Below are 110,306 nucleotides of genomic sequence, written 5' to 3'. Positions count from 1 at the left end.
ACCGTGAACTTACAAGTAACGGCTTCTTTGTGGCGGCGTACCAAATATCGCCCCTTTGCCATGAAATTACATTCTTCCTTTTGACGGCTTTAATTTTGTCACATCATCATGAAAATTGATACACAGGTCAAGCACGACAACCTCTTACAATTCATAGGGGCCTCGCCCATGGGTTGGGCAAAGTGCCTCAATAGCGCCCCCTTGAATATTTCAAAAACCCCTCCCTATAGGGGTTTTTTTTGGAGTAGGGACATGAAAATTGGTACACATGTGTGACTTGCATAGTCGTACAAAAAAGTCTCTTGCACCATCAGTCTACTCCAAACAGGAAGTCGGCCATTTTGAATTTTCTTCTCATTTTGCAATGATTTCCACATGTTGTATTTGAATGAACTCCTCCTAGGGATTTTGTCCAATGCACTTCAAATTTCTTTGACAGCATCCAGAGATGACACTGACCAAAAGTTATCAAAAGCTTTTCTCTATGTTGAAGGGTGTGGCCGCTAAGGTGCCGCCATTTTGACCCTTTGCCATTGAACATCAATTCATGATAACTCCTTCATGCTTTGCCTTATTGACTTGAAACTTCACATGTATGATGACGGTTGGCCCCTGAACACACCCAGACCCTCTGTTTGTACACTGAGCGCCCCCTAGTGGATGAACAATCAACATGTCATAACTCCTTGATGCATTGTGTGATTTGTTTAAAATTTTAACTGTGTGATGAGTGGTTGCCCCTGCATGCACATGCCCACATGTGCTCACAAGGGCACCCACTGGCCTGGGTAGGCGGTTGCGCGGAACGAGGGCCCGTATATGACTGCTTGCAGTCCTAGTTATTATTATTAGGGCCCGAGTAGGCAACGTCCTACGAGGACCCTATTGTAATTGCGCTGTTTATTATTATTATTATTATTATTTATTATTATTATTATTCTCACTTTTGAAATCGAAATTTCGGCCTCTTCACATGCTCAAAAACTCACCAAACTTTCCAAAGTTGTCTGGCCAGATCCAAAATTTGATATTTTAGGTGCGTCGCACATGGCCGCAGCGAAATTGCGAAATAGCGCCCCCTAGAAATTATCAAAAACCCCTCCGCATTGGGCTTTTTTTCGTCGTAGCATCACGAAATTCGGTACACATATTTACCATGCCAGGACGCACAAAAAAGTCTCTTATGGTCATGGTGAAATATCGACAGGAAGTCGGCCATTTTGATTTAAAGTTTCGATTTTGAGCAAATTTTTGCCATTTTTGGCCATTTCCACTACTTACATTTGAACGAACTCGTCCTAGGGATTTCATCTGATCGTCTTCAAATTTGGTCAACATCATTACAACACAATGGTGATCAAAAGTTATCAAAAGATTCTAATTAAGTCAAAAGGCGTGGCTGCTAGGGGTTGTCAAACTTTGGTGAGCTTTTGGGAGCACGCCATTTCACTTCAAACGGCTGTCACGCCCACATACTTCATCGTAGATCCTTCAAACTTGCTGGACATAATGAGGGCTCCGCCCTGAACGTCTACATATCTTACGTTCCCACCTCCGCCATAGCGTCCCCCGGTGGTGGCGGGAAATGTCCTATTTTTACTTTAAGAGGTCCTGATGTCACATACTTAACCCAATCAACTTCATTCCACTTCTAAAACATGCAGAACAAATTGGTGAACGTAGGCGATGAACGCCGTGAAGTTACGAGTAATGGTGTCCGTGTGGCGGCGTGCCGAATATTGACCATTCGCCATGAAATTACGTTCTTCCTTTTGACGGCTTTAATTTTGTCACATCATCATGAAAATTGATACACAGGTTGAGCACGACAACCTCTTACAATTCATAGGGGTGTCGCCCATGGGCGGGGCAAAATGCCTCAATAGCACCCCCTTGAAACTTTCAAAAACCTCTCCCCATAGGGGGTTTTTTGGAGTAGGGAGATGAAAATTGGTACACATGTGTGACTTGCATAGACGTACAAAAAAGTCTCTTGCACCATGGGTCTACTCCAAACAGGAAGTCAGCCATTTTGAATGTTCTTGTAATTTTGCAATGATTTCCACATGTTGTATTTGAACGAACTCCTCCTAGGGATTTTGTCCAATGCACTTCAAATTTCTTCAAGATCACCCAGAGACGATACTGACCAAAAGTTATCGAACGCTTTTCTTTATGCCGAAAGGTGTGGCCGCTATGGCGCCGCCATTTTGACCCTTCGCCATGGAACATTATACTTAAAAGGGTACTGAAGTCACATAGTTAACCCCATGAACTTCCTGCCACTTCTAAACCATGAACAACAAGTTGTTGAACGTAGGCGATGATCGCCGTGAACTTACAAGTAACGGCTTCTGTGTGGTGGTGTACTGAATATCGCCACTTCGCCATGAAATTACGTTCTTCCTTTTGACGGCTTTAATTTTGTCATATCATCATGAAAATTGATACACAGGTCAAGCATGACAACCTCTTACAATTCATAGGGGCCTCGCCCATGGGCAGGACAAAGTGCCTCAATAGCGCCCCCTTGAAAATTTCAAAAACCCCTCCCCATAGGTGTTTTTTTGGAGTAGGGAGATGAAAATTGGTACACATGTGTGACTTGCATAGACGTACAAAAAACTCTCCTGCACCATGGGTCTACTCCAAACAGGAAGTCGGCCATTTTGAATTTTCTTGTCATTTTGGCGTGATTTCCACGTTGTATTTGAACGAACTCCTCCTAGGGATTTTGTCCAATGTACTTCAAATTTCTTCCAGATCATCCAGAGACGATACTGACCAAAAGTTATCGAAATCTTTTCACTATGTTGAAGGGTGTGGCCTCTATGGCGCCGCCATTTTGACCCTTCGCTATGGAACAAGAAGTCATGATTACTCTTTCATGCTTTGCCTGATTGACTTGAAACTTCACGTGTGATCACGGTTGGCCCCTCTTTTTGTACACTGAGCGCCCCCGAGTGGATGAACCTTCAACATGTTATAACTCCTTGATTTGTGTGATTTAAAATTTTAACTGTGTGATAAGTAGTTGCACTTGAATGCACATGCCCACATGTGGCCAAAAGGGCACCCACTGGCCTGGGTAGGCAGTCGCGCGTAACGAGGGCCCGTATATGACTGCTTGCAGTCCTAGTTCTTTATATTTTTTGTAATTCTTGTATTTGAAATGATATAAACAAATTAAAATGTGTGAAATTCCAAGTGTTCCAATACTTTTGTAGGGCACTGTATCCTAACCTTATGAGTGCAAAATGAGTGTGGTATTATTACTGTTTTGTTTGAGAATGTTTAATTTTCTCTGTTGCTGCACTTTGTGTGAAATCATAGTCATATCATATATCATATTGAAATATGGTAATTTGGCCATACTGCACAGCTCTACTGTCTATCTGAAAACTTTGAATATTAATTTACATCTACATTAAAAAGAATGCTTAAAGTGGCAGGGGGTTCAGATGGCTGTAATTAGGGGTGTCGGGGGGGCTCCCCCGAGGCTTAAAGGTTTTAGTCATGCTAATACAGTATTCATTTTAAATTCAAGTCAGGATTCATTCTTGCATGCCCTGTTAACACCTTTCTGCTGTAAAATCCTCCAGTATTTTGAACATACACTCAACAAAAATATAAACGCAACACTTTTGGTTTTGCTCCTCCCATTTTGTATGAGATGAACTCAAAGATCTAAAACTTTTGCCACATACACAATATCACCATTTCCCTCAAATATTGTTCACAAACCAGTCTAAATCTGTGATAGTGAGCACTTCTCCTTTGCTGAGATAATCCATCCCACCTCACAGGTGTGCCATATCAAGATGCTGATTAGACACCATGATTAGTGCACAGGTGTGCCTTAGACTGCCCACAATAAAAGGCCACTCTGAAAGTTGCAGTTTTGTTTTATTGGGGGGGGGGATTACCAGTCAGTATCTGGTGTGACCACCATTTGCCTCATGCAGTGCAACACATCTCCTTCGCATAGAGTTGATCAGGTTGTCAGTTATGGCCTGTGGAATGTTGGTCCACTCCTTTTCAATGGCTGTGCGAAGTTGCTGGATATTGGCAGGAACTGGTACACGCTGTTGTATACGCCGGTCCAGAGCATCCCAAACATGCTCAATGGGTGACATGTCCGGTGAGTATGCCGGCCATGCAAGAACTGGGACATTTTCAGCTTCCAAGAATTGTGTACAGATCCTTGCAACATGGGGCCGTGCATTATCCTGCTGCAACATGAGGTGATGTTCTTGGATGTATGGCACAACAATGGGCCTCAGGATCTCGTCACGGTATCTCTATGCATTCAAATGCCATCAATAAAATGCACCTGTGTTCTTCGTCCATAACAGACGCCTGCCCATACCATAACCCCACCGCCACCATGGGCCACTCGATCCACAACACTGACATCAGAAAACCGCTCACCCACACGACGCCACACACGCTGCCATCTGCCCTGAACAGTGTGAACCGGGATTCATCCGTGAAGAGAACACCTCTCCAACGTGCCAAACACCAGCGAATGTGAGCATTTGTCCACTCAAGTCGGTCACAACGACGAACTGGAGTCAGGTCGAGACCCCGATGAGGACGACGAGCATGCAGATGAGCTTCCCTGAGACGGTTTCTGACAGTTTGTGCAGAAATTCTTTGGTTATGGAAACCGATTGTTTCGGCAGCTGTCCGAGTGGCTGGTCTCAGACGATCTTGGAGGTGTACATGCTGGATGTGGAGGTCCTGGGCTGGTGTGGTTACACGTGGTCTGCGGTTGTGAGGCTGGTTGGATGTACTGCCAACTTCTCTGAAACGCCTTTGGAGACGGCTTATGGTAGAGAAATGAACATTCAATACACGAGCAACAGCTCTGGTTGACATTCCTACTGTCAGCATGCCAATTGCACGCTCCCTCAAATCTTGCGACATCTGTGGCATTGTGCTGTGTGATAAAACTGCACCTTTCAGAGTGGCCTTTTATTGTGGGCAGTCTAAGGCACACCTGTGCACTAATCATGGTGTCTAATCAGCATCTTGATATGGCACACCTGTGAGGTGGGATGGATTATCTCAGCAAAGGAGAAGTGCTCACTATCACAGATTTAGACTGGTTTGTGAACAATATTTGAGGGAAACGGTGATATTGTGTATGTGGAAAAAATTTTAGATCTGAGTTCATCTCATACAAAATGGGAGCAAAACCAAAAGTGTTGCATTTATATTTTTGAGTGTACATGCACAATGCAAAAAAATAAATAAATAAAATCACTGTACCATCCCCTTGAAGTTAGAACTCTGAAGCCTCCACCTTCACATTCATCCAGAACAAAACAAGACATGCCTAAATTATGTAACAAAGTTTATTACATATGTATAACACATTTCCCATGAAGAGTGGTTCTGTCACAAATATAAATTAGATTTTCTTAATGAACAAGATAGAGGAACTGTAACTTTTTTCTTTTTTAAAGAACATGGAAGAAACATGCTGGCTGTTCACGGTAACAGGTGGCTAAGTGCCTTAGATGAACATGGCCTCACAATTCCTCTCAAATTACAATCATCAGTAAGTGGTCCCAACAATTTTCACTAAATCATTTCCTTAAAATGTAGCCGTTCGATACGTCATCCTGCTTATTTTAGACTGCCTACGAATGTATACGCTGTATGATAACACCTATGAAAATAAGGCACAAATGAAGAACCTTTACACAATAACTGAAGGTTGGTGCAGGATCAGATTTGGCACAGAGGGACAAAAAGATACCAAACTAATTCAAATCCAAGACTCTGAGGTGGCCTTTTTATTCACCGGTCAGAGAGCTTACAAACATTTCAAGTCAAAAATCATAGGCAACCTTAAAGTTAGCAAAGGATGCTTTTCTCCCACATCACCGAGTGCTCACACAGTGAAAAATGATCTAAATACTCAACACTGCAGTACCATTTCTGAATCACGTAATACTGAAGGATAAACTCTAATTACAGTAGTGTTCTAAAGCTCTGTGCAGTAAATACTGCGACATTTCCATCTCATTGAGGCCTATGAGCAGGAAAAAGTGGTTGCAGTGGACCAAAAGACAACTGTACAATTACAGAAATGATGATTATATGTACACAGGAAAAATGTGCTAAAACGTCTTCAAAATGTCACTTACAGAGGAAAGTTACTGGCTTGACTGACACCCTGATCCAAATTTCTGAAGCATTACAACATCCGCACCAAGTGATGAGACTACCGAGTCAGGTTGAGCTACACGGTGAAAACATGACATGTTCTGTTACACCAGATTTTTCTCATGACATCATATGCAAGACGTAATGTCAAACAAAGATAATGTCCCAGTCCCGGTTGCTGTGGGAATAATTCCGTAAGTTTATCGTTCAAAAAAGGCCAAACACCTTCAGGCACTTTTAGGATTCAGATCAGCCATCAGTTCTTGCATCCTAAATTCACTGTTTATAATAGTCCATGGGACTAAATATCTGTAAGTGTTCCACATAGTTTCAATATGACTGACTCATCAGTCAAATCTTTAAATAAACAGGCTAGTATTTTTTTTATTTTTTATTTTTTGGTCCTATTATAGAGTCAGTAGGGGGAGCCCTCCTTCTTCCTTCAGGGCACCAATTCAGTCACAGTTTGGTTTTGCTGGTAAACACTGCACATGTTGATTCCCTTTCCAAAAGCATGAATGGCGACAACACAAATGTTCATCAGCAGCGAGCGGCTTTGACCGCGACTACGTTTTCCTGTTGATCCAGTTGGGGTCAGTGCCAATGTTCTGCTCAACAGGTCGCTCGAGCGGCGAGCGGGAGTCCTGAGGAGACTTTTGAGCCTGCGGTGAGCGAGGGTCCATCAAAGGAGGAGGTTTGTCCATAGGAAAGGGCCTGTAGTGGTCCGGTCCAGGTGGCCCCATTAGCCTGTGCTCCGGCATCCTCCTAAAGTCCTGGAGGGGGCCGTCTCTGCCCTGGTGGTAATTTGGACGGAATTCATCCATACGTCTTCTTTTGGGGTCTGGGTGCCTGAAACAAAATCAGTCTTTTTTGTTTTAGTTTACATCACCTCACACAAGTAAAAACAAGTACCATATATTGGCCTAAATGTCACATGAGGTCTCCCAGTACCTCTATGTACTTTTATTGGGACATTTATAAACACAAAAGGGCCAACCTTCTGTGATGTCATAGCCTCATAATGGAATGTAGCTAGATGCATGCTATATTCAAGTGTAAACTGTGATCATATATTCTTGAATAACAAGTTTTAACTTTTAAAAATATTTCTGACATTCTTTAACAGTAATTATTTAAATATCATGACCATACCAAGAAATAAAAATAGTTTACTGGCACAAAAGGTTATACACAATCTATCAAGATACTGCCCAAATAATATTAATAATAAATGTATGTAGCACCTTTCAAGATAAAATCACATGGTGCTTCAATCAATCAATCAATCAATCAATTTTATTTATATAGCGCCAAATCACAACAAACAGTTGCCCCAAGGCGCTTTATATTGTAAGGCAAGGCCATACAATAATTATGTAAAACCCCAACGGTCAAAACGACCCCCTGTGAGCAAGCACTTGGCGACAGTGGGAAGGAAAAACTCCCTTTTAACAGGAAGAAACCTCCAGCAGAACCAGGCTCAGGGAGGGGCAGTCTTCTGCTGGGACTGGTTGGGGCTGAGGGAGAGAACCAGGAAAAAGACATGCTGTGGAGGGGAGCAGAGATCAATCACTAATGATTAAATGCAGTGGTGCATACAGAGCAAAAAGAGAAACACTCAGTGCATCATGGGAACCCCCCAGCAGTCTAAGTCTATAGCAGCATAACTAAGGGATGGTTCAGGGTCACCTGATCCAGCCCTAACTATAAGCTTTAGCAAAAAGGAAAGTTTTAAGCCTAATCTTAAAAGTAGAGAGGGTGTCTGTCTCCCTGATCTGAATTGTGAGCTGGTTCCACAGGAGAGGAGCCTGAAAGCTGAAGGCTCTGCCTCCCATTCTACTCTTACAAACCCTAGGAACTACAAGTAAGCCTGCAGTCTGAGAGCGAAGCGCTCTATTGGGGTGATATGGTACTATGAGGTCCCTAAGATAAGATGGGACCTGATTATTCAAAACCTTATAAGTAAGAAGAAGAATTTTAAATTCTATTCTAGAATTAACAGGAAGCCAATGAAGAGAGGCCAATATGGGTGAGATATGCTCTCTCCTTCTAGTCCCCGTTAGTACTCTAGCTGCAGCATTTTGAATTAACTGAAGGCTTTTCAGGGAACTTTTAGGACAACCTGATAATAATGAATTACAATAGTCCAGCCTAGAGGAAATAAATGCATGAATTAGTTTTTCAGCATCACTCTGAGACAAGACCTTTCTAATTTTAGAGATATTGCGTAAATGCAAAAAAGCAGTCCTACGTATTTGTTTAATATGCGCATTGAATGACATATCCTGATCAAAAATGACTCCAAGATTTCTCACAGTATTACTAGAGGTCAGGGTAATGCCATCCAGAGTAAGGATCTGGTTAGACACCATGTTTCTAAGATTTGTGGGGCCAAGTACAATAACTTCAGTTTTATCTGAGTTTAAAAGCAGGAAATTAGAGGTCATCCATGTCTTTATGTCTGTAAGACAATTCTGCAGTTTAGCTAATTGGTGTGTGTCCTCTGGCTTCATGGATAGATAAAGCTGGGTATCATCTGCGTAACAATGAAAATTTAAGCAATGCCGTCTAATAATACTGCCTAAGGGAAGGAAGCATGTATAAAGTGAATAAAATTGGTCCTAGCACAGAACCTTGTGGAACTCCATACTTAACCTTAGTCTGTGAAGAAGATTCCCCATTTACATGAACAAATTGTAATCTATTAGATAAATATGATTCAAACCAATGCAGCGCAGTGCCTTTAATACCTATGGCATGCTCTAATCTCTGTAATAAAATTTTATGGTCAACAGTATCAAAAGCAGCACTGAGGTCTAACAGAACAAGCACAGAGATGAGTCCACTGTCTGAGGCCATAAGAAGATCATTTGTAACCTTCACTAATGCTGTTTCTGTACTATGATGAATTCTAAAACCTGACTGAAACTCTTCAAATAGACCATTCCTCTGCAGATGATCAGTTAGCTGTTTTACAACTACCCTTTCAAGAATTTTTGAGAGAAAAGGAAGGTTGGAGATTGGCCTATAATTAGCTAAGATAGCTGGGTCAAGTGATGGCTTTTTAAGTAATGGTTTAATTACTGCCACCTTAAAAGCCTGTGGTACATAGCCAACTAATAAAGATAGATTGATCATATTTAAGATCGAAGCATTAAATAATGGTAGGGCTTCCTTGAGCAGCCTGGTAGGAATGGGGTCTAATAGACATGTTGATGGTTTGGAGGAAGTAACTAATGAAAATAACTCAGACAGAACAATCGGAGAGAAAGAGTCTAACCAAATACCGGCATCACTGAAAGCAGCCAAAGATAACGATACGTCTTTGGGATGGTTATGAGTAATTTTTTCTCTAATAGTTAAAATTTTATTAGCAAAGAAAGTCATGAAGTCATTACTAGTTAAAGTTAAAGGAATACTCGGCTCAATAGAGCTCTGACTCTTTGTCAGCCTGGCTACAGTGCTGAAAAGAAACCTGGGGTTGTTCTTATTTTCTTCAATTAGTGATGAGTAGTAAGATGTCCTAGCTTTACGGAGGGCTTTTTTATAGAGCAACAGACTCTTTTTCCAGGCTAAGTGAAGATCTTCTAAATTAGTGAGACGCCATTTCTGCACTGTGTTGGTATATGGCATTAGAGAACATAAAGAAGGAATCATATCCTTAAACCTAGTTCAGCGCTTTCTGAAAGACTTCTAGTGTAATCAAACTTATTCCCCACTGCTGGGTAGTCCATCAGAGTAAATGTAAATGTTATTAAGAAATGATCAGACAGAAGGGAGTTTTCAGGGAATACTGTTAAGTCTTCAATTTCCATACCATAAGTCAGAACAAGATCTAAGATATGATTAAAGTGATGGGTGGACTCATTTACATTTTGAGCAAAGCCAATTGAGTCTAATAATAGATTAAATGCAGTGTTGAGGCTGTCATTCTCAGCATCTGTGTGGATGTTAAAATCGCCCACTATAATTATCTTATCTGAGCTAAGCACTAAGTCAGACAAAAGGTCTGAAAATTCACAGAGAAACTCACAGTAACGACCAGGTGGACGATAGATAATAACAAATAAATCTGTTTTTTGGGACTTCCAATTTGGATGGACAAGACTAAGAGTCAAGCTTTCAAATGAATTAAAGCTCTGTCTGGGTTTTTGATTAATTAATAAGCTGGAATGGAAGATTGCTGCTAATCCTCCGCCTCGGCCCGTGCTACGAGCATTCTGGCAGTTAGTGTGACTCGGGGGTGTTGACTCATTTAAACTAACATATTCATCCTGCTGTAACCAGGTTTCTGTAAGGCAGAATAAATCAATATGTTGATCAATTATTATATCATTTACTAACAGGGACTTAGAAGAGAGAGACCTAATGTTTAATAGACCACATTTAACTGTTTTAGTCTGTGGTGCAGTTGAAGGTGCTATATTATTTTTTCTTTTTGAATTTTTATGCTTAAATAGATTATTGCTGGTTATTGGTGGTCTGGGAGCAGGCACCGTCTCTACGGGGATGGGGTAATGAGGGGATGGCAGGGGGAGAGAAGCTGCAGAGAGGTGTGTAAGACTACAACTCTGCTTCCTGGTCCCAACCCTGGATAGTCACGGTTTGGAGGATTTAAGAAAATTGGCCAGATTTCTAGAAATGAGAGCTGCTCCATCCAAAGTGGGATGGATGCCGTCTCTCCTAACAAGACCAGGTTTTCCCCAGAAGCTTTGCCAATTATCTATGAAGCCCACCTCACAACAAAACAATCTAGAGTGCCAAGGGCCCTGTGGGTTACTGGCTCAATTAAATCCCAAGGCAAAATTGGCCAGTTTTGGCATAAAAATGGCCACCATTTCCAAAGGAATGAGTCTACACAAATTATTTTGGGATGGGAATAACACCAATGACCAATACTGCGCCCTTATTAAATGACAAGAAACATTATCAGAAAGTTTTAAAGAAATGTGGGTCCAAATACCCAAATTGGCTGTTTTCAGCATAAAAATGGCCACCATTTCCAAACGAACTAATCTATGACTATAACGTTTTGACATGAAATATGTCAACGACCCCCTTGAGAAATTAGGAAAAATGTTATATAACAGTTTTTGAGAAAATTGCCTTTAAGTGCTCAAAATAGCTATTTTTGGCATACGAATTGCTGCCATTTCCAAACGAACGAATCTACCGTCGAACCCGAGTTAAAATAAGACATCAACCACTGTGTCACACATATGAAGTCAAGCAGTTCATCATCACATTCTGCCTTCAGCAATGCAGGTAAACACACAGATTAAGAATAAAATTTATCTTCGGTTGTAGCTCTGATCTTTGTGTTGGATCAGCTCTCACCTGTCATAATACGGTCGATGGCCTCTGTGGTCCCGGTCGTTGCTGTACTGGTCATATGGCCTCTTTCGTGGGGCATTATTGTTGCGGTAACCGCCTGAGCTGCGATACGAATCTCCGTGAGGCCTTCGATCACCATAATGATCCTTAAAGCGATGCGGGTCGTATGGATGATGTCGGTCTCCCTGCCATGGCTGGTTGCTGTTACCTGGATAATTGTATTTACGGTTCCTTTGCCAGTCTCCTCGATCTGTAAGGAAATCATCCAAGGTGATTTTAAACACATTTCATCATGAAAAAAATCCATCTCATCACAGCCTTGCCTCATCTGAGGACAAATTTACATGAAGTTTAAATTCATATTTATTCATTTTGTAGGAAAGTTTGCCTTTTTCTGGTTGAATGTTTTCAGGATAATCGCAATACACTCGCAAATGATCCATCAGCTTTAATGCTAACTCAATGTACCGTCATTGCCAAAGTGTCGCTTGTTAGCCATGTTGTATGGTTCTCTGTGGTGTCCGTGGGAACCAGGCGGCGCAAGGTGAGGCATGGGTTTGGCAGACGGATGTGTACTCAAGGAGTCTCGACTGGAACCAGAAGGCTCTGGTTTGAAAGACTTTGCCCTCCCAGCAGAGTCCTCCTTCTTCTTCTGCTCCTTCTGAAAGTGTCGCATCATAATTATAGTTGGTGAATGACAATAGGTCACTTTCGCAGTGTCACTATTTGAAATGGCACCAACTCACCTCCTCCTCATGAGAGCGCTTTTTCTGTGCCATCTTGTAAAGTTTGTGAAGCTTTCTTGCACCAAACTCAGTGAATTTGGACACAAAAATCCAGAGGTTTCTGCCAGTGAATAAAATGAATGAACATTAGCCCAACTGTAGTCAAACAGACCAGGGTTTTTCCTGCACAGGGAAATGTGAGGCGACCGCCTCATTAAAATTTCATCCCGCCTCACTTGCCTGCCATCAAAACTGGGCTTTGCCCAAAGTAAAAGTTGAGGCAAATATTTTGATGACGTTCGCACACTGTCTGGCATAAATAATTCATAGTTTCCCTTGTTGTTCAGAGAAATTTTTACTGTTTCCCAACTTTAAAAATCCTTGCAGCTGTTGCCACCACATATGCTGAGCATATAAATTATGGTCAGCATATGTGGTGTCAGAACAGTGCTGCATAAAAAATGTCATAACAAAAGGAACAAAATTTTAGTCAGTTCACCCGCTGAGCTTTTCTCAATGAAACAGTATATGTTCTTGTCTATCTAACAGTGCATCACTGTTCCTCTATTTAAAAAAACAAAACAAAAACAAATCACAGATAACATAAAAAGGGCATAGAGTTTACATACGTGTAGCGTGCTGGGACGTGGAATCTCTTCATACATACAGTTGTGTTCAAAATAATGCCAGTGTGTTAAAAAATGAGTAAAACTCAAAATCTTTCTATTCTAAATCAAAACATGAAGAAAAGCTGTATAACTGGGGGATACAAAATGCAAAACATGCACTATGCACAATTTCTCCAATCACAGCCACAGAAGCCATTATAATGTCTTCTGGGTATCTTCATATCTTCATCTCTTCATAACTGATGTAAATAAAGTGCAAGACATATTCAGTGACTTGGAACTGTTCATGTATCCATCTCATGACTTGTCTGAAGAAAACTGGCAATAAAACTGATTCTTTACAGTTATTATACCAAAGCATTCCATTACTTATGCAACTCCAAGTCAACGAGCACATACAGTGAGACAAATAAGTATTTGACCCGCTGTTGATTTTGCAAGTTTTCCCACCTACAAAGAATGGAAAGGTCTGTAATTTATATTGTAGGTACACTGCAACTGTGAGAGACAGAATCTAAAAAAAAACAAATCCAGAAAATCACATTGCATGATTTTTAAATAATTAATTTGCATTTTATTGCATGAAAAAAGTATTAGTTACAATAGAAAAACAGACCTTAATATTTGGTACAGAAACCTTTGTTTGCAATGACATAAGACAGACGTTTCCTGTAGTTCTGCAGCAGGGATTTTGGTCCACTCCTCCATAGAGATCTTTTCCAGATCTTTCATGTTTCGAGTTTCAGCTCCCTCCAAAGATTTTCTATTGAGTCCAGGTCTGCAGACGGGTTAGGCCACTCCAGGACCTTGAAATGCTTCTTATGTGTGTGTTCTTATATGTGTTTCAGGTCATTGTCATGCTGGAAGACCCAGCTACGACCCATTAACGTCACCTCTGACGATTTTCAAAGTGAAAATATCAGCTGTATGTTTTAGTTTTAAAGTAATGTACTAATTTTGAAGGTTTTAGCATTTTCCAGACACACATGCCAAAAAGCATTATGGGAAAATTAGTTTCCTGTCATCAGTGGTTGGTCGGTATATGTAAAAAGAAAAAAAAAAAAAATCAGCACACAAGTTACTGGACCGTGTGTGTTGGCTTTTACAAATAAATTTGTATTTGTCTTTTTTTTTCATGTGTAAAAAAAGGCAATTTGAAGACTGAAAATTCTGTTAAGTGATTCAGCACTTTTAGCAAATGTGTGGCAATTGGCCACGAACACTGCCATCTACTGGATGGCAGTAATTTCAAAAACTTGTATGGAATTAGTTCGTTTAACATTTTTAACCATAAGTCAAAACTGTCTTGCTGTGCGTGACTCCTGTGATACATCTGCAAGTCTGTATGGCTGTGAAAATAAATTATCTTTATTTCTTCCTTTCTCTCTTGTAGCCAGCTCTCTTCTGCTGTCAGAGGACTGAGCTCTACTTCTCATAGCTGTCTGTCTGCTACAAAACATGTAACAGGCAGGCCCTAAAATGTATGATTTCAGGCTTTACAAATGTGTTTAACTGTTAAGCTTTGTTCAGTATGCCCACAAAAATGTTAGTGGTCTAAAAGTTATCGGAACTAAATTTAGTGAAAGTTAATTGGTCCGCTGATAAGATAAAACTTTATTGTCCGTAAAACAAAAAATCAACTTCCATAAACTGCCGAAGCCCCAAGACGTGAAAAACACATCGAACATTCATCATAAAACACTCAGCATAAAATAAAACTAAAAAATATAAAACTAGTGTGTGGTCTGCAACAACGATGGTTTTCAAAGTTAGCTGAAAAGCTAATCAGCTAACAAAAAGGTTAGCTTCACTAATTAGCAGAACTGTGCCCACCACTGCATACACAAGACCCCGGTGGTGAGCTACCACCTCAGCCTCATTTTGAGCCAGGAAAAACCTGTAGACCATGTCAAACTAACAAAATCTGGGAAATTCTGGGAAATCTTTAGTATTTGCAGCAAAGACCATATCCAACCGTCCTCTTACCGTCGCCATGACTTGACATGTTCGGGGTCACTGTAAGATTTAAGGCACTCTGTGATCCGGTCCCCGATCTTCAATAAGCATGTGCGTGTGTGCTGGAGCTGTTCCTGGTCAGACAGACCTTCATCAGGTTTGTCAAGCTGCTTCAGGGCTTTTTTCACTGGCCTCATGCGCTCCTTACACTACACACACACACACACACACACACACACACACACACAGTTCAGTAAGCTCATTTTATGAATTCACATCACTGATTACCCCATCCCGTAGAGACGGTGCCTGTTCCCAGACCACCAATAACCAGCAAAAATCTATTTAAGCATAAAAATTCAAAAAGAAAAAATAATATAGCACCTTCAACTGCACCACAGACTAAAACAGTTAAATGTGGTCTATTAAACATTAGGTCTCTCTCTTCTAAGTCCCTGTTGGTAAATGATATAATAATTGATCAACATATTGATTTATTCTGCCTTACAGAAACCTGGTTACAGCAGGATGAATATGTTAGTTTAAATGAGTCAACACCCCCGAGTCACACTAACTGTCAGAATGCTCGTAGCACAGGCCGAGGCGGAGGATTAGCAGCAATCTTCCATTCCAGCTTATTAATTAATCAAAAACCCAGACAGAGCTTTAATTCATTTGAAAGCTTGACTCTTAGTCTTGTCCATCCAAATTGGAAGTCCAAAAAACCAGTTTTATTTGGTATTATCTATCGTCCACCTGGTCGTTACTGTGAGTTTCTCTGTGAATTTTCAGACCTTTTGTCTGACTTAGTGCTTAGCTCAGATAAGATAATTATAGTGGGCGATTTTAACATCCACACAGATGCTGAGAATGACAGCCTCAACACTGCATTTAATCTATTATTAGACTCTATTGGCTTTGCTCAAAAAGTAAATGAGTCCACCCAGCACTTTAATCATATCTTAGATCTTGTTCTGACTTATGGTATGGAAATAGAAGACTTAACAGTATTCCCTGAAAACTCCCTTCTGTCTGATCATTTCTTAATAACATTTACATTTACTCTGATGGACTACCCAGCAGTGGGGAATAAGTTCATTACACTAGAAGTCTTTCAGAAAGCGCTGTAACTAGGTTTAAGGATATGATTCCTTCTTTATGTTCTCTAATGCCATATACCAACACAGTGCAGAGTAGCTACCTAAACTCTGTAAGTGAGATAGAGTATCTCGTCAATAGTTTTACATCCTCATTGAAGACAACTTTGGATGCTGTAGCTCCTCTGAAAAAGAGAGCTTTAAATCAGAAGTGCCTGACTCCGTGGTATAACTCACAAACTCGTAGCTTAAAGCAGATAACCCGTAAGATGGAGAGGAAATGGCGTCTCACTAATTTAGAAGATCTTCACTTAGCCTAGAAAAAGAGTCTGTTGCTCTATAAAAAAGCCCTCCGTAAAGCTAGGACATCTTACTACTCATCACTAATTGAAGAACATAAGAACAACCCCAGGTTTCTTTTCAGCACTGTAGCCAGGCTGACAAAGAGTCAGAGCTCTATTGAGCTGAGTATTCCATTAACTTTAACTAGTAATGACTTCATGACTTTCTTTGCTAACAAAATTTTAACTATTAGAGAAAAAATTACTCATAACCATCCCAAAGACGTATCGTTATCTTTGGCTGCTTTCAGTGATGCCGGTATTTGGTTAGACTCTTTCTCTCCGATTGTTCTGTCTGAGTTATTTTCATTAGTTACTTCATCCAAACCATCAACATGTTTATTAGACCCCATTCCTACCAGGCTGCTCAAGGAAGCCCTACCATTATTTAATGCTTCGATCTTAAATATGATCAATCTATCTTTGTTAGTTGGCTATGTACCACAGGCTTTTAAGGTGGCAGTAATTAAACCATTACTTAAAAAGCCATCACTTGACCCAGCTATCTTAGCTAATTATAGGCCAATCTCCAACCTTCCTTTTCTCTCAAAAATTCTTGAAAGGGTAGTTGTAAAACAGCTAACTGATCATCTGCAGAGGAATGGTCTATTTGAAGAGTTTCAGTCAGGTTTTAGAATTCATCATAGTACAGAAACAGCATTAGTGAAGGTTACAAATGATCTTCTTATGGCCTCGGACAGTGGACTCATCTCTGTGCTTGTTCTGTTAGACCTCAGTGCTGTTTTTGATACTGTTGACCATAAAATTTTATTACAGAGATTAGAGCATGCCATAGGTATTAAAGGCACTGCGCTGCGGTGGTTTGAATCATATTTGTCTAATAGATTACAATTTGTTCATGTAAATGGGGAATCTTCTTCACAGACTAAAGTTAATTATGGAGTTCCACAAGGTTCTGTGCTAGGACCAATTTTATTCACTTTATACATGCTTCCCTTAGGTAGTATTATTAGACGGTATTGCTTAAATTTTCATTGTTATGCAGATGATACCCAGCTTTATCTATCCATGAAGCCAGAGGACACACACCAATTAGCTAAACTGCAGGATTGTCTTACAGACATAAAGACATGGATGACCTCTAATTTCCTGCTTTTAAACTCAGATAAAACTGAAGTTATTGTACTTGGCCCCACAAATCTTAGAAACATGGTGTCTAACCAGATCCTTACTCTGGATGGCATTACCCTGACCTCTAGTAATACTGTGAGAAATCTTGGAGTCATTTTTGATCAGGATATGTCATTCAATGCGCATATTAAACAAATATGTAGGACTGCTTTTTTGCATTTACGCAATATCTCTAAAATTAGAAAGGTCTTGTCTCAGAGTGATGCTGAAAAACTAATTCATGGATTTATTTCCTCTAGGCTGGACTATTGTAATTCATTATTATCAGGTTGTCCTAAAAGTTCCCTGAAAAGCCTTCAGTTAATTCAAAATGCTGCAGCTAGAGTACTAACGGGGACTAGAAGGAGAGAGCATATCTCACCCATATTGGCCTCTCTTCATTGGCTTCCTGTTAATTCTAGAATAGAATTTAAAATTCTTCTTCTTACTTATAAGGTTTTGAATAATCAGGTCCCATCTTATCTTAGGGACCTCATAGTACCATATCACCCCAATAGAGCGCTTCGCTCTCAGACTGCAGGCTTACTTGTAGTTCCTAGGGTTTGTAAGAGTAGAATGGGAGGCAGAGCCTTCAGCTTTCAGGCTCCTCTCCTGTGGAACCAGCTCCCAATTCAGATCAGGGAGACAGACACCCTCTCTACTTTTAAGATTAGGCTTAAAACTTTCCTTTTTGCTAAAGCTTATAGTTAGGGCTGGATCAGGTGACCCTGAACCATCCCTTAGTTATGCTGCTATAGACTTAGACTGCTGGGGGGTTCCCATGATGCACTGAGTGTTTCTCTTTTTGCTCTGTATGCACCACTCTGCATTTAATCATTAGTGATTGATCTCTGCTCCCCTCCACAGCATGTCTTTTTCCTGGTTCTCTCCCTCAGCCCCAACCAGTCCCAGCAGAAGACTGCCCCTCCCTGAGCCTGGTTCTGCTGAAGGTTTCTTCCTGTTAAAGGGGAGTTTTTCCTTCCCACTGTCGCCAAGTGCTTGCTCACAGGGGGTCGTTTTGACCGTTGGGGTTTTACATAATTATTGTATGGCCTTGCCTTACAATATAAAGCGCCTTGGGGCAACTGTTTGTTGTGATTTGGCGCTATATAAAAAAAAATTGATTGATTGATTGACTGATGTTATACACTAAACTGCTTGTTTTGACTGATGCACCATGTTCTGCTTTGATAAGAATAAATACAAAGACACTTCAAGTGTGCATGTACTGCTTTAAGAATTAAATAATGCATGTGGTTTTAGTAAAACACATTTGACTTTGTCACTTATACTAAGTTTACTAATGAGCTTGTGAACACTAGCTTTGATGCACCAGTTCCTTTCTTTTTAGGCCTAGAGGCTAGAAAAGCAAACTTGTAACCAGGAGCCCATAGGTTCACTTCCCCAGTTAGACAGAAAAAAATGAACAATAAAATAAAAAACAAATATCACATTTCATTAAACATGATCTTTAATCCCCAAGTTATTGCCAGTGTGCAACTGAGCATCTCCTATTTTGGAAGATGAACACCGGTGTGAATGTGACATCAGTATAAAGAACTAAGTGTCTGTATCATATGGAAAAGCACACTAAATATACAGTCCATTTACCATTTATTGGTATTTATTTTTCATCAGAGCTACATGGGAAACTCACAATACTGAAGGTCTCCTGGTCGAGTTCATCATCATCCTTGCCTTCGATGGGAACAGGATCAGATCCAGCAGTGATGTGAACTGGACCCTGAGTTTTCTTCCCTTTACCTCCTTTAGCCTGAGCGGCAGAGGAAAAAAATAATTCTCACACATTCTTTAGTCACACTTTTATGGCCCTGTCACACCTTGATGATTTAGCTAGCGTATACCAATCGTATTAAAAACGCTGGCATAAGTCCAATAAGTTAAGAGTAAGTGTTTTATAAGCTAAGAGCACATTAAAACACGCTGAAGCTCACTGATGTACATCCTAATAAACTGAGCTCCTCAAAAAATTCTGGGCATGCTGAAAATTTTCAAGGAGTGCCAGCGTGTGACTTATACGTCCCACACATGCTGGAGATAAGTTGCTGGTAAGTTATGTGATTATTGGCAGACGTTTCTTGTAATTTACTCATAAGTCTAAATACATCCATTAATGCTGGCCACTGATTGGCTGAAACCTGCAGTCCTCATGCAGATCAACTAATCTGCAGATTCACATGGAGTATCTGAACTGTTCAATTCAGTCCAATTCACCATCACAGACGGACACGAATCCACATAAAGCTCTTGATTTTTGAAAATGACATCTGAAAATATTTTAATTTGTGGCTGGAAACGTAGCGTTTTAAAGCAAGTCCCTCTGTGGTTTTTCTGTCTAGGCGCATTTCTCATGCCGGTGTCGCGCTCTGAACACACAGAAGCGCTGTGATGATTTAAACTTTTAAAGCGCAATTGCTGTGGTGTGATAATCAGACTACCTGATCAGTCGATTAGGGTGATCACACCCAATTAATGCTCTGTAACTGTTTAAAGCGTCATTACTGTTGGTGTGATCATCAGACGACCTGATCGATCAGCTGTGGTCATGCCTGATTAATGCACTGTTAAAACATTTAAAGCGCCATCACTGTCGGTGATCACCACACCGACAGATCACACAGCACGTCATTCAAGTCTGATCACACCTGATCGCAGTCGACTGGCACCTTAAAAGTGTAAATCATCACAGCGTTTCATTATTCAGGTCTGTGATGACCTGATCAGGTCTGATCAGATGAGAGCAACAGCGCTTTAAAGGTTTAAAGAGTCTCAGCACATCATTCATTCACAGCAGCGTTTACCACAGCCAGTCTACTCATCAGCATTCTGTACACAATGAAAACAGTCCACCAAGGTAAGAAATTAAAATAAAAAATAAAATAATGCTAAATTACTGGGTGGAAACGGGGCTCTCAGGATACGCTGGTTAATCGTCTAGGTGTGACAGCTGCATTAATTTATTGGATGTACACCAGCGTTTTTAATACGGTAGGCATACATAGGCTAAATCGTCAAGGTGTGACAGGGCCTTTACTCATAAAATGGGATTATGCATAAAATAGGTTAATGGTTGAAGCACAGATACCTTTTCTTTTCTGGGCTTGCTACTCTTTTTTTCTTTGTTGCCTTCCTTCTTTTTTGGAGTTCCTTGTTTTTCTTTGTTCTCTTTGTTATCCTTCTTCTTTTGTTTCTTCTTGCTGGGAGACGTCTCTGTTCCTTCGTCCTGCTCAATCAACAGACGTTGAGTCAATACAGTCCCTTCCCAACACACACAATACTGTACAAATATTTTAGGTCTGTTTAATTTGTGCATAAAAATAAAGCTCTAATCTGAATGTACAGTCAAAGTATTCTGGCATCTCCTTACAAAAACAAATATGTTCATCACTGTGACCTTTTCAGGTTGAAATTTTACTATTAGAAACATGAAGCAGAAGACAAAAGTGGTACTAATGTAGTAGAGCCCAACTGATACAGCATTTTTAAGACTGATACAGATTTTGATATTTGGCAATTCTAAAATACCAATCTACTGATTTGTCAACCAATATGTCCATAGCAAAACAAAGATTTTCCCTAAAATTTGTTTTGTGTAGTTTTTATGAGTCCTCACTGAGATACCATGACATAATGCAGTTTGAAATTATACATGTTTTACTGGCACGAACAGAATTAGAAACAATGCTTAAAAATTAGTGCAGTCAAACTCCAACAACTGCACCAAACGGAATCCAAACTGGTAGACTTTACAGGCCGTTCATCCCATACGCCTCTTTTTACGAGTACTTTGTTAATTCACACATACGAAGGGAGAGATTTTGAGTTAGCAGGATGCTATGTGAATGTAAGCCTCATTGTTTTTATGTTCATTGTGTTTTTTTTTTTTTCTTCTGGAGTAACAACATTAAATCAAACTCGTATATTTCACATAACGACCAGCAGCTTTCCATGAATACGGATCATTTCTATGCTGCTCAGTCATTTTCTGTCAGCTGATTGTTGTTCTACAGAGGTGTTGATGGCTGCAGACCACCCTCTGGTGGAAAAACTGTGAAACAACACATGCCATAGTTTCATCGTCCTTCTCTCCATTTCATTTTAACTGTAATTTACCTGCTATTACACACTGGTTTATCTTCAATTAGCTCAACTCGGCCCATTGTATTGGTATGCTGATTTATCGGTGGGGGCTATGAAATGCAGTAGTAGGGTAGTTATATCTTTAAGTAAGTGCACGTGGGCTAAGACAGGATTTTAGAATGGGAACTTGTCGACAACCAAAACGATCATCTCAGCGCTTGATTTCAATAATTAACACCTCCCCTCTGCGTGGAGGAGTGTAAAGCAGTGAAATCAGACTGTGACAGCGCAGCGACATTTTAGTAACTGACCTTGACTTCGCCTTCCTCTGATGGGTTTTCCGAGAGACGAGGTGAGGAGATTTCATTGCCTTGCTCATCTTTGATAGTCTTGTTCTCCTTTTTCACTCGAGGCTTTCTCTTCTTCACTTTGACCTGAGGAACAAAGCAGTTGCCGAGCTTTGTAGTTGGCTCCTCGATCTGCAGGAATCATTCTCGCGATCAAAACTTTGTGTAGGAGTTACTGAGTCATAAAAGTCAGCTCACCTCCTCTCCTGTCTTTGGCACTTCTGAACTGTCTTGTTCTTTTTTCAGCAGCTTCAGAAGATACTCGGCTCTCGCCTGCAGCTGTTTGGCCTGAGGCTTCTTGCTTGGGTCATCTGGGAGGATCTGTGGGTGAATAAGTCAATGTTAGACTGCTCTGTTCATCTTATGTTGACACACCAAATTACAGAAAGCACAGGACAAACCTAATCACCGGTTAAAGAAAACAATATGCAAATATGCATATTTTATCACTAAACTGATGCATTTGCTTTGAGGTTATTTAGTGGCACATAAAATATTTCAGGGTAATTGTTCAAATAGTGGTACAAGCACCAAATTTAGCAGTACTCCTCAGACACAACTAGGGATGGATGGGTATTATAAGATTTTATCGATATCGATGCCATTATCGATTCTGCTTATCGATCCGATTTCTTATCGATTCCCTTATCGATACCTCTTGTGAATTTTGTACTAAAAGTAGGCTTTACAGGTTTCCTATGTATTTCATTGAGTCTTAAAGTAAATAAATATGAAATTGGTCACTGTATCCTTGATCTCTGCACATAAATAAAAATAAAACGGTGTTTTGCTTTTAAGTTATTAATTCCGACTGGATTCTATCGTTCTAACTTGACTCGGCAGAGAGCCGCACAGCGTTTGGAGCTGTGTGAACAGAACGGAGGATGACTCGTTTCTTTCTCGCAACAAGACAGGAGTCCCAGTTACTAACTTTAATCCGCACAAAAGTGACTCATGATTTCACATATTCAGGGATGAAAGTGGTGAAAAACATAAAGAGCTGAAACCCAAAATTACCCCCCAACATCACCTGCACGAAAATGTCTGAATTCTAGAATTCAGACTTTAGTGAGGAAAAAAAAAAATTTAGTGAGGAAAAAAAAAACAACTTTCCTTATTCAAATTCATTCCAGTAGTATTCTGCTCTTACTAGGATGCAGCAGTTTTCTAGCTTGGCAGATAGGTCTGGAAGAAATCACTGAAGAAATTAACACATTGAAAATATGGTTTGACCGAAACAAACTGTCATTAAACTTAAATAAGGCATGGATGAAATGGAGGTGTAAGAGTCACTAGGTGTTCACAGGAAACATTTATTTATTTCTGTATGTATGTATGTATTTATTTATGTATGTATGTTCATTGTTAGTTGGTTTTATATTTTTCTGTTGTGTTTTTATTCAGGTTCTTTTTGTCTCTTTCTCTAAAAATGTATATAATCATTAGATTAGTTATTATTACTATTATTGTTGTGCTTGCTATTATTAATATCTAAAAAATAAATTAAAAAATATTACAATTTGTAATACATTTGACTTTTACAACAACAAACGCTTGACAGCTGCAACAGCTTAATGCTAATCTGTCTGCATGTAAATCCATCTATTTTATGTATTTATTCACTGAAAATGCCGGGTTGCTGTGCATTTGGAGGCACAAATAGACACAACAAGGGCTCCAAGATGTACAGATTCCCTTCAGATCTGAACAGAAGAACAATCTGCGAAAATAAAGTCAGCCGTGTGGGATGGAAGCCGATCCATGGTTGTGCAATGGGGTCCCCGGTATCCCCCATTGTGGCCAATCTGTACATGGAGCGCGTGGAGAAGACAGCCTTGACATCGTTCACGGGCATCTCTCCCAGTCACTGGTTCAGATATGTCGATGACACATGGGTTAAAAGCAAGCAACAGGAGGTCGAGGACTTTACAGAACACATCAATTCGGTGGATTCCAATATCAAGTTCACATGTGAGGATGCCAGAAACAACCATTTAGCCTTCTTGGACTGTGATGTTACGATTGGAGAGAACAGGCAGCTCCAGACAGAGGTTTACAGAAAACCCACTCACACTGACCAATATCTGCTCTTTGGCTCAAACCACCCCCTTGAACACAAGCTCGGGCTGATCAGGACTCTTAAACATAGAGCCCTACAGGTGCCCACAACTGCAGAGGGAAGGGCTAAAGAACAACAACTTGTACGGAAAGCCCAAATAGTATGTGGGTACCCACGATGGTCCCTGGACAAAGTGCAGAAGTCCCAGAAAACAAAGAGACCAGATAGACAGGAGACGGAGACAAGAAGAAGAGGAGTGTCTCTCCCTTATTTAGCAGGAGTAGGGGAAAAACTACAGAGGATCTTCAGACAGCACAAAATCCCAGTTTACTTTAAACCGGTTAACACCTTGAGACAGAAATTAGTTCACCCTAAGGACAGGATCCCTAGTTACAAACAGAGCAATGTAGTGTATTATATCAGATGTCAGGAAAACTGTAATGAACACTACATAGGTGAGACTAAGCAACCTATAAACAAGAGGCTATACCAGCACCGCAGAGGTTGCCAGTGGACCTCAGTCTGCAGTTCATCTCCACCTGAAAGACACTAACCACACGTTTGAGGACAAGGAAGTTAAAATCTTAGCCAGAGAGAAGAAATGGTTTGAGAGAGGTGTCAAGGAAGCATTCTTTGTAAAACAGTTGAAACCCAGCCTTAACCGGGGGGCGGGTCTCAGACACGCTTTGTCCCGTTTACAATGGGGTACTCAGGTCTAAGCAGTTTCAGTCTTTTGTTCATGGTAATGAGTCATTCACGTCATCAGGAGAGTCGTCAAGGGAGGCTTCCATCCCGTCATTAGGAGAGTGCACAATAGGTGCTAATGAGAGCTATTGTTTAGTCACTAGCCTATAGCAGTCGGCCTCTCGGTAGGAGGGGTCTGGTTAGGTTAAAAACTCCAGCTTTCGTTGGCTTCTGGTTTATTCTTCTCTACAAGAGTCAAGACAGAAGTCAGACTACCAGAGCAAGAATTTTAGCTGAGGAAGCTTCTGTGATTTGAAGCGAAACGTCCTCACGTCAAGCAACCCAGTCCAGTCGAAGATTCAAGCTTCTCTACTATGGAAACCACCTGGACAACTGAGAGCCTACACAGAAACATGGGACTGAACACTAAAATTACCTCTCAAAACTTTGACAATGATGTCGGCTTCCATCCCACACGGCTGACTTTATTTTCCCAGATTGTTCTTCTGTTCAGATCTGAAGGGAATCTGTACATCTTGGAGCCCTTGTTGTGTCTATTTGTGCCTCCAAATGCACAGCAACCCGGCATTTTCAGTGAATAAATACATAAAATAGCTGGATTTACATGCAGACAGATTAGCCCATTTTGCCCCACTGGTAACAATTGTTGCCAAAGTGTATCACTGTCATTTTCTACTTATAATAAAAAATCTCAAAGGTACTAATGCAACCTTTTCCACTTATAAAAAAAAAAAAAATCTGGGCATAAATGAGTTAACGGCGAACACTATTTTGGAACCAAGATGGCACCACGAGTTACGTGACCGGTTTTATTGTTGCTCTCTGAATAAATTATTATTTAATTACCAAAAATGATTTCCATTCCATTTTTATGTTAAATTGTCAAATGTATTACAAATTGTAATTTTTTTTTTTTTTTTTAGATATTAATAATAGCAAGCACAACAATAATAGTAATAATAACTAATCTAATGATTATATACATTTTTAGAGAAAGAGACAAAAATAACCTGAATAAAAACACAACAGAAAAAATATAAAACCAACTAACAATGAACACATACATACATACATACAGAAATAAATGCTTCCTGTGAACACCTAGTGACTCTTACACCTCCATTTCATCCCTGCCTTATTTAAGTTTAATGACAGTTTGTTTCGGTCAAACCATATTTTCAATGTGTTAATTTCTTCAGTGATTTCTTCCAGAACTATCTGCCAAGCTAGAAAACTGCTGCATCCTAGTAAGAGCAGAATACTACTGGTATGAATTTGAATAAGGAAAGTTGTTTTTTTTTTTCTCACTAAATTGTTTTTTTTTTTTTTTCCTCACTAAAGTCTGAATTCTAGAATTTAGACATTTTCGTGCAGGTGGTGTTGGGGGGTAATTTTGGGTTTCAGCTCTTTTTGTTTTTCACCACTTTCATCCCTGAATATGTGAAATCATGAGTCACTTTTGTGCGGATTAAAGTTAGTAACTGGGACTCCTGTCTTGTTGCGAGAAAGAAACGAGAGTCATCCTCCGTTCTGTTCACACAGCTCCGTGCGGCTCTCTGCCGAGTCAAGTTAGAACGATAGAATCCAGTCGGAATTAATAACTTAAAAGCAAAACACCGTTTTATTTTTATTTATGTCCAGAGATCAATGATACAGTGACCAATTTCATATTTATTTACTTTAAGACTCAATGAAATACATAGAAAACCTGTAAAGCCTACTTTTAGTACAAAATTCACAAGAGGTATCGATAAGGGAATCGATAAGGAATCGGATCGATAAGCAGAATCGATAATGGCATCGATAGATAAAATCTTATAATACCCATCCCTAGTTGTGTCTGAGGAGTATTGCTAAATTTGGTGCTTGTACCACTATTTGAACAATTACCCTGAAATATTTTTTATTTTATTTATTTTTATATAACGGATTCAGTTTAACGGATTTTTGCTTACATCAGATAAAATGTCCTGTCCGATCACAATGTATTTCCATTAAAAACCCCTCGCATGTAACCGGACAGATCAGTGTGGATGTGCACAAAATTAAAGTTCAGCTCTGACACTCACTGATTTGAGTAAAGTGGCACCAGAGTTATTTCAGTGATTAAAAGCCCGGCCGTTTATTTTTTCATACTGCTCAGACCCGCAGCCTGATGTGCAACTGTTAAATCAGACACAATAAAAGGCTGTGATTTGTCATGTTTCTGCTTTCACTCCATCTACCATCACATTTTAATAGTTTTTGCAGTGCACACGCTGATTACATGTCAGGATCACATACATTTGGCAGAAAAGTCCGCACATGTACAGAAAATGCACAGTTTACCTTTGATTTGGAGGTGATGATTGTAGAAGAAAAAGCTTGTTGAGGGTCAAATTAATCCATAATAAAGTCTAATCCAGCGACGGAGAACTTTAAAACTGCCACGCACGTCATTACATGACGTTTGATTCCCAGTCATGCTACCTGTGTCCTTGGACATGATACTTCATTTCCATCATCACAGACTGACTAAATAAATAGGTATGAGCCTTGGTTGAGTAAGTAACCTATGATGGACTGGCATCCCATTCATGGGGAGTTGTAGAATCATCTGCTTCATCCCATGATATACAGGGATAAGCACTGGCCACGATGGTATAGGGCTTACTTTTACATAGTCAAGAACTGACACCAAGACTGTCCAAATTTGTCTAGGGCATTCTGTGAAATTCAAGATGCCATAATGGTGGCCACTGTTGAGGTGCTTTTTCACAAGAGCAATTGAAAAGGACAGCTTTTAACCAAATTTGGTGCTTGTACGGCCATTTGAAAGATTATTTCAGTTACAAGCCCCACAAATTTTGAAACGGTTTTAAATACAATGCAAGATGAGCCAGTTTTGGTATAAATACAAGCATGTAATGCAAGTCTGTGACTGCGTTAACTACTTCAATTTTTAGTTATACAGAATCAATTTGAGTGAACCCTAAATTATATATCATTAGACTTGCCTTATCAGCCATCTTCAAGTCAGGGTCCGTCTTGATCAAATCCCAGTTGCTGAAGCCATGTTCATAAATGCCCAGCAGAAGCTGAGTGTCGTCCTGCAGATCCCAGTCTACATCAAAGTGGGCTACCTTGACCCTGCATGTCAGCTTGAACCTGTGGACAATAGTGTTTGGGTTTTAACCATTTACGATCTTTTTGCCTAAATGACATTCAAAAACCAAAGCCTTGAAATAGTTGGACATATAAACAAACGTGAATACAGAAACTGATTCATCAATAAAATCCTCTGATGTCCAGCTGTTGATTTACAAAGGACGGTAAAATCTAAAATGGCAGCTGAACAACAACACTGCCTCGCCAACTGTCCCCCACCACCCCTTTTTATTTCTTTCAGGTCTTGGTGAGATAATGGGGATAGTTTGGTCTTTTTCAGCAACAATCCTGTGCCTCATTCTTATTATTGTCGAGCGTTATTCCTTGTTTTACTGCGTCCCACGCTCGAAGGGATTTCACCCGCAATTCTTTAGTCATGCAACAGATGTTTTACTCAGATGACACTGTAACATTTCCCACTTCTTGTTTATTGAGTTTTGTTTTGATGCCACCAGGTAAAACACCTTAAAACACACATACATACATAACTGTAAATATGATATACCATAAACCATTACCAAAATAACTAGCTTAAATTAATTTAACGGTACATACCTTATGAATCAATTAATCAATTTCATTTAATTAAATCATTTCCTAAAATACATATGAAAACAACCAACACCAAATTATTGTCCTGATTATCATGCCTTTCGCAGATTGTTTGCGGGTACACGCGCAGTTGTTTGAAGTCAATCGGAACGAGCATAGCCTAAGACTCGCCCCGCAACCACTACTTGTCGCTATAGTAACATCCGGTATGAATGAAGTCCGCCACTATAAAGGGCCCGGGTGCACGCGCTAACCGGCCGACAGTTCCGCCCTGATCAGCGCAAATGACAAACAGCTGATCAGCGCGACACCTCCCACTCGAGCTTCATGCGCACACGCACCCAAGTTGCATTGTCCGCATTGAAGGTCGCCCATATCAGAATTACAGTCCTTGTTCCTCAATAGGCAGCAGAACAACTAGCCGCCTCACATCCCTGTGAAGCACGGCCCCACTGCACCTCGCCCTCAGATCTTCCCCTGGTTGTCCGGGCTGTGAGGCGGGAGGACACTGGCCAGAAGCGACGAGCACATCCACATCTCTCACGACACCTCTGCAATCCGGGTTGACAGCAACGATCCTTCCCAGACGAAACTGACCACGCAGAGCATTCTGGTCGCAAAGCCAGACAACATCCCCGACAGCAACATTCCTCTTGAGTGTGTGCCACTTGCTTCTGATAAAGAGATTTGGACCAGGACCTCCAGAAGCTTTTGACTTGGGTTTGGATCTCTTGAAGGCGTTTGAACGGATAACCTTCAAAATCAAGGTCTTGAAGTCTCCGTCCTGAGACGCCCGACCCAGCAGGAGGTGGTTCGGTGTCACGTACTGGATCCGATCTTCTTGACTCTGGACTTGGACGCTCATTCGCCAGGTTAGCCGCCATGTGAAGTGCTGTGAGGAATTCGTTGAAAGTGAGATTGACTGTTTTATTGAGATTTTGAAGAGCCTGCTTCACAATCCGCACTGCAGCTTCCGCAGCTCCATTTCGATGGGGAGAATCAGCGGGTAGTACTTTCCAGGCCCAGCTTGTGCCATTTCTCGCAGCATACTCCTCCAAGCCAGCAGTGTCTTGAGCCTGAAGGAATGCATAGAGATCGTCTAGGACTGATTTAGCCCCAATGAAGTTGGTCCCAGGGTCTGACCAAACCTTCTGGGGATGACCTCTCAAGGCAGCAAACTTTTGGTAGGCCATAAGAAAGCTTTCTGTTGACATGCTGCTGACAAGTTCAACATGAAGTGCTCTACTTGCAAGGCAGCTAAAGACGACTCCCCAGACTTTAGTAATCACCCTTTTTTTTGACATCGTCCTTCACCAGATACGGTCCAAACATATCCACTGCAATGAACTGAAAGGGGGCAGCAGGCCTTGTCCGTTCAAAAGGTAGGTCACCCATCACTTGCTTACATACTTTTGCTCTTGCCTTTCAACAGACAATGCATTGGTTGATGACTTTTTGGGCAACTCTTCTACCGTGAACAAGCCTTGCTCCTCATCCTTAGCAGCGTTCCAGCAGCTCCTTCATGCCCTTCTTGATGACTTTGTTGGGCCAAGAGAACACCAAGCCAAGACTCAGCCGGTAATAATGGGACACTGATTTTGTCTTCCTTGAAGTGTTGAATTCTGCCACCACAAATCAATAGCCCACTTGCTTCATCCTTGCACACAACAAGTCTGTCCATGGTGGTATTGGAGAAGTTCTTGCCTTCCTGGGCTGCCAGACATAGATCTCGGAAAGCATCGCCACACTCCTGGGGTGTACAAACTCCAGCCAGCTGGACTGCCTCCCATTTTAATCCTCTGGCCCTTCCTTGAAGGAAGATTTTTGCTGCCCTCCATACTAAAGCAACAGTTTTCAGCAGCTTCCTCAGATTGCTGAACCTTTTAACATCCAGCAGTTCTTTTAACATTGTTCCTGCTGCAGGCCTGTGTAGATCTAATTCAGGCTTGTTTGAGATCCTGTCAAACTTTTTGGCTCGAGCCCGGGTCAGTGAACCACCAAAAGTCTTCTTTTGGAGTTTAATAACATTATCTCTTGCAGCTGCAGCAATATCCTTTGCAGACTACAGGGGCCACTCCCATTCTGGAAGACGGAGAAATCCCGGCCCAGCCTGCCCACTGGGACCCTTAGTCCAGATCTTTGGGTCCAGCTCCTCTAGTGATGATATCAGCAATGTTCAAAGGCCCCGGGACCCACCACCAGTCTTGGATATTGGTGTTGCTTTGAATTTCTCCAATTCGGTTGGCAAAAAAGGTTTGATAGCCATAGCTCTCTCGCTGGATTGCCCCAAGGACCGTCTGGCTGTCCACCAGATGGTACCACTTCCCCACATTAATCTTACAGCTCTTTTATTATTATTAATAATAATATTTTATTATTAATAATAATTATTGTCCTGATTATCATTACTGATTGATACAGCCACATGACTGGACAAATTACCCATTGCACATTACCCAATAAATAATCAGCAGCTTATATTATCAAACTGTAAAGTAACAATCAAGAATCATAATTTAAAATCATAAGCCCACAGCCAACCAGCTTACAGCTTCAATGCACGTGAATTTAAGTGGATATTCACACCCACACCATATACACAAAGAGACCCCTTTTTCCTGCAAAGTATCTACAAATCATCCCATCCAAACTACACACAAACAATGCCCCATGGTGCCCACAGTGCCTTCACAAGCGCGAGTAGTGACATGAGGCAGAGGTAAAGACGCCCAACAGTGTGATCGTATTAATACACAAAAGTCTTACCGGCTGCCTTTCGCAGATTGTTTGCGGGTACACGCGCAGTTGTTTGAAGTCAATCGGAACGAGCGCAGCCTAAGACTCGCCCCGCAACCACTACTTGTCGCTATAGTAACATCCGGTATGAATGAAGTCCGCCACTATAAAGGGCCCGGGTGCACGCGCTAACCGGCCGACAGTTCCGCCCTGATCAGCGCAAATGACAAACAGCTGATCAGCGCGACAATTATTGTGGTTTAACCATAGACTGTATATACACTGGTAAAAGCCTGCGTGACACCACCCATAGGTAATCTATACAGACACAGAACAGTCAATATAAAGCCCATATCTGGGTGTCACCTTGATGACATTAGTGGCACAACAAACTCAACTGCACAGCAGTTATCCTAATGATTTACTTTGGTCTGGACATTAAAGGTTATAAGCCACTGATTTTCTCAGTAACCATGTATCAACGGGGCTTAACAGATCAGGCTATGGACAACTACTAAAAATATAGTGCAATGCTAAAATATCCTAGGCTATATGAGCATAAAAATAGGAAACAGAATGTGACGGACGCAAACTCTTCGCAATACCCGATGGCCATATTTTGGCAGTCGGGTAATAAGTCGAGAGTTTCATTCAGCATGAATATTGCAGCAGAGATGTCTTAGGAGATCTATCAGGAATTTCAACACATAACAAACCATAATATTCCAGTTGTTTCTAACAAAATACTCCAACTGATAGACACAGTCTCCACAACAGCTAGCAGTCACATTGAGCGGCCTCTGAGCTAAAGATGCTACGAGAGGCAGACACTCGGCTGAGCCGCCGTCACTCACAGTGACCACACGCCTAATATTACAAAACTTTATGGTTTAAAACATCTTTAGCTAAGAAGAGAGATGAAAATGTTTTTTTTTTTAACCAGGCTGTAAACATGCATATTTCTGCTCTAAAGTTAGACATTTTAACATGGTCTCTTATAAGAATGTGCTCTATTTGGAGCAAGCTTGAAGCGGCCAGTCAAGCAACTGCAACTTTTCCTTCATCTGGGAGGGCTTCATCTGAGGCCATCGAAGTTTGTCACTTGGGTTGACCACATAATGGTGAAAATATTGCAAAGAGCAGTAAAACAGTTTGAGCTGTTAAGTGCCTCCAGAAGCGAGGTCATCTGGAAATGATGAAGCCATGTTTAGCCTTTTTTTGTGCGTTTGTTGGATTTATCTTGGCTCACGTGTGCATAAATTATGTCTGAGCTCATTATGTTCCTGAGAAGGTACAGTATCTGTAGACATTCATATGATGACAATTTGTTGAGCAACAGTAATTGTGTAAAACTGTAAACATTACTTCTGGGAGTTGAGTCCATCCCTGGACCATTCCAGCATTAAATGGTTATACAGTGTGAGGAAAGTGGCCCGGGGGGGGGGGGGGGTTTGTTCATGACGTTGGGGTTGCTGCAGCTAGTGGGGGGTCTTGGGGAAATACTATATGCAATTTTGAGCAAGCTGGTGCAATTAATAAGCTAAATGAGAGCTATTTCTCAATCCCATTTTCTTGTTCACTGTAGTCATAAAAACCATATTTTCTCATATTGTCAAGATGGCAGGACTATAATCCACAGTCTGTCATATGGATTAGAATACAGTGTTATTACTATTACATTTGCATTTGACCGTTACTGTTCTCTCTCTACATCTATCTAAACATTTGTCTTCAGCAATTTTTGCCTTTATAACAACTGATAGTGTCTTAACACAAGTAAAGACACAAGTAAAGCTGCGTGGGACTTCATTAAATTAACTATCACTTTTAGTTCTCAGGAACACTGATTTGGGTTTAAATTTTATTCTTATTCACTTATATAAAGGGAAACGCAACAAACACAGATTTTTCCTGTCCGCTGATGAGGTATTTCTAGAATACTGACAATTCACTGACACATCAATATTTGACTTTTAGAGCATGTTAAATGTTTATCATATTTTCCTCCAGTTGGATATTTCACACCAATGTAACAGAAGAACCATAAAATGCAGATTTGGCAGGCTAGAGTTTGCATGGAGACAATTTGAAGCAAATTCATCCTAAAGACAAATTCTGGAACATGATATAAAAATCAAAGGCTTGTGGGGAGTGTTAGCCTTTCTGTATAAATGATTATTTTAAAAAGTCGGGTAACCGTTTTGGTCCTTTTTGCTCAAACCAGCCCCATTTGAATTTATTCCTGAAATCATCTCCCTGTAGCAGAACAATGTTTCATCCATTTGTTTTATAGTTTCAGCACAGCACGGAGTTCACAATAAAATCTGTAATGACACGTCTTGTTTGCTGCTGTGTGGATGAGCGGCGCCATGTTACATTCATCCTTCAGTCTTTGATCAGGACATGAAAATGTCAGACTTAATATCCACTATGGCGTCTGATCAGAGATGTTTCCAAATGATTTTACAGATATGAACATCATGACATCAGCCCACAGACTAAATTCGACGAGTGCCAAGAAAACAAAAATAACCCAGAAACGTTCACCACGGACTTAAATACCCGGATTTCTGGGAATTCCCAGAAAACTTTCATCATGATTATATAACACTGATCTCTCACTAACTTACTTATTTCTCTCAGCAGGATTGGAAGGCACCACTTTGTGCAGAGGCTCAAACTCTTCCTCGTGCTGGATAATGGATTTGGCGTTGACCTGTACACCTGAGATCTTGATATTAACTCCTCTGCGTTTCCCAGGACCTTTGGCTGCAATAATAATGACTAACATTATTTGCCCGAGCAAAAACTGTTATTTTCAAATACCTGGAACAAGTAAAACCTACTCACCTTCAGCAGGATTCTCTTTAAGTTGTTCTTCATGCTCCTGCACTGCAGCCACACAGCTACTGTGAAGCAGTTCACCAAGTCTCTTCAGGTCAGCTATCGACTTGTCCACTAACTCTGAGTCACGGGCGATGGCCTCTAACCTGGTACAACAGCACAGTATTTTGATCTTTATAGTTTCTCAAAAGTACAAGATCAGGAGTGGGAAAAAAACCCTTAACGTGCTCTTTGCTTAATTTCATATGCCAACTATGTTGACCAGGTGCCGTCGGGCAGTCCTAAATTTTAGGTCATGTTTTTGCTTAGGCCCATTAAAGAAGTAGAAAATGTCAAATGCTTCTCCAAGTAGCCACATGCCACATCTCCCTCACTGCATGGGAAAGGAATGAAAAGGGTATTTTCAAGGGACATTTATTTTTCCTTATAAAATTATACAATGCGTATTGAGATACATGGACTACGAAACAATTCAGGAATAGTATTTATTATGGAACGATTCCATTCAGTCAGACAATTCTTTCTTTAACCAAGACATTAATTTAAGATAGTCAATTAGAAAAAGCCCAGAGTGGCATTGCTTACCTTCAAATCCATTATTTCATGAAAACGAGGTATCTTTTTCATGGTTTTACTACTGTGCTGCAGCACACTGCCTCTGCTCACATTTTTGTTTGCCACTGGGGGCAACACTACATACAGTAGCAGATAGCGCAGCATCAAAGAAGCCAGATGTTGTTAGCACAGCATAATTTTCCCATTCTGAACAGGTGTGACAGCATTGACAAACTGTAAACCAGGCACTCTCAGGCTCAGGGCTAACTCTACCCCTATCCCAACCCTAACCAAGGCAGACTTCTCCCAGGGGCTGAGTTCTCTTCAACTTTCTTACCACTGCAGTGTGCAGAGGCATGTGTAGCCGCTGCTCTCACGGTCAGTGGCAGTGGACTCAGTTTAATTTTCGATAAATCTGCCAACATGAGAATGCAGTAAGTACTTTTTGGGATCATCTACGTCACATTCACAGAGAAACAGAGGCCTTAAATCAGCCATGGAGCCACACAGCAATAATGTTGAGCAAAAGCGAGGGTGGACAAAGTACGATAAATAGCATTAGCTATATATATGCTTACCTTTCAAGGGGAGCTCCAAATTTCTTGTATGCTTTTATAAACCTGTTAAAAACACAATTATGAACAGATGTATAAATTTAACAAATAGATCTATATGCTATGACAGCAAATACAGGAAAAACTCAAACAAAACAGAAGCTAACCATGAAATAATACTTCACCTTCTAATCTCTGCATCAGTGAAGCCCTCCACGGTATTCTTGCGTGCACGAGGTCGGCCCCTCTTCTTCGGCTTTTTGTCATCATCACTATCGTCTGTCTCACTCTCGGAGCCTGATGAGCGGTGCTTCAGCTTGGAGCCAACGTCACTGTCACTATCATTGGCCAGAGCCTGAAAATCATAGTGTCCAGAGCAGCACTTTATATATCACAGCAACCTGATTCTGAAACCAAGCTGTTTACAAAACCTCTGAAATTTTTCTGCCATGGCTAAAACTAACAAGTATGCAAATTATTATTTTACTGGCTTGTTTGAGCTCCTGTGCCTGGGCAGCATAAAGATGTCCTCCATCTCCCGTTGTTTCTCCTCCTCCTCAATTTTGCGCCGTTGATCTTCAGGGATTATATCATCCCATTCTCGTGCTGGCTTCTCTTCAAACTCTGGAGTGCTCTCCTCCATGCTGGAGAAATTGGCCACCTGAAACAATATGCACACATCAGAGAAAAACTAAGTTCCTTCGGCTGCTCCCGTGTTTGCGCTCGGGGTCACCACAGCAAATCCGAGGTGGATCTGCATGTTGAATTGGCACAAGTTTTACGCCGGATGCCCTTCCTGACGCAACTACACATTACATGGAGAAAGATGGGAGGAGTGGGATTTGAACCGGGAACCTTCCACACCGAAACAAAGCGCACTAACCACTTGGCCAGAGAACAAGGAGCAAACACAGAGATGAAAAGGGGGATACAACAGTAGATGTGTGATCAGGGTTGGAAAAGTAACCATTTAAATCATTACTTAATTATAATGAAAAAGAATAATGTCTTATATTTACCTTAAACTGAGATAGAAGCTCATCTGTAGCACTTGAGCCCTGGTCACTTTCTCTTGTTTCAGCCAACCTCAGGATCTCATCAATATCCATCTCCTACAAAAAACAAATAAATTAAAAATTACAATACATCCACTCAACAACTGTAAAGACACCAACATGATTCAAGTCCACCAGCTGTACGAAAACAGTGGTCACAATGTGGAAACATTAACACAGGTTTACAGTAAACACCAAATTATTGCTTTGTCAAAAATTGGACAGTCTGGATTCAGCCAGCATGTGATCTATCCTGCTCTAAAGTACAGCTCTCGATCACACTTTTATACGTAACCACAGACCAGCTGGTGTCTGTGTGCATGTGTAAATGGAGATCATGCCTCACAATTATCATATAAACTGGAGCTTTCAAGAAAGAAATAAAAAAAAGTAAAACCTCTCGAAATGTTAAGATAGAAATGAAAAATTCTGAGGCAGATCTAAATCATCAAAAAAATGTAATCAAATCATCCCTGAATGTCGTACCAACTGTGGATAAACAACAACAAAATCTGTCCAGTAATTTGTGGGATACTTTGTGCACAGAGGTGTCCATATTATCTCCATCCTTCAGTACTAGGACTCTTTGGGGGATTCTTGGGTATGACTAGAATAACTGTGTCAAGCAGTTACTTGTCAAGACACAGTTTTGTGAGGAACCATCCTCCACAATGATTTGGCCATGTGGTGCGCCTCTGTAGGTATGATCCAGTACACAGGTACCCTAGTGTTCAGGACACCAGGAACTGTAAAAAGACCAAAAGCATGCTGACACATCACTTGACTATGGCAGATAGATGGCCACTTTCAGGAGGTGGGGATGGACCGGTCATCTGCCTGGGTGGTTGTCATGTAGTGCGCATCAGCATTCTGCAATATGCATTCTGAATTAAACTTCTGTGATACCTGTGGTTCAGATTCCTCTCCTTCTGTCTCTTTAAAAAGCTCTTCTGCTCCAAACTTGAGGATGGCAGTCAGCTCTTCTTTATTGAATGGATTTGAACTGCAGAAGAAACCAGTTAAACATATGGTGGGAAAGCCTTTGGGACATCTTCATATAAACCAACAGAAGTGGGAGGGATGAGGCAGCAATTTAGCAAACAAGTCTTACTTTGTGTTTCCTGAGTTGCTGTCTAGTACTGTCCGGCCTGTAGTGTCCATTCTCTGAATGACAAGATGGTCCAACACCATCTTCTTCTTTGCCCTCTCAATGATGTCTTCCTCCACAGTTCCTTTGGTAACCAGTCGATAAATATTCACCTATGCAGGGACAGCATACAGATCCACTTCTCTTGTATAATGTATAATGCCACCAGTACTTATCAGCTGTGGAGTCCATCTACAAAGCTGTCAGACTGAACTCCAAAATGTACCTGCTTCTTCTGGCCAATCCTATGAGCCCTGGCTTGTGCCTGCAGGTCGTTTTGAGGATTCCAGTCAGAGTCAAAGATAACTACAGTGTCTGCTGAAGCCAAGTTTATTCCTAAACCTCCAGCTCTAGTGGACAACAGGAAGCAGAAGTCCTACAGAATAGATGACAGAGGTCATGCAGATTTCATTATGAAAGTAAGAGAAAATGCTGTGTTTTCAAAAAATATAACATAATGCTAAAATATCCTCGGCAGTCTGAGCATAAGATTAGGAAACAGAATGTGACCTTTTCACCTTTTTAAATAGGTCAAGGTTAGCCATAAGCAACAATGCAAGTTTTAGAATACAGTTAAAGTCATTTTTATTCAGTCAGTTAAGGTAAGAGGAACTCAACCCTTTTGTCATTAATGTGAATTTTAGTTCAAATGTTGAGTCTTCTTGAATTTTCTAGTCCACTGTTTTTCTCTAGTCCTAATTTCGGTGCTACATTTGTTGTTGTGTGTACATATCTATAGGTATACAGTTGGTATTTACAGTAATTATTAAGATGTTATTATCTTCTTTGGCCTTCGCACTTGTTTAACTGGTATCCCAGTGCACACTAATTATTTATACATACATATATATTATTAAGATCCTATGAATGCAACCTTTTGACCTCTTAAAATAGGTCAAGGTTAGCCATCTTTGAACTTGTCCAAGGTCTGTGTCCCAAGAATGTTCTCTGTGAATTTGAAGACCTTGGCAGTAATAGGACTGGACCTATGCTGTGCAGAGACAGATGAACAGACAGACGGGTGGATGGACGCAAGGCCTTCGTAGTACCCGATGGCCATATTTTCCCCTTGGGCAATAACAAAAAGAAGCCACAGTAATGATAAAACATTTCAGACAGAAGCTACAAACGTAGATCCTTATAATCACATATTTTGCTATTTTACATCAGCTACTGCTTTAAAACAAACAAAATCTATTTATAAAAATCAACTGGCACAGTTGATTAAAAACCTTTATTATATGGCTGCGATGCTAAGCGCCCTCTGATTGGCTGATTACCAGTCAGATATTTTCCCATATCCGGACCGGTTACCATGACAATCGGTCTGCAATGTGTCCTTTCATTACAAACCAGGAAGCTATAAACACAATTAAAAAAATGAAGTTTGACATGAACATACTCCATAAATATCTAAACAGCATCTGAAAAAAAAAAAAAAAAAAAACGCAGCTTGAAAGCTTACCAGCTAATGACTGGACCATCTGTTAGCAAGTTCTTCATGGAGGTGAAGCGAACAGGTCTGACTACGAGCAGTCAGCAGCTTTCATATTTGGGTGACACTATAAGTTTGCATATATATATATATATATATATATATATATATATAAAAATAGCCATATCATAAATGAATTATTAACCTCGCTTGCTCAGTCTGTACGGGGATATCAGACCTCTGTTTTTCACAACAACACGTCAGTCTGATATTTCCCTGTACAGACCTTGAGGTCGGTTAATAACCCTTTAATATCACACTGGACTGTAAACATTTCATAATTATTACACTCAATCTATATTATAATAGCCAAGTGGCCTCTGTGTGTGTGCATGCATGCGGCTTTGATCACGCAGAAACCGGGCAGAGCTGGCATTCGCCGCTTGGTATGCTTATGTATTTTGGGACAAGGATAAATGCTGTGAAAACAGAATGTTGATAGGACAAATATTTTGAGAAAATAGCAATTTTATCTAACCAGTAAACAATGGACATTGTACTGCAATGCACCATGGGAGTTCAGGGTTTTGGGGTTTAAAATTGTTATTGTGGTTCATGTTACTTTTAACAGTGTTGTTAGTGTTATTGATTTATTGTGTTTTGTAGTTCAATTGGTTTAGTCAGTTTAGTTAAGTGTTATGCTGCCGTTACCAGAACACTGATAGGACAAATATTTTTGGAGAAGCTACGGACATTAGCTAACATTAATAATTACATTCTGGACTAACACACCATTTCAGCAGGGGGTGGTATATCATCTTTATATTAAAAGTGTGAGTGCGTGATTTTATTTAGTAAGTTCGATGTACATAATATAACTGTAAATACATTAAAAATACATGGATAACACAAGATTTATTACCACCCTTGAAAAATGTCAGCTGCCTATTTTATAAACACTACCCAATCTCAAACCTGTGGATCCCCACAAACAACAGGCCAGTTTGAGTTTATTTCACAATAAACTTTACAACCACAATAAAAATATATGTTTATTTATTGCAATCTAAAAACCAAAAAAATATTTAGAATCACTTACCTCTGAGCCTTCTGCATTAAAGTGATCAAGTGCCTGCTTTCGAATTTCTCCCTTAATAGAACCGTCCAACCGCTGAAAAGGAGAGAATACAAATTTGATACTTTACCTTTGAATAATTTCTTCAACCTCTAACATTTGCATCACTTTGTGATCTAGTGTTTCCCTTCTTAATGGTTACACAAGTCGTCTGATCACATTAGCAAGTGACCCCTGCAAAGACTAAGTCAGCAAACAACCTGAATGTCTCAATGTCCTGCTGGTCTTCAGCAGAAAATAACTTGCCGTTATAAATAAACCCCCTGAACACCCAACCTAGCGGAGTATGTGTTCAACAACACTGACATCCGATATCTGTCCGAGTTAAATCCACAGCCCTTCAGTCACAAACTGTTTGCCTCCATAAATTGTCTAAATTTACATGCAGTCTGGAGAAAATGGTGATGCAACAGGCAGCACCCCTCAGAAAACACTTTTTGAACCTCGTTAAAAACAAAAACTGCCTGAACAGCAAGGTGACCCTGCTGCATATAAGCAATTTTACAGTTTTGTCATGTTTTGATTGGGATTTTCATGGACAGAATTGGAACATGAGTGAGGGCTGGAGAGACTCAACATTAAACCTGTTCAAAATGTCGAATGTTACAAAATCTTTTGGGCCACATGTTGTTCTTGTTCCACTAATAAAATAAGATCTGTGCCCAATTTTGTTGTCATCGGACACTGTTAAGGGGTCCCCGACAAAGCAACAATTTTCCCCAAACAAGCAATATAGTAATCCAGTAATTCCAGTAATGTTCTCCTCTGGGTGAGCAATCAACCACCCAGGGACAGAAAAATGTGTCACTCTGGGTGACCTCTAAATCTTATCTGATTGAGTTCAAATTTATTCTGCACCTATAAAACCCAAATGGAAGAAAAACATGTGGCCCAAAGTCTCTCACAACTGTTATTTTTTCACTATATAACATGAACAGCCCTACTCAACATGGACTGGATCTCATTGCAAAGAATATACAGTGGTTCTGATGATGTAGGCCAGCTTCTTCAGAACATGACTTCTGCTCACTGGGTCTGTTTGCAGCTTAGAGATGAGCCACCTATAGGTAAAGAGTCAGCACTTAGAAAATTAGAAGAACTAGGTTGCTCCCTCAGGTTTGATAATGAAACGCAAGTAGCTCAAGTATTTTGGCCGACTGACAAGCGAATTTGGACAACATGATTCAGCAAGTTTTCATCCACACTTTTATCCTTTTTATCCTTAATGGAAGGAAAGGAAAAAAAGCTGTCAAGATGACAGAGAAACTATCACAACTCTGCCTCACTGGATTAAAGATACTATGTGTAAATTTACATTTACACTCTGACACCGTAGCTTTTATCCAGTGAAGCAGAGAGCTCCATCAGACAATTTAACACAGTGAGACAATTTTGAAGAAGGGAGCAAATGCAATGTCCATCAAATATTCATGTGTTTTTAACCTTTTAATTATTATTTATAACCTACGTGAAACATAAAATGACATGAAATAACAGAAATATGAAATTTGCATCATTTAAGTTAAACTGCCTCAAGTTGTGGCTCTTACAGTATATTACAAGTCTTACTTTAATTTATTTTACTTCACATATACCAACTGATGTCTGAGACGTACCCATCATTTGGAGCGAACGGCTGCATATGATGGGTACCATACCATTCTTTTAAAATAAAAATCACTGCTTTCTGGTGTGTAGCAAAGTCCCACCCACAACACTACTTGATTTGTTAGAGAAGTTCAGCCTGTCATTGCTGAAGACTGCTCTCCCACAGACAAGTATAGAAGAAGATAGCAGTGTGCAAACTGGAACTACGTTGGCTGTGATTTAGCTATTTGTTCAACTTCATAACAATGATATTTACAGCTCCTTGCACTTTTTGTGTGAAGGTCACATTGAAAGGTTCTGTCAATTAAACATATGCTGCAAAACATAAAAAAAAAGTTTTGTGTTAAGAGTGTTATATAACATTTTGAAACCTTTTTGACACTTTTTTACTGCACGCAAATATCAGCCTTAAAGGAGACCTGCATTGAAAAAAGTGCAGTCAGATTTTTTGAACAAAAATGACTTACATTTACACATGAGATCCTTCTGAATGTAGTAATGTAAATCTGCAAGCCCAGATCTGTCATTCAACTGAGAAATCTTAATTTGAAAATGACAAATTTACAGCTAACATTTAGCCCTCCACAAATTGTCCCTCTCATCATGGACGCTGCCGAGACGTCACAGACAAGACCCTCTCCCATGCATTGCGCCAATTGTAATTTGTGGATTTACGGCAGTTTGCATCTAGACCTTTTTCTTGTCTTATACGGAAGGATCTACTTTTTTTAAAACTTCATATTGTCTTGCGGCACGTTTGGTGAGTACACATTTCTTTTATTTGTGCTTGAAAATTATTTTGGGGGACTTTTTCATACGCCTGTTTGATTGAGTGGTGTCGCAATGAAAATCTACTCTCTTTCGCCTCCGGTACCATCACGGGATATGGAGGCAAGACCCGCAAAGAATCCCAGTCATTAAAAATATATAAACCTCTCTCAGCGTCCATGGAGCTCTGGGCCTCCGACTGCCGAGACGTGCGGTGCTGTGGATTTTGCCGCAAGAAGTCTGTCCTTGCAGCAACAGGTGTACCGGCCGCTTCGCATTAAAACAGTGAGCGTAATCTCAGGACTTGTGCCTAGTGTGCTGCAGCTCCATTCAGTAGACAGAGAGGTGATGCCAGTGTTGTGTGCTGAATCTGGCACAAGCTGCAAAGCAGACACGGGCAGTGTGAGTGGCCCGCGTCGGCGGTTAACGAGCTCGTTAACGTGCCCGCAGACTTAATAAGCGCAGCGGAGGCAGAGAGCGGGAGAGGAAGAACGGCACCCGCTGTCGATGTCGTTGCTGATCTGAGCACACAGATCTGTATCTCACATTCATTGCAGCTTACTTTTGGATGTTGAAACCAGGACGTGTATAAGTAACATTACTAATAGATAAAATCAATTTCAATGCGGGATCGGACTGAAGGCGGGAGCGCGCTGTCTTGTCCCTGACGTCATGGAAATGATACGGCTGTACAAACTGTTTTCACAGACGGCTAAATTTTAGCTGCAAATTTGTAATTTTTAAACGAAGATTTCTCCGCTGAATTACAAATTTGGGCTTACAGATTTACTTTACTGCATTCACAAGGGTCTTATAAATACATATCAGCTACTTCTTTCTGAAATCTGACCACATTTATTTCAATGCAGGTCTACTTTAAATATCAGTATCTGCCTCCAAACCTTGCTGATAATCAGTATCGGCCCTTAAAAATCCATATCGGTCAACCCGTAGTGTGTGTATATATAAAATGTATTAATTTTTTAAGCGAACAACTTACCTGGAAAGGGTAGCGTTTCATGGCCAAATATTCGGCTAGAATGTCCAACATCCTGACCATCTGGGAGAAGATCAAGACTCTGTTTCCCCGCTCTCTGAGTCTGGTCAGCAGCTTATCCAACAAGACCAACTTCCCACTGCCCCTTACCACACCCTATGAGATTCAGAATTATGGCATAAATACTGGAATAAGTGAAAAACAAATAGGCTCTCTGTTGTGACCATCATGTTTAGTTCTGTGTTATGCCGTTATACGTGCGCCTGTTGCAGATTTATTCCAAGGTGATCTTAGGAGCTACAAAAAGTTCAGCATACCTGCAGGTGTTCTTGCTGTGTCTCAGCATCTCCCTCCTCTGGATGCTTGATGAGAAAACTATGGTTGCAGCACTTTTTTAGCTCCATAACAATGTTCAAGAAGCCGGTGGAACTGCCTCGAGTGCCTTTGGCAAGAGCCTTGTAATTTCTAGTTAAAATCCACCTGGCAAAGTTTTGAAACAAATTAATGGAGACGAGAAAGGCAGCTATTCTGTATTTGACCATTATAATGTCAACATCTGTTCATAAAACAGATGTTATAAAGAATAGCACTTTTTTTAAAAATGGGGGGGGGGGGGGGGGTACTTACTTGTAAAATTGTTTCTGCTGTGCGGACATATCTACACGCAGAATCTGCTCCACTTTGGCAGGCAGAGATTTTTCCACATCTTTCTTGACTCGTCGCAGAAGGAAGGGCTCAAGGACTTTGTGAAGACTCTGATAACCATTTTCACGACCTTTACCGTGGTCATCCTCAAAATCCTCCCAGGAATCAAACCTGCAGTGCACAACACAGGTCACTCATTCCTCACTGAAATTCAAACAATCTTAATTCACTGATACATGTCATTATAAATCAACAGTGGGACATACTTGTCAGGCATGAGGAAGTGTAACAGTGACCAAAGCTCTTTGAGGGAGTTCTGCAGCGGGGTGCCAGTAATAAGCAGCCTGTGGTTTGACCTGAACTCCATTAATGTTTTATAAAGCAGGGAGTCATCATTCTTCAGTCTGTGAGCCTCATCCACACCCAAAAATGCCCAGTTAATGTTCCCGAGCACCCCCTGGAGTCAGGTTGCAATTGTTAAATACTATTTTGCTTTATTTAAAACAACAGATGGGAAAAAAAATCTCTGAATGCAAATACCATAAAAAGTGACCAATTATGGTACATACCTTATCTTTAAGCACAATTTCATAAGTAGTTAAAAGTGCATTGAAACGGATTCTTTTTGTTTGATGGTTCACCCATTCATAGTCACGAATCTAAAAAGAAAAAAGAAATAAATAATATTACTATATCTGATCGACCAAGAGAGGACTCTACAAATACCAGCCAGAGTTCAAACCTTCATACCGTTTTCCGGCTCATGACGTCACCTAGATAAACCACCACATTCATGTCGGGGGCCCACGTGTCAAACTCGCGCTGCCAGGAGGTTAGTGTTGACAAGGGCACCACCAGTAAGAAAGGCCCATAAAGTTGATGCTGGTGGAAAAGATAGGAAAGGAACGAGATGGTCTGGATGGTCTTTCCCAGTCCCATCTCATCAGCTAAAATGACACTATTACACCTGAGGGTGAAGAACAAGGCAAAAAGCATGTTTTCACTTTTATTAAACTCTTTTGTACACCAATTTATTATTTAAATGGAGTCTTCAAATTCAATCAGGGATACCATTCATCTCTACAGTACCTGCACCAGGAGTGAGCTAACCAGTTCAGTCCATCCAGCTGATAATCTCTCAATTCTAAATTCTCATCTCCAATATATGTCGGCTGCTTCTTGAGTGCAACAAATCTTGGTCGCTGCTTCAACACCTAAAATCACAGTTACAAGTCAATGTTGCTAGCCTTGGACAGGAAAATATAACCACTCCAGTTTTAACTTTAGTGTTTAGACTTACTTTGCAGTCTTTGGAGGGGACAGTCTTGCTGGAGTTTCGGTTGATGAAGCTATCTATGCAGTGCTGAAACTTCTTTCCAACCAAGGCTCCATCCTCCCAGCTGCACTCGCTGTATGGTAAACCCATCCACTTGCATAGATACTCTGGCTCGTTAGATGATGGAGTCTTGTGACTATGAGCTGTTAATTGTTTGAAAAGCAACCAAAATAATAAGCGGTGACAACAACGCCGAAGCAATTAATACCAACACAAGAAGTATAAGAACAAACCCCTCAGAGATAAACTCAATAAAAGGTAAAAATTTAGAATGTTGACTTACATGGGAAGTCAGAAGACCCTTGGGTTTTTCCTGTTTTTGTTGCTGTTAACAATAAAGGTATAGAAAACACAATAAGCAACACATCAAAGTGGCTGCAGGTTTTTAATCCATTCAAACAAAATAAATGTGAAGTCAGGTTCTTACAGATTATACGCTCCACAATTTGGAACTGCTTGTTCAAGTCAGCAGTGAGCTCCTGCTGGCAGTTATGAAATTCAACATCCTCGGGAGACGCCTTTCGCAACCTTTAAACAAAGAAAGCTTGAACATTAATCACTTGGATAAGATGTACATATGTAGCTAATCTAGAAAGTGGATCTTCACCATGCGTTGAGCTCCTCATTCTTCTTTTTGTAATTGTCAAGTTTCTTTAGTCCTTTGACCTTTTGTTGTGTCAGAGTGTCCATGCTCTCCCATGTGTTGTGGATGTAGGACCAGCCCTTCCACTTGATCAGATACTGAGTCTCTCCCTCATCCTTGTCTGGGTCGAAGCCTTCGCATGGATCCCCATTTTCCTCCACAGCATACACAGTCGTGGAGGCACCAACAGCTGGAAGAGAAAATTAAACCTTTCAGAGCGTTTAAATGTCAGCCTACGTTGGAGGGAAAATTGTGCCTTTGATGACTGAGAAGATCAGGACAGCAGCAAGAGCAGTGAAAATGCATCACCTCCTTTTTTGCCGACCCTTGTATCCATAACTTTCTCTATAGTTTCACTGTTGTCGTCCTGCTGCTCCTCGCATGCATCGCCCGTCATTTCAATTAAATCGTCAGAATCTGTTTCAAAGTCATGTTGGTCCTCTTTATAACTGTAATCAAAAAAAAAAAAGACAGGAAAAATGTCCAAATGAATATGACAGCCAGGGCAATTTCAGCATCAGTAAGAAACATTTTACCGGTTGCCAAAGCAGCCAATGCATCTGAGTGTAAAAAACAATAAATGACAAATAAAATAAATATCACTGAAAGTAGAAACTTGGATCAAAGTCACTATAGCTCCTTGCACGCTCATCCTCAAAGTCAAGTTTCATCTTGCAATTCCCTATTCGGGCATTACATGGGAACAAAAGATTTTAAAAAAATAATAATTTCTGATCCATTACCATACATGGAAATCTTCTTCCAATGTAAGTTTGGATTTTAAAAAAAATGGTTTGGCATGGCTACGCAGAGTAATAACTAGCCATTCTCACCAGAATAAGTCATTTGGAAATTACTCCAAAACTGTAAATTATGGTACATTATGTTGCATAGTTCCCCTTTAAACTCCTTACCCACCTCCTGAGTGAATTGGCATCCACACAAGGAACCAGCATCAACAACACTGATTCATCGATGAATATTAACGTGCATAACCCTCCACCATGAAGTATTCAATAGCAACATGTTTCAAACGCATATGTTCCCATTTTTTACCGACTACTGCGCATGCATGAGTTACAGTAGTGTTCAGAATAATAGTAGTGCTATGTGACTTAAAAGATTAATCCAGGTTTTGAGTATATTTCTTATTGTTACATGGGAAACAAGGTACCAGTAGATTCAGTAGATTCTCACAAATCCAACAAGACCAGGCATTCATGATATGCACACTCTTAAGGCTATGAAATTGGGCTATTAGTAAAAAAAAAAAAAGTAGAAAAGGGGGTGTTCACAATAATAGTAGCATCTACTATTGACGTTACAAACTCAAAACTATTATGTTCAAACTGCTTTTTTAGCAATCCTGTGAATCACTAAACTAGTATTTAGTTGTATAATGACAGTTTTTCATGATTTCTTCACATCTGCGAGGCATTAATTTTGTTGGTTTGGAACCAATATTTTGCCTGTTTACTAGTGTGCTTGGGGTCATTGTCTTGTTGAAACACCCATTTCAAGGGCATGTCCTCTTCAGCATAAGGCAACATGACCTCTTCAAGTATTTTGACATATCCAAACTGATCCATGATACCTGGTATGTGATATATAGGCCCAACACCATAGTAGGAGAAACATGCCCATATCATGATGCTTGCACCACCATGCTTCACTGTCTTCACTGTGAACTGTGGCTTGAATTCAGAGTTTGGGGTCGTCTCACAAATTGTCTGGGGTCCTTGGACCCAAAAAGAACAATTTTACTCTCATCAGTCCACAAAATATTCCTCCATTTCTTTTTAGGCCAGTTGATGTGTTCTTTAGCAAATTGTAACCTCTTCTGCACGTCTTTTATTTAACAGAGGGACTTTACGGGGTATTCTTGCAAATAAATTAGCTTCACACAGGTGTCTTCTAACTGTCACAGCACTTACAGGTAACTCCAGACTGTCTTTGATCATCCTGGAACTGATCAATGGGTGAGCCTTTGCCATTCTGGTTATTCTTCTATCCATTTTGATGGTTGTTTTCTATTTTCTTCCACGTCTGTTTTTTTTTTTTTTTTTTGTCCATTTTAAAGCATTGGAGATCATTGTAGATGAACAGCCTATAATTTTTTGCACCTGCGTATAAGGTTTCCCCTCTCCAATCAACTTTTTAATCAAACTACGCTGCTGTTCTGAACAATGTCTTGAACGTCCCATTTTCCTCAGGCTTTCAAAGAGAAAAGCATGTTCAACAGGTGCTGGCTTCATCTTTAAATAGGGGACACCTGATTCACACCTCTTTGTTCCACAAAACTGACGAACTCACTAACTGAATGCCACACTACTATTATTGTGAACACCCCCTTTTCTACTTTTTTTTTACTAATAGCCCAATTTCATAGCCTTAAGAGTGTGCATATCATGAATGCTTGGTCTTGTTGGATTTGTGAGAATCTACTGAATCTACTGGTACCTTGTTTCCCATGTAACAATAAGAAATATACTCAAAACCTGGATTGATCTTTTTAGTCACATAGCACTACTATTATTCTGACCACTACTGTACACCAAAGGCGATTCTGCACGTCTGAAACTGCAAAAGCATTTGATGGAGGGATAGTCAATAAGTACAGGATTATTCTTGTACCAGTTTCACTTCGGTATCTTTGCTGTTATTGAAACAGCTGCACTGGAGCCGAACCTTGTAGTTCTTGTAGTTCCTTGAAGTTAACTTCTTTGTGAATGTTTAGTGTCCTGAAAGTTTGTCTCTTTGACACAAAGTCAGGGTTACAGTACAGATGAAAGAAGAGGTGCCAAAATGACATGAAAATCAGGTAAGAGGACTAAACCATTTCGGTGTGTCCTATTCCATTCTGTCCCAGTCTACCACTAAATAAATAAATCTCTCTTTCAGATGTTCCCATTCAAGAATACTGAATCAAGTTACTGGGTTTGTTTCAGCTTTCTGTACCCTGAGTTGGAATATGATTAGTACTTCTCCAAAAATCTCTCATTCTAACTCGCGTGTATTTTCACCGATTGTGTCCAAGGGTACAACAGACTAATATATATGTTTAGTAAAGAAAATTCATAAATATAACCTCTCTGCCACTCAACAATAGACTACTTTCTGCAATAACGGTGATTCAGTACACAAATATACCTTTTGACTTTTGTTGCACCCCTTCTTCGAGTCTGTCTCTTTGGAGTGTCTTCATCATCGTCATCGTCGTCGTCATCATCGTCGTCGTCATCCTCAGCAGATGACTCTTGTTTCCTCGTTTTCCTTACTTTTTGAGAAAGCTGCTTTTTGGTCATCGATTTGGTCTGAGGTCTGAAAAACATTGCAGTCAAGCACACAAACATGCAGCAGACTTAGAAATACAGTGCATCCAGAAAGTATTTACAGCACTTCACTTTTTCCACATTTTGTTATGTGATACAGCCCTGTTCCAAAATGGATGAAATTCATTTTTTTTTTTCTCCACAAACTTCTACACATAATATCTCGTACTGACAATGTGAAAAGGGTTTTTCTTAGATTTTTGACATTAAAAAAAAAAGCAAAGAAATCACGTGTACATAAGTATTCACAGCCACCTCAGGTGCATCCTGTTTCCACTGATCATCCTTGAGATGTTTCTACAGCTTAATTGGAGTCCACCTGGGGTAAATTCAGTTGACTGGACATGATTTGGAAAGGAACACTCCTGTCTACATACTACATATAAGGTCCCACAGTTGACAGTGCATGTCAGAGGACAAACCAAGCATGAAGTCAAAGGAATTGCCTGTAGACCTCAGACAGGACTGTGTCGAGGCACAAATCTGAGATAGGGTACAGTGTAGAGGTCATGGTTCACTGATGCAGAGATTCAGATTTTGTGTCGTGGTGCACCGATTTTAAGGCAGTTTGGCTGCAGACAGACTGTGCATTCTGACTTCTCCTCGAGTTTACATTTGTTCTTATACAGAGCTGCTGGGCTGCGCTCTATTTTCTGCTATAGTTTATCTTTCTTCCTTTAACCATGAACTGTCCATGAGTAAATGTGGCGATGTCTGGCGTTATACTTGATGTGGACATGTCCTGTCTCTGGCAATCAGTCTGTGAGCAGGACTTATGTCCTTTATTTAACACACTGATGAGAGAGTTTGAGGGGAGAGCAAGGAACTGCCTGCAGCCAGCCAGTTTTTTTTTTTTTTTTTTTAACTGTTCACATTTGCTCGCACAAACAAATCATCCGTGAGTGGACTGGAGATGTCCGGACTTTTTACTGGATGTGGACATGTCCTGTCTCTGGCAATCAGTCTGTGAGCAGGACTTTTATGGACTTTATTTAAACACAGCTTTATTTAAACACAGCTGTGAGAGAATTTAAGAGTGGGCAGCTGCAGCAGCAGCAAGGATGAGCATTTTGTTTCTGTGCTCTTTGAGCGTGTAGTTTTACTGCATTGTGTACACGGTATAAAAATAATCCTTATACTTTGTGAACAATGGAACACAGTAGGAATCATAAATTGGTGTCGGGTAACGTGGTATTGTGAGGGTGTGGCTTCCAGTCATGTTTAATACTGTCGCTTTACCCTGAGTTGCGTTGAAACCACTTGTTTTCTGCATCCTGTGCTCGACGCAGAAACAATTAAACATGTTTAATTTTTGGCGTCTGAATGGCTTTGTCCTTTGCGTCCCTCGCGGTGTTGTGGCGTTGAGCTACATCGTCTCGGCACCAGGTTGCATCCATGTGGCATCGTCATGACGGTGCATGACGCAACTTGAAGTGGGCCCAGCGTGAAAGGGGCTTTAACACCCGGTCGGACATGAAAATGCATTAGCACAGGGGTGCCCAAATGAAAGGCTCATTAAAAGCCTGCTAACGAGTCTTTCACTGGATTCAGGTGTGTTGGAACAGGGAGACAACTAAGAGTGTCAGGAAGGTAGATCGAGGACCAAGCTTGGGCACCCCTGTATTAGCATATATAAAGCGCAAGTTCGGTCGACAGACATTAATTTGCATATGAGATTGCTACAGGCAGAAACAGCACAGTGAAATCACATTTGACTTTGTGAGAGGTTTTTATGGTGAATTTGTGTCTCAAAGATGTAGCCTGGTCACTCCAACAGAAGCATTTCTGCTGCTATGAAGGTCCCAATAAGCACAGTGGCCTCCATCATCAATAAATGGACAACGTTCAGATCCACCAGGAGTCTCCCTAGAGCTGCCCACCTGTCTAAACTGAGCAATCAGGGGAGAAGGACCTTAGTCAGGGAGGTGACCAACAACCCAATGGTCACTCTGTCAGAGTTCCAGCATTCCTCTGTGGAGAGAGGAGAACCTTCCAGAAGGACAACCATCTCTGTAGCAATCCACCAATCAGGCCTGTATGGTAGAATGGCCAGACGGAAGCCACTCCCTTACCAAAAAATAGTACTGATAAGTATATAAAAAGGAAACTAGAAGTATACTTGAAACATACTTGCATATACTACTTTTTGGTAAGGGCTCCTTAGCAAAAGGCACATGGCAGCCTACCTGGAGTTTGCCAAAAGGCAGCTTAAGGACTCTCAGACCATGAGAAACAAAATTCTCTGGTATGATGAGACAAAGACTAAATTCTTTGGTGTGAATGCCAGGCGTCATGTTTGGAGGAAACCAGGCACCATCCCTACAGTGAAGCATGGTGGTGGCAGCATCATGCTGTGGGGATGTTTTTCAGCCGCGGAAACTGGGAGACTAATCAGAATTCAGGGAAAGATGAATGCAGCAATGTACAGAGACATCCTGGATGAAAACCTGCTCCAAAGCGCTCTTGACCTTAGACTGGGGAATGGTTCATCTTTCAGCAGGACAATAATTCTAAGCACACAGCCAAGATATCAAAGGAGTGGCTTCAGGACAACTCTGTGAATGTCCTTGAGTCACTTGAACATCTCTGGAGAGATCTGAAAATTGAAAATGTCTGTGCACCGACGCTCCCCATCCAATCTGATGGAGCTTGAGAAGTGCTGCAAAGAGGAATGGGCAACTGCCCAAAGATAGGTGCACCAAGCTTGTGGCATCATATTCAAGAAGACTTGAGGCTGTAATTGCTGCCAAAGTTTCATCAACAAAGTATTGAGCAAAGAGTTTGTATACTTATGTACATGTGATTTCTTTCTCTTTTTTTTTTAGTAAGTTTGCAAAAAAAAAAAAAAAAAAAAAAAAAAATCATCTTATCATTATGGGGTGTTGCGAGTAGAATTTTGAGGGAAAAATGAATTTCATTCATTTTAAAATAAGGCTGTAACACAAAAAAAAAAAGTGGAAAAAGTGAAGCACTGCGAATACTTTCCAGATACACTGTAAGACAGCAAACTGGCTCATTGTGACATTTTTTGTTTAAACACAACGGACCAATGGAAACAGCTGTGGAGGTGCAGATTAGCTACAGAGGCTCATGACAAGGGATGGGTATTGATAAGATTTTATCGATATCATTACCATTATCGATTCCACTTATCAATCTGATTCCTTATCGATACCTCTTGTGAATTTTATGTGTACTAAAGTTGGCTTTACAGGTTTTCTATGTCAACAACATTTTACTGAGTCTTAAAGTAAATAAATATGAAACTCGTCACTGGATTCTTAATCTCTGGACATAAATAAACTCTACATGGTGGATCCTTGATCTCTGGACATAAATAGAAATAAACAAAATCTGTAGTTTGTCAAAAGCATTTCCTTTCAGACATTAATGGCATGAAAGTCTCTCCATACATCTGAGCTGAACTCAGACGGCTGCTGGAGTCTGCAGGTCTGCAGCCATACAGTCTTGGGCTGCTGTAGTGCAGGGCATCTGATTTTGGGAGGAAAAAAACTTTTCGATCGATTGTAGTTTATTGTCTGTATTACAACGTTTGGAAAGAGGTGTCATTTGCTTTGAAGTTATTAATTCCGTGTGGACTCGAGACTCAGTAGAGAGCGGCACAGAGTTTGGAGCAACGGAATGGAGGATGATTCTCATTTCTTTCTCGCAACAAGACAGGAGTCCCAGTTAGTCACTTTAATCTGTACAAAAGTGACTCACAATTGCCACATTTTAATGGCTTTGAGAGGAGGAGTTGCCGCTTCTGAAGAAGAGCGAAGTAAAGATCCAACGAAGCAGTCGATCGGAGCACTGCTTCATTGGTTCAAAGTTCAAAACAGAGCCGCGCTGCAGAAACGGTTGATTACAGAGCCGCTGCAGGGTCTGTAATCAACGTAGACAATATATCACTTTCCCGACAAACACCCTCAAAAACATCGGCCGCTCTGAAGGACCGATAAGGGAATCATTAAGCAAAAAGGCTATTGATGTCGGTGGATCGAATCATTTCTTAACGATACCAGAGAACCGGTTCTTGATACCCAAGCCTACTCATGACATGAATTATATGACGTGAGCAGTCAAGGTTCAAGGTTACTTTATTTGTACCAAAAGGTAAATCTGGTTTGGCAGTGAGTCACTACATTCATAACAATCACATAAACACCGATAAAAAATACAATAAACATAATAAAAATAATAAAATACAATGAGCAGTGCAAGTACAGGCCAATAGCATGGCACCCAGAAGAAAGTAACAATGTTCCTGCCATCTCTATGCAAAGTGGCAAATAAGTTAATTAAATATACATTCAAAGTCATCTGTTAAAGAGCACTGATAGCAGCAGGAATACAACCCCTGGCAATAATTATGGAATCACCGGCCTCGGAGGATGTTCATTCAGTTGTTTAATTTTGTAGAAAAAAAGCAGATCACAGACATGACACAAAACTAAAGTCATTTCAAATGGCAACTTTCTGGCTTTAAGAAACACTATAAGAAATCAAGAAAAAAATTGTGGCAGTCAGTAACGGTTACTTTTTTAGACCAAGCAGAGGGAAAAAAATATGGACTCACTCAATTCTGAGGAATAAATTATGGAATCACCCTATAAATTTTCATCCCCAAAACTAACACCTGCATCAAATCAGATCTGCTCGTTAGTCTGCATCTAAAAAGGAGTGAACACACCTTGGAGAGCTGTTGCACCAAGTGGACTGACATGAACCATGGCACCAACACGAGAGATGTCAATTGAAACAAAGGAGAGGATTATCAAATTCTTAAAAGAGGGTAAATCATCACGCAATGTTGCAAAAGATATTGGTTGTTCACAGTCAGCTGTGTCTAAACTCTGGACCAAATACAAACAACATGGGAAGGTTGTTAAAGGCAAACATACTGGTAGACCAAGGAAGACATCAAAGCGTCAAGACAGAAAACTTAAAGCAATATGTCTCAAAAATCGAAAATGCACAACAAAACAAATGAGGAACGAATGGGAGGAAACTGGAGTCAACGTCTGTGACCGAACTGTAAGAAACCGCCTAAAGGAAATGGGATTTACATACAGAAAAGCTAAACAAAAGCCATCATTAACAGCTAAACAGAAAAAAACAAGGTTACAATGGGCTAAGGAAAAGCAATCGTGGATGACTGGATGAAAGTCATATTCAGTGATGAATCTCAAATCTGCATTGGGCGTGATGATGCTGGAACTTTTGTTTGGTGCCGTTCCAATGAGATTTATAAAGATGACTGCCTGAAGAGAACATGTAAATTTCCACAGTCACTGATGATATGGGGCTGCATGTCAGGTAAAGGCACTGGGGAGATGGCTGTCATTACATCATCAATAAATGCACAAGTTTACGTTGATATTTTGGACACTTTTCTTATGAAATCATTTTTCAAGATGATAATGCATCTTGCCATAGAGCAAAAACTGTGAAAACATTCCTTGCAAAAAGACACATAGGGTCAATGTCATGCCCTGCAAATAGTCCGGATCTTAATCCAATTGAAAATCTTTGGTGGAAGTTGAAGAAAATGGTCCATGACAAGGCTCCAACCTGCAAAGCTGATCTGGCAACAGCAATCAGAGAAAGTTGGAGCCAGACTGATGAAGAGTACTGTTTGTCACTCATTAAGTCTATGCCTCAGAGACTGCAAGCTGTTATAAAAGTCAGAAGTGGTGCAACAAAATAATAGTGATGTGTTGGAGCGTTCTTTTGTTTTTCATAATTCCATAATTTTTTCATCAGAATTGAGTGATTCCATATTTTTTTCCTCTGCTTGGTCTAAAAAAGTAACCGTTGCTGACTGCCACAATTTTTTTTCCTGATTTCTTATAGTGTTTCTTAAAGCCAGAAAGTTGCCATTTGAAATGACTTTAGTTTTGTGTCATGTCTGTGATCTGCTTTTTTTCTACAAAATTAAACAACTGAATGAACATCCTCCGAGGCCGGTGATTACATAATTTTTGTCAGGGGTTGTATAAGTGCTCTTGTAGCGCTTAGTTCTGCTGAAAGGAGCTTTATACCTCCGTCCTGAAGGGAGCAGTTCAAACTGATCAAAAAGAGGATGTGAGGCGTCCTTTAGAACTGCCTCAGCCAATCTCTGGACCTGCCTCATGTACAGAGAGGCTGGATACAGCTGAGACTCTCCTCCAATGATTTTGCTCGCCTATCTTACAATCTGATTCAGACTGTTTTTGTTTTTAACTGACAAATTTCCAAACCATGACACCAGACAGAAAGATAAAACAGATTCAATATAACAACAATAAAACATAGTTAACAATGATTTGTCAATGTGAAAGGATGCCAGTTTTCTAAGACAGAACAAGCGCTGGTATCCTCTTTTACACACCACTTCACAATTAGACTCAAAGGTGAATTTGTCATCAATGACAGTACCCAGATATTTATAGGTGCTCACAGTTTCTACAGCCTGACCTTTTAGGAGAGTTGCTCCATGTTTGTGGGCACCCTTCCTAAAGTCAATGACCATATCTTTAGTCTTCAATACATTCATCTGTAGGAAAGACTTCTCACACCAGTCCAAGAAATCATCTACAACAGGACTGTGGCCAGCCTTATTGTCCTGTAGCAGGCTGACAATAACAGTGTCATCTGCATACTTAAGAATAGTTCTCCCATCCCTCCAACTTCTGCAGAGATCAGTGTATAAAATGTACAAAAGTGGAGAGATAGCACTGCCTTGTGGTGACCCAGTGGAGGACTGCGTCTGATCAGACAAGACCCCATTTACTCTCACTTTTTGTGTCCTGTTAGTAAGGAAGCTCAGAATCCAGCCCAGAAGATTGCAACTTAGATTAAAATGTTTTAAAAGTCTTGAGGCTAAAATGTGGGGCTGAATTGTGTTAAAAGCAGAAGAAAAGTCAATGAATAAAAGTCTGGCATGTGCACCTTTCCCTTCAAGGTGTCTGAAAAGTAAGCTCATTAAAGTGACTGTGGCATCCTCGACCCCTCTATTTGGCCTATAGGCAAATTGCATAGGGTCCAAGTTGGCACCTACTTTATTAATAATTTCAGTTCTCACCAATTTCTCAAAGGTTTTCATGACAATCGACGTCCAAGCTATAGGCCTAAAGTCATTTAGAACTTTTGGAGTACAATTTTTGGTGGCAGGGACAACAACAGCGTCTTTCCACCCTTTTGGCACAGTTTGCATTTCCAGAGACGTATTAAAGATAAATTGGAAAATAGGACTCAGCTCTTTAGCACAATTTTTTAAGAGGTGACTGCAAACATTATCAGGGCCCTGACTTTTTGGTTTGAGGGCACAAAAGGATTTTTCTACCTGTTTTTGGGAAATAAAAAAGTGCTGTCTGTCTTTCACTTTATGCTTTATTTCCTCAATCTCTGAACTGTGATCAAAGATATCAAACCTAGTGTAAAAACTATTCAGAGCATTTGCAAATTCAACATCTGTCTGAAAGTCCTTCAACAAGGTGATGGATCTGGACTTGGGCTCCTGAAGCCCAGCTATCGTTTTCATACACGACCAAGCAGATCCAAGATTTTTATTTGCCATCTTTTCCTCTATTTTCCCTGCATAATTTCTCTTGGCCTTTTCCAGCACAATTTTCACTTCTTTAGTAGCGTTGTATAGTTCCATGACTGACCCAGATCTATGAGCCTCTCTCTTAGATTGTAAACTGGTTCTTACAGACTTTGTGACCCAGGGTTTGTTGTTAGGATATATTTTTACTTTTTTGGAAGGAATCAACATATACCTACAATACACCACATAAGAACAGATCACATCCGCCGGTTCATCCAGGTTATCACCACATGCTTCTTTAAATATGTCCCAATCAGTACATTCATAGCACTCCTGAAGGCAAAGCACTGCATCACTGTTCCAGTCCTTAATTTCTCTAGTGGAGACCTTCTCCCTCTTAAGCAGAGACTTATAGTAAGGCAGCAGGTGCACAAAATAGTGATCCCCAGATCCAAGAGGAGGCAGGGATACAGACTTATAGGCATCCTTAACCGACCCGTAACAAAGATCAATAGTTTTATCCCGCCTGGTAGGGCAGGTAACGTACTGATACATATTGGGGAGTCTTATCCAAGGACACATGACTGAAGTCACCAAGTAAGAGGACTGGAGCGTCAGGTGAGTGAGACATTAGTTTCTGCACCACATCAAAGATGACAGAACAGGCAGAGTTGGCATTAGCTCTCAGATGTATGTAAACCACAGTAATGAAGAGCTGTGGAAATTCACGGGGCAGATAAAAGGGGCGAAGTGACACCGAAAGAAGTTCTATGTCTAGCGTGCAGGCGCGCTCTCTAACAGTTACAGACTATCGCTCATTGACGTACACACACACACACACACACCCCTGGGATTTCCCCGTCACCTCTGCATCTCAGTCCAGCCGGAGAGGAGCTCCAAAGCCGTCAATCCTCAGGTCAGCATTCCTGTCCCGATCCGTAAGCCACGTCTCAGTTAGCGCGATGATGCCACAGTTGCTGTAATCCTTTATATAGCGAGCATTGCTCTGTAATTCGTTCACTTTGTTGCGTATAGACTGCGAATTACCCAAAATAATAGGAGGCAGCGGAACTCAGCCAAGCCCCCGTTTCTTCAGACGCACGCCTCCTCTTTTTCCTCGCTTTCGTTTCCCCCCTTTGCTTCCCACCGCACCGGGTTTTACAGAGCCAGGTCGTAGTACCATCCTGGGAGTGAGCTCCGCAACCTCAGGTACTCCAAAGCGAACTCCAAAGTCAAGCTGGAGCAATTCATTTCTGCTGTACTGCAGTCGGTAGCAACCGACTTTTCCTTGCAGTACAGCGAGAGCCAGACAAAACAAAAGAGTCCAAATACTTAATCGTATAGGGTCCATTTTAGCTGCACTTTGCACTGCGCACTGTATAAGCACTTAAGCAATAAAATAAGACTTTGAAAACGCTAGACTTTAAAAACGCTGCAAACTTTTCACTCACTGCCGAGTCGCACCGTACGCGTGCGCCACCGGACGTTAGTCACACTCTCGAGGACATTTTGAGGTATTTCACAGATAACATTGCAATGCGAAGTTCTAAAATTAATAACCAGTCAAACAAGTACTAAATACAAAACATTAGTCCACATGCGAACAACGAGTTATTGAAAACAGTACAGAAAGACACAGACAGCACTCTTTCACATGCCACCTCTCTACCCATGTTGACATAAAGCACCCACTCTTCATTGCACCAAATATGTTTTGCACCCTGAACTGTCACATTTATTGGCCACGTTGTACGGTGCATCCGGAAAGTATTCACAGCTTCACTTTTTCCACATAATGTTATGTTACTGCCTTACTGACTAAGACCCTTCTCTCCGATCACTCAGTTTAGACGGGCGGCCAGCTCTAGGAAGAGTCCTGGTGGATTCAAACTTCTTCCATTTATGAATGAGGAAGCCACTGTGCTCACTGGGACCTTTAAAGCAGCAGAAATGTTTCTCTACCCTTCCCAGATTTGTGCCTCGAGACAATCTTGTCTCAGAGGTCTACAAACAATTCCTTTGATTTCATGCTTGGTTTGTGTTCTGAAATGCACTGACAACTGTGGGACCTTATATGTAGACAGGTGCGTTCCTTTCCAAATCATGTCCAATCAAGTGAATTTACCCCAGGTGGACTCCAATTAAGCTGTAGAAACATCTCAAGGATGATCAGTGGAAACAGGATGCACCTGACCTCAATTATGAGCTTCATGGCAAAGGGTGTGAATACTTACCTGGGCTCGACAATAGCACTGGTCCGATGGCCCGGCGGCCTTTTTTACATGTTCCGGGCCACCACGGGCCAGTGAAGTTCATATTTCACTGGTCCGTATGGGCCAGTAAGAATTAAAATCGCTTTGGGCAGATTTATTAGTCTAATGCCGCGTTCACACCGGGCACGATCAGATGCTACAAATTCGCGGGGGTCGCGTGGCAACGGACGCGCCTCCTTCACCCGGTGTGTCGCTCTGCTTTTGCTGCGAAAATTCGCCCCGGTGCGTCATCAAATAGGAGGAGCTTCCATTCAGCTCGCCGGCTCCGGTTGTCAGTCAAGTTAACATGACGGACCTTGATCACACGGAGCGAGTTGTTGCGGAAAGCTGACAAACGTCATGAGACGTTCCCAATTCAGGCAGTATCATTATTTGCTGCAGGAGCTGCGTCTGGATGATGGCTTCTTTCAGCGGTCCTTCTGCCTCTGCAGGACCCAACTTGAGGACCAACTGTCCCGTTCACGCGCGCACATGTAAACAATTTAAAAAAAAAAGAAAAAAAAAAGAAAAAGAAACTCCGCTCCCGCTGCTGTGGGGCTGCTGCTCCTCCAAAAACTCTTGTCATAGTTGTGAAATAAAGGACAAAAGAGACATACGTCCTGCTCACAGGCTGCTACCAGAGACAGGACATGTTGCACCACTTCGCAATGTTGGGAACATTGCAGAAGTGCAGACAAACTTCGTCTGCAGGCGCATCTTCTGATGTGGCGCAAATTTCGCTTCAACATCGACGCGTCATTTTCGCTTAAGCAAGATCGAGCGCAGTGAATATTATGAATTTCTTGAAACCTCCTGCCCCTGGGCAGAAACCAGGAAAGCAAAGGAAAGAACAGCTATCACCCTCAAAACAAGCACAGAAGAGGAAGGCTGCTGATGCTGAATATGAGAAGGGTGAGGAAAACTTGGCAAACTTCCTGGAAGAAAAGACGGCCATAGCTGGAGCGTGATGAGGAGAGTGAGGTTGTCTTCTGTGGAACTTGTAGGGCCATGCCAGAATATGCTAACAAGTAAGTATAAATATACCATGTCCTGGTAGACAATGTGGTATGATTTCATACGCCAGTTTAAAAGTCTAATCAGTATGCCCTTGTGGAAACCCCACGGTGACAACATTAGCAAGGGAATTTGGTTTATGAAATATAACATATTAATTTTGTAAATGATCAAGAAATAAATGTATTTTTGTATTAATGTCTGAGTGTTGAAAAAATTCCTATCAGTTACCTACCGACATTTTTTTCAAAGTTTACTCACTTTAAGGTTTTTATCATGTAGTATAAGAATTTTGTGTTTGTTTTCAAGTGTTTTTACATTAAGGAAACCCAATTCTAATGTCTGAGTGTTGATTTAAAAAATTCTTATCAGTTACCCCCCGGTTCGGCACAGGCGTGAAAGTATGGGCAGTGATATTTTCATCTGGGCCAGTAACTTTCAGATTCTACTGGCCCTGTGGGCCAGTGCATAAATTGCCTTATTGTCAAGCCCTGCTTAGGTACATGTGATTTATTTTTTTAATACATTTGCAAAAAAAAACTAAATTCATATCATTATTATGGGGTACTGTGTGTTGAATTTTGAGAAACAAATGAATTTCATCCATTGGGAATAAGGCTGTAACATAACAAAATGTAGAAAAGTGAAGTGCTGTGGATACTTTCTACGTGCACTGTAAATCCTAGGTTTGGATGTCAAAGGTAATTGCAGCCATGAGAAGGCAAGTGAAAAGCCATCACAATAACTGATATGTTTCACTCAAAACTGTTGATACCCATGTGTTTAAAAGTAATGTAATTTAATTAAATGAATAAATAAACTAACAAAGATCGACTGCCACAGAGAAACTTGACTAGACGAGATTGTGACCAGTGATTGAGCTTCTAAGAACTGAGTTGCTTGCATATATATAAGTAGCATTTATTGATATTCTGTGACACGCATCTCTGACTGGCACTTTTTGCAATTTGCATGCACAAAATTCTCGTGATCAGCTTTCATGAAACAAGCCTCTGCACTGCACCTACGATAGTCCATACAGCAGACACATTATGGAGTGCTGAAATAGTCCTGAGAGGACCTGGAACCAATTTTACATTTTCAGTGTCTCAAGATCAAACACTCTAAATTTCAGATACCAAATTTTTAAGGAAACATACACATTACAACAAGAGTACTCAAGTATGCACACAGAGCAAAAGAAAAGGAAAAACTGAACAGCTGGTCACACAATATGAAATGAACCTGAGATGCCTCGTGGGTAGCTGTCTGAGGGCCAGGCTTTGCTACTCCCTTACCTTCTAGCAGGAAGACGTCTGGATCTAACTTTTCTCTCTTCCTGCTCACTGTCTGTACTGTTGGATTCTTCCTCATCCTCCTCGTCTTCATCATCATTTGAGTCATCATCTTTCCAGATTTTTCTTACAACACAGAGATACCACAAGTTCACCCTTCAGGCCCACCACTGCTATAGCCAATTGAAACACTGGCCATAGGGTATTCAACACAGACCAGTTTATTCAGGGATAGGCCAGTGAGCTGACCAATCAGATTTGATGTGGCCGTAGAACGTCACCTGGCTGACTAAACCTACATATGCCTATTTATAGCCCATGTGGAGCAAACAGATACCCATTAAAAAAACAACAAACAAACACAAACAAATAAACCAACACTAAATTATAAGTACCACAATATGAATACATGCTGACAATGAAATGACAGACAGACAAGAATTGTGCAAAACTGTCAACATGACATAATTCAAAATAATAATCAGGATAATAAAAAGTTCAATAGTCCTCACAACTGCAGTACTTACTCTTTCTTTTTAGACCTCACAGCTTTTCTCTTTGGACTTTCACTCTCAGAATCACTACTACCCTGTGAACACACGTTGCAGAAAACGATTATTTACCAATCAAAACTCTGGGATGCACCATTGCAGTTACTAGTATTGGGGATGTGTTCAGACACGGCCTAGGACAAATATATTTGAGCATAAAATTTCTTTGTTACAAGACACCAACACAACTTTATAGTCTGGAAAGTGGAAGAAGACATGTCAGTGATTTAGGAATATTTTAAAACTAGAAGGGCACTTGAAAAGCATATGCATACCTCTGTTAAGTCAGTATAGTACCCAAAGTCCAAAACCCCTTTCCAATCCTTAGTCCACTCTTGTAGACCACCCCTGTAGGAAAATACATTTTTGTCCACCAGCTCAAGATCAGCACCTGATATGGACCAAAGTACAGCTAACGTGAGCTCTCACCTTCCTTAAAATAATAACAAAATTATTCAAAGCTCAAAGGTAGGAACCACCCGCTTCATCAGAATCCACACTAAAATATAATGAACTCTTCCTTCACCCAGGTCTTACCTCGAAACCTATTTCATTGAAATACATCTTAAGAGATCCCTCTGACAAGAAAACAAACATTACCACAAAACTATTACCTCCTTAAAAAGCTAATGAAGAAAGAAAACTCAAACATGGATAACAAGCTCTGTTTTGCAAAATAGGCAAGAACAGTGAAATGTTGCTCTTTTAACACCAGCGCTTCGGAAGACATTTAAAAACTCTACATAACAGATAGTTTAACAAGTGTACCAACACTAGCAGCAGGAGACGACCAATTTTCCAATAAAGACTGGAAAAGCAAAAGAAAATATCCAGGGGCAAACTAAAGCCCCTTTCACACCAGGCCTGCTTTGAATTGCTTCATGTGCCGTCATGACAGCGTAGGAATGTCTGCGTCAGGTGCGCGCAGCAGGGGGGGCAGAGAGGTGGTGAGAATGCAGAGGAGAACCTGCAGACAGACTCAGCTGCAGCTAATCTGTGTGCACTCTGATTTCTCTTCTTTTTTATATGGGTTCATGTACCGATCCGGCTTATGTGTGTGTTATGTGTGTGTCGTCTGTCGTCATGAGGCCGGTCAAGGTTTGCTCAGCCCTGCTGTTGACCTAAGGCAGGATATACATCTGGAGCTGGTCCCCGGGCGCCTAAAGGCGACTTCTGCTCCTAACTGGCAATTAGGATGGGTTAAATGCAGTAATCACATTTCATTGTGCAGGGAACATGTTCCTTTGTGCATATGACAATAAAATTCTTTTGAATCCTTGAATCCTTTGTAGTGTGTATGTCTTGTGCTGAGCTGCAGGTCTGTGCTCTGAGTTCTGCCATAGTTTATCTACTCTGACCGCGAGCTGTGCGCACAATGAACTGTTCATGAGAAAATGTGGAGATGACTGGAGTTATGCTGTATTTTGTGGACATTTCCTGTCTCTGGCAATCAGTCTGTGAGCAGGACTTTGGACTTTATTCAAAAACAACTGTGAGAGAATTTAAGGAGCGAGCAGCTGCAGCAGCAGTCAGGCTGCAATCACCATTTTTTTCTGTGCTCTTTGAGCGTGTAGTTTTACTGCATTGTGGACATGGTATAAAAACAATCCTGTGTGATTTGTACTTCGGCAACAATGGAACACAGCAGGAATCATAAATTGGCATTGGGTAACGTTGTATTGTGAGGGTGTGGCTTCCAGTCACGTTGAGTACCGTTGCTTTGACCTGACATGCGTTGAAACCACTTCTTTTCTGCATCAAGCATAGGATGCAGAAAAAATTATACGTTTAATTTTTGGCGTCTGATTGGCTTCATCCTTTACGGTGCGTCCCTTGCGATGTTGTGGCGTTGAGCTACATCATTTCGGCACTAGGTTGCATCCAAGCAGCGTCGTTATGACGCTGCACAACGCAACTTGAAGTGGGCCAGGTGTGAAAGGGGCTTAAAATGGAAAAAGGGACCCAAATTCTCAATGACCAGCCATCGTCTTTGACGATGTGGGATTCTATCACCTTCTTAGCTTGCTTGAGCCTAGGAATGTGATTCCCACCCATTACCACAAAATAAAATCTGTCTTCCATAAGGTAGCTCATCTGCTTGCTCGCCCTCATTGGGGGTCTCCACCTGACTGCAATTCGTTGTCGTAATCAGTGTCAGTTACTTTGAAAAGTTACCTTATACAGTTACTTTATTAGCAACATTAGATTATTAGCAATCTATCTTGGTTACTCTTAAGATTGAGTAATCAGCAAAGTAACTATTTTGCTGGGTACTCAATCTTAAGATTGAGTAATCAGCAAAGTAACTATTTTGCTGGGTACTCAATCTTAAGAATAACCACGTTAGATTACTAGTTACTTTATTAGTTACACTCAACAGCTGATGACAAGTTGTCCACAGCTGCTAATGAAGTAACTATAACATAACTAATAAAGTAACTTTTCAAAGTTACTGTGGCAACACTGGTCATAACAGATTTGAGTGGGCAAATGGTCACATTTGATGGCGTCTGGATGCTGATCAACTCTATTCGATGGAGATGTGTCGCACTGCGTGAGGCAAACGGTGGTCACACCAGATAGTGACTGTTTTTTTTTTTTTACACACCCCCTCCCCAAAATAAAGCAAGACTGCACATTTCCTAGTGGCCTTTCATTGTGGCCAGCCTCGGCACACCTATGCAATAATCATGCTGTCTAATCAGCATCTTGATAGGCCACACCTGTGAAGTGGGATGGATTATCTCAGCAAAGGAGAAGCGCTCACTAATGCAGATTTTAGAGAAATGTTTTCTATATACATAAGTCTTATGTATATAGAAAATGTTTAAGATCTTTGAGTTCAGCTCATGAAAAATGGGAGCAAAAACAAAAGTGTTGCATTTTTATTTTTGTTCAGTGTCCTTTGACAAAACAGCTTCCACCCTTGTACATCAACTCTATTAGACTTGGAGAACAACTGGACTTTGGCAGAGGTATGCACTCTTCATGCCCATCTTTAAAAAAATAAAATAAAATTACAAAAAGTGTACATGAGCTCACCCCAGCTCCAATGTTTAAGCGAGCTGGCTCCTGCCTACTCCGATTTGACCTCCTGACCCCATACACATCTGGATGTTCATCCCACATCTGGAATCAGAGCACAAGTAATCAATCAGCATCACTATATAGGGTTCTGTAAAAAGTACACCTGTGGTAGAACTGGGGATGCTGGAGAAGTACAGTACATAATGTCAAACCTGTCTAATAAAAATAATAAAAGGTCTTAATAAAGGAGATGAGACTTACAGTTGAAACAGAAATCTACCATAGGAATGCTCACTGAATTTTACCTTCTTCACATCTGCAAGGCGCTCCTTCTTTCTGACAGGTTTGCCTTTGACTTCTGCTGCAGCTTGCTGTGACTTGGACTCTGCAGATTCGCTCTCCGACTCAGAGCGACTCTCCGATTCTGAGGAGCTGATGGACTCTGAGTTGTGGGACTGCCTTCTCTCACTGCCATGATTGCTCTCTGACTGACTTGCAGACTCTGAGCCAGAGTGGTTGGATTCTTCTGAAGCCGAGTTGCTACAGTAAGAAGATGATGTTCTTAATTTGTTTTTGCTGTATGTGCTGTTACTGCTTTTGACCACAAAAAAAAAAAAAAAAAAAAAAAAAAAAAATCATGGTCAGAAGATTATGCACCATCAAATTTTTTTTTATCCCAGTATGTACAAATAGAATATGTTAGTAACAACTCTTTTTTAAAAATCACACAACTGGACTGGAAGAATTACCATATGCTCTGGAGTATAAATTGCACCAGAGTATAATTCATACCTGTTAAGAATTTGCCTCTTGAAGAGGAAAAACCTATACACACTGGGTAAAACAACTATTGAACACATCAACTTTTTTCTCAGTAAACATATTTCTAAAGGTGCTACTGACATTAAATTTTTACCAGATGTCAGAAGCAACCCAAGTAATCCAAACATACAAAGAAATCAAACCATATGTTGTTGTTGTCGTCCATTCAGCTACTCCCTTTTTGTTCGGGGTCGCCACAGCGGATAGAGCCAGATCCGCACTGGTATTTGGCACAAGTTTTACACCGGATGCCCTTCTTGACGCACCTCCAGTTTTACCTGGAGAAACACACAGCCGCTGGTGTTCCAATGAGGTCTCCCATCCAAGTACTAACCAGATGCCGCACTGCTTACCATATATGCCCAAAAATAATGTGTAATGACAGGAAAAAACTATTAAACACCTGAAGAAACGAAGGTGGCAAAAAGAAATGGAAAGCCAAGACATTGGCTGAAATGTATTAGTAATTAGAAAGCAATCCTGCTCCTTGTCAGTGCAAATTATCAGCTAGTTCAGTCCCAAATGATGACCTATAAAAATCTGTCTTATTCCCAAGGTGTCACACAAGAAACATCTCATGATGGGAAAAAGCAAAGAGTTCTCTCAAGATCTTCACAACCTTATTGTTGCAAAACATACTGGTGGCTTTTGTTACAGAAGGATTTTTAAAGTTCTGAATGTTTCAGTGAGCACTGTTGGTGCCATAATCTGAAAGTGGAAAGAACATAATTTCCCCATAAACCGGGCATGGCCAGGTGTTGCTCACACGATTTCTGACAGAGCACTGAAAAGAATTATCAGAAGAGTTGTCCAAGAGCCACTTCAGAAAGACCTGGAATTAGCAGGTACAACTGTTTCAAAGAAAATAATAAGTAAAGTAATAAGAATAAGAAAAGTAATAAGTAATGCACCCAACTGCCATGGCCTGTATGCAAATTCACCAAGCAAAATACCACTGCTGAAGGATAAGCATATTTAAGTTCACTTAGAGTTTGCTGCACAACACTTAGACAAGCCTGTGAAATACTGGGAGAATATAGTCTGGTCAGATGAGCCCAAAACTGAACTCTTTGGATGCCATAATACACACCGTAAATGGCACTGCCACAAAAAAATAACATACCAACAGTGAGGTTTGGAGGTGGGAACATCATGGTGTTGGGCTGTTTTTCACCATCTGGCACTGGTAAACTTCATATAATAGAAGGATGAATGGAAAAATGTACAGACACATTCTTGATAAAAAAAAAAAAAAAAAATCTACCAGGATTATGAAATTGAAACAAGGGTGGACATTTCAGTAAGACAGTGATCCCAAACACACAGCCAAGGGAAACTCTCAATTGGTTTTAGAGAATGAAAGTAAAGCTGCTAGAATGGCCCAGCCAATCACCTGCCTTGAATCCAATAGAAAATCTATGGAAAGAACTAAAGATCAGAGTTCACTGAAAAGGTCCATGGAACCTTCCAAGATGCGGAGACTGTTTGTGCGGAAGAATGGCCCAAAAGCACACCTGAGCAATGCATACAACTAGTTTCTACATACAGGAGGCCTCTTGAAGCTGTTATTACCAACAAAGACCTTTGCGCTAAGTATTAAATACATTTCAATAACTGTGTATAATATTTTTTCCCTGTGTAATTTCATATTATTACACATAAATTATGGGCATCTATGGTTTGACTTCTTTGTATGCGTGTATTACTTGGGTTGTTACAGACATCTGGTGAAAATTTCATGTCAATTGCACCTTTAGAAATATATTTAGAGGAAAAATGGTGACGTGTTCAATACTTATTTTACCCACTGCATAAGTCACTTTTTGTCCTGTATTGTCAGCTCTTTGTCATTTTTGTGCATTGTCATCATGTACTTTTTATTAATGGCATTTATTCTTTTATCTGTATTTTATTTAGTGCGTTGATTGCTGGTAAAGTCCTATATAAAGTTATTATAATTATTTACATAGACAGCAAATGTATTTTTCAGTATATAAGTTGCACCAGAGTATAATTTGTAGGACCCCCTCAAACTACTTAAAAAAAAAAAAGAAGTGACTTGTACTCCAGAAAATTTAGTAACAATTTTTGTAGACCTTTTCCAAGTACTTGTCACATTCATTTTACCCTTGTGCACTCATAAATGCAACTGTCTGATGCCTCAAAGCATTTTAAGACAATCTACTAAAGCGAACAATTTGGTTTACCCAGGCCTAGTGTTTTTTGCTACAGAAAATGCATTATAAGCTCTGAAAATGTTTCTTGGCGATGCAGACCTTGCAATAAAATGAGGAGTGTGTAAACACATCAGTAAAACACACATAAAAAATTCAAAGTTTTCATTACAAATCATTGCATAGATGTTGATATTCTCCCCATTTTGTTAAGGATGTGTTCAGGCTACTCTATTCAAGGTTGGATGAACTAGGTGATGGAAAAAGTCTTAGGTCTGTTTGTCAGCAACGAAAGGTTTAATACTGCCCTTGAGAATGTTAATCTTGGTGGAATTAACAGGTGCCCTGATAACAGCACTATGTGAAAAGCTGCGTGGCAAGTCAGAGGGCCTGGGTTTGTGACTGTGCTGGATCAAGACTAAGATCTAGGCCTTCAATAACTTCTTAAACTTGACCATACAAATGTGTATCTGTATGTGGTGACAGTGTTTAACATGTAAAGATTCACTAATCTTGACAGTGACACTCATGTCTTTGGGTCCTTGGCCTTTGAGATAGACAGATGCCTGGGAAGAGCTTGTGTTACAGAATCATGAGGTCACTGGACAGAGAGCTTTTAGCGATGCCGATACCTTGGCAGGAGAATGAAATTCCAGATCCTTGGGGCTGTGGTGGTTCTGGTCTTACTGGATGGTTGTGCAATCAGGATGCCAACCAGTGACCAAAGCTGACAACTACATGTTTTTGGTTTATTCGTGTCTCTTCAGAAGATCCTTGGGTACTGCAGGAATGAGTGTGTCACATCACTGATTACTCAGAGACCCATGAAGTTTACTATTATGGGGGAACTTCAGCTATTACTATTTCAGGGGTTGTGTTCTACAACATTTTGGCCATCTTCTGATCTTCTCTAGGCACAATCCTGCACAGAGGTGCCTCGGTGGTGTGGATACCTCAACTCAAAAAGGCCAAGGTGTTGTTTCACTTGGCTACAACAAATAGATGGGTTACTTTTGCGAGGTGAGGATGGACCCGCCTGTATGCTTGGGCGGTGTCAACCAAAACCAAGGGTAGTACTGTAGTGTGGTGGATACGATGACGCATGGCACCAGTGCATGCTCCCTGACCTGTTAAGATTACATAGCCTAAGAAGGCTTCAGTCTCAGCAAGTTCATATTACTTGTGAACCAGAATGACCTGAACTCACTGGGGCTGAGGACAGGTCAGGGGGAACATTTTTTTTGTCATTCCAGGTGTGTGCTTTCAGAAATGTAATGCATTTGCCAATTACATATATTTGGCTTGAATGTTAAAAAAGACAGACAGGGCCCTTTAAAATTTAACCACTCCTATTGGTGTAGGAAATTAAGTTTGAAAGAGAAACTGATGACAAAGTTGAGAAAGAAAATAAACTTCCATCAAGTAGAAAGAAAATCCCTTGCTTAATGATGAGTATTGCAAAAACTCCAATCTCTCAAAGGCACACATATTCTCCAATTCACTTTAAAATACCAAGAATTGAGGGATCTTAATTTAAGACAGCAACTAGCTTAACTTCTCAGGTCACCCCTAAATACAATTAATAATAAATATGCAATATAAAAAAGGCAGATGCATTCTATTCCCAAAATTAAACAGGTTTGTATCTTATGAAAAAAAAATGAATTACAGAGAGGGAAAAAGAGTTCTATGTACATAAAACTGTTATTTGTATTCTTTGTCATATTATTTAATTCAATAACATTTAATACAAAAACAAGCTAAAGGGTGTCAAAATGTGAAATAAATCCAGCGCTTAAACGCTACATCATTCCAAAACACATCTGTCCTCCCCTTTCTTACAGTATCTCATATGGACACATGGTGGTGCTATAACCACAAAGAATACAAGTATTTTGTGATGGCCTCCTACTTTGAAAAACAAGTGGATGTGTGCCAAACATCAAAATGAGAATTGCTTAATCAGAAGGGTGTATTTTATATATTTAAGCCTAAAATATTAAGTTGGAAATTATATTTCCTTTATAGTGTAAATAATCATGTACCTCTTCTGTCAGAGCTACAATGACAGGAATAATTACAAATAGGTGCACGGATCCATTTGTAGTTACAATTTTACTCGCTTAGCAAAAAAGAAATAAATTTAAAAAAAAAAGCCAATTGATGCATTTTCTGCGTTAACAAATAAGCTTCTAACTCTGAAATGCTCCTTCAGCTTTAAGGGCGGTCAAAGGTGGGTGTGACGTGACCAGCATCTCAACTTTTTATTGGCTGTCGTGTTGCTAGGTGAAAATCTAGCCTACAGCAGTTCAGTGTGGAAGCCTCCATCTCTTCCTGGTCCGCCTCCTTGTAGTTCTTAGTTCTAATACAGATAAGTGAGCCAGCACACAAAGCACACGGGCCATTTTGTGGCTCAAGACCACAAGCATATAAGTATTTCACTGAGGCATAAAGTTGCAAAAAAAAAAAAAAAAAAAAACGTATTCTTCAGCTCACGTGCTGCTTCATGTCACCTGTGGTCATGTATGCATATGAAAAACGTACACTGTCAATTCCAAGGCAGATTTGACTCTGAGGTGAAACACTAAAATGGCTGCCACCAGATAAGAAAAACTACAACTGACCTTCTGCAGCCTGCAACAATCTGATACTTTTTACCTGATGAATGCATCACTGTGGCCTTTTCTGTCAAACCTGTTCCAAAAACAGGGTTTATGCATTACTTTGTGTCCCACGAAGTGTTTTATTTTGCAACTGGGACAACCTGGGTGCAAGTATAGCCATTTAAAAGCATGAAAATCCCACATCATCTGGATACCTGCATGTTCCAGACACCATGCAAATGAGTTGATGTGACTTTGTATAAAAATATCTTTATTGGATTTTTTTTTTTAAATCTGATTTTAATGACAAACAAAAGACATGTAGAAATATTTACCATAGATACAATTTTTAGAGAAAAGAGATGGCAATACTGTCAAAAAAAAAGTACCACCATAGTCAGCTCTCTGCACGTATCACAACCTACTTGTCAAGCATCATAGATTTAAAACATTCACAAACAGACACATTAACAGATGCTCCCTTTTATTCATCAAAAAAAAAATATATATATATATATATACATACATACATAGACACACAGACACATTTGATCCACAAAGGTGTGCATATTGTTCTATTTACCATAATCTCAAATACTTTCATTCAAATAAGTCAAATTAGAATGGGAGGATAAATGTTTGCTGAACAAAACGTTAAAATTCTCCTTAACGCAATGTACCAGGTTCACGTTTATCCACCCATTTCATAACAACAAATAGGACTGTCACAAGTCATAACATTTTAATCACCCAAAGCACAACTAACCAAGTATATATAGAAAAAAAAATGTTTCATGAAACATTAAACCTGGTTACAGCTGTGAAAAAAACAAAAAGAAAAAAAAAAACTGTAGGTTCAAGTTTTTTTTAAATAATCACAACTTTCACGTCAAAATTTTATATCAAACAATTAAACTGCGTGCATAACGACCACATGTTTTAACCACGTGTAACAAATAAATTTGTTTCTGGGAAACAAAGGTAATATAATGGTGCATTGCAGCACCAAGGAGTTAAGGTCAGATTACAGCCATGGTACACCTAAATATCTGTGAGAAATCCTTTTGAGCATAATGCAGAATAAACGTGGTCTTGCACATACCTCTTTTCGGCAACATAAGCCTGAAACTTCAGCATTTAATATAAGAAATGGTAGAAGGAAAAAAAAAATCAGGGTGTGGCTATTAAACAATAGCAAGGTCATTGATGACACCGACACACTTCATCAATAACCACGTCAGCAATGTACACAGGTGATCAACCATGCTCATCAATGTAAACAAAACATTTATGAAAAAGGGATTAAAAGCATACGATCATACCTTGATGCATTGCTATGAGCCGAACCTTCGTCCTCCTGTTTTTTACTTTTATTCTTCATCATGGTAATATCCTTATAATGTCAGATGGGAAGCACTTCTGTCCTTATTTACTGTCAAAAAGTTAAGTGGGGCATCAACTCTCACAACAGCCCTACAAGATTTTCTTTGCTCAGGTGGCAGTTTAAACCCGGGAGGTGCGACGCAAAAAAAGGAAAAAACAATGTCAAAAATATAACGATTATTCTTCACGTTAATATAGTTTATAAATAAAAACCCTTCAGACGCTGTTACAATGACCATCCTTGTACTTCGATACTGTTCATAGGATCAAGCCGCATGCATTTAATTCTAACTGCGTCATCGCTTAAAGGATTAGAAAAACAGGAGTTCAGAATGACAAAAGTCATAAATTCATTCACTGCACAACGTAAACATACCGATTCTATGTGAAGAAAGGTGGTAGCCTGGAAATCAACTCAGATTCGGCTTCTCCGAGTCCACAAGAATTTAAATAAATCCGCGATTCGAAATTTATTTTTTTAATATAAACTATAAAGATAAAGAACACGAAATAAAAAAAAACCCAATAATAGTTTCCAGGGAGGGGAAAAAAAAAAAAAAAAACTAAAGGCCTTTCCCAGTGTGGATGTGTCAAGAGTGGAGAGGCGAGCAGCAGACTAAAAATGGAGGCGCGCCATGGCTGCCAGAGCCCAGTATGGAAAACAACGACAAGCAGTCCTCCAGCACGGACGGCTCCTACAGCTCGAAAAAACACCGACCAAACGCGCAAAAACACCCCAATCTCGTACGAAAAACAACGTCTCGATCGCGACCGCTAACTTTTATCCACTAACGAACGGTTTCGGTCGAAAAGAAGGCAAGAAAAACGTTGCAACGGAAGCCACCGGCACCCTTCCCAAGGCTGAGCCGCCATCTAGAGCTCCTTCCTAGCTCTGAAAGCTTTCCCTTTGATTGACGTTATTTCCATTTACACCACACTCAGGTGATGGTTTAAGTCCCACCCCTTTATAAGAATTAAAAACTTATTTTATATACACTTAAATATATTTTATGCCCAGACATTTGACATAAAAGTGAAAAATTTCTGCTTTCTATTTAGGGAAGAACATTGAGAGGTTTTTGTAAGAGAATATATTATTTAACAGATTTACATCACTTCCTGCTTTGGCAGGAAGAAGAACCAGAAGCCATTTTAGATACACCCACCATCAGAGGGCAGTTTTAGGTTTTTAAAAATTGCTATGTCATCTTCAAAGAAGTACGGTAGTATTAGTTTGTTAATTTGGGACATATTTGTCTGAAGATTTAAATGGACAGAATAAAGTAAGTTTAGCGGTTAAATTACTTGCAGTCAAATTTAAACTTTAAGTGTTAATTTTTATTTAACTTCAGATCAAAAGGCGAATGCGAAGTATGAACCTGAAACGTAGAGGTGCACAGTGGACACTAGGAAGCTTCATTACTAAACTGATTACAAGCTAAAGCACGAGCTAGTTTATAGGTTATAGCTAGCCCTCAATGCTAGCTGGGAAATCAATGCAAAGGGATATAGAGAAACTCAATGCATTAAAATGCTATTCACAATAAAAAAAAAAAAAAGAAATTGACAGGAATTATTAAAAAGACTAGCTAAATGTCCAAATTTTATTTATATTTATTGTGCATCTCTCAATCACTGTCACATTTCTGTTCAAGCTTTAACCTCTATTCCCAGTCTACCAATACTTTCATTTTTCTACATAAATTTTGTAATTGTTGTGCTGAGTGCGGCTGAGGGTTTTCCCCCCGCAAGTGCCGAACATTAAATAACAGGACTGAATTGGGAGCAAATTAACTGGTGCATGGGATATTGCACTGCAAGTCCTATATAGGCCCTGAGTCCCATTGGTGCCTATGCACATACCCAGATTCTGTAATGCGAGACTACAACTGCTCCTTGATGGACCATAGGTTACAGCTGGGTGGACTTTAAGTGTTTTGTCCAAGGACACAGACAAGCAGAATAACCAGGAATCAAACCAAAGTCTACACGCTGGTAGCCCAACTCCTTAAACCACTGAGGTACCTGCTCATCTGATTAGATATTGTATTAAGTCAAATTAAATTGATTTATAAACCAATTGTAGCAAAACAGCTGTTGAGACACACCACCAAATTCCTTGTAGTTTACAGCAGTAGGATCTTTTGGAAATTTTAACATCTGTAGCTAGAATAGCTAGCCATCTAATGAAACAAACTCAGGGAAAATGAAGAAAACTTTATTTAAAAACAACATTTAAATATCAAATACAAGGGCCAAGTTCTTTCAAAAGTAAGAACTTTTTAAACGAGTCCTTTACACAGCCAGCATTGAATAATGTTCCACTGTTGAAGATACACCACCCCAAAAAAAATATCCAATCGCAAATGTCCAGTCAGAAAAGGTTTCATCTTGTCAAAATTTGGCCAATTGCCAAATCACTTTCCATCTTCATGTTTAACAATGGCTGTCTTCACTGCAGCAATATCCAGGTGAATGGAGTCTTGATGGGATAAAAAAAAAAAAGGAAAATATGTAAGCCCACAATGCACCCGAAAATGGTTTTGATTCATTGTCCATTAAAACAGTCATGCTAAAGCAGACATTGAAAAATAACAGCCACCTTTAAATTTCAAAAGCTAACAAGAAACAAGTATCATGACAAACAAGATCATATCTTTTTTGACATGCTATACCATGACAAATGCAACCACTATGAGGTCATAAAGTTGGCAGTTCTATACATTCTAGAAGGGACAGTATCAACATGGTGTACAGAACAAGCTACAAAGAGGGATCATAAGTCTTCATAATCATTGTACCTTTTAGGAGTACAAGTAACTAAAAAAGGTCACTGTATAGCCATGTTCTGATTAAAATAAATTAAATTATAATCAGACATAAAATAATTGGTATATCAAATAAACACCAGGGATATTTAATTTCAGTCAAATCCACAAGTGAAATTAAAAAAAAATTCTAAGTCGCCATCATCATGATTAAAAGAAAATTAAGCAAGTAGCAACAATTTACAAGATTCATCAAATGACCACAAGGGGTATGAAGGGTCTTATGCAGGTTTAGCATAGTTGACATTAAATATTATTAAAACTGAACAATTATGGTGGCGATTATGATAATTAAATTCAAAATTAAAAGCAATCTTCTGGCATGTTAGGAAACAATACTATATGACAATTAATCCAGTTCCTGGAACTGACCAAATGCCTACCAGAGTTGCCAAAGCAATGACAAGGCCACCAAGAGATGGGCAACGAAACACCATCCAATAATCATGCTAGAAACCTCAAATGCTGACAACTTTCATTTCACCCTGTTTTCAGTAACAGAAAAAACTGTCACTAATAAATAATAAACTTACAAAACAAATATAAAATGATGCAGTTGTGAAACATTATTGGCCATGTTCTACTGTGTGTAACAGAGCCACAACATATTCTACAATGTATTAACAATTTTGAATAAAATGTAACGGATTTTCCTCATCACAGATTTCCTGATACACTGTCAATGCAAAATCAGTAACTGGTAAACAAGTTGCTTCCCAAGTGGTCGTGGCTATAGGTACAAGATACTTCCGTGCATGTCCAGGGTAGTACTGATTGAGTGGTACTCAGCCAATGAGCGACTACAACAGAACCCAGTAGTGTTACCAAAGTACTGTAGTACTTAATTACCAGCAACACAAGCTGTAAATGAGGGCATACAGTTTGGCAGCCACGTTCGGATTAGATTTGGGGTTCAAACCCCACCCCTGCCACATCTCTCCATGTAACGCAGAGTTGGATCAAGAATGGCATCCGGTGTAAAACTTGCCAATTCAACATGCAGATCCACCTCAGATTTGCTGTGGCACTGCCATTATGTCATTGCTTAGCGACAGCACTGGCACTATTAATATGGTATAAAAACGCAAAAGTACTTTTATCTGATCACCCGATTAATCAATAAAATACTCAATTCCAAAAAAATTTGATAGCTGCCCAATAGTTATTGATAATAAAACTCATGTTTAAACTGTAAAACCTTGAGCCTCAATTAGATTTGTTTGTCAAAGATTTGTTTAAGAAATGCTAGAGATCACTTCCATTTTACAATGGCAGCTGATCTGCATCAGGTATTTTTCACTCCAATATTGTCACCCCCACTCCAAAAAAAGAAAATCCATATTCATTCCACGCTACTTAACGCCCATAACACTGAAGGCACCTTGGGGTGGGGCACTACTACAGGATTCAAAACACCATACATACGACCACAAGGCATGTATGTAAATGCCTTGCGTCTACAACCACGATTACTTGGTATATGATTCTCGTACCTGTAGCCAATTCCGTAAACAGCCAAATATAAAAATATGTATCGTACTGTAAAGTCACATCTGCCAACACTTGGGTCAACAGCAATCTTTGTTCTAACAAATTATGTTTCAAATGGCCTTTGAAACAATGACAGCAATAAATAAATCATTAATGTGGAGTTATGTCAGCGAATCATGTACATTTTGTTGTGTTACAGCCTTATTACAAAATGGAGTAATTAATTTTTTTTCCCCTCAAAATTCTACTCAATACCCCATCATAATAACATCAAAAAGTTTTGAATTTTTGCAAATTTATTAAAAATGAAAAAACTAAAATCACATGCACATAAGTATTCACACCTTTCACTCAAAACTCTGTTGATGCACCTTTGGCAGCAATTACAACCTCAAGTTTTCTTGAATATGATGCCTCAAGCTTGGCGCACCCATCTTTGGGCAGTTTTGCCCATTCCTCTTTGCAGCACCTCTCAAGCTCCATCAGGTTGGATGTGGAGTGTCGGTGCACAGCCATTTTCAGATCTCTCCAGAGATGTTCAAGTGACTCAAGGACATTCACAGAGTTGTCCTGAAGCCACTCCTTTGATATCTTGGCTGTGTGTTTAGGGTCATTGTCCTGTTGAAAGATCAACCATCACCCAGTCTGAAGTCAAGAGGACTCTGAAGCAGGTTTTCATCCAGGATGTCTGTACAAGGTATGTCAGAAACGTTCCAGGACTGGTGTCACCAAAACATTTATTTCAAATCCAAACTACAAGTTACCTCCTTCAAAGTAATCTTCCTGGAGCCTAATGCACTTTCCCATTCTTCTCTGCCACGCTTGCATGCACTCCTGGGAGGATTCTTCAGGGATTCTCCATAGCTCTGTCGTCACGGCCTTTTTGATGTCATGCACGTCTTCAAAATGATGACCAGAAGGATCGCCGCATGCAAATGTGTCAGGACATCCTCGAGCATCTTGAAACCGAACCAGACTTGTTCGGGAAAGTCATCATTGGTGATGAGTCAAGGATCTTTGAGTACGACCCAGAGACCAAACCCAAGAGCCTTCTTGGAAGAGCCCAAAATTCACCAAGGCGAAAGAAAGCAAGACAGTTGAAGTCCAAAGTCAAAGTCATGTTGATCGCATTCTTCAATGTGAGGGGCATCGTCCACTGCGAGTTCTTGCCACAGGGACAGACGATCAACCAGCATGTCTACAAAGAGATACTGCGGCGTTTACTTCGTTCAGTGTGCGAGAAGACGCAAGAGTTGTGGCAAGACAACTCGTGGGTGCTTCACCATGACAACACACCTGCCCACACTGCCCTGAGTACCCCAGAGTTCCTGGCCCAGAAGAACATCACTGTGCTGGAGCAACCTCCCTACTCGCCCAACCTGGCTCCATGTGATTTTTTTTTTTTCCTCTTCCCCAAGCTCAAGGGGGTCATCAAGGGAACCCGTTTTGACGATGTGCACGACATCAAAAAGGCCGTGCCGACAGAACTATGGAGAATCCCGGAAGAATCCTTCCAGGAGTGCATCCAAGCATGGCAGAGAAGGATGGGAAAGTGCATTAGACTCCAGGGGGATTACTTTGAAGGGGATAACTTGTAGTTTGCAGTTTGGATTTGAAATAATTTTTTTGTGACACCAGTCCTGGAACTTTTCTGACATACCTCATATAGCTTCATTCATCTTTCCTTCAATCCTGACGAGTCTCCCAGTTGCTACCACTGAAAAACATCCCTACAGCATGATGCTGCAACAACCACGCTTCATTGTTGGAATGGTGCATGGTTTCCTCCAAACATGACACCTGGCATTCATGTCAAAGAGTTCAATCTTTGCCTCATAAGACCAGAGAATTTTGTTTCTCATGGTCTGAGAGTCCTTCAGGTGCCTTTTGGCAAACTCCAGGTGGGCTGCCATGTGCCTTTTACTCAAAAGGCACATGTGCCATATGCCTTCTGTTCAAAGTGATCACTCTGAGCAGATGGGATGGGTTCATCAGTGAAATCACCTGCTGGAGTCAGTGGCTGCAAAGAAAACCTGTATCCTCTTGGCCCTTTCTGAAATACTTTGGACACCACTGCTGTAGAAACATCTCTAGAATGATCAGTGGAAACAGGATGCACCCTAGCTCAATTTTGAGCTTCATGGCAAAGGCTGTGACTACTTATGTATATGTGATGTCTTGGTTTTCTTTTTAATAAATTTGCAAAAAAAAAAAAAACACAAACACACACATTCTCATTATGGGGCATTGTGTGTAGAATTTTGTGGAAATTTTTTTTTTCCATCCATTTTGGAATAAAGCTGTAACATAAAATGTGGAAACGGTGAAGCACGGTGAATATTACCAGATGCACTGTACCTCTTTAGAGACCATAATGTAACACAGTGAGCAACAGTGCTGGAAAAATGTGGCCAGGTAAAATGTTTAAGTGTCAATGCCCATACTCAAATTCAAACATGGAAAACTTACAGAGTTGTCTTCTTTTTTAAAAAGAAAATTCAACCAGCATTCGCACCGTGTCCATGTATTCACTGTGGAAGATAAGGAAAATGAATGTTACTGACATTAAACCATAACTTGTATAACAGACAAAAAAAAAAACTTTTCCATTTTAGTTTTACTTGTCACTGGCACAAGAGTGCAAGCACCAATGATTCAGAATTAGGGATCTTCAGTTGGTTCATAATGCTGCTGCCAGACTTTTGATACAAAGTAGAAGGTTTGACCACAATACACACGTTCTGGTATTGCTTCATTGGCTTTCTGAGATTGGATTTTAAGGTGCTGTTACTGACCTATAAAATTGTTCATGGACTGGCATCTCCCTACCTGGCTGACTTGGTTAAGCCCTACGTACCACCTCGGGCCTTGCGTTCGCAAGGTGCAGGACTGCTGTGTGTTCCTAGGGTGAATAAAAGTCTGCGGGTCACAGAGCCTTTTCTTATCATGCCAGGGCTCTGATGAATAATCTCCCTGGACATATACATGTCGTACTCTGAAGATTTTTAAGTCTAGATTGAAGACCCATCTTTTTTCCCTGTTTTATTGTTAGTATTTTGTTATCGTGTGTGTTTTTTTAAATTCTTTACTTTGTTTTTATTGTGCTTTTTAATCTTTTACTTCATTTTGTTCCGTTTTTCAAGTTGTGTTGTGTGAAGCGCCTTGAGGCGACCCCATTGTGAATTGGCACTATATAAATTAATAATAAATTTGAATTTGATACACACTTTGAACCTTCATGACAACACATTGCGAGGTTAGGTACAACTCCTACATTGCCTGATGTAAGCAGTTTTCACACTTGGCCAACTTTGTTACTGAATTTTCCCATCTGACAATCCTGAACGGCTTGGTAATACCACAGGATGGGAGGATAGGGTTCAGGAAGCTGCTCTGTGTGGCTTGACACGTCAGAAAAGTTTGACCAAACTTTTGCTGGTTCTAAACGTCCAAAATTTTGGGGAGCACAGTCAGACTCCCGGCTACCTCAACAGTTCAGTGTAGGTGTGGTGCAACCATCTCTCTAATTTTCAAGCAGAGCATGGAAGGAGTTGCTGCAAGCTATCCAGAGTACTAAGCGTGCACCGGACATCACCTGGAGTTATGCAGAGTTGCATCATGCCTGCACCAAGCAGCCTGAGCCAATTATGAATACAGTGAATGTATCTAGGAGCCTGAATGACCTCCAGGGAGAAGAAACAAGTGCAGAACACTGCTAAATCAGATCTGCTGGGGGGGGGGGGGGGGGGGGGGGTCCACAAAAGGTGCACAGAATTTTAATATGGCCCATTACTGCATGAAACTACACTAAACTCATCCGGTGTGACAGCCGTTTTACCATGAACCAGTAGTAAATGATTTCCTGAACATGGCTGCTATTAATGCCAGCAGAGAGAAAATAATAAAATTACAAACCCTGCCATCTGAAGGGTTGACAACTTAAAATTAGCAGTCACTGTGAAGTGAAGATGTTTACTTGCACTTTCACTTTAGAGCTCAAAGCTCTTCAGAAATAGGAGTCAAGATTATGTTTTTGTTTTGTTTTTTCTTAAGACCAGGGTCACCACAGCTGATCAGGTATGGACCACATGTTTATTTGGCACAAGTTTTAATGCAGGATGTAAAATGACATTGTCATTCAAGTTTTAGTTTTTCTTTCACTCCTTCCATGACTTCTGTAGCCCCCCCCCCCCCCCCCCATTTTGCCATTTCACACTTTTTAAATCATCTGTCCTCTAGACATAACTTTGTGTGTGTGTGTGTGTGTGGGGGGGGGGGGGGGGGGGGGGAATGTTGCATTACAGTCCCTTTATACAGAGAGTTATGGCATGACGATGTAGAAAAAAATATGGTCATGTGACTCGGAGACATTTTGGGACCGGATTCTTCCTGTGACTGGTAGAAAGAGTAGAGATAGCTGTAATGCTTTCAGGAATATAAATCATTGAGAAACTGACAGATATTTGTCAACTATTATTTATTTCCAATTTACACTGAAAACCTTATACGTAGCCTACTGTGAAAATGCAATTACTGAAATTATTAGGATGTTATAAGTGCACACTGCAGATGAAAATAATAATCCTGAGATCTTATTTTAAGTAATCTGGTGCAAAAGTTCAAACATTTTCTTTTTTTTTTTATGTATTTAAATCCTCAATACTTTTACATGTCGGCTCAACCTATGAAGATCATTGCAATAAGAAACTACCAGTATGGTATTATGTCTTTGCTATATTGTATTTAGTATTTGTATTTACTGTCAAGAAAGAATGAAAAAATGTTAAGAGGCCTTAACATGAACTTAACTGGGTGAGTACTGTCATTTGTCACCAAATTCAGTAATGTCAACGTCCACTGGTTCCGCACAACTGGCCCTAAAATGTCAGTGTAGCGCAGTTCTCACTACTCTCTGTATAAATGGACTCTATGTTGCATAAAACAAAGAAGGGGGTGGTGTGATTAGCACTACCAGCCCATCACAGCGAGCTGTCAATACTGTCTGCTTAAAAACCACAATGTTGATTCATAATTGTTTCATATATGATATAACAGTCTGTGAGCCAGTCATCAAGTTTGACATTTTGTAGCACTTAAGGGGACTAAACGACACAATCCAGCTTCAGTGTACTGTGGCCTACACAATAATGTATGATAGCTATCCCAGGGTGGTAGCTATAGCCAAGTAGGGGTCAATGAAGGGTTACACAGAGGTCAAAATTTAAAAATGCTCCAATTATGTTGAAAAATACACCAGATGCCAATATCAATAAAATCTCTTGGTCATGCTTACGGCTGCATTAACACTACCACACATCTGTGTGTACTTAAGTTATCTACAAACCTGCAGTAGGCTAGCATCATTTAACTGCCATCCTCATTTACAGAGTGCACACTTTTTATGCTCAAGTCACTGCGGTAACAAAATAATGTGCAGAGGTTTTGCAGCGGACTCCCACCCACAAATCCTACGAAGTCGACACTTGCCAACATAGAATCTTTAGCCTGCACATGCCAATATTTTTAAAAACGAAGAATCAATTACCATTTCCCCAGGCAAATATGTTCTACTTGCAGAGATAAAAGTTTCAGAACACAACTGCAATTCATTGTGGACACATTTAAAACTTCAAGGTAAGGTCCTTAAACCCCAGTTGCTCCCGGTGTGTAGGGAGCGCCTTTCATGGCAGCACCCTGACATCGGTGTGTGTGTTTGTGTGAATGTGAGGCATTAATTGTGAAGCCCTTTGAGGCTCTGATGCAGATGGAAAAGCGCTAGTATATAAATGCAGTTCATTTAATGTTACATAACTGTGATTCACAACATAAAGTTACATTATCAACAACTCATTGCAGGGGAGGACATGGTTTAGGAAGTAAAGCTTTGGACTTGCAGACAGAGAATCCTTGGTTCAAATCCCCATCAGACAAGAGGTGCTCCCGGTGTATAGATGAGTGCCTAACATGGCAGCAGAGTGAGATCAGCAAGTGAATGTGAAGAATCATTGTAAAGCGATCAGAGCAGAGGTCTCAAACCGGTTTCAGAAAGGGCCGAGAGGGTGCAGGCTTTCTGTGCAACCACCCACTCCAGCAGGTGATTTCACTGATTAACATCACTTTGAGCAGGTGAAATCAGTTAATCAGTGAAATCACCTGCTGGAGAGGGTGGTTGCACAGAAAGCCTGCACCCTCTCGGCCCTTTCTGGAACCGGTTTGAGACCTCTGGATTAGAGCATCTGCTTCAGATGGGAAAGCACTACAGAAATGCAGTCCATTATGGTTGTCACAAAAAAAATTCTGCCATTAGGCTGTGTACAATTTCAAGATAGTAATTCAGAAACATGTTGAAAGCTATCTCTAGCCAATCAAAAATGAAGTGAAGTTTGCATTCCACAATCAAAGACAGCACTCTTAAGGGAGGTATTCACTTCTTGTGGATGTGCCAGTGAGTGTGAAAATTATTTCAACCAATTCAGATGTGCTACCACATTTGAGTGCCATTTGTATGAGCATAGACCAGGGACCGGTTTCATAAAGCAATCTAATCTTATTTAGTCAAATAAACTCACTTAGTTGACTAGTTTTTTATGTTAGTTGTTGCACAAAGCACTTAGTCAGCTGAAATTTCACGTTACCAACTAAATCTCTTAGCGTGGTACAGAGGAGGCTAATCTTATTTTGGTCCATAAAACTTCAATGTCTTACCTCAAAAATGGTAGCTATCACGTACCACCACTTGATGGAACACTCAAAAGCACCCCTACGTCGCTCGTATTCCTTCAAAAGGAGAGCTTCCTCTGCTTTTGGCAGTGGTTGCAGCAGACGACTGTCTTGATGTGTTTGTAACAGTTCTCACATTAGCCATCAGGCATCGCTGTTACGCTGAGCAGTGTTGTGTGCACAAAAAGGTTGACGGAAGTGTAGAAGAATAAACTGAAGAGTGAAACTGCTAGGCTAAGTGCTAAGCACGTTGTTCTGCATTTCATATGGGTCTGTAAATGTTAATGAAGCAAAGGCTGGATAGTTCATGACAACAACCAACCAGGCAGTAAACAAAACTGTCGCGCATGGAGCCGTCTCTCGGCAACGGCACACACAAAGCCGTTATGCCCGCGAAAACAGTGCACTAAGGTAACACACCTAATATACAAGTTTAACCATCGATGTGAAATGATGATTAGACAGATAATGTCACGGGACTAACTGTAGTCCACTAAGAAAGTTTAGAAGACTGAAAGATTAGGTTGCTTTATGAAACCACGCCCAGGTAATTCCTGAAGCAATGCAAACAACATAGTTTAACACAACAGCTAGCTAACACAACAGTTAGCCAAGGAGGACAAAGCGAACATAAGAATTCTTCAGCATGCACAAAGATTATGTTTGTGCATGAACGTTTGAGACCAAGTTGGATAGAAAGGGACACACCACTTTCAGTGTCTGGTAGACAAGTTGGGGAAAAAGTCTAAGGTTCTTCTTCCCTTCCATTTTTGAGTAAGTTTCAGAATGGCCTTGGAGTACAGCATCACCAAAAGGTCAACAATTGAAGTATAGTGTCTGTGCATTTGAGCATCATAAGGAACGTCTCAAGTATGGATGCACCGGATTTCCAGTGTGAGCGCTGTGTTAATTGTGTCCAACCAATCATACTGCTGCTGAAGGCCCAAGTACACTCAGCACTGCTGCAAGCCAGCATTGCTTTTGGGTGACGCCAATAGAATGGATGCATACTAGTCCCATCCACTTCATGCTACAGAAACCAATAAGCACAAATTCAATGAACAACAGAACTTAGAAAGAGTTGACTCCATTGGCACAGCAAATGGTTCTGTGACATGGTAGTTGAACTGCTAACCTAAAAAGCCAGGTATGCCTTTTTGAAGCTATCCTGTACGCTTTTACACAGTTCATCAGCATTGCCTTAGTCCACCCAGTTGCAAGTAGATTTAATTTAACCAGGTTAGTCCCATTGAGGTTGAAACCTCTTTTGCAAGGGAGACCTGGACAATTATAAAGTTTCCAATTCACCTAAACTGCATCCCTTTAAATGTGAGAGGAAACCGGAGCACCTGGAGGAAACCCACACAAACTCCAAATAGAAAGGCTACAGGTGAGAATTGAACCCATGACCTGCTTGCTGTAAGGCAACAGTGTTAACCACTAATCCACCCTGGTGCCTAGATACTAGGCGTGGGATGTTACTAGAGTAACATCCCACGCATGATAAGTCATCCACTTCATGCTACAGAATGTAGGGATATACAGTCAAGTGTGGAAGCATACGCCAGCATCGTGATTTGCCACATCCACATCATCACAGAAGGGCCTCGGGTCCTGGATCGCTACCCAGGCAGATAACCGGTCAATCGCCACATCTTCAAAACAATCCACTTGCTGCAGCCTAATGAATGACGGGCATACCATTGGCATTCTCCAGCCATTGAGGTCCTGAACACTCAGGCACTTATGTGCTGGACTGTTCAAAACAAACACACCACATGGCCAAAATGTCAAAACTGAGGCTTCCTTACAATGCATTCGATACTACTCATCTTAGTCTCCCAAAGTAACTGTTCGTTTGAAGTCATTCCAGCAGTACCCAAGGATCCTCCGAAGAGACACGGTACCAAAGACATCTTGTGGCCTTAGGTCACTGGTTAGTGTCAAAGTCTCTCAATCATTCATTAAGATAGGCAGCACCAGGACCTTAAAGAAGTGGACAGTCATTCTCCTGCAAAGATATTGACACTGCCAAACACATCTGTCTAGCGAGCTCATGACTCCATAAGCTCTTCCCAGGTGTCTCTCAATCGCAACAAACAAGGTCCCAGAGACACGAATGTTCATTGCCAGGATAAGTGAATGTCACTCAAGTTCCACACCACATATAGATACAATTCTGATGGCCAGGTCCAGAAGTCACTAAAAGCCTGGTGTTCATCTAGACCAGGGGTATTCAACTCCAGTCCTCAAGGGCCGTGTCCTGCAACTTTTAGATGCGTGTCTGCTTCAACACACCTGAATCAATTAATGGAATCATTAGCAGCACTCTGGAGAACTTGACTGCATAATGAGGAAGTAATTCAGCCATTTGATTCAGTTGTTGAACCAGGGACAGATCTAAAAGTTGCAGGACATCAGCCCTCGAGGACTGGAGTTGAATACCCCTGATCTAGACAATCCCAAGCCCAGATACTCTGATTCCTCATCTGTGCATAGGCTGGCTAAGATGTCCAGCAACTTCTTGGCCTCAGTCTACTCAGCTACAAGTGGGTACTGCACTTAGATAGGGCAGTAGCCTATGATGGACTGGCATCCCAAGCAGGGGAAGCCAAAGACTTCTTCACGCCACGGAATCCGGAGAGGAGCACTAGCACCAGTGGACATTCTCTTTCCATGTACAGTACAAGTCAGTTTGCTTTTGGCTACCACAGTAGAAGAATGGATGTGATGCTTGTCCCATCCAGGGCAAGTTGTAAACGTTCATTTAAGTCACACTACAGAAACCAAAAATAAGTATCAACCCAATGGGCAGCTAAGCACAGAAAAGCTTACACTCTTGCTGGGACAAGTGGCTCTGTGAGAAGGGAGCTGAATCATCAACTTAGAATCCGGGTATGTCCACTTGAGGCTACCAGTCTGTATCCATTTGCAAAACACTTCCTCTGCATTGTCAGAAGCTGTGAGAGGGTACTAGTCTTAGCTGGTGAAGTTGCCTGTGATGGAATGCCGTCCCATCTACGGTGAGCGAGTCTTATCCAATTCAAACTACAGTATCCAGGGACAAGCATGGGCACTAATGGTGCTCATGGCCTGTATAGGACTTCTTACAATACAAGAACCACACTGTCCACCCCTAGAAATCAGGGAATAACGGGAGATGGATGGCGTTGCCAGAGAAGAGGAAGGCCAAAAGGGGGCTTTTGGGGGGCATTGAGGGATGACATGCAAGTGATTGGCATGTTATCGGAAGATGTCAGACGGAAGATCGGATGTGGTGACCCTTAACATGAGCAACCGAAAAGATGTGAGCAGTTAACTACCAATCTTGGTAGCTACCATGGTAGTCCTGCAACTCATCCACATAAGCCAACCGTCATTTACAAAGTAAAATTTGGCATGACAGATGAATTCGATCTGAACTTTTCTCCTCAAAATTGCAGTGTGTGAGTGCTTGTGATCGCAATTACTTGTTTGCTGATGTTACACATAAAGGTTCACTCACAAAATAATATAACTTGGTTGTTCCAGTAATATATGATACACAAATGCAAATTAAAACATCTGCTTATAATAGCTTCATATACATGTATTAAAAAAAGTCTTCCCTGAATCATTTAAGCTTATCGTAAAATTTTATGAAAAAAGAGGAAAAAGCAAAAATATTTCAACATATTGTAAGGAAATACGTAATTGTTAAAGTCAATGTTCGGAAATTGAGAAGCAAAAACCGAGTTGGTACATTACAGAAATACGAACTGAATCAAGAATTGGCAGCACTAGCTAATAACATTCAAAGACTCTGAGCAAAATTCCCTGGTCAATGAAACATTTGCGCAGTTACAAACAGTCAACGTGATATGTTCTTGAACAGTTTCACGCATTATGCAAGGAAATATTGAGTTTGTTAAAATAATTACACTTACATTAGACTGCGAATCAGCCCAGTTGCTCACATCAAGACCCCACCATTGCTAAATCTCAACCTTTTAAAAAGAAGACAATACAAGGTTCAGAGAAGTGACAACAGCACACCCTACTGGTTATATACATGTGGCAGTAAAACAATTAATTTGTAAGATCGCAACAACATTCATTCTGCAGTTGTATTTGGTCTTGAAACATACCATTTTACTTTGGTCAGATCTCCTTTCACTGAACCCACTTTGCGAAAGATGGAGAAAATACCTGTAAAATGCAAAACATGCAATTATGATAAATTCTGTAGCTCAACATGGCAAAACTGTAACTACCATTAGCATGAGAACAAGATTCCGAATTTTAAAAAAATGTAACAGATCTTTTAATGATTAATGTTTAAAAGCTATATAAAAATCAACAAGTTAGAAAAACGTGTACATTGGTCTTCATTTTAATGAGAAAACTTTATTTTTGCTATATTGATGGCTAAAAATACACAACATTAGGCTGCAAATGTAACAGCCTATCATTAATGGCTTGGAGGAGACATTTTGTTTTGTGTAGAGTGGGGAACAAAGTATTTGGATTTAAAATTGTTGTTAAAAATACAAGTATCTTTAACAAAAAGGTTGTGTTTCATCTTTTTTAATATGTCTAGCAGTTGAGTAGTTGTGCAAATTAATCTGTAACCTTGTGCATTAAACCTTAATTGTGAGATTTTTTTTTTTTTTTTTTTTAAATAAGTGTTTTGTATATAGCCTCAATTTGCCATACTTCAAATGTAGTTCTGTTATCCAACTAAAATCAGCCATCATGTCTGGTAGGTGTAATGTACAAATGAGAAGTAAAATTTATATAAATATAGAAGTTATTTCTCCAGTCAGTACCTCAAAGGGTTAAAAGCCAACACCCTATTTCGTATTTCAAAAATATACCTGAGTTTTTGACATATAGATTCCTATGTGTAAACAAATTGTGTATTTTGTATGTATGTTAACAGTATACAAAAAGGTAGTCGTCCTCAACAGTATTATTTTAAGCTTTAGTTAAACTTGCCACTTTCTTTAAATTATTTTAAAACAACATCTAATACTTTGTGAATTGTTGTAACTAAATTCTGTGTACTCAGTGTTAAGAATGTGAATACAAGCTTGCTTTTGAAAAATGTTTATTATAAAAATTCGATTAAAAAAAAACAAAACAAAAAATAACAGTAAAAAGATCCAAAAAATACATTGGAAACAGTTATGTACATGTGAATCTAACATTTCAACATTCTAAAGACAAAAGACTCGGTTATTTTCGATGTTTTAAACAAAAATTCAGGGAAGAGCATTTGCCCTTTCAAGGACAAAGCAAATTTTAAATGCGTAGTTCGAAATAACTCCAAAAAGCTCGAAAATAAACAGCTTCTATAGATCTGAACAAAGTTAACTTGACACACAATCATCAAAACACGCAAAATCCATCAAATTAAAGACAGTCAAATGCAGTTTTCAGCCTGTAGATCGTTTTCTTTATTCTTAGCTGACAACCACCATGGCCATTTTTACAACACTGCGTCTGACTGTCGTTCTTTCCACCATATTGCCTGCCATCCACTTCGCTTTTACACTTACTAAAACGAAATAATTTATGACTTCTTACCCATTTACAACGAAATGTTCTATCCCATTTCGTCTTCTTCGACCGGTGTCGCCTTTTTGGGCGATTTTCGCCGTTTTATCGGGTCTTTCGGCCGCATCGTTCCGCCGTGGATCCGTCTTCGTTGCCTCGCTCCTCTGTTGTGCGCCTCCTCCTCCTCCCCGCCTGAGCTCATATACTCCAGCGGCTCTGCCCACTTTGGTGGAGCTCCTGCCCAGCTCCATCTTTAGTGAGCAGGAGACGTAACCGCCCGAACTCCTCGAGCACAAACCCCTGGATAACCAGCTAAACTAATTCGAAGATGATTATCTTGTTAACATAAATGATATATCTTTTTTTAATAAAAAAAAAATGTTTACCCAAAACAGACAAAAAATCAACTGGGATTAACTACAATTGTATGTTTTATGGTTTACACCTTACAAAATAATAATAATAATATATATATATATATCAGTTGTATCTGTTCCACACAGTGTCTGAACGGGTGTCGGTGACCGAACGGTCCCCCCTAAAAATCGGCCGCCTTTTGCATCTGCGCATGCGTTGTTAGCCACGGTTCACTGCACTCCAGTCATCATCTATCTCAGCGACAGATATTAAGCTTTTGTACAACAATCATTTCCACATAAATTCAGCATTATTTAATCATAAAAGGCAGCGGAGGTGATCAGAGCGCCACGGCTAAACAAGCTGCTAGCTGATGCATTCACTGCACATCAGTCATTTCAAAGTGTCACGGAATGTCGCAGAGTTTCTGCTTAAAACGGCCTCGTTTCTGCTCAAAACTGACTTTAGAATGATTTAAGAGGTTTTATCTTTATCATCTGATGGTTAATAATCCCATTAATCCATTTGATTGCTTTGGGTGAAGAGACTCTGTCTCAGACATGCTGCTGTGGTCCGAAATGATGCGTGCGCAGATGCAAAAGGCAGACCGATTTTTAGGGAGGACCATTCGGTCTGCGACACCGGGACAACTCTTTCTCAATTTATGCTTTTTTCCGGAAGGGTGCCGCATGTGTTGGGTGTTGAAATGCAGACTGAAAACTAATTTTTCACGTGCCAAGAAACCGTACAAATTATATTGTTTACATGATTTAAATTTAGGGGTTCAGATTTAGGGTTAGCATTTCATTTCTCTAAAATGAATACAAAGTTTGGAAATTTGAACAATACTGCTTCCGGACCAACTTTTTGCACACTATAGTCTTGTGCAAAATTCTGATATAGTCCAGATCCAATTCTGTAATATTTCCTATTTGCATACTGTACAGAATATGTGCCAAGCAAGTCCAGTTCAGGTCCAAGGCTCGATAACGTGCAACAGCTACTCTTCCAGCACTTTCAAGTTCCAGATTTATTATTTGAGAGTATTGTCCTGGTATTGACTGAGCTAACAAGTATAGGAATGGGGATTGAAAATTCATATTGCAAGCGCCCAAGCAACTGTGCAAATTACTATATCTTATGTCTTATCAGTTAAAGTTTGGGTTTGGATAAGGGTCTTTAAATTTTCAAAAATGTATAAAATTTTTGGAAATTTGAATAAAACTTCCACTTCCGGACCAGGACCTTGGGCACTTCTAGATGTCTTGTGCAGTAGCAAAGCTCCAAAGTGGTTCAGGTCAAATTATGGAAACAATTTGTATACTCCATGGAACATGCACAGAACAGGTCCAGTTTCTAAATGAATTCCACTGGTCAACACAATTTTTCTTGCATGGAGCTTTTCAATGGATTTTGAGTAATTTGGGGGTGCTGAATCTGAATCTGGTGTTAGTTTTTGACAATCACATCATGTTTTTGAGATATGAAAACATATTTCTCATATCAAGCATTGAAGCAAAAGCTACAGTCTCGCACACCTCTTTGGCGCCATAAACGATATGGCTCTAGCTCACATTTTGGGAACCTGGTTTTAAAACTATGCTTTTGAAGCTGCTTTTGTGCATGATTAGTGGCATCAAACTCGTGAGTGAAGGATCAACTTTAGTGCAATCCATCAATATGGAACATGCACATTGCAAAAAAATGTGATGTGATAGAGGAAATTTAAGCTGATTCAGATTCAGCACCCCAAAATGACCCTAAATCAGTTCTCAAAGTCCATGCATGACATTTTTTTTCTTTTGACCAGTGCTATTTGAGGGTGTTGTTCTGGTATTGACTTAGCTGCCTGCCGGTGAGTTGGCACTGGCTGCTGTTACATCCATGCCTGCCCTTACAACTACTGCACCAGAACTGAGACACAGGAAATGGTTACTTATGCACATAGATGCTATGCATAAGTTCTGTGCAGTATTTGAAGATAGAAGACAAATTTTGATGAGTTCTGGAAGGGCACTGTGCACTTCTAAATTTGAAAAAAAAAGTTGTCTCAGCTGCCAAACAATGCTGCAAGTTACTTGGAGTCGGGTTAGGGTATAAGGTCTGTGAAATACATATAAACTCCAGAAATTTGAACAGTACTTCTGGATCTGTACGACACTGTTCACTCATGAAACTCATGCGCTGTAGCAAAATTCTGATGCGGTCCAGGTCCTAGTCTGGGATTTGCCATCGTCAAATACATATAAACCAGCAAAGGACACTATTAGATGGGGGGAGCTTACTTGCCCAGGACCCTACTAGATAGTTCATAGTTTACTGAATGTGTTATTTTTTAATCAACAGATCTTTAAATCAATTTCAGAGTAACATCTTCCACACGACTAGTCTGTACGTAGTGCACCAGTGACACATTACAATTTCAAGCAAGAAAGTCCCTTTTATGAGATTGAACATTACATGAATTTATTCAAAATTCACATTCATCCATACTGAAGTCAGAAGCTCCTCACAAGGTGTGACTGCACACCACACGCAATTAGGATTAGGACACTTTGATGCATAGAATTTGCCAGTGAGTAAACTACCAAATATTTATTTAATGGACAATTCACTGTACTACCTGAACCATAAGCATCCATTTTCTAGCACAAGGTTACCTTTCTGTGTCTGCTTTTCACATTCTCTTACAAAGTGCGTGTAAGGAATACACCCCAAATCTGACCATAATCTCAAAAGCTTCTTTAAAGATTTTATTTTAATGATTTCCTTGCATTATTAACTTATTTTAGTTTGTTAGAACGTTAGTGCTGTCAGTCATTTTTCACTCCATTATCAGATTCCAAGCAGTGTGTCTGTTACTTGCATTTTTGACATGGATAGACTGTACTCAAAGAGCAACACATTTAGGTCTATCTACTGACCTTTTCAACCTAATATATGTATAATGTCTACCACTGATATCAATGTTATTTGTTCTTTGGCGAAACAGCCACCCCACACACCTGGACTTCAACTAAACAGCGGATTATTGAGCATTGTCTATGTGCTGTCTGACTGCCCTCTAGTTTTGCTTTGAAAATTCATGTATTAATCCAGAATGTAAAAAATTGCAGAAACTTCTTGTGGTAGGATTAAGTCTTTTTTTTTTTTTTAAATAAAACACTAATGCAATGTTTGATGCAGACTGTACATTAGACACCACAAATACCCCTTGGTCTGTTGTGAAAACAGAATTTCAATCAGGGACCTCACTAGTTTGGAGTGTTTGGAGCAAATGATTACAGAAAGCAACTACCAGCCTGAATCTTGTTCAGTAAAGTCTTTGTTGGATTGAGATCTCTGGTATGCACTCCTCCCCCATCACTGGCCAATGAGCTGTCAGACAGCACTGCGCATGCTCTGTTCAGGGGAACGTTTCTTTAAAAAGATCATCAGCCTAGCAACAAGAATATCTGCAGAGGCAATGCAAATCCAGGCATTGGATTGGTCGGAAGACAAGCGAGCCCAGCCTCTCTTTTGGCATACGTCATATATGTGACAAATCACTTATCCAACTTAAAAGTGCCATTTCATCTCAAGTGTTATAATAATAATAATAATAATAATAATAATAACAACAAATAAATAAATGATCCTATCTTGTATACTTTGTAGACACAAAAATCTGCATTAGTAGTCCATTTTTATGTTCTGATTGAGGACATGTATTAGATTGTATTGTATTGTATTGATTGCCTTCTGTATTAGATTGGGTAACATGATTACATATGAATTTGTTTTGAAAGTAGGTGCCTGTCAAGGTGATCCCCTGAATCCTACTGTGGTTTAAGATCCTCATGACCCTTCTACCTTAACCAATAACTGTGATCCAGTATTCCTATGTCACAAACATATAAATACCTTATTATAATGAACAATGTAGTTTTACTTTCTGTATCAGAAAATGGCCTACAGCAGTGCCTAAATAATTTAAAGCAGTTCTGTACAGACTGGGGTCTGGAGGTAACTATTGATAAAACTATCTTGATTTTGAACAAACAGGTAGAATAATCAATCTAAATTTTTATTCTAAGAATAACAAGATTGAAAATGCACAAACATATTAAACTTTAGGAATTGTACTGTATGAACCTTCCACTTGGCCAATGCACTTGCAATCCTAAACAATCTAAAGAACAATAAATATTGCACATCAACCTTAGTATAAGCATTTAAAACCTCCTGAAAATAACCAGACTTGCAAAATAATGTTAACAAATGTGTTACTAAGCTGTAGGCATGGCTGTATTTTTTGTGTACTGGTGCCTTCGTGCTGATGAACCTCAGTAACTGACGAACGCCAAGGGATTGCCCATGTACAACCTGTGGCAGATGGACGTCAAAGTTCAGGAGGAAGGGATGGACTGAGGGCTGGTTGCATATCATGACCTTGGCAGTTCCATATGGATATAGCAATGTATGGCACCAACACATTCTCCCAGACATGAGCTGACCTCATTGCTAAATCAATTTTTAAGCAAATATCAAATTGTGGCATTAGCAAGTATAACAATAACGTGGCACTGTGAGATGTTTTGTAGACAGTCTCTGTACAAGAAATTAAGTGTCTAACAATGTCTGCTCATCAGCTGTAAAGCTGCATGCATAATCCAGATATGGGTCATGGATAAGCACATTAATGTAGACTGTGATTCTACTCGTTAGTGTAATTGTGAGCTTTATTCTGTCTTTATTCTTTACTCAGAGCTTTATTCTGTCATATACTCCTGAAAAGCTTACCTACCATTCCTAAAGAGTTTGTTACTGCATGCTGCAGTGTCACTGAACAGAACCACTCTCCTAAGTTTTGACAAGCACTTGTTAAACCCCCAGTCTTTGTTGTTTACTTTGTGCTGCCGTCTGGTGGGGTTTGGTCAAATCAAAATATCCCACAGCCTGGGAGCTGTGAAGAACCACATACAGCTACTCCAGGAGAGATTTCGGGTGAAGGAATCACAGAAAGGTCCTAGTTATTACATTTTAAGAAAACATAAATTCAAACTAAAGTTTGGCATTTGTAATTTTAATAGCCCATCATCTGATAGCAAAATGTGAAATTTATAGAGCTAGGCAGATGGTAACTATTGAAAGAAAGGTATCTGTAATACTGAACAGGAAAGGGCGGTAGAGAGACCAGCCTGTTGAATGGTCTGGTGGTGCTGGCAAAAAGACAAGAAAGGTGGCAGATCTGAAGATTCTGCAATTTTCCATGAGAGTGACAAGGATGAAGAGGAATAACAAAGCAGAGGACAGTATAGGTAGGATGGTTTGGAGACAGTGAGTGAGGCAAGATGGAAATAATTTGGGCATGCGTACAGGAGTAACAGGAGTATCTAGAGAAGGATTCTTGGGAGCAACTCAACACAAGGAGAAAAGGAAGGCCAAAGAAAAAGTTTATGGATGTGATAAGGGTGGATATGCAAGTGGTTGGTGGGACAGAGGAAGATGTGTGGGACAGGGTAAGACAAGAGTCCCTCGACTGAGAGAGTAACGACATGATGGGTCGGAAAAAAAAACAGTCACCTGAATCGTAGTGCCATCTTGGGTTCAAAATAGCATTCGCTATTAATCCATCTGCATGTAAATCCAGCTATTTTATTTATTTATTCGCTGAAAATGTTGGGTTGCTGTGCATTTGGAGGCACAAATAAACACAACAAGGGCTTCAAGATATACAGATTCCCTTCAAATCCAAACAGAAGAAAAATTTGGGAAAATAAAGTCAGCAATGTGGGATGGAAGCGACTTCATCGTCAAAGTTTTGAAAGCTAAATTTATTGTTCAGTCCCGTGTACAGTAAAACTCACCAAAACCGTCATCATATAAACCAGATATTCACAGTTACCGGACAAAAAGTCCCAAAGTTTTTGTATTGTTTTCCATGTAATAAATACTGTATATAACGAATTTTTTGCTGACATCGGACAAAATATCCCGTCTAATTGCAATGTATTTCCATTAAAACCTTGAGCAGTCTGGGCATGCAAAGTAACCAAGGTACAAATTAAAGTTCAGTGCTGACACTCGCTGATTTGAGTAGGACCGGAGTCATTTCTGTGATTAAAAGCCTGACCGTTCATTTTTTCACAGACTGTGACCTGCAGCGTGACGTGTATGTGTTAAATCAGACACAGCAGAAGGCTGTGATTTAATAGTTTTTAGAGCATGCTGCTGATTGCAATAGATAAGAAAAGGTGTTCTTTGAGCATTCATCAACTTTCCCAGTTTTTATTGCCCCGTCCCAAATTTTTTTGAAATGTGTTGCAGTATCCATTTCAAAATGAGCAAATATTTGCACAAACCAATAAAGTTTATCAGTTTGAACATTAAATATCTTGTCTTTGTGGTGTATTCAACTTGAATATATGTTGAAGAGGATTACAAATCATTGTATTCTGTTTATATTTACATTTTACACAACGCCCCCAACTTAATTGGAATTGGGGTTGTGTTTAAACCCCGGCTTATGCTCAGACTTGGCCGGATTCTTTCCTTTCCTGAGGCCAGATTCACCCATGACCTTGTTCTACGCTGACGCTTCCAAGCGCTCTGACGTCTGGGCTTTCTGCAGCTTATTTCAAGGTAACCTAGCCAGCCCTCAGGTACAGGTACAGTTAAGTTCCTGCATGTCTGTGAGATCCCATTCTCACACTGTTCCTGTTTATGACTGTGCATGACTTGAACTGTTTCCAAGAACTAGAACCAAGAATGACTTCCAAGAACTTTTTTCCAAGAACTGTATGAACTCTGATATCGAACCACTGAGAACTTTCCAAGTCGTTCCTCAAGTCAAGTCCTGCTTAATTGGAACTGTGTCACAAGATGCGCAACACCTGGTCTCTGAAGATATTCATGAACTGTGAACAATTTCTGAACAGCAAACCTTCTTTCCTAGAAAGAGAACTTTATTTCTGGACCTGTGAACATTCCTGTTTTAAGTCCACAGTGAACTGCTTGTTGTTAAAGGCTTCAGTGTTAACGAGTGCATGTCTTCATCTCTGTTCTCCTGGTTCCTGTCCTCGGCTGTGTCCACCCACCTGGCTCCGGATCGAGTTCCCATATACCCCAGGATTCCTGCTTGTTCTCAGACTCCCAAGTCTGTCTGTGTGTACACTGCAGCTCCTAGATTTCCACTGCTACAAGCGGGGTCTGTCTTGGTTCAGCAGGCCATAACCAGCACAGCATTGTTCATGTGTTTATTGTAAATAAATGTGTTTCCGTTCACAATCAGTTCTGTTCCTTGCTCCCAGCATTTAAGTCCATCACCTGTAATGGTCCAGTTCCATCCGGATCCTTAACCTTAACACAGTGATTCTTCCATTCACGTTGACTTCTATTTCATTGCAGACAGTATGAACCCAAGATAGTTCATGTTTTGTGGGGTCAACTTCATTTAATTTGTTAATATACATTCCTGCATTTTAGGCTTGCAAGTCATTCCAAAAAAAAAAAAGTTGGGATGGGCCAATTTAGGGCTAAAAATGAGGGGGGAGATAAATAATAATATTTCAAGGAGGTGATACCAACAGGTGATTTTAATCATGATTTCCAATCAAAGTATCTACAAAAGGTTGAGTCTTTGAAGTGCAAAGATGGGCAGTGGATCTCCAGTTTATCACCAAATACAAGGTAAAATAGAAATGTTTCAAAACGATATTCTCAAAAAAAGATTGGAAGGGATTTGCATATTTTTCCCTCTACAGTGCTAATGTCATTACTTACAGAAGACACAATCAAGTCATGTTAGCAAATTTTGCGAAATAAACTTTGATTGCTGGCGCCCCATAGTGTCCAGTTGAAACTGTTTTAATCAGGCAGCCTCTCTGCACCATTATGCATCAGTCAGGTGCTTTTCGTTCAGATTGGAGTTACCGCTTTTCAAGATGAGTCCAATTTCCTGTGTCACATGTTTTTACCAGGAAGTTCATCTTTTATTCTCAGGTATAGAATAAGGCACATTAAACTGATTTTAATAACTTAAGCTTCTGATGTCCAGTAGACTGTGTGCAAAGTATGGTGTTGCGCCTCAAAAAGTCAGTTTTGCACATTTTGCTAATTGTGAAAACTATAATACATTGTAATATTGTATAATCTATTGTATAATATAATAATACTATGTATTATAATATTGTAATACAATTCTAATATTAATACAAAAGGCAACTGAATGTGTGATGTACGTATAGTTAGTTTGAGAGTTATAGGTCAAAACGCAAAATGTGCTGCTATAGCGCCCCCTATGGGTGATTTGTTAAAAAAAATTTGTATCAGAGTTGGTTGCAGGGTTTTATACTAGTTCCAAAAAATTGTACCTCTCCACCTTGTATTGTGTAGGTTGCAGTATTGCATTTAGAGGGGAAAAAAATGGAACAAAAACAACAGCTATGTTGGAAATGAGAACAGTGGTGACCACTGTCACAGCCCTACCATGCTGGAACTGGGAACGCATTGCTTTGGGAAACCGCTGGGCTTGGATCCCTAATAATAATAATAATAACTGGACCTGCCAGCAGGTATACACAGGGTTCAAGCCCCCTTTGCGGGCCACCTCCTGAGCCCCCACCGAGGCCCATGTGACTCCTAGCAATGCATGTGACCCGTGGGCCTGACCCACAAAGCCACATGGGCGACGGTGTTGTCACTTTTGCTGGCCCAAAGGACTAACTTTACTAAGACATTCATCCTTTTTCAGTGTATCCACTGAATCACAGCTGTTCCTCCCACCACGTGCATGAGGTGCTGTGTGTACAGGTAACTGTGGTGTAACATGTCTGTCAGTGTATACTTGTCAATATTCAAAATCATATATATAATTCAAATCAAATCATATCCTGCTCAACCAAGTATTCTACCAAATAGCAAAAAAACACTGAAAGAAATATTCTGTTTATGGTACACATAAAGGTCAGATGTTATTGGACAATGGATTAAGTTGAATATTTTTCCAAGTATAACAATCAGTTTCAATTTACAACCCCAATTCCAATGAAGTTGGGATGTTGTGTAAAATTTAAATAAAAACAGAATACAATGATTTGCAAATCCTCTTCAACCTTATTCAATTCAATACACCACAAAGACAAGATATTTCATGTTAAAACTGATAAACTTTATTGTTTTTGTGCAAATATTTGCACATTTTGAAATGGATGCCTGTTTACCACTGTGTTACATCACCTTTCCTTCTAACAACACTTCATAATGCACCACACATTTTGAATGGGCGACAGGTCTGGACTGCAGGCAGGCCAGTCTAGTACCTACACTCTTTACTATGAAGCCACGCTGTTGTAACACGTGCAGAATGTGGCTTGGCATTCTCTTGCTGAAATAAGCAGGGACGTCCCTGAAAAGACGTTGCTTGGATGGCAGCATGTGTTGCTCCAAACCTGGATGTACCTTTCAGCATTGATGGTGCCATCACAGATGTGTAAAGTGCCCATGCCATGGTCACTAACACACCCCATACCATCACAGATGCTGGCTTTTGATCTTTGTGCTGGTAACACTCTGGATGGTCTTATTCCTCTTTTGTCCGGAGGACACAATGTCCATGATTTCCAAAAACAATTTAAAATGTGGACTCATCAGACCACAGCACACTTTTCCACTTTGTGTCTGTCCATTTCAAATGAGCTCAGGCCCAGAGAAGGCGGTGGCATTTCTTGATGTTGTTGATGTTTGGCTTTCACTGTGCATGGTAGAGTTTTAACTTGCGCTTGTAGATGTAGCGACGAACTGTGTTAACTGACAATGGTTTTCTGAAGTGTTGCTGAACCCACGCAGTAAGATCCTTTACACAATGGTGTCGGTTTTTAATGCAGTGCTGCCTGAGGGATCAAAGATCACGGGCATTCAATGTTGGTTTTCAGCCTTACCACTTACGTGTAGAAAGTTCTACAGATTTTCAGAATCTTTGGATTATATTATGGACTATAGATGATGGAATCCCTAAATTCCTTGCAATTGAACATTGAGAAACATTGTTCTTAAACTGTTGGAGTATTTTTTCACACAGTTGTTCACAAAGTGGTCATCCTCGCCTCATCTTTGCTTGTGAACAGCAGAGCCTACTCAATCATGACACTCACCTGTTTCCAAACAGGTGTTCTTTGAGCCTTCATCAACTTTCCCAGTTTTTGTCACCCCGTCCCAACTTTTTTGAAATGTGTGGCAGGCATTCATTTCAAAATAAGAAAATATTTGCACAAAAACAGTAAAGTTTATCAGCTTGAACATTAAATATCTTTTCTTTGTGGTGTATTCAATTGAACATAGTTTGAAGAGGATTTGGAAATCATTGCATTCTGTTTTATTTACATTTTACACAACATCCCAACTTCATTGGAATTGGAGTTGTATTTTCATTTATATAGCACCAAATGACAACAAGGTTGCGTCAAGGCGCTTCACACAGTCACATCAGTCAGTTCAAGGTGCTTCATGTGAATAAGGATTAATCTGATTCATTCCTTGAGTAAGCACATTGCCAGCAGTGGTCAGAAAAAAATCTTTATCAGGAATTTTCATGACAGAAAGAAGCCTGAAGCACATCAGACTCAGTGGGGTGACTGTCCTATCCTGCACCTCCCTTGTTTACGTCTCTGCCATACTAGACTTTCTCAAACAACACCACAACTCTTCTATTGGTACTCTGTCATTAGCTTTCTTTAAGTCCACAAACAAGCAAACAATGCAACTCCTTCTGGCCTTCTCTGAATATCTCTGCAGAGCAAATATGACATCTGCAGTGCTCGGTCTGAGAGTAATTTAAAGCAATTCATATAAAAACAGAGAAATTTGTTCTTTGAACTTTGATGGTCTCTGATGGACACATTGCTATGGTATGAAATTTATGGGGGGTTTTTTTGCACATAATTTCATATTATTACTTTTCCCTTTGTGGCACCAATTTGTGACTGACTGCTATTACATTGGCAGGCAGCTTTTTGATCTTTTTTCCTGTCATTGGACCATGATTTGTATTTATTGGACTGACTTTTTGAAGATATGCAAGCCTTCCTGTTGTGATTGCTACAGTGGAGAAAATAAATATTTGACCCCCTGTCAGTTTTGCAGGTACTCTTCAAATGTGAGAGACAGAATAAAAAAAAACAAAACAAAAAAAAAAAACAGAAAATCACATGGCTGTGCACCGATGCTCCCCATCCAACCTGATGGCGTTTGAAAGGTGCTGCAAAGAGGAATGGACTTGAGACTGTAATTACTGCCAAATGTGCATCAACAAAGTATTGAACAAAGGGTGTGAATACTTATTTACATGTGATTTCTTTGTTTTTTTATTTTTAATAAATTTGCAAAAATTTCTTTCATATTGTCATTATGGGGTGTTGTGTGTAGAATTTTGAGGGCAAAATGAATTTACTCCATTTTGCAACAAGGCTATAACATAAAATGGGGAAAAAGTGAAACACTGTGAATACTTTCTGGACGCACCGTACCTGTGGAGCAGAGTGGTGCAGCGGAAGTGTGTTGGGCCCATAACCCAGAGGTTGAAAGATTGAAACCATCCTCTGCTAATTAATTTATGCAATGTAATAAAGTATGGCTGTAACATACATAAAAAAAAAAAAGTGAAAAAAGTGTAACGCTGTGAATACTTTATGGATGCACTGTATGGACAGGGTATGCTTTCACTGATACATATTTCTACTTTCTATTTCGGTGAGGAGGGAATCTTGGCTGTGCCTCCAGGTGGTCTAGACACCTTGTTTTTTTTCATGTGGCTAAGTGTAGCCAAGTGGGGTATTAAGAATAATTAAGAGCAAAGGGAAAAAATATATATAAATCCTGCCAACAATGCCAGAAACTCTGTCAATCAAGTGGGGTATTAAGAATAATTAAGAGCAAAGGAAAATAAATATATTTAAATTGTTGCCGACAACGCCACCTAGTGAAGGGACTAGGACCCAGTTTAAAGCACACAGCACCTTGTGTATGTCTCTTTCCAGCCCTCTCGGCCGCACTCCCAAGTCCCGCACACTCTCACGCCTTCTCCCGCTCCACGTTGGTCTCCACGTTGGTCTCCACAGCTCACTCGTTGTCTGGCCCTTCACCTTTCGCCCTTGTCACTCTGCCCGTGCCTCGCACCTGTGCTGTGCGTGCACACCTGTCTCGTCCATCCACACCTGTCTCTAGTCCTCAGATTGTGTCCCTTCTTCTTTCCCACTGATGCGGTAATTGTCAACAGATGCTCTCGCTCAATGTCCGGAGTTCGTGGGAGATAGGAGAGTGGCCTAAAGCACAACCCAAATACTTCCACAGCACGACAAAATAAAATACATGCAAGAAATTAAACAAACACAAGGCAAACATACAATAATAATCAAATAATGAAAAATTAAACAGGCCACATGCCTTCATAAGTGGCTTTTTCATCTCTTGCAATGTGATTTGTATTTCTGATCCTTGCACCAGCTGTCGTTCTACCAGCTCTTCTCTCTCATTTTCAGTTTATTCCTCATAGTCCACCTGCCACCTGTTTGACTTGTTCCTTTTGCCTAGATTCATTCACATGTGGTCCCCTTTAGTTTGCAGCTCCTGATGATCTTGTTTTTCCTGTTTCCTTATCAACTTCAAGTTCCTTGCAACATGACTTCTTTTCCTCCTAGCTGCGATCTTCGTATCCTCTTGACCTTTGTCCTTATTAACGTGCCTCTTTTCCTCATTCCAGAGGTCTTTCTGCCACTCTGATAACTTCCTATTTTTTTCCTCGATTGCTACCTGAATCTCTTCCTTTCACCATGTACCTTTATTTTCCCAGCCCCCCTTTGTGTTCTGCATACATCTTTCACATCCGGAGTTATGGTGCTACTCTACTAAGCTTTCCCATGTGGTGTTTTTGTCATGTGTCAGTTTTTCCTTCACCTCCCCCATGAACTTCTTTAATCATTCTCCAGTCATCAAGCGTGTACTCTCCAGTTGAGGAGTCTTTTAGAGAACCTAACCTTCTCCCCTTTGATATCAACAACTAAAAGCCTATAATGTTTACTGCCAATTCACAAGGGAATCCCTTAATAATTGGTGATAAACTTTCTATCAGCTTGCTTTGTGATGTCATCAACTGGACCTTTACAGGAGTGACTCTTGAAGTCATCAGATGTTCTTTTTTTTTCATAAATGCAGAGCCAGATCCTCCAGAATTGTCTCCCCTTCCATATGTCTCTGTTCAAATCCAAAGCCTCCAAGCAGTTACTGTGGCAAAGTAAATGGACTGTATTAGTGATCGATCTCTGCTCCCCTCCACAGCATGTCTTTTTCCTGGTTCTCTCCCTCAGCCCCAACCAGTCCCAGCAGAAGACTGCCCCTCCCTGAGCCTGGTTCTGCTGGAGGTTTCTTCCTGTTAAAAGGGAGATTTTCCTTCCCACTGTAGCCAAGTGCTTGCTCACAGGGGGTCGTTTTGACCGTTGGGGTTTTACATAATTATTGTATGGCCTTGCCTTACAATATAAAGCGCCTTGGGGCAACTGTTTGTTGTGATTTGGCGCTATATAAAAAAATTGATTGATTGATTGATTTATATCCTGCTTTTCCATGTGACTCAGACAGCTCAAAGCACTTTATATTCTGTCTCACATTCGCCATGCACACAGTCACCACAGGGTGCTGCCATGCAAGATGTACAGCTGCCTACCAAAAGTCCCTTGAGGGCCCTTACTGAGTCTGGGGTCTGACTGGGATTTGAACCAAAGATCCTCTGGTCTCAAGCTGGCTTTAAACCTTCGAGCATCACCTCCCTGTGGAAGGTGAAGACCAGCCGGGGTTCCTCCTAACGTTGCTAGTGGGGGTTCCTCTTGGCTGACCTGGTAGTGCATTGGTCTTCAGAGCAAAAAGTCTGGTAGATCCCACCAGAGCCATGAAGATATGAAAACAGAAGGTTCTGGAGTCTACAGACCATCAATTTTCCATGTAATGTGGAGATGTGTCCCATCAAATCTGCTGCGGCTGCCCCACAAGCAGAAAGAATTTACTTACTATAATTTTGAAAGTAATTTAACCAAACTCTGTGTGGAGGTCACAAGTTTCTCAGAAACTTTTCAATAGTTGCTTTTTGAAGAAAAAAAAATGTTGCCATGGTTCCTTAAATAAATTGAGAAACACTTTACCATCATCCATAAACAAAAATATAAACACAACATTTTTGTTTTTGCTCTCATTTTTCATGAGCTGAACTGAAAGATCTAAAACATTTTCTATATACACAAAACACCTGTTTCTCTCAAATACTGTTAACAAATCTGTGTAAATCTGTGTTAGTGAGCACTTCTTTACTGAGATAATCCATCCCATGCCTTGCCTCTACTGGTGGTTGGCTCTCACTGCGGTATTGTATCATTTCCTGTTCCGGAGCACAGCGGTGTTTTGCTGTATCTGTTAGCTGTTTAATCTGCGTAGTTAGATTGATCTAGATAACTAGATAACAATTTGTTTCACAGTATAATCTTCACGTGCCTTAACTAAAGCACTCCCTCTGCTGAATCACCTCTAAATTATTTACACATTATTCACTTTGTGTGTTTTTAGGAATCCGCTAGCTTAGCGCAGCTACTAGCTCTTAGCCGGTTTAGCATGGCGGCTTCTCCTGTCTCTCCCACACTTTTCTGCTCTGGGTGTGAAATGTTTAGTTATTCCTCGGCCTCCTTTAGCAGTAATGGTACTTGTAATAAGTGTAGCTTATTCGTAGCTTTGGAGGCCAGGCTGGGCGAATTGGAGACTCGGCTCCGCACTGTGGAAAATTCTACAGCTAGCCAGGCCCCTCTAGTCGGTGCGGACCAAGGTAGCTTAGCCGCCATTAGTTCCCTTCCAGCAGATCCTGAGCAGCCGGGAAAGCAGGCCGACTGGGTGACTGTGAGGACGAAGTGTAGCCCTAAACAGAAGCCCCGTGTACACCGCCAACCCGTTCACATTTCTAACCGTTTTTCCCCACTCGGCGACACACCCACCGAGGATCAAACTCTGGTTATTGGCGACTCTGTTTTGAGACATGTGAAGTTAGCGACACCAGCAACCATAGTCAATTGTCTTCCGGGGGCCAGAGCAGGTGACATTGAAGGAAATTTGAAACTGCTGGCTAAGGCTAAGCGTAAATTTGGTAAGATTGTAATTCACGTTGGCAGTAATGACACCCAGTTATGCCAATCGGAGGTCACTAAAATTAACATTGAATCGGTGTGTAACTTTGCAAAAACAATGTCGGACTCTGTAGTTTTCTCTGGGCCCTCCCCAGTCGGACCGGGAGTGACATGTTTAGCCGCATGTTCTCCTTGAATTGCTGGCTGTCTGAGGTGGTGTCCAAAAATGAGGTGGGCTTCATAGATAATTGGCAAAGCTTCTGGGGAAAACCTGGTCTTGTTAGGAGAGACGGCATCCATCCTACTTTGGATGGAGCAGCTCTCATTTCTAGAAATCTGGCCAGTTTTCTTAAATCCTCCAAACCGTGACTATCCAGGGTTGGGACCAGGAAGCAGAGTTGTAGTCTTACACACTTCTCTGCAGCTTCTCTCCCCCTGCCATCCCCTCATTACCCCATCCCCGTAGAGACGGTGCCTGCTCCCAGACCACCAATAACCAGCAAAAATCTATTTAAGCATAAAATTCAAAAAGAAAAATAATATAGCACCTTCAACTGCACCACAGACTAAAACAGTTAAATGTGGTCTATTAAACATTACGTCTCTCTCTTCTAAGTCCCTGTTAGTAAATGATATAATAATTGATCAACATATTGATTTATTCTGCCTTACAGAAACCTGGTTACAGCAGGATGAATATGTTAGTTTAAATGAGTCAACACCCCCGAGTCACACTAACTGCCAGAATGCTCGTAGCACGGGCCGAGGCGGAGGATTAGCAGCAATCTTCCATTCCAGCTTATTAATTAATCAAAAACCCAGACAGAGCTTTAATTCATTTGAAAGCTTGACTCTTAGTCTTGTCCATCCAAATTGGAAGTCCCAAAACCAGTTTTATTTGTTATTATCTATCGTCCACCTGGTCGTTACTGTGAGTTTCTCTGTGATTTTCAGACCTTTTGTCTGACTTAGTGCTTAGCTCAGATAAGATAATTATAGTGGGCGATTTTAACATCCACACAGATGCTGAGAATGACAGCCTCAACACTGCATTTAATCTATTATTAGACTCAATTGGCTTTGCTCAAAATGTAAGTGAGTCCACCCACCACTTTAATCATATCTTAGATCTTGTTCTGACTTATGGTATGGAAATTGAAGACTTAACAGTATTCCCTGAAAACTCTCTTCTGTCTGATCATTTCTTAATAACATTTACATTTACTCTGATGGACTACCCAGCAGTGGGGAATAAGTTTCATTACACTAGAAGTCTTTCAGAATGTGCTGTAACTAGGTTTAAGGATATGATTCCTTCTTTATGTTCTCTAATGCCATATACCAACACAGTGCAGAGTAGCTACCTAAACTCTGTGAGTGAGATAGAGTATCTCGTCAATAGTTTTACATCCTCATTGAAGACAACTTTGGATGCTGTAGCTCCTGTGAAAAAGAGAGCCTTAAATCAGAAGTGCCTGACTCCGTGGTATAACTCACAAACTCGCAGCTTAAAGCAGATAACCCGTAAGTTGGAGAGGAAATGGCGTCTCACTAATTTAGAAGATCTTCACTTAGCCTGGAAAAAGAGTCTGTTGCTCTATAAAAAGCCCTCCGTAAAGCTAGGATATCTTACTACTCATCACTAATTGAAGCAAATAAAAACAACCCCAGCTTTCTTTTCAGCACTGTAGCCAGGCTGACAAAGAGTCAGAGCTCTATTGAGCCGAGTATTCCTTTAACTTTAACTAGTAATGACTTCATGACTTTCTTTGCTAATAAAAGTTTAACTATTAGAGAAAAAATTACTCATAACCATCCCAAAGACATATCGTTATCTTTGGCTGCTTTCAGTGATGCCGGTATTTGGTTAGACTCTTTCTCTCCAATTGTTCTGTCTGAGTTATTTTCATTAGTTACTTCCTCCAAACCATCAACATGTCTATTAGACCCCATTCCTACCAGGCTGCTCAAGGAAGCCCTACCATTAATTAATGCTTCAAATCTTAAATATGATCAATCTATCTTTATTACTTGGCTTTTAAGGCTTTTAAGGTGGTAGTAATTAAACCATTACTTAAAAAGCCATCACTTGACCCAGCTATCTTAGCTAATTATAGGCCAATCTCCAACCTTCCTTTTTTCTCAAAAATTCTTGAAAGGGTAGTTGTAAAACAGATAACTGATCATCTGCAGAGGAATGGTCTATTTGAAGAGTTTCAGTCAGGTTTTAGAATTCATCATAGTACAGAAACAGCATTAGTGAAGGTTACAAATGATCTTCTTATGGCCTCGGACAGTGGACTCATCTCTGTGCTTGTTCTGTTAGACCTCAGTGCTGCTTTTGATACTGGTGACCATAAAATTTTATTACAGAGATTAGAGCATGCCATAGGTATTAAAGGCACTGCGCTGCGGTGGTTTGAATCATATTTATCTAATAGATTACAATTGTTCATGTAATGGGGAATCTTCTTCACAGACTAAGGTTAATTATGGAGTTCCACAAGGTTCTGTGCTAGGACCAATTTTATTCACTTTATACATGCTTCCTTAGGCAGTATTATTAGACAGCATTGCTTAAATTTTCATTGTTACGCAGATGATACCCAGCTTTATCTATCCACGAAGCCAGAGGACACACACCAATTAGCTAAACTGCAGGATTGTCTTACAGACATAAGGACATGGATGACCTCTAATTTCCTGCTTTTAAACTCAGAAAACTGAAGTTATTGTACTTGGCCCCACAAATCTTAGACACATGGTGTCTAACCAGATCCTTACTCTGGATGGCATTACCCTGACCTCTAGTAATACTGTGAGAAATCTTGGAGTCATTTTTGATCAGGATATGTCATTCAATGCGCATATTAAACAAATATGTAGGACTGCTTTTTTGCATTTGCGCAATATCTCTAAAATTAGAAAGGTCTTGTCTCAGAGTGATGCTGAAAAACTAATTCATGCATTTATTTCCTCTAGGCTGGACTACTGTAATTCATTATTATCAGGTTGTCCTAAAAGTTCCCTGAAAAGCCTTCACTTAATTCAAAATGCTGCAGCTAGAGTGCTAACAGGGACTAGAAGGAGAGAGCATATCTCACCCATATTGGCCTCTCTTCATTGGCTTCCTGTTAATTCTAGAATAGAATTTAAAATTCTTCTTCTTACTTATAAGGTTTTGAATAATCAGGTCCCATCTTATCTTAGGGATCTCATAGCACCATATCACCCCAATAGAGCGCTTTGCTCTCAGACTGCAGGCTTACTTGTAGTTCCTAGGGTTTGTAAGAGTAGAATGGGAGGCAGAGCCTTCAGCTTTCAGGCTCCTCTCCTGTGGAACCAGCTCCCAGTTCAGATCAGGGAGACAGACACCCTCTCTACTTTTAAGATTAGGCTTAAAACTTTCCTTTTTGCTAAAGTTTATAGTTAGGGCTGGATCAGGTGACCCTGAACCATCCCTTAGTTATGCTGCTATAGACTTAGACTGCTGGGGGGTTCCCATGATGCACTGAGTGTTTCTTTCTCTTTTTGCTCTGTATGCACCACTCTGCATTTAATCATTAGTGACTGATCTCTGCTCCCCCCCACAGCATGTCTTTTTCCTGGTTCTCTCCCTCAGCCCAACCAGTCCCAGCAGAAGACTGCCCCTCCCTGAGCCTGGTTCTGCTGGAGGTTTCTTCCTGTTAAAAGGGAGTTTTTCCTTCCCACTGTCGCCAAGTGCTTGCTCACAGGGGGTCGTTTTGACCGTTGGGGGTTTTCCGTAATTATTGTATGGCTTTGCCTTACAATATAAAGCGCCTTGGGGCAACTGTTTGTTGTGATTTGGCGCTATATAAATAAAATTGATTTGATTTGATCCCACCTCACAGGTGTGGCATATCAAGATGATGATTAGACAGCATGATTATTACACAGGTGTGCCTTAGGTTGGCCACAATAAAAGGCCACTCTGGAATGTTTAGTTTTATCACACAGCACAATGCCACAGATATCGCAGGTTTTGAGGGAGCGTGCAATTGGCATTCTGAATGCAGGAATGTCCACCAGAGCTGTTGCCTGTGAATAGAATGTTCATTTCTCTACCATAAGCCGTCTCCAAAGGCGTTTCAGAGAATTTGTCAGTACATCTAACCGGCCTCACAACTGCAGACCATATGGAACCACACCAGCTCAGGACCTTCACATCCAGCATGTTCACATCCAAGATCGTCTGAGACCAGCCACTCGGACAGCTGCTGCAACTGTTGGTTTGCAGAACCAAAGTATTTCTGCACAAACTGTCAGAAACCGTCTCAGGGAAGCTCATCTGCATGCTTGTCATCCTCATCGGGGTCTAGACCTGACTGCAGTTCGTCGTCCTAACTGACAAACGCTCACATTCGATGGCGTCTGTCTGTTGATCAGCTCTATGCAAACTCTATGGTCACACCAGATACTGACTGGTTTTCTGAATCCAAATCCCAGACTCCCCCAAAAAAGCAAAACTAAACATTTCAGAGTGGCCTTCACCTGTGCAATAATCATGCTGTCTAATCAGCATCTTGATATGCCACACCAGTGAGGTGGGATGGATTATCTTGGAGAAGTGCTCACTAACACAGATTTAGACAGATTTCTGAACAATATTTGAGAGAAATAGGTGTTTTGTGTATATAGAAAATGTTTTAGATGAGATCAGCTCATGAAAAATGGGGGCAAAAACAAAAATATTGCCTTTATATTTTTGTTCAGTGTGGTAAGGGTTAAGCCGCTTTTATGTAAATTTGTGAATTACGAGGATAACGTGAAGGCAGCACAAAGCCTCTTCAGCACAGGACTCGTGGATCAGCCTGCACACCTCTTCCGGAGGCGGACAACCCACAAGCAAGGCACCGCAAAGAATAATCCATCTGAGGAGGAGAAACCTAGCGGTTCTGAGGACGGCTTTGTCGCGCAGACAGATGGATTTCTCTCGTCCTGTAACGTTTTGAGTCTGACGTCGATCATGTGACAGCTGCTGTCGCATTTGGAGAATCGGAGTTTTCAGTTCAGCACCATGGTTACGTCTAATACCGCTTTGACTTTGATGATCGCGGCTGTTTGGTGTGTCAGCTGCGAACCACAAACCCCGTCGTCACCCGCCACCACGCAGATCAACTCCACGTCGTCCCTGAGCCACGCTGAGGTGACACAGAATGTCACAGACGCCGCCGTGGGATCCCGGATCTCATCCCTGATGACGCACCTGCCCACGGTGAAAAACATCGTCATCTTCATCTGCGTGATAGCGGCTGCTCTCATCACGTGCCTGCTGATCAAAGTGGTCAGGTAGGTAGCCACGTGGGTAGGACTGGCACACTGTTTTTGTTTTCTTCGGGCAAACCTCTGGCTCAATATTAATAATAGTAGTAGTAATAGTAGTAATAATAGTAATAGTAATATTTGAGGGGGAAAAACACCCCCTGCTATTTTAAATCCTCACTGTGGCCCATACAAAATTAACATTTCTTATATAGTTGGATATTTACGACGGAGTTTTAGGGCCACATTGAATTTCTGTTTTTTCTTTTTCTTTTTTTTTTTTTTTTTTTGGACTTCGAGAATAAAGTCGTAATTTTATGAGAATAAAGTCGTAATATTATGAGAATAAATCAAAAAATTACGACTTTATTCTCGTAAAATTACGACTTTATTCTCGTAATATTGCGACTTTATTCTCGTAATATTACAACTTTATTCTCGAAGTCTAAAAAAAAAAAAAAAAAAAAAAAAAAATTCTATGTGGCCCTAAAACGCCGTCATAGACATTAATGTTGTCTAGGCTGTAAAATAAGCAGAAATAGGTTCTGGAAAAGAAATAACGTGAAAGCCACACATCTGCACTCAAAAAGCTGATGCAGTGAACAAACTCAATTCAGTTATGTGTAGGATTTCCATCTAATAAATCTATGTAGCCCCTACTCAAATAAAGCACATCCATGCAAGATAATTTAATTTAATTTGGTTGGGACTACATATATTTATTATATGGAAATCCTGCCCGTAATTGAATTGAGTTCATCCAATGAGTCATTTGTTTGTGTGTGTTGAGAGAGAGTTCTTCAGCTGCATTCATACAAAATCCTTTCAGGAGGGTTTTGTGGACTCATTACAGGGAGTTTTAAAATGCACACGCTCACACAAGCGAGACGCCGCTTAGCTTTAAAACAAACATGGCGGAGTTTGGAAAGCTGAAAAGTCGACTTTTTTTTTTTTTTTTTTGGAAGCACATCACATTTGGACTCCTATTTAATGTTTGTGTTGGACTTTAGCAGCAGTGGAACACCAAAATGTAAGTCCCTTTTCTGTTGTTTATAAATTAATAAAATATCTAATGACAAGGATCTATTTTAGCCGTTATATAAAACAAATAATGAATGTTTTTACATTCTTTCAATGGAACGACTATTTAATTCGGTGAAACATGCACCTCGCTTTCACCTCATGAAATATTCATACCACTGAACTCATAAA

The 110,306-nt window shown here is 40.3% G+C and overlaps 2 protein-coding genes across 4 annotated transcripts in view; one reads left to right on the top strand and one right to left on the bottom strand.

The window, feature by feature from the left end:
* Nucleotides 1–5,344: 5,344 nt before the first annotated feature.
* Nucleotides 5,345–88,497, bottom strand: chd2 (chromodomain helicase DNA binding protein 2). 3 transcript variants are annotated; one of them, XM_034176544.1, is made up of 42 exons: nucleotides 88,351–88,497; nucleotides 86,910–86,970; nucleotides 86,709–86,768; nucleotides 78,532–78,593; nucleotides 71,683–74,225; nucleotides 65,067–65,301; nucleotides 64,777–64,863; nucleotides 61,711–61,772; nucleotides 61,187–61,309; nucleotides 48,910–49,080; nucleotides 46,069–46,208; nucleotides 45,724–45,949; nucleotides 45,544–45,644; nucleotides 45,400–45,441; nucleotides 45,081–45,259; nucleotides 44,870–44,994; nucleotides 44,531–44,747; nucleotides 44,350–44,439; nucleotides 44,047–44,237; nucleotides 43,763–43,951; nucleotides 43,453–43,615; nucleotides 43,139–43,291; nucleotides 39,727–39,798; nucleotides 37,419–37,568; nucleotides 37,157–37,305; nucleotides 36,952–37,048; nucleotides 36,010–36,102; nucleotides 35,478–35,651; nucleotides 35,176–35,345; nucleotides 35,015–35,056; nucleotides 33,888–34,027; nucleotides 33,668–33,806; nucleotides 27,599–27,749; nucleotides 22,037–22,159; nucleotides 21,803–21,925; nucleotides 20,497–20,634; nucleotides 19,048–19,164; nucleotides 14,852–15,030; nucleotides 12,258–12,357; nucleotides 11,980–12,172; nucleotides 11,515–11,761; nucleotides 6,744–7,026 (listed from the first exon to the last, which is right to left on the bottom strand). In XM_034176544.1, the coding sequence occupies exons 5-42, from the start codon at nucleotides 71,742–71,744 to the stop codon at nucleotides 6,744–6,746; spliced, it is 5,436 nt and encodes a 1,811-aa protein (XP_034032435.1). In that variant the 5' UTR covers nucleotides 71,745–74,225; nucleotides 78,532–78,593; nucleotides 86,709–86,768; nucleotides 86,910–86,970; nucleotides 88,351–88,497. The 3 variants fall into 3 exon arrangements, with proteins under 3 accessions (XP_034032434.1, XP_034032435.1, XP_034032437.1); XM_034176546.1 differs by having other exon boundaries at nucleotides 72,120–74,225; XM_034176543.1 differs by lacking the exons at nucleotides 78,532–78,593; nucleotides 86,709–86,768; nucleotides 86,910–86,970; nucleotides 88,351–88,497 and having other exon boundaries at nucleotides 5,345–7,026; nucleotides 71,683–71,759.
* Nucleotides 88,498–108,642: 20,145 nt separating this feature from the next.
* Nucleotides 108,643–110,306, top strand: part of fam174b (family with sequence similarity 174 member B) — a 16,846-nt gene continuing 15,182 nt past the window's right edge. Inside the window, exon 1 of the mRNA XM_034176542.1 lies at nucleotides 108,643–109,121. Coding sequence (XP_034032433.1) covers nucleotides 108,850–109,121 — 272 coding nt within the window. The 5' untranslated portion in view covers nucleotides 108,643–108,849. The remainder of the gene's footprint in view (nucleotides 109,122–110,306) is intronic.

Source organism: Thalassophryne amazonica, chromosome 8 (genome assembly GCF_902500255.1).
Source record: "Thalassophryne amazonica chromosome 8, fThaAma1.1, whole genome shotgun sequence".
Taxonomy (NCBI): domain Eukaryota; kingdom Metazoa; phylum Chordata; class Actinopteri; order Batrachoidiformes; family Batrachoididae; genus Thalassophryne; species Thalassophryne amazonica.
The sequence above is the reverse complement of the archived record's forward strand: the minus strand, read 5'-3'. Positions and strand labels throughout refer to the sequence as shown.

Bases quoted from the DNA above. Each gene is read 5' to 3' on its own strand.
- chd2 (XM_034176544.1), bottom strand. From the start codon at position 71,744: ATGATGAAGAATAAAAGTAAAAAACAGGAGGACGAAGGTTCGGCTCAT. The intron at 37,306-37,418 runs GTACATTTTGGA...GTCCCTGCATAG, and splicing joins GGATTGGCCAGAAGAAGCAG to GTGAATATTTATCGACTGGT. The intron at 11,762-11,979 runs GTACATTGAGTT...ATTTCCTTACAG, and splicing joins GCGACACTTTGGCAATGACG to ATCGAGGAGACTGGCAAAGG.